Source organism: Uloborus diversus, chromosome 9 (genome assembly GCF_026930045.1).
Source record: "Uloborus diversus isolate 005 chromosome 9, Udiv.v.3.1, whole genome shotgun sequence".
NCBI lineage: Eukaryota > Metazoa > Arthropoda > Arachnida > Araneae > Uloboridae > Uloborus > Uloborus diversus.
In genome coordinates this window covers 28,666,598-28,810,776 of record NC_072739.1, presented here as the reverse complement: position 1 = coordinate 28,810,776, position 144,179 = coordinate 28,666,598, and the positions used below count along the sequence as shown (strand labels likewise).

Sequence of the window (144,179 nt, the reverse complement as noted above, 5' to 3'; positions counted from 1 at the left end):
CACGCCTTGGCTTAGGGGTTTTCGTCCGCATTTTGTAAGTGTGATGAGGGAAGGAAGGGAGAAAAATCCCCTCCCGCCGATATTCTGTTTGAGCAACTGGGGGTTCACGACTCCTCCCAAGAGCTCGCCCCGAACTCACCACACCGCAAGCCCCCCCCACCACGACAAGGTAAACGGACACGGGGGGGCTGTTACTTGGATCAAAAATACTGAAAAGCAGTTTATGGCTAACTTTAACGTTAAGATTTGTCAAAAAATCTGTTTTCCATCTTAAAAACTATTCTTTGCGGAAACTTTATGATACAGCTTCAACATATAAATGCATGAATAAGCAATTTCAAGACCTTTTACTTGATCTTATTAACTTCAAAATAAACAATAACAAATTAAAAACAAAAGATACTATTTACTTGACTGTTTTGTTCCAGCAAAAATCTTTCAATAATTTAAATCTAAATAAAATTTGCAACGAAGTTTCCTTTTTTTCCTATAAATGATACTCGTATTAGCATTACGTATAAATACAACAAACCTTTCAGTTCTACTATCTTTAATTATAGAAAGTTTGCATCCTCTAATTCAGATGACGAGGAGCAATGCATCTGTGATCTAACTGATTTCATGGAATTTGTTGATACACATCATAAGCACATTATCACAGGCAATCTGAACATGATTAAGAATGAAAACGTTAGACATATGATGTCCTTCGGGACTAAATTTCGACTAAATAAGTATATAAAATATAAAGTGGCTTTAGATATGTTTTCACAGGACTTAAACAACTTCATTTTAAATACTGCTTACAGATTCAGCATTCCTGTTGATGCATTTTTTGAATGGAAGTACCATGTTCATAACAGCTTCCAAAATTTTACTAAAGTTTTTCTCAACGATAAGGGTTATGAGTACTTCATATTATACAAAGATGATATCAATTACATCAAAAAAAATGCAACAAAGTTTAAACTTTGTGCCTGTCGATAAGGCAGCTAATAATTATGCTATTATATGAAAAAAGTTCTATATGACAAAAAAAAAAATTCTGAACTAAGTGATTCTAAATATTATGAAAAATATAATTTGAATGAACAAATTATTCATAAAAAGTTCAATGCCTTTATCAGGCAATGTAAAAACCTTTTTTCCAAAACTTTTTCCATTTCTAATAATAAAAAAATGCCATTCCTGTTTTTAACACCTAAATTTCACAAAAATCCTATAAAATTTAGATTTATTTGCTGCACTGTGGGCAGCATAAAAAAATGTTTCAACATTAAATTACAAGGATATTTGAAATCCATTTATGTTTTTCTCAAAGAAAAATTCAATAATACTAGCTATTTTTGGTCTGTTGATAATAGTTATGAAATTATCGACAGACTTAAATCTGGTTGCACACCTGTATCTATTCAAACGTTTGATTTTGAGAATCTTTTCAACAACATTTCCACCGAATTACTTTATAATAACATCAAAGATATTTTTGATTTATTTTCTTTCGATGAGGAACTCGGAATTAACAGAGATCTTTTTTTAAATCTCTGTAATTTTTGTTTCAACAATAATTTTATTCACTTTCATAGCACAATCTACAGGTAAACCCACGGCATTGGCATGGGTACTAACTATTCTAGTACAGCTGCAAACCTTTTTCTATTTTTTTACGAATATAGTTACGTTATCAAATCCAATAAGAGCCTGAAAATTTTTCGTTATATAGATGACATTTTGGTTTTAAATTCTGATTTTACTAACGAACACAAAAACGTTTATCCTGATTGTTTCTACCTTAATTGTGCAAATGAAGACGATAACAACATTAACTTTTTGGATATTAATATAAAAAATGAAAACAATGTTCTAAATTTAGATTTATACGACAAACGGAATAATTTCAATTTCAATACTCTTTCTATGCCTTACTCGCATAGCAATTTACATAAGCGCGTTTTTATCAACATCATCATCGGACAATTAAACAGGTTCAGTGAAATTTGTAATAATAATGAAAATTACAGTAAGCAAATGTTCCGTTTCTTTGCTAATCTTTTTTACAATAACAATTTCCCTCTAAAGTTCATTCGGTATTACAGTCAATTTTTTCAGAAGTAGCTGCAGTATTGCTCCTAAACACTTGGATGCACGGTTATGCAAATAACCGTGATGATAACTGCTTGCTCAAGTCCCACGTGGAACGCTTCCAGTTGGATGTTGGAATTTGTATGCCGTGCAGACTGGACTGAAGAGTACTGATTTTGGATTACGGAATGACTTGAGTTTATACGAATAAGTTTCATTGGATGAATTTGAAGCAAGTTTTTTCGTGGGGGCAGTGAGTTTTTTAAGTCTTTTTTAAGTCTTTTTATATGAAGTAATGTTACCCTCCTTTTGCCTTGCAGGTATGGGTGGGGACGTTTTGATTCAGCAAGTTGCCTTTAAACATTGATGCCATATTTACGTTAATTCCATTTTGTCCTTTTTATAAATTGTGGTTTTAAGAAAAATGTATATCTGGCTGTTCTTTAGAACATTTATTAGCTGCAATTTGCAATATATGCTAATGAATTAATGAAATTTTGTATCTTTTGCAAACGTTGTTTGATTATGTATACTATATGGTTTACTTGCTGACTCGCGATGCGTTCCGAAACCTATGAGGCTCGGTTAGGGTATGCTGCTCCCACCCACTGACGAAGAAGCAGATCAATTGCTTATATTGTTGTTCTTGTTTTTGTTCATTTGTCGTTTGCATACCTACAAGTTATCACAATTTTTAAATCCTAAATATTTGATCTAGTTTTAAGTGCTGCAGTTTTGCGCCTCGTCTATATTAATTTTTCGTTTGCTTAATATATATATATATATATATATATATATATAACTGGTACTCAGCCCATTAATGGGCACTTAGATATTCAAATAATAATAATAATAATGAAAGGCACTATAAATACAACTGATTTCAAGAATGTGTTGGTACAGTAATTTTAGAATAAGTTAGCCACTAGATGACAGCACATGTAAATCCAATGCTTAGAATCTTTGTTCAAAATATTCCTAATTCATCTAACTTCGCTTAAAATCATCGATTTCCATATTCAAATTTTTTCCCTAAAATATTATTTTCATAGTTAAAATATATAATTCTAATATATAATATTTCATATATATATATTTAAATAATTTTTTGGTAAACTTCAGTGGAAAAAGATGTCCTTACAATAATTTTTGTTTCAGATATTTTTATTCTTGTAACTGTAGTAGTGGTGTTGTTGTTCAGCGTGACTAGAGAGACAAATGGCTTGCGAATAAATGTTGTGGTACCAAAAGGTTGTTTCGTTTTCCCTCTCACTTATTGTTTTTTCCAAGTGGTTATTCATGTGATGCAAATGGAACAAAGTATTTTTGTGCGAATACCGTTTCCGTTAATACGATATGTTTGCTTGTCGCAAGGATGTGTAAAAACGAGACAGCACTATGTACTAAGTAGGCCTCATGCACGTGAGAGCCGTTACAACTGGTGACTCCCGGACATTTTCTTGGACAAATTGAATTATTTTGCATTAACCAAGTTTAATTAACACGATGTCAAATACCGATGGATCCAACGATGCGCCAGCCACTGTGGAAGCATCCAGAGTGAGTAAAAATTCCGCCGTTTTGGGTAGATCGACAAGAAATGTGGTTTTGTCAAATTGAGGCCCAATTTACTATCAGCAGCATAAAATGCGAGGACACTAAATTTAATTACCTTGTTGCCCAGCTGGAACCACGCTACATGGACAGTATTTGGAACATTATAAAAGTTTCTTCAACTTCGAATAAGTATTCTGCTGCAAAGGAAAGACTACTAAATACTTTCAAAGAAAGTGAAAATCTTCGAATAAAACGTTTATTAACCGGTAGTCCATGGGTGTTGAACTCTCTGATCAGATATTGCGGTCGCTTTGGTTGGACAAAATGCAAGATGCGGTGAAACACATTTTAGTGGTGAGTGACGAGAGCCTTGACAAATTAGCGGCAATGGCTGACAAGATTGTAGAATTGAATTCCCGTCAAGAATTAGCGGTGGTGAGCGAAAATAAAGTAGTTGATGAGCTGAAAAATAAAATTTCTGATTTAGAGCTGCAAATTGCCAGCATTTCTACTCGTCAACCAAGATCGCACAGTCGCAATTATGGCAGAGAACGCAGTCATAGCCGTAGTAAATCGCGGAGACGCTTCAAAGAAGGAGGCAAGTTCTGTTTTTATCATTTTCGGTTTGGAGCAAAGTGTTTTCCCGAGAAATGCAAACAACCGTGCAGGTGGAATGAATCGGGAAACTTCAGCGAGCAGTAGACGCAGCTGCCTGTTCTGTTGCAGATCATCATGAGTGCTGCAAACTCCGTTTATTTTTGACCGACAAAACTTCGGAAATACGTTTTTTGGTAGATTGTGGTGCTGATGTGTCCTTGATTTCGGCAACATCTAGAGGTACTGTGCCATGTTCCTACTCATTATATGCTGCCAATAGCACTGAAATCCCAACTTTCGGAGTAAAACTCTTACTCTTGACTTGGGTCTTCGACGTCCATTCCAATGGTCATTTATTGTAGCTAAAGTTAATCAAGATATCCTTGGTGCTGATTTTTTATACAAATTCAAATTACTCGTTGATATTCACGACCGAAAATTGATTGATGGCGTTACCCAGTTATCTGTCAAAAGTGCCGTCATATCTGTTTCAGATGAACACATGATCAGTACACTTAATAATGGCCTTAACCCTTCAATGCACGACTTTTTTTTTTTCGAATAAAAAATATTTTTAGCAATGTATAATCATATAAAACAGAAAAATACTCAAAAAAATCCAAGTTAAATATTACTTTCATTAAATTAAATTTAATTAATGTATCAAATTTGATACAACGTATACAAACGTAAAATAATAACATTTTTTAATGTATCATATTTGATACAACGTATATAAACGTAAAATAATAACATTATTTTAACCATGAAAATTTCTAAAACAATTATTGTTCTTATTCAAGCAAAGAAATACCCACATTTATCGCATTTCACAGATGATAATTTTCACATTTCGGGTACTTGCACGTTGCCCATTGTCCACAATTATCGGTAAATGTCCAATACCATCTGTGCGGACATCACAGGGTGGCACGTAGGATGCTGATGCCTTCTTGCTTTTTTTGCGTATTTCATCATTAGTGCTCGTAGAAGGTCGAACACGTTTATTAGGGTTATTTACCCCTTGCTTACAAAGTACCTGTGCTACTTGCTCACGAAATTTCAATAAGGACAACAAGTGTTTGATTTCATCTTCGTTGCCTCTTATTTTTGTCACTCGCTGGTACAAAATCCACGCATTAACTAGTTAAATCAAGTAAAGGGTAAAATAATCTAAAGTACCATTTTTTGCTTCTCATCTCAATATGATGTCTACCTAAAAAGCTGTCTAACAGGTCAACACCTCCCATGTGTTTATTGTATTGGGAAATGATTGCTGGGCAATTTACTGGAATCCTTTTCTTCTGTTTCTTGTCGAACCTTTCAACTGTAGACAATGGTAGTTGTCCACAAAACGAAGAGGCTAAAGTAACTACTTTATTGTCTCTCCATATGACGATTGAGACTTTGCTACTATCCACAGCTGCAACATTTTCACAACTGTAACTTCTCTCATTTCCTATCACATCTTTTACCGTGGGCAAAATACAATTAGTTATTCTGTTTCGCCTAATAGTGCCCAAAGAATGAATTCCTTCTTTGGCTAAGTAAGATATAAGCTTCAATGATGTGTAATAATTGTCGAAATATATTTTGAAGTTCTGATTTCTCCCAACGTCTCTGCAAAGCCAAACAACAACATTTGAACTTGCCCCTAAATCAGGTTCGTTAGCCATTTGAACATTCTCTTCACCAGAATAAATATCAAATGTATAAGCATAACCTGAAATTCTTCACTTGCATCACTCTTCAGAAAGTAATTAAAAGCGTTTTGATGAGTAATTATCAATGTTACATACCTATGAAAGCAATTTTTGAGACTATCCAATATGCAAGACTCCTTTTAAATACTAAAACAGAATTAATATATCACCACGTGTATCAGAAATTGAATAACTAAATACTAAAGATGCATCATAATACTGGTGCTGCCATTTAACTACTTAAAATACATAAAGTTTTTTTTAGTCTATCATTTATGTTTCTAAAATGATACAACGTGAACAAAATGCTGAAATGTTTTCAAATATTTTTTAACTGAAAAAAAAAATTATGTATCAAAATTGATACAAAATGCAGTGAAGGGTTGATTCAGAATTTTATCAGTTATTAAAATTGTACCCAGACCTTAGTAAACCATATAAATTCCACTCAGCAGTTGTTAAATATGATGTAAAATACTTAATTGTTACTAAAGGTGCGCCAGTGCATTCGCGAGCTCGTCAGTTAGATCCCAAGAAACTGACTGTATCTAAGCAAGAGTTCGAATTTATGTTGGATCACGGCATAATTCGTCCTTTAAAATCTCAGTGGGCCCAGCCCTTTGCGTTTCGTAAGCAAAAAAAGATGGAACATTTCGTGCTTATGGGGACTATCAACGTCTAAACGATCAAACTGTTCCGGATCGATATCCAATTCCAAGAATTGAGGATTTTCAACTTATGCTGAAAGGTAAAATATATTTTTCAAATATTGATCTTACCAAAGCTTAATATAAAATCCCTATAACTGAGGAGGATAACAAAAAAAAAAAAAAAAACAGCCATAATCGCGCCATTCGGCTTATATGAATACAATGTGATGAGTTTTGGCCTGCGCAATACTCCTGCTACTTTTCAACGCTTTATTAACGAAGTTTTTCATGGTTTAGACTTTTTGTTCTCACATGTGGATGATGTGCTCTTTGCCTCAGTTTCAGAAGAACAACATAAAGAGCATCTACACTTAGTATTTCAGAGACTGGAAAAGTAAGGTCTCTGCATAAATGTATCAAAATCAGTGTTAGGTGTGATCCAAATTGAATTTTGGGCTACTTCAGCACTGCTGAGGGTTCTCGTCCCTTACCTGAGAAAGTTAAAAACATTTTAGACTATAAATTGCTTGAAACCCTTCATGAGCTTCGTACCTTTCTAAGTATGATTAATTTCTACCGTAAGTACCTCAAAAATACTGCAGAAACTCAAGTAGTCCTCCACGAGTGTTTAAAGGAGGCTAAGAAGAAAGATAAAAGAAAAGTGGCTTGGACAGATGAGGCCATCCAGAAATTTGAAAATGTAAACAAGATCTAGCTAATGCTGCACTTCTCACATTTAAAAACCCAGAGTGCCAGTTAGCTTTGACAACAGATGCCTCTGATTGGGATGTTGGTTCAGTACTAGAGCAGTTGGAAGGCGACAACTGGAGACTTATAGCTCTCTTTTTCTAAAAAGCTGATAGACACCCAAAAAGTTTATAGCACATATGATCGTGAGTTATTGACTGTGTACTTCTCTATAAAGCATTTCAAGTACATGCTAGAAGGCAGAGAGTTCATCACATACACAGATCAGAAGCCATTGACATTTGCTTTTAAGCAAAAGAATGAAAAAGCCTTGCCCCGACAAATGCGTCAGCTGCAATATGTATCTCAGTTCACAACCAACATTGAATATTTAAAAAGGACTGACAATACTGTGGCAGACACCTTATCAAGAATTGAAGAAGTCTCATCAGTAATATATTATGAACAGATAGCTCAAGAGCAAAGTGTGGATCCAGATTTTAAGCTGTTGCAGTCAAGTACCACATCACTGGATTTCAAGCCATATGTTTTAGCATCCGGCAAAACCTTGTGGTGTGATGTTTCGCAGAACAAAATTCGCCCCTACATCCCTCCTGTCTTTACGAAGAAAATTTTTAATCATATCCACAATTTCGCACATCCTGGGGTCAGTTCAACTGTTCAGCAGATGACTACAAGATTCATTTGGCCTGAGATTAATAATACCCCGTTTACACTGGCCGAGTTATACTAGTTTAACTTCGCTCGGAACAGTGTTAGAATTAAGAGCGTTGGGGTAACTCTTTTAACCGCTCTAAACACGTTTATTTACATCTTGACAAGATGGCCGACGGTCTAGATGCAAGTGTTAGTGCCAAGAAAATTAAAAAAATTCGCCGAAGCAATTGGAGTGAAAATGAAATACAATTGTTAATAACCATCTGGAAATCAACACATGCCGACTTGCAAAAAAATAAGAGAAATCGGGATATTTATGAAAAAATGAAAGTCGAAATGTCTTTTTATGGATTTCAACGCTCACACGACGAAATTCAACAGAAAGTTAAGAATTTAACATCGGAATTCAGGTGAGTTCTTCACATTTTAAAAACCATTTTATTTACTACACATTTGTTTTGCATTGTTACTTTATAATTCCTTGATAAAACAATTAAACTAACCTGAGACCATATTTTAGAAAAATTTTTAGTTTTTACACCTCTTCATTGAATTCCGTTTCAGGAAAGAAAAGATGAAATCGGGTTCCGGAACTTCTCCATCAACATGGAAATATTTTAATCTTGTGAGCGTAGTTCTTGGGTCCATGGCGTGTTTTAATGCCTCCATAGTGAATGATTCACTTGGAACAGAAGAAATTGAGGGAGATTTTCAATGTAAGTTGATCTCACATTTTCACTTATTTTCGTTTGAACATTGAAAGTTAAAATGTATGCAGATTGTTAGCTTTTATGAGTGAAAGTATGTGTACACTGCATGTATCTTTCCTTTTCTTGTTTGTTGAGGGTGTTGGTTAGTACTTTAGAGTTAAAAGGATCAAAATATGTGCAAATGATAGCATTAATTGTCTGTTTAAAATACTCCCTGCCACTATTATATCAAAGCACTAGCGGCACGGCACGACCGTCAAGTTAAAAAGTTATCTATCTTAAATAAATGTGATGGTACTGTTCATTTTAACACATTATGATATACTCAAACCACTTTTTGTGCAGTATAAGAAAATTTCAATCAGATTGAGAATCAATTGACGAAATTATTTGTAAAACGAGTACGGTATCTTCCAGCAATGACAAGGCATTGCGACTTGTGAAGTTTCAAACAATTTTATTTGTGCGGTCCCTGTCCCCCGCACAAAACAGGTTCGAGTAGTGCACACAAAATGGATAAAACTTAGCTTATGTTACTCTGTAATTATGTAGCATTGAAATAGTGAAGACATTTTGTAGAGACATACTGAGTACTCGGTAACTATTCGGTACTCGGTCAGATTTTGACTCATTATTGGTACTCGGCCAATAATGAGTAGTTGTAAAAAACTGAATATTGTTCAAAGCATATTTTACAATTAATAAAAAAGTGCAAGCATGTAATATACTGCAATCATTTAAAATTCAAATTAACAAGTCGAATTCAAATTTTGATAATAGTGAAGTTTTTTATGCTTCAATGGAGTAAATCTTATATTTTAATGCCCCAAAGTTAAGGAAACTTATTTATTAAAAATGGGACAAGAAAGGTAAGTACAAAAAATATGAAATCTTTATATTATTAAATGGATTTTTGCCACTAACAAAATTATTTATAAGAAGAGTACAAAATTACATTTTCTTGAAAAATAAAACAACGTTAAAAAGCACACTTGTGCAGGCACACTGCGGGCATGTGTTTTGGCATTACAAGGAATGCTTTTTTCAATGCACAAAATGTGAGCTAATGGATTTAAAGACATCCGACAAAAGTCGGATTTTTTTGCATTCATTAGCTCACATTTTATGCACTGAAAAAGATGTTCCTTGTAATGCAGAAACACGTGTCTGCAGTGCTCCTGCACATTTGTACTTTTAACGTTATTTCATTTGCTTTTAAAAATTATTTACCTTGGGTGGACTAGAAGTATAGATTGATATCATTTGTTTTAATTCCAACTTGATTAATCCTACCTTTTATTTCCTTATTTTTAATTTAAAATATAACTTATTTGTAAAATTATTGACATAAATAAAATCTTTTAAATAATGCTTGATTAAATTTCAGCTGGAATTTTACTTTTTAAACTATTACTTAAACATGGAGGTAATGAGTTCAGAATTCGTCACTTGTGTGACGGTGGTTCTTTTTCTTAAAACATAATTTTTCTCGGTGCTCAGCCGAGTAGTGAAAAGCCAAGTACTCGGCCAAAATGCTACTTGGTACATCTCTAAAATTTTGTAAGAGATTGTGATTCAATGTTTCCAGATATTATTCGGAACATATAAACATACAAAATCTGCTCTCTTCCTTAATATTACTATAGAATTTTTTCTAGCAATGCAAAAAAAAAAAAGCTTCTTTTGTTAAAAATATTTTAAAAACTTACAAAATCCATATGCACTTTTCATTTTGTTACCAAATAAATTGTCCACAAAGAAAGATGACAGTTTTTGGAAATTAGTCAATATGGTTGTAACATTTATTTTCAAAGTAACTTTTTTCTATGTGCAGTAAATTTTGAAAAGCGCCATTTTACCAAGATAGTGCGTTTTTTTAAGTGTGCCCACCCGAAAAGTCTTTTGTGTGTGTGTGGGCAAACCCTGCTTGACCTACGCTAAAAAAAAGTATGATCCGAGAAAAAAAAATAACCTTAAAGTAAAATAACTCAGTTGTGCAACAAAAAACTTTCTGTGTGGGGTGGTTTTGGTCATAATCGCCAAACCTAGATAAAATTTAAAGCTGTCTGTGAACTAAAATAATTTCTTAAAAACACCTTCTGCAAAAAAACACTGCACCTCCTAAGTTCTATGTTGCCTCCAAGCAGCAGCGCATGTATGTTTTTATTTTGGAGGGGATTATAATAACCAAGCTTAGACCCCCCTCTCCCACTTGTGTTACTGAGCGGTCAAGGTTGCCCTCTGGTACTTTTCAAAATTGACATCTTAAAGGCACAATCCAGTCTATCTTTGGCAGTAACAAGGTAAGAAAAGGTGGAGGTTTGGGGACCCTCTTCTGGAAATATTTTGAAATTCACGTCCTAAAAAAGCCTAAATAAATGTATTTTTAGGCCATCAATTTCCTGTAATAGTTCCTTCATTATATTTTTCTTTTCAAAAAAAAAAAAAAAAAAAGTAAATAAATAAAGAATTGTATATACACAAACCTCACCACAGAATTAATAAACACAATTAAGCTAATTCATGTGTCTTTTTCTGATATGAATTATAACTGATGTAATTTTTTTTACTGGTATTAAATCTTTTTTTTTTTTTTGTTCTCTCTTTCTCTTGTAGGCAGATCATCAAGCCCTATTGATTCACTTCCTGGTCAATCATGCTAGGTATGTTATCAATTGTTAAATATTATTAGTTAATCGGAAATATTTTGAGATTTAATTTTAGTTGTTTGACAAGTGACAAAGCTTTTCTTGTATAATCCTTAACTTTAATTTTGCCTTGTAGTGGTGTAATTGTTGACTTGCTGAAAGAAAAAATTTAAGCTGCACTTCTACTACCATACAAAAAGATAAAAATTGAAAGGAAATTCCAGCTAATGACAGCCATCTTTGCTGCATTAATTTTACTTACATGTATTATTATTATTATTGTTTAAATATAGAAATTTTTTGTTTTGTGTCTTTAATCAACTCTATCTGCGTACTTTATTACATTGTGGTTGTTCTGCAAAGAACCATACCAGATTTTTATTTTTTTGTAAATGGTTGTAATTAACTGATAAATTAATTACAACTATTCTTATATAAACTAACCAAATAGTTGAAAATACAATGTTAAATATACCAGACAATGTTCAGAAATTATAAACGTAAATGTTGGTTGCATGTTAAATAATAATGAACAATTAAATCATATACAATATGCACTGTCTATATATTTGGGTACAGTTTTGCCTTTGCTTGCATACAAATACAGTCAATGTAATGTATGCACTTTCATTGATCTACTATGTATCTCCTTGCATCCGAAATATGGTTCATTTATTTTGAGTGTTTGAAGTCATTTTAATAGATGCAACCTATAAAAATTCAATTTTATTTTTCATTTTAACCTAAGTCTTTCATTATAGAAATTCTGAAGTATACTTAATCATTTCCTAACAGTTATTGCAGCTTCAAGAGTTTCAATTTTTTTATGTTGTCTTCATCATGTATTTCAGTCAGAAATGAATACGATATTAGAGGGGCCCGATGCTGCTGATGCGGATGTCACATTAGTGTCGCTTGCTGATGTTGCAACAGCCCCAGTTGATCAGGTATGTATAAAATGACCAGACATCTTACTGTTGCTGGGGCAGTCCTGCTAAAATGTTCTTGCTTTGAAGCCCCGCTTTTCTGTTGCAGTTTACCAAATGGGGGACATATAGAAGTTAGATTTTTTAAACTTTTTTGTGGGCTCTCAATGTTAACAGTTAAATATATTCCTTTAACCAGGGTTGGCAAGGTTTTGGACACTATGGTAAATACTATGGTTTGCAATGTTACCATGCAAATCCTCCATTACAGTATTTCAGTTAGTATACATGATTTTTTTTTTTTTTTTATAACAGTAGCCAAATTTCCTAGTTATATTTAACTTTGTGCAAAAGGGAGTGTTCAAAATATTGTGCAATATTTGACTTAAATGCTATGACAACATCTATGATTTTATGTATAACTAGTGGTACCCGCAAGGTTTTGCCCGTAGTAGAAAATTAAAAGGTCTTTTGGTTAGCCTCTATATTTACAAATAATGTATGGTGAATTTTCTCGCCAATTGGCTTGTACCCATGTTACGGTTCCACGTTATGATAATTTCGTAATTTACTCGTCCATCTTATGATAATTTTGTTCCTAAAATTGGAATAGAAAAAGAACCACATCGAATTTTTGAAAAATCGCTTCAAGGTGCACACTCTCATACTACAAACTAATTTTGTGTCATATTTCATAAAAATCGGTCGAACGGTCTAAGCGCTATTCGCGTCACGGAGATCCGAACAGAGAGAGAGAGACTTTTAACTTTATTATTAGTGAAGATAACTACTATTTTATTTAGTTTGATTTGCACAATATTTTACTTTGAGTTAGGTGTTAACAACACACTAACTCGAAATAAACAATGCTAATCAAATAGTACATCAAATAGTTATGGGAAAAAAGTCATGTTGCGGACTCGACATTTGAACAAAATACTGTGAAATGGCCCTGATGCATTTGTTGTCTATGCAATTATAAATTCTATCATATTTCCATTTTTTAAATAAACTTGATGCAGTGTACATTTCAACACTTTCTGAATATCAGTAAAACATATTTTTAATTAAAATCTATGATTGCAAAAAATAAATAATTAAAGTGATAAAACAAAAGAGATTGTGAGGTAAAACATAACTGATGATTTGTGTATGTGTGTTTTTTAAATATTTTTTTTATTATAGGTTTCCAGTAAAAAAAGAAAGTCTGCAAAGAATGATGTTTTGATGAAACTCCTCACAGAATTTTCCAAAGCAAATGTGGCATTAGAAAAAAATGATACTGCATTGATAAATTTATTGACACTCTGCTGAGAGAAAACAATAATTTATACAACAAAATGTTAACCAAGATGATGGAAAAATATTTTTTTTTTTTTTTGTAATGTGTGCACTTCATTGATTCATTCTTCCCTGTATTGACTAGCAAACTAATAATGAGCATTTTCAATGTTTAGCCAATTTTAAAGAAATAGCTTATGCTTATTTTTTTCCCATAAAAAAATGTTCTCTTTTTGTTTTTGTACAATGCTGGCATATATTGATTTAAATGAGAATATTACTATGTTATATACATATGTATATAAGAATAGGAGATTTTGTCATCAGGTTCCTACTCTAGACATTGCCTTTAATTAATAGTTAAATGCTAATATTAGGCTGCTACATTCATGTAGAGAAAAAGCTCATAAAAATATATTCAAAATGAAATATGTTACTTAAAATTGAAAAATAAAATCCTTATTTTGAGTATATGTGGAGATTTAAATATTGCAAGATAGTAAAAATTTCTGTTTAATGCTAATTATCAACTTTACTGTTTCTATATTTCAGCTTGATAACTTCTTCAAGTTTACCTTTTTTTAAAAAATAATATAAAAAAATAAAAGTACTAATTTTAGGCGTCCTGCTAGACGCCTAAATACCTTTAAATTTGGATAAATATTTTTGTGGTACATGCTTCATCAGCGAATGCAGCCTGCTTAAGAGGTCACTGTCACGAATTCCAAAGAGTGACCTTATAACGCTGTCTGACTGTATAGTACCTATGTATGTGTGGCGGGCAAAACCGCCAACTTTTACCCTGTTACTAAGGTTGGTGGCTTAACTAGGTTCGACTGTATTGTTTTTTTTTTTTTTTAATTTCTATATTTCATTTGAAAGAAGATTTTATTGAATTATTGTGCAAGTTCAGTGCTTCATTTATTTTTATTGTCGTTGGTGCAAACGTGTCTTGCAGAACAATATGACATTTTCATTAAATTTGATTGCCTCTGCAAACACATATGAAAATTCTTTAAATTTTATATAACATTTTATAAGTTATATAATATGAATTTTAAAAGTGCAGTAAAATCCCTCTAAGGCGGACACCAACGGGACAATTCTTTTGGTCCATAATAGAGAGGTGTCTCCAGGACAGGGGGAGGGGGGGGATCATGAGGGTCATGACCCCACCCCCCTTAACCAAACCAAACATTACCCACCAGATCCTTCGAAGGAGAAATTGAGGATCACCCAATTTGTGGGGTTAAAGTAATTTTTGTTGTATATTTATAAACAAATTCTGGCAAATAGGTTTTTCTTTAAAAACCCGGAATTACTTCTTGGATTTTTTTTTAAATTATTTTTTTTTAAAGAGGAATATATTGTTTGAACAGATCATTGCTAAACCTCTATTGCGGTTACATCTATATTTGCACATAAACAATTAATATTCGCAAAAGAGTTGTTTTGCGGGAAATAAATTTCTTTAAGTGTGCGTAAAACAGTGAAACCTCGCTTAACGTACACCCCTCATTTCGGACAGTTTTTTTATTTCCTCTATTTTCTAGGATTAAAACATTAAATTTCCCTTTATTAAAGTGGAGACTCTCAAACTCGGTCACGGATACAACTTTTCTTGTAAAAAGGATTTTTACTCTCATTAAAACGGACACTCTACGACAATTTTGGCGAAATGTGGTTAGTTTTCAATCTTAAAGCATTTTTGCCGCAAACTCTGCTAGCAGGTACTAATAACGAAGTTTTACACAAAGTGGGGGATTTTTATAAAGGACTTTTACCAGTTAATACATCATCGCTGCAAGTTGAATATCAACTGTGGGTCGCGAAGTGGACACATGAAAAGAATCAAAATCCAGTTAAAGATTTCCCTCCATGTATCATAAAACTTATCGAAGAATGTGACAAGGACATGTATCCAGGAATAAATTGCCTTCTTCGACTCATAGCTACATTGCCAGTTAGTATTGTCACAAGTGAGCGAACCTTCTCGACATTGCGGCGTTTAAAAACCTGGTTAAGAGCCTCAATGTGTGAGGAACGCTCCATCGCGAACTGTTCTTTTCGCTACAAATCCTTCCTATCAGACGGAGATGCAAAAACATACGATTCCCTTAACAATGCTGTATATGGTCCTGGTGTTGTTATCAAGAAAGAACAGTGTATAAACCATGTGGTGAAAAGACTTGGATCTGCCCTTAGCAATAAAGTAAAAGAGTGGAGAGTCAAAGGTGTGACTTTAGGTGGTAAAAAGGTTGGAAACTTAAAAGATGACATAAGGCTATTCAGCAGAATGCACCTTGCGTAGAGAATATGAAAGCTGCAATTTTCACAAGTTTATTCCATTGCATGTCTACGGACTTGAAGCCGAAACATGGAAAATATCCTGCTGGAAAAAACTCCTGGTGTTTCTATCAGCGTGCATTGGCGAATGGTATTGCCCCGAAGAAACATTCATCAATGAAGACAACATTGAGCGAGGAAGTAGTATGCAAAATTCTTCCTGTTTACCAGAGATTAGCCTCTGACGAACTGTTATCGCGTTGCTGCAGTGTGAAAACGCAGAACGCAAATGAATGTTTACATAGCTGCATATGGGCTAAATGCCCTAAAAAAAAAATTCGTATCCAAAAAGAGGATCGAAATAGCAGCTACCTCTGCTGTAGCAGAATTCAATTTAGGTTATGTCAATTCGCTAAAGCTGGCTGCAGCAGAGGACATAGTCAATGAAAGCTATTCGCTTGAAATCGCCGAGAGGAAAGACAAGCGTAGAAAAGCCCAAAAAGAACTGCGCTGCTCTACTGATTTCAAAATGAAACGTATACAAAAAAAGTACAAAAAAATATCCATGGATAAAAGAAAACAAAAAAAAAAAGAAGGAATTACATATTCTGTAGGGGCATTTTAAAGTGAACATTACCGAAAACATTAATTTGTGTTTTAATATATTACTCTTTTGAAATGCTTTCTTATGAAACCGCAAAAGAAAAATTATGTTTTTGATTTTTCTCTATTGTTTTTCCAATTTACTATGCAATTTATTAAAATAACTCTTTTTTTTTTTTTTTTTTTTTTTGCATTTATCTGTAAAATTTACTAGATAGCATAAATTCTTGTATGCAAAATACTTTTATTTTGAAAAAAAAAAATCTTGTGAAACAAATTAATCGTGAAAACCAATTATCATAAATATGATTGAAATAAATGTTAATATATGCAATTCTACTTAAAATTCAAAAGTTAACACCATTCTTACTATTCCAATATGCGAAGTATAATTTAATATTATTCACAAAAATAAGGAACAAAAATGAGAATATATGAAAAACTGAATTATTTTTTTAATAATGAAATTTGCATCAGTAAAACAGTAAATGTTGATTTTCTCAAAACATCATTTTCGGCATGTTTACAAATTTCAAACTGTTCCACTGTAATGAATTATTTAAATTTGCTAAAAATTTTATGCAAAGTACCTGAGAGGGTTCTTAACATTTTGATGGGAAAGATTTTTCTGTTTAGTTAGCTGTGTCTAAAATATTTGCTATATTTTATTGAAGTATGGACATATTTTACCGAAAATGTCTAGTTTTTGGGTTTTTCTCTAATTTTTATTTTTACCACAACATTTTAAAAAAGTACCCCCGACATTTTATTTTCTATTGTTTTATATATCATATTTTGCTAGTATTTGTCATTTTGATGAAATTTCAGGCGCGAGTCGTAATATAAAAAAAAGCGTTAAAAATTCAAATTTTAAATTTGAAAAAAAAGTTTAAATTTTAAAATATTTTTATGAAATTTCGTATTTGTGTAAGTATTAGCAACATGTAACTGTGCTGCAAATTTCAATGAAATTCGTTGAAAATTACTGTAAAAAAAAATTGATAGTCCCTTGTCACCTTAATGCCCTGATACAGATGACATACCATTTTGATACTAAATGCCGTTTCTATTAATATTATATGGCTTAGCCAAGAAACTACCATGCGATTTTTTTCATTCTACATTTTTTATAAGCTAAAAAATAAATCTATTGTTTCCAAAATAGCTTCTTGGATAGAAATGACTCTTCTAGGCTACACATTTTTTTTAAAATGTTAATAGTTGATTCCCTCAAAGAGGAATTAACAGACGAAACGCGGTATTAGGTTCTTCGATGAATTAAATGTATTCTGCCGCTCTGGCCTCTGACTCCTGAAGTACAGGTGACTCTTTTACCTGAACACCCAGATATTCTGGTTGGTTGGTTGGATGGGTTTTTTTGACGCAAGAGCCCTTGAGGGCTATACTGCGCCAAACGATTTTTTGTTATACATTTATTTTTTATTTAAGAATAAGTTAAAAAAGTAATTATATTCTTAAATCAAAAGTATAAACATTCAAGTACTAGTATTAAAAAAAGGACAGCCTTAAATACACATAAACGTTGAAGACATAAGGAAAAATGGATGAAACAATATCTTGAAAAATAAGAAAGGGACGAAATCACATAATGGTAAGACGAACACTAAATTAAAAAGGAGAATCCAATCTCCTGGAGGAAGGTTGGTTGGTTAGTTGATTTTTTATGGCGCAAGAGCCCTTAAGGGCTATACTGCGCCAAACGATTTTTTGTTATATTTTTTTTAGTTTTCATTTAAGAATGAATCAAAAAAGTAAAACAAAGTATTTTTTGAAGTAAAAGCATAAACCTTCAAGTTGTAGTATTAAAAAAGGAACACCTTAAAAACATATAAATGCTAAAAACATATTAAGAGAAAATGGATAAAACAATATCTTGAAAAATATAAAAAGGACGAAATCACATAATGACAACACAAACACTAAATTAAAAGGGAGAAACCAATCTCCCGGAGGAAGGGGTGTAAATTGCGATGGGGTTGGTCCCCAAGCAACTCCTTCAAAGTAGGGTTAAAATCATTAAAATATTTGAAACGTATTTGATTAAAATTTGGGCAGTTACTTAAAATATGTAACACTGTCTGAATGACATTACAAGTTATGCACATTGGAGCTGGTTCACGGCATAAAAGGTATTTATGTGTGAACCTAGTGTGACCAATGCGAAGTCGATCTAATAAAACTTGTTCTCTCCTGGTGAGAGGCAATGATCTAAAGCCTTTAGTTGAGGGCTGAATTGAACGCAGTTTGTTTTGGGTTTCTGAATGCCAAGACCGCTGCCAATGCGTATTAAGAGATTCAGAAATGGCGTTTTTGATGTCAGCGTAAGGAACACGGTCGTCAACCAGAATACTTGCAGTTCTGGCAGCCGAATCGGCTGCCTCATTGCCTACAATGCCTACATGACCAGGGATCCAACAAAAGAGGACTTTAAAATTGTTTTGCATAAGATTTTTTAACACATGATAGGACTGAATGGCTATAGGGTGGCTATTGTTATTGCAGTGAGTGATTGCTTCCACTGAACTCTTTGAGTCAGTGTATATCACCCACTTTTTGTAGTTGGATTGGGCTATTGACTGAAGAGATATAAATATGGCTTTTATTTCTGAAGTAAAATACAGAGCAAGAGGGGTTTAATTTTTCTGCCATAACGTGACCATCAACTATTGTAGAAAAGCCGACGCGATCGTTTGCTTTTGATCCATCGGTAAAAATATCTTTATATTCCGAATATTTGCATTTTGTATCATAAAATATTTGCTGGTAAGCTGTATTTGGTGTCGTCTCTTTAGGGAATTTAGCGAGGTCATTGATAGTAGATGTATTTACTTCACACCATGGTTCAATTGGTTTTAATGTGTTGAAGGTTTTGAAATCTAATAGCTGCAGGTCTGACAGCATCCGACGCATTCGGATCCCAAATGTTGGGATCATCGAAGGACGGTGTAGAAATAACAGAACATTTGATGGATTAAAAATATGAAGGTGTAGTGGGTGATTAGTGTAAGGTTTTGTTTTGAAGTAAAAATTTAAAGAAAGTTTGAGACGTCTATTGTTAAGAGACTGTTCATGTGCTAGAATATGAAGACTGTTGATAGGTGAGGTTCGGAAGGCTCCTGTGCAAATGCGCAGTGCCTGGTTATGTATTGGATCCAAGGCTTTCAGATAGCTCTTCGCTGCAGAGCCATAAATTTGACATCCATAATCAAGTTTTGAGCGTATAAGAGCCCTGTAAATTCTCAACAGAGACTCTTTATCAGCACCCCAAGATGTGTTTGCTAAGACTTTCAGGATATTTAGTTTCAATAAACATTTTTTCCTCAGTTCTTGTATGTGCGGTAAAAATTTAAGTTTTTTATCAAATATGAGACCCAGGAATTTTCCCTGATCCTTTACAACTATTGGTTGATTATTAAGGTTAAGGTTTGGATCAGGATGGAGACCTCTTTTACGGCAGAAATGAATGCAAAAGGTTTTTTTGAGCAGAGAAAGAGAAGCCATTTTCTTCCGCCCATTGTGATACTTTATTGATGGCTATTTGAAGTTGTCTTTCAATGATACTCATGCTCGATGAAGAAAAAGAAATTTGAAAATCATCAACGAACATGGTACCTTTTACAGAAGGAGGCAGTTGATCAATTAAGCTATTGATTGCGATTATGAAAAGAGTTACGCTTAGCACACTTCCCTGGGGAACTCCTTCTTCTTGGATGAAGGTATCCGACAAAACAGACTTGACACGTACGCGAAAAGTTCGATCTCTTAGAAAATTAGAAAGAAAGATTGGTAGTTTACCTCGCAACCCATACTCGTGCAGGGTTTTGAGGATCCCATACCTCCAGGTACGGTCATATGCCTTTTCAATGTCGAAAAATACGCTCACAAGATGTTTTCGTTTAAGAAATGCTTCCCTTATCGATGTCTCAAGAAGCAGCAGGTTGTCGACTGTGCATCTGCCGCGCCTGAATCCACTTTGATGGGAAGATAGCAGATGGTCTGACTCAAGAATGTACATGAGTCTCGCGTTGACCATCCGCTCCATTAGTTTACATAGGCAGCTCGTTAGAGCTATAGGTCTATAGCTCTCGGGTTTATCAGTTTGTTTATTTGGTTTAAGGATAGGAATTACTATTGCTTGGCTCCAAAATTTTGGAAATCTGTGTTCAGAATAAATTCTATTGAAAAGTTGCAGAATATTTTCTAAAGAGGACCTGCTGAGATTTTTTAACATGCTATTGTGAATTTCGTCAGGGCCAGGTGATGTGTTTTTTGATTTTTGTAAAGCATTATGTAGTTCTTGAATGGTAAATTTTGTGTTGTATTGGTTAAAAATGTTCGAATTAAAATCTAGAACTTTTTGTTCTTTATGTGATTTGATAGCTAAAAACTTAGAACAGTAGTTATTTGAGCTGGAGACGTCAGCCAAATGAGTCGCCAGGCAGTTAGCCACCTCTTTGTGATCTGATAAAATATTGCCGTTTTCTTCTAGAATGGGAGCACAAGATGTATTGTAGTTGCCAGAAATTTTTTTAATTTTACCCCATACGGTCTTTGATGGGGTGGACGTCGTGATTGTGCTGACATAGGCCTGCCACGAGTCCCGCTGGCTTTTCCGTCGAATCCTACGAGCTTCAGCACGAGCTCGTTTAAGTGTCACAAGATTTTGTGTGGTCGGGTATCGACGAAATGTGTTCCATGCTTTTTTTTGTTTCTTCTGAGCTTCTTGGCAAGCAGAGTTCCACCATGGCTTAGGATATTTGATCCTGCCTTTAGAGGTTCTTGGTATAGCAGCGTTCGCTGCGTTCAAGATGATGTCGGTTACTCGCTTTACCGCTACATCAATATCAATGTCAGTCACGTCTTCCGATGTTATTTCTGCCAAATGGGTAAATGCTGCCCAATCAGCTCGATCAATGCGAAGACGGCCTTGCTGATGTTGCTGATAGCTGCAGCGTCCAGTATATGTTATTTTGATAGGAAAGTGGCCACTAGTGTAGAGACCACCCTGCACCTGGAAATCCCAAAGTGGCAGAAAGGAAGGTGAGGATATTGCAAGATCGATGGCATGGTAGGTTTGTGTAGGAAGGTGGAAATAGGTATTTTCACCGTCGTTAAGAACACATAGATCGTTGTCTTCAATAAAGTTTTCAATAATTAGACCTCTGCTGTTAGAGTCTGAGCTCCCCCAGAGAGGATTATGGCCATTAAAATCCCCCAAGATGACAAATGGGGGAGGAAGTTGATCAACCAATGTCTGCAACTCCACGCTTCTCAAGTCGTAAGAAGGTGGAATATATATAGAGCAAACTGTGAGCAGCGAGTGAAGGTGAACGCGCGCAGCTACTGCTTGCAGGGATGTGTTGGTATTGAGCTGGCTAGATGCATAATCATTGTTGATTAGCAATGCCACTCCTCCACAACGACGGTCGCCTGACAAGCAGTCCTTGCGGTATATGTCAAAACCTTTCAACCTCGGTCTATCAACAGGAGACAGAAATGTTTCTTGCAGACAGAATATGGCCGGTTGGTGATATTCGACAAGATCTTTGATGTCCGTGACATTATGCGAGTAACTCTGACAATTCCAAGAGAGAATGCTCAGGGCCATGGAGAAAAAAGGAAGGAGAAACGGCCAGAAGGAGAGGGAGCAGCTCATGAGGGAGGATGGTCCGTCCACCCTTCATCGTCGGATGGCGGAAGATCTTCAAAGTCAACATCCTCGTCCTCCTCCTGGGGAGGAGGTTGTTGGAGTGTTTCTATTTGTGATTTGGTCAATTTTACTTTCTTGCTAGAAAGCAAAAAGTCCTCCTTTCTAAAGTTATAAAATTTTGGGGGCCTCTGTTTAGAGGCTACCCCAATTTTTGTGCGCGTTTGTAAAAGTTTCTTTTTTTCAATTAGTTTTTTCGTGTTCTGACTGGATGGTTTGTTTTGATTAACAATAACAGATACATTATCTGTATTTTTTATTTGTTGTTGATTTTGATTAGTTTTCTGAAAAGAAGATTTGGGGCTATTATTTTGTTTATTTGATTTGGTTGTGTTTACAGTTATAGCATTAAGAGAGTTCGGTATTTTATTGCTGTTTACTTTGTTTACTGGAGATTCAGTTTGTGTGCTTATGGAGTTGAATACTTTTTTTACAGCAGCAGAATATGAAAGTCCAGTTGTAGGTGTACGAGATTGGACAATTTTTCTCGCGTCTGGGTATGATATTTTTTGAATGGTTTTGATGACCTGTATTTCCTTTTCGGTTAGCCATTTAGGACACTTTCTAGAGTATGAGGGGTGGTCTCCTTTGCAGTTGACGCATTTAAATTCCTTTGAGCATTCATTGCTCTCGTGACCGGGCTCAGCACATCTGGCACAGGTTCCTGTACCACGGCATGACAGCTTGGAGTGTCCAAAACGCTGGCAATTAAAACATCGTAGTGGATTTGGGATGTAAGGTCTCACTGGACAAGAGAGATAACCAGCTTTGACACGTGAAGGGAGGATAGGCGTACTAAAAATCAGAATGATGTGCTTCGTATTCTGCATTTCGCCGTTGCGTTTGATAGTTATCCTCTTCACTCCACTTACGTGTTGATCTTGCATTTCCTCTAGAATTTCCTTCTCTGATGTAAATAGAAGGTCTGGCTCCGAAATGATTCCCCGAGAAAAGTTTAATGTTGAGTGTGCTGAAACTGTACAAAGGTATGGGCCTAGTTGTTTGATTGCAAGAATAGGTTGAACTTGTTTAGGATGTTTTATTTCGACTAATAATTCACCTGTACGTAATTTTTTAACCGATTGGAACTCACCGATGAGATTTATTAAGGCTTTGTTAATTAAGAATGGGGAGACAGCAGTGAATGTTAGGTTTTCATTTCTTTTGATTATAAAAAATTTTGCAGAGCTAAACGAGTCTTTCTGACGCTCCCCACAAGGGGGAGAAGTGTTCTTTGAGTTTTCATCCATGAACGAACCAGAGAACTAGGGGGAAAAATGGGGTCTAGCCCCTGTGTAGCCCCCCACACAGAGGTAAGGCTGCGTACGACAGGGTTCGCCTGCTATCCCTGAAGTCTCCCGTTTGAGGCACCGACTACCCCCGGTACCACGCAGCCATCGGCACGGTTGACACGCCTTGGCTTAGGGGTTTTCGTCCGCATTTGGTAAGTGTGATGAGGGAAGGAAGGGAGAAAAATCCCCTCCCGCCGATATTCTGTTTGAGCAACTGGGGGTTCACGACTCCTCCCAAGAGCTCGCCCCGAACTCACCACACCGCAAGCCCCCCCACCACGACAAGGTAAACGGACACGGGGGGGCCTGGAGGAAGGAGTATAAATTGCAATGGGGTGACCAGATATTCTGAACACATTTTGATGGTCCCGGGAATCATGTATGCATTACTTCCGTCTCCCCCTATACTGAACACCCTCTTAAACTGAAGACTTTCGTTTGGTCCAATGAGTGTTCAGAATAGAGAGAGTCTATTGTACTTCCTTAGCAAACAAAATACTTTTAATCAAATATGCTTTGTGTGTTTTGTGTTCTTTTTCATGACTGAAAGTTTTTTATTTATGTAAAAGAGAAGTCAATTAAAAAATTAAATGAAATAGTTGCATTAATTTATTCCTTTGGGAAGGGCCTGAACCCTCTGGATTTCCCCTAAAATCTGCTATTGACTATTCAGTATGGTATTTGTACAATTTGAAATTCTTGTTCGTTTTATAATTTTTTCATTTTCATTTTAGTATAATCTAGTGCGTTGACCAACATAAATGACTGCTGCTGCTCCTAGTTCAAATTAGAAAAATCAGGCCTTCACAAAATTTAAAAATTGTAACAATTAGAATATACATAGTTTTCTTTGATTTATATAATGCTAATAATGCAACAACGATTTGTTGGTAAGTAAGAAACAAACACAAGATTTCAATACCAACGTTTTCAGATTCTTCATACATAACGAAATATGGTAAAACTACGATTTAGACCGAAGAAAGCCCCTTTTTTTGACGACCATGTCGTAACCCCCCCCCCCCCCACACACACACACACCAAGATACCGCTGTTTATGGGTACACGTTTGGTGACCCCTCCCTTAACCGAAGCCTGGATCCGTCCTTGGTTTTAAGATTCCATGTCTGCTGCCAATGTGTGTTTAGACATTCAGAAATTGCGTTTTACACCATCGACCATGATGTTTGCGGTTTTGGCAGCTGCATCGGCTGCCTCATTGCCTGTGACTCCCACATGACCAGGTATCCAACAAAAGAGAACATGAAAATGATTTTGCGTAAGACTTTTGTACAAATGATATGACTGAATGACTATAGGATGACTATTATTATTGCAGTGAGTGATGGCTTCCAATGAACTCGTTGAGTCAGTGTATATCACCCACTTTTTGTAAACAGATTGGGCTTGTTGTGACACGGATCAGAAAAGAACTTCGAACTGTTTTTAATTATTCAAGCCTTTATTTATTGTGATCTGTGCAGATTTTGATGTAAAAGCGATTTATCTGGCAGGTGGCGCCAGATAAAATACCTAGTGTCGACAGGTTGTCGGCTGCTTTTTTTTTTTTTTTTTGTTTCAGTGGAAGCTACTCCGTGAATGGCAAACATCAATAAAGTTCGTATGTAGATATTTTGAGTTAGTTCTTGTACCTATGTGTTCAATCTCACAGATAAAAATATGGTCAGAATGAAATCGAGGAGTCTCCTAACAGGGCTATTGATTGTAGAGATGAAAATATAGTTTTTATTTCTGAAGTAAATACCAAGCAAGATTTGTTTAATTTTTCTGCCGTAACTTGACCATTAATTATTGTGAAAAACCCGACGTGATCGTTGGCTTTTGATCAAAGGGAAATGGGGGGGGGGGGGGGGGCAAAGGGATGACAAAGGGAAAAGAGCAATATGTCACAATAAGCAATATAACATGGCACAAAGTAATAAGGAGGTTATTGTATTATCTGTTTTATTTATTTTATTTGTATTTCTATTCTTAGAAAATCTGTTAGAACAATAAGTGATTTTATGCAGTTTTAATATAGTCTAAACTAAATATTCTTTGCAGGTAGAGCTAGGAGCAGGGATTGCTGTTAATAAAAAAATTTATAAAGAAATCATGGAGCTGGATCACGTCCGAAAATTTACAAAGGGTCTGGCTGTAGCCATTTGGGGGAGCGCAGTCCTTGCTGGTCGGTCTGTAAAGGTAAAGGCATGCCGCAACAGAAATGAACCTTAAAAAAATAGATAAAGACGCCATGAGTCCTACCCCTTCAGACTCGTATCAGCAGGAAACTAAACCTTCCTTGACGCCCGAAAAATTAGCTGTTATTTCAGGTAATAACTAAAAACTTTAAAATATGTCTCCCCCCCCCCTTTTTTGCATTAGAGAAAATCTGTTTTTGGTTTTTACTGTAGTGGAAAAAAAAAAAATCTCTCTTGGGAATAAAAACTTGTGTATCTGTATTTTTAAAACAAAGTAAATATAAGGCAGTAATGTTAACATGAAATTAAATAAAGTTATAGCGCTCACATATACTTTATTAGGAGTATAGATTTTTTGGAAAGTACATGAGATCAGTGCCAAAGCTAAGATTTTTTTTCAAACTGGGGCAAACCTTGAGATTGCTACTTCATTCTTATACCTGCTCGCAAGTAAAGTTGAACATGACCTTACGACGCGCAGAAGAAAAACATAGTTGCAGATAAAATCACACCTGCCCTACCTACGTCGCGAATAAGACATCGCCACCTGTCTATGAGCTGCTATGTGTTTTGATTCAAATGGATAAAATGCTCCGTGCTGCTTCGCTGGTAAAATTTAAAATATTTAACTAACTAATCCAATTTCTAAAGTGAAGAGCGTAATTTCTCCCGAGTATTGGACAAGGCACTAGGAACTATTTTCTTTCCTTGACCTCTACTCATTTCTCCATTGCCGAGTAAGCTTGCAGTCGAGTATAGTAAGCACAGGAGTAAAAAATATATAGAAAATTGGTTGCTTGCATTCCTCTTAAAACTGCCAAGAGTATATCAGATAATTAAGCATATGCTGTGAGTTAGTCGGCATCAATGAATGTCATTTGGATTGAATAAAATCTGATGTTCAACGAAGTACCAGCTTATTAACTTGCATACGTAATACCTTTAATGAGGATAAATGTAGTGGAAGACCGAAGGCACATACGGTCACTAACTGGAAATTATATCCTCATCGATTAAGTTGAGCTATTTTCATAGATTAGTAGTGGTGTACAAGAACTGCATGTGTGTGTAGTTTATTTCCCAGTAATTAATTATGATATATATTATGCCTAAAATGTTTCATTTTCTCATATTTTGTTCAATATATTAAGTAATACAAATGCAATGGTGGCTAAGGGTGCTGTTTCATGTCTATAAGGCTCTATGTAAAAAAATTACCTATTTAAATTCTCGTAAGTAAGTTTTATGCGGTCTAATTAGGAAAATATTTGGTTTATCTATTCAGAATCCTACTTAGTAGAAATTCAGTTATCGCTGCGAAGTCTGGAACGATATAACCGCAATAAACGAGGGTTGACTGTACTAACATATTCATTAATGGTTACGGATGCACCCATTGTTTGAGCTTAAATAATGTGTAAAATTATAGCTATATCCTATTGCCAATAGTGAATCTTTGAAAGTGCATATTTCCTCACATAGTCTAATTTTCAATTCAGCTGTACACTTGTTATATTGCCTTGGTTGACTGAAAGTGGTTTTTAACTTGCGTCTCATTTGTCTATTCATGTCCCTAATTCAGTTTCTTTTCTGTAGTCTTGCATGTTCATTCTTTGTTATACACAATATTCTATTTCTGCATTTCATTTCAACAGGGTTCCAAAATTATATTGCCAGACATGCAGTAGTGGATTTTAGGGGAAACCCAGGCTTTGACTTCTCTGTACGAGAATTAAAAAAGAACACAAAACACACATAGCATGATTTCTTTTTCAGCTTATAAACAATACAAAATGAAAGAAATCACATAGTAGTTTCTTTGCAAAACCATGATATGAATTTTGAAACATGCAAAGAAATAGTTTGGTGGCCCAGATTAACTTGCCTGTTTAAACGCCTCTAGGTAGTAAAAACTGATTTTATTTATAAAAGGTACGTCAGCTGGGAGACAAATGAGAACCGATCTTGTAATTTCAATGGCAACTCATAGCAAACTATTTTTGTTAATTAAGATTAGCTGTTGTTCTTGATGCATAATATGCGAGAGTTTCTAATTTTCCTCAAATTTATACCGAAACAAAATAAAAATATTTTCAAACATTAAAATTTGAATATAGGTTCTTTTAAAATATGTTTTGGTTTCTTGAGCCTTGTGCTCCCTCAGTACTGTGGGGCCTGCGAGTACGTAGATTGGAGCCTGAGTTTCTGAATTTTTTAATAAAACTTACGTGTTATGAAGCTATGATTTTCTTAATAACATGCTATTTTATAGTTTAAACTCAAATAAGGTGTGGGTTTATTTAATAACCTTGCGTGTTATAACCATATTATGATAATGTCCTCATGAAAATCGTTCATTTTATAGCATCTCTGTGATACTATATTGGGTTTAGTATTTACTTTGTGTGAAATTTCAAAGATATTTTACATCCACACTCAAAGCATATTAGTACATATATTTTTGTACCTAAAAGTAGATAAAAGGCTTAAGTGATCCCAAAAGAAATCTTTAAATTTAAGTCATGAAATTTTTGGTATGAAACATTGTATGCAGGGTCTATACACTATTCAATTTTCGGGCCCCTTCCAAAATTTAATACTGTATCTGCCCCCTGCTGACATATCCAGGGCATGTAAAATTTTCGGTCTGGCATGAATCTTTGTAGTTTTTGATCAAAAATTTCTTCTAAAACTTGATTATTTCATATTTCATTGAAAAGTTACTGTAGCTCAAAATCTATTGCAAACGGTACCGCTAAAATCATATTTGGACAAATAAAAATCATTAGTCATCATATAAAGCTGTTAAATTATTTTTTTGTTTGATTAATGCTATACGACACATTCAAATGTTTTTATTCATATACAAAAGTAAAAACTGGGTATGTACAAATTTCATTCCAGCATGTATAAACATGCCTGACTGGGCATGTAAAATGGTAAAGACTTTTCTAGCCCTGCATTTCAAGTTCTTGGTGTTCTGAGAAAATACGCTAGTTGTCTTAGAGTATGATTTTTTACCATTTTAGGCTCTTATGTCTATTTTGTGTATACATTTTTATTCAAAGGTAGTGTACTGAAAAGCACTTAGTTTTGCAGGTTGTAGATTTCACAAAAAGAAGATATTGTGATTTTGCAAATTTCATTTGAGCAGAACCAAAAGTTGATCATATACAAACAGTTGAAATACGTCCAAAACTTAAATATTTGGATTATGACAGGCTAGCAAAAATTAATGCCTTGCAGAAAATTCTATGTGCTCGATAAGATGTGAAGTTAATGCACATTTTGTTTATGGGCTATAAATATTGTCCCATGTAGGTACTACTACTGTAACTTCTTTTAAGTTGCACTATATATGATGTGGGTGCAAAATATGTCTCATTGCAGTGTAATGTTCTGCATTAGTTTGAGGTTTATCAAAGTGCTACTTTAGAAATCATTTATTGCTTTTTGTTATTTGTTCATTTTTTTTTTCTTTTCTTGTTAGAGCAAATGAGAAAATATCTACTGAAAAGAGGGAAGGACTCCTCTGAAATTGAGACCGAGATGAAGAGAAGGAACAGATATTTATCCGATAAAATTCAGAATCTGCGTTACAATCAAGTTTAATTGAATACATTTGATTTTAAGTGTTCTTTGTACTTTTATTTCCTATTTATTGCATGCCATTTTTATTTAGCACTGGAGAGGTTAGTAATTTATTATATGTCTGAAATGAATTTTATAATAACCTCGGTGAAAGACACTTGTTTAATGTTATAAAAGTGAAAAATTAAACCAACGGTGGGTGGTAAGAAGGTAGCTGGAGTAGCAGAAATTAAAGCAAAAAATGGTGGAAATCAAGCTAGAAAAGCAACAGATTGTGAAAATCATGCTAAAATAGCAAATAATAAAAGCAACTGATGTTAGAGATCTTGCTACAAAAGCAAAAATTAAAAGCAAAGTGTGCTAGAAAAGCAATAAAATCAAAGCAACATCTGCTAGAAATAGCAAAATATAAAAGCAACAGATGGTAGAAACCATAGTAGACTAGCAACAAATAAAAGCAGCGTGTGCTAGAAATCTTGCTATAAAAGCAAAAAATAAAAGCAGGGTGTGCTAGAAATCTTGCTATAAAAGCAGGAAAAAAAAAGCCACGTATGCTAGAAATCTTGCTACAAAAGGCAAAAAATAAAAGCAACGTATGCTAGAAATCTTGCTATAAACGCAAAAAATAAAAGCAGCGTGTGCTAGAAATCTTGGTTTGCAAGCAGGGAAAAAAAGCAACGTATGCTAGAAGTCTTGCTACAAAAGCAAAAAAAAAAGCAACAGATCGTAGAAATCTTGCTAGAAAAGCAAGAAGTAAAAGCAACACAAGCTAGAATTGGTATGCTATAAAGCATGAAAAATGTTCCAAAACACTGCATGGCATGCTAGTAAGTTTGCTAGAAAAAGCAAAGATTTTTGCTAGTTTATCTTGCTAGAAATTAGCATGTGATGCTATATAGCTAACAATTTCTAGCATGAATTTTGACCTGGGTGTTTACAGGAGAGGTTCGGAAGGCTCCTGTGCATATGCGCAGTGCTTTATTATGTATTGGATCCAGGACTTTTAGATAGCTTTTCGCTGCTGAGCCATAAACTTGACATCCATAATAAAGTTTTGAGCGTATTACAGCCCTGTAAATTCTCAACAAACTCTGTATCAGCACCCCAAGAAGTGTTTGTTAAGACTTTAAGGATATTTAATTTCAATATACATTTTTTTTCTCAGCTCTTGTATGTGCGATATAAATTTAAGTTTTTTGTCAAGTGTGAGGCCAAGGAATTTTCCTTGATCTTTTACAGCTATAGGTTGATTGTTCAGAAGAAGATTTGGATGAGGATGAAGACCTCTTTTACGGCAGAAATGAATACAGAACGTTTTTTGAGCAGAGAAAGTGAAGCCATTTTCCTCCGCCCATTGTGATATTTTACTTACAGCAATTTGGAGTTGTCTTTCAACGATACTCATGTTCGATGAAGAAAAAGAAATTTGAAAATCATCAACGAACATGGTAACTTTACAGCGGGGTGCAATTGATCAATTAAACTATTGATTGCTATTATAAAAAGAGTTACGCTTAGTACACTTCTCTGGAGTACTCCTTCTTGAACGAAGGTATCCGACAGAACAGACTTGACACGTATGCGAAAAGTACGATCTCTTAGAAAATTAGACAGAAAGATGGGTAGGTTTCCTCGCAACTCATACTCGTGCAGGGTTTTGAGGATCCCATACTCCAGGTACGGTCATATGCTTTTTCAATGTCAAAAAATACGCTCACAAGATGTTTTCGTTTGAGAAATGCTTCTCTTATTGATGTTTCGAGAAGCAGTAGGTTGTCTATAGTGCATCTGCCGCGCCTGAATCCACTTTGATATGAAGAAAGCAGATGGTGCGACTCCAGAATGTACATCAGCCTGGCGTAGACCATCCGCTCCATAACTTTACATAGGCAGCTTGTGAGAGCTGTAGGTCTACAGCTCTCTGCTTTTTTAGGTTGTTTGTTTGGGTTAGGGATAGGAATTACTATTGTCAGACCCCAAGATTTTGGGAAATTGTGTTCAGAATAAATTCTGTTAAATAGTCTCAGAATATTTTCTAATGAAGACCTACTTAGAATTTTTAACATGCTATTGTGTATTTCGTCAGGGCCTGGTGTTGTGTTTTTTTAATTTTTGTAAAGCAATATTAAGTTCTTGAAATGTGAGTTTGAGTTGTGCTGATTTAAAATGTTTGAATTTAAATCTAGAACTCTTCGTTCTTTATGTGATTTAATAGCTAAAAACTTAGTAGAACAGTAGTTATTTGCGCTGCAGACTTCAGCCAAATGAGTCGCCAGGCAGTCAGCCACCTCTTTGCGATCAGATAAAAGTTGTCAATTTTTCTCCAGAATAGGAGCACAAGATATGTTGTAGTTCCCAGCGATTTTTTTATTTTACCCCACACATTCTTGGATGGGGTGGACGTCGTGATGGTGCTGACATAGGTCTTCCACGAGTCCCGCTGGCTTTTCCGTCGAATCCTTCGAGCTTCAGCACGAACTCGTTTAAGTGCAACAAGATTTTGTTAGGTTGGATAACGACGAAATGTGTTCCATGCCTTTTTTTGTTGTTTATGAGCCTCCTGACAATCAAAGTTCCACCAAGGCTTAGGAAATTTAATCCTGCCTTTGGTGGTTCTTGGTATAGCAGCATTCGCTACCGTCAAGGTAATGTCGATTACTCGGCTTACCGCTGCATCTAGATCAATATTTGTCACGTCTTCCATTGTTATTTCTGCCAGCTGGGTAAATGCTGCCCAATCAGCTCGATCAATGCAAAGTCCGGCCTGCTGATGCTGCTGATGGCCGCAGCGTACAGTAGAGGTTATCCTGATCGGAAAGTGGCCACTAGTGTAGAGACCACCCTCCATCTGGAAATCCCAACGTGGCAGAAAAGAAGGTGAGCATATTACGAGATGAATGGCATGGTAAGACTGGGTAGGTAGATGAAAATAAGTGCTTTCACCGTTATTAAAAATGCAAAGGTCATGGTCTTCAATAAAATTTTCTATTGTTAAACCTCTACTGTTGGAGTCTGGACTCCGCCAGAGAGGATTATGGCCATTGGAATCCTCCAAGATGACAAAGGGGGGAGGAAGTTGATCAACCAGTGTCTGCAACTCCACGCTTCTCAAGTCATAAGAAGGTGGGGAATATACAGAATAAACTGAACAGCGAGTGAAGGTGAACGCGTGCAGCTACTGCTTGCAGGGATGTGTTGATATTGAGCTGGCTAGATGCATAATTATTAGAGATTAGCAATGCCACTCCTCCACAACGACGGTCTCCTGACAAGCAGTCCTTGGGGCGCATTCGGATGGGGCAAATGGCGCATTCGGATCCCAAACGTTGGGGTTGCAGAACGACGATAAAGATATAACATAACATTAAATGGATTAAAAATATGAAGGTGTAACGGATGATCAGTATAAGATTTTGTTTTGAAGTAGAAGTTCAATGAAAGTTTGAGGCGTCTATTATTCAAAGATTGTTCATGAGCAAGAATATGGAGACTGTTGATTAGTGAGGTTCGGAAAGCTCCTGTGCAGATGCGCAGTACCTGATTATGTATTGGATCCAGATCTCTCAGGTAGGTTTTTGCCGCGGAGCCATAAATTTGGCATCCATAATCAAGTATTGAGCAATTAAGAGCCCTGTCTATTCTTAACAGAGACTCTGTATCAGCACCCCAAAAAGTGTTGGCTAAGACTTGAAGGATATTTTATTTTAATGAACATTTCTGTTTTAATTTTAATTTCTGTTTAAATGCGGGATAAATTTAAGTTTATTATCAAATGTGAGACCAAGAAATTTTAATTGATCTTTTACAGCTATTGGTTGTTTGTTAAGGAGAAGACTGGGATCAGGGTGAAGCCCTCTTTTACGGCAGAAGTGGATACAAAAAGTTTTTTGAGCAGAGAAAGTGAAGTCATTTTCCTCCGCTCATTGTGATACTTAATTGGATAGCGATTTGAAGTTGTCGTTCAATGATACTCATGTTCGATGAAGAGAAAGAAATTTGAAAGTCATCAACGAACATGGTACCCTTGACAGCTAATTTTTCTGGCATCTGGATATGATATGTTCTGAGTGATTTTGATTACCTGTATTTCTTTTTCGGAGAGCCATATTGGACATTTTCTAGAGTAATAGGGATGGTCTCTTTTGCAGTTGACATACTTTAATTCCTTTTTGCATTCATTGCTATCATGGCCGGCCTCAGAACATCTGGCACAAGTTTCTGTACTACGACATGACAGCTTGGAATGCCCAAAACGCTGGCACTTAAAGCACCGTAGCGGGTAGGGAATATATGGTCTAACAGGGCATGAGAGATAACCAGCTTTGACACGTGAAGGGAGGATAGGCGTACTAACAAGCGGATACAAGGGGTGGGGCAATGGGGCGATCGCCCTCCCCCCCCCCCCCCTTGAGCCAAGAGATGAGTAACCGCGCGCCTACCGAAATTAACCAAAAAAAAAAAAAAAACAACTAAAGAATATTCGCAAAACAAAATATTCTTCAGAGGCAAAAGAACATTCTTGCCTTTATAGGAATAAGAATTTATAACATTTTTTTTTGGGGGGGGGGATTGAATTTGGCTTGAAAATATGATGAAACAGAAACCTCAAGATCTTCACCGAGAAAGAAAAAGTCTAACGGGCTAAAATGCAAATCATAAAGGGGAAAGGGGGAAACATTGCATTCGCAATCAGAAATTCAGAGCCGCCGATTTTTTGATGACACCAGTCATTCTGTCTGTAGAGCGTCACTCTAGGAAACAGGGGGAAATGTTCAGTCATTGTGTGTCTTGCATACTGGTTACATCTAATTTCCAAAATTGACTATGTCCAAAAGAAAACAAATCAATTGATTAGGATTTTTCAAGAAGAAAGAAGACGAAGAAAAAATCTATTAAACTAGTGAGCTACCAGATGTTGTTAGACAAGGTACGTTTATGCATTTTGTATTTTCTTTTCGTTTTTTCTTTTTCTGATTCGACAAGTTTTGGTCTGTATGTGAGTGTGCGTGCATAGATATTTTTAACGCCTCATAAACACATGCATTAAAAATAGAAAAGACGGCTCAAAAATATTGTGAACTGTAACTGACGGTTTGTGTTTTAAGCCTTTGAAAACCTTGTTGTAGCCTTTGTAGCCCTTCCTGTAGCCTTGTAGGCGCCTTTGAAAACACAAAACCTAAGTTCCGGGATGATAATATTTACCAAAAATTTATTAAATTAGAAAAAACAAAATTGAATAAATTGTATAGGGCCACTCTAGCTGGGGTCAGTTTTATGTTTTCTATATGTTTAAAAAAAAGTAAGGTCAAAGAAATAATGAAAGGAAGTCTGTGACGGGCTTGCATCCAGGAGACCCCATAGCACCTACAACCCTGAAATTTTGTACAAAATTACTTCGAGCCCCTCTCTTCAGGGTTTAAACCTGGGGTTTTATGTTTAAAACTTCGAATTAGATTTTTTGTAATTAATTTTTAAGGCAGGAATTTAACATTAATTGCCTATTACCGGGATGAAAGATTTCCCATACCCCCTAGCATTCGATGTCGTTCGAAAGACATTTTTTTTTTCTGAATCAGATACAGCTTGTTCCAATATCATCAATGAATTAAAACAACTCAATCAATTTCTATCTGGGGAACCATACGATCTTGGGTTGGCTTTGGGTTACTATTTAATTTTAATGATTTAGAAAGAATGGTTTTTCAAAAAATCGGCATATTTTACTTCTAAATGCGTAAAACTTTTATTTTTTACAGCATATTTATTTTACTCTTGCCTTCTATTATTTCAGATGCGAGTTTGGAAAATGTGAAACGTACGAAAGTTGTTGACAGTTGTTGTAGTGCACAGGCTAAATCAGATACCGAACATTTTATCTCAGACAAAACTGCTGAAGCCAATTTATCCCCTGAAGAAATTTATCCCAATGATTTAGAACTATATATAAATGCGTCTTTATCTGAAAGACGCAGAAAAGAATTGTTAGACAATCCTTTTAAACCACCAAAAGGGTTTAAGTTTCCCTATTCAGAACACAATAGAAGTGGCAAAATTGATAAACCGTTTCTGATTAATGTACCGTTTTAAACGGTGATTTATCAGTCACATTTAAATGATTACCCATGGTTGGTGTATTCGCATGAAAAGAAAGTTTTATTTTGTAAATATTGTATCCTTTTTGCACCAGTTGAAGTGCGAGCTGCGAAATGCCAAGCTAAGCCTCAGATGCGTGTTCGTTCTGCTCTAGTATCCTTTTCGAAACTTAGAGAACGAACCGGTCATTTAGAATTGCACCAAAAAACCAATTACCACAGAAATGCAGTGCAAGCTGCAAAAGATTTTATACAATCTTATGAAAATCCTGAATATATATATATATATATATATATATATATATATATATATATATATATGTGTGTGTGTTATGTTTGTGTATGCACGAGCAAATCAGGATATGACGCTAACTAGTAAGGGATAAATAAAAATCTATCCCCCCCCCCCTTGAGAAGTTTCTGGATCCGCCCTTGCGTACTAAAGGTCAGAATGACATGTTTACATGTTTCGTATTCTGCATTACGCCATTGCGTTTGATAGTGATCCTCTTCACTCCACTTACGTGTTGTTCCTTCATTTCTATTAGAATTTCCTCCTCTGCTGTAAATAGAAGGTCTGGTTCTGAAATGATTCCCCGAGAAAAGTTTAACGTTGAGTGTGCTGAAACTGTACAAAGATATGACATATGAGCCTAATTGCTTGATAGCTAGGATAGATTGAAGTTCTTTCAGTTGCTTAATTTCGACTAATAATTCACCAGTACGTGTTTTTTTTACAGATTTAAACTCACCGATGAGATTTACAAGAGCTTTGTTAATAAGGAAAGGGGAGGGGAGAGCGCAGTAAATGTAAGGTTTTCATTTCTTTTAATAACAAAAGTTTAAGCAGATATAAGCGGTTCATTCTGACGCTCCCCACAAGGGGGAGAGGTATTCTTTATGTTATCATCTATAAATTAACCTGAGAACAGAGGGGTGAAAATGGGGTCTAGCCCCTGTGTAGCCCCCCCCCCCTGCACAGGGGTAAGGCTTATACACCAAGGTTCGCCTGCTATCCCTGACGTCAACCGTTTGGGGCACCGACTACCGCTGGCACCACGCAGCCATCAATATTGCAGACACACCTTGGCTTAGGGGTTATTGTCCGAATTTGGAAAGTGTGATGAGGGAACAGAAGTCCATTCCCGCCGATATTCTGTTTGAGCAACTGGGGGTTTACTACTCCTCCCAAGACCTCGCCCCGAACTCACCACACCGCAAGCCCCTCCCCCCCACCACGACTAGGTAAACAGACACGAGGGGGGGGGGGGGCTCCGAAATAATTCCTCGAGAAAAATTTAATGTTGAGTTTGCTCAGACTGTACAAAGATATGGACCTAATTGTTTGTTGGCTAAAATAAGTTGAACTTGTTTAGGATGCTTAATTTCAACTGATAATTCACCAGTACGTGATTTTTTCACAGACTGAAACTCGCCGATAAGATTTACTAGAGCTTTGTTAATGAGAAAAGGAGAGACAGCAGTTAAATGTTAGGTTTTCATTTCTTTTGATAACAAAAAATTTTGCGCAGATATGCGATTCATTCTGCCGCTCCCCACTAGGGGGAGATTGGTTGGTTGTTTTATTTGAATTTAATGGCGCAAGAGCCCTTCAGGGCTATACTGCGCCAAACAATTCTCTATTTTATACTATTAATTTCTTATCCAAGTACAAAACAAGAAAACTTTCAAAGTAAAAGTATGTTGAAGTAGAAGACATAAAACTAAGTAGCTTAAAATTTCAAGTCTTTAAAAACGAAAAAGACGAAACCATAAAAAATAAACTTAAATATGAAAAGGACAAAATTATGATGCAAACACTAAATTAAAACGGAGAAACCAATCTCCCGGAGGAAGGAGTACAAATTGTGATGGGGTTGGCCCCCAAGCAACTCCTTCAAGTAGGGTTAAAATCATAAAATATTTGAAACGTATTTGATTAAAATTTGGGTAGTTACTTAAAATATATAACACTGTCTGATTCACGACATAAAAGGTATTTATGTGTGAACCCAGTATGACCAATGCGGAGTTCAGCTAATAAAACTTGTTCTCTCCTGCTGAGATGTAATGATCTAAAACCTTTAGCCGAGGGCTGGATCGAGTGCAGTTTGTTTTGGGTTTCTGAGTGCCAGATCCGATGCCAATGCAAGTTAAGAGATTCAGAAATCGCGTTTTTGATGTCAGCGTCAGGAACACTGTCGTCAACCAGAATACTTGCGGTTCTGGCGGCCGAATCGGCTGCCTCATTGCCTACAATGCCTACATGACCAGGGATCCAGCAAAAGAGGACTTTAAAATTGTTTTGCATAATATTTTTTAACAGATGATAGGACTGAATGGTTATAGGGTGGCTATTATTATTGCAGTGAGTGATGGCTTCCACTGAACTTTATGAGTCAGTGTATATCACCCACTTTTTGTAGTTGGATTGGGCTATTGATTGAAGAGATGTAAATATGGCTTTTATCTCTGAAGTAAATACCGAGCAAGCTGGTTTTAATTTTTCTGCCGTAACGTGAGCATCAACTATTGTAGAAAAGCCAACGTGATCATTTGCTTTTGATTTGGTTGCTTGGTTGGTTTGATTTTTATGGCGCAAGAGCCCTTGAGGGCTATACTACGCCAAACGATGTTTTATTATATGCTATTTATTTTTCATTAAAGAATAAGGTAAATAAAAGCATATTTTGAAGAAGAAAGCATAAAACTTCAAGTGCTAGTGTTAAAAAGTGCAGCCGATAAAAACATTTAAACAATTTGAAGATAAAGACAAAATGGGCAAAACAATATCTTGAAAAACAAAGGAAGGACGAAATCACATAATGTCGAGACAAACACTAAATTAAAAAGGAGAATCCAATCTCCTGGAGGAAGGAGTACAAATTGCGATGGGGCGGTTCCCCGAGCAACTCCTTCAAAGATGGGTTAAAATTATTAAAATATTTATAACGAATTAGATTAAAATTTGGGCAGTTGCATAAAATGTGCAACACTGTCTGATTTACATCACATGTAATGCATGTTGGAGCTGGTTCATGACATAAGAGATATTTGTGGGTGAATCTGGTATGTCCAATGCGAAGTCGAGTTAATAAGACTTGTTCTCTCCTGGTGATATTTAATAATTTAAAACCTCTAGTGGAGGGCTGGATCGAATGCAATTTATTTTGAATTTCTGAATTCCACGTCCCCTGCCAATACGTGTTGAGGCTTACTACGACGGCGTTTTTGATGTCATCGAAAGGGACACTATTATCGACCAGGATACTTGCAGCTCTGGCAGCTGAGTCGGCTGCCTCATTGCCTGCAATGCCTACATGACCAGGGATCCAACAAAAAATAACACGAAAATTATTTTGCATAAGGTTTTTGTATAAAAGATATGACTGGATGACTATAGGATGGCTGTTATTATTGCAATGAGTGATGGCTTCCACTGAACTCTTTGAGTCAGTGAATATCACCCACTTTCTATGAACAGATTGGGCTATTGATTCTAGAGATGAAAATATAGCTTTTATTTCTGCAGTAAATACAGAGCAAGATGTGTTTAATATTTCTGCCGTAACTTGATCATTAATTATTGTGGAAAAGCCGACGTGATCGTTTGCTTTTGATCTGTCAGTGAAAATGTGTTTATAACCAGAATACTTGCTTTTGATGTCATGAAAGACTTGTTGATAAACTGTATTAGCGGTAGTTTGTTTTGGGAATTTTGAGAAATCATTGATTATAGAAGGTATGACTTCGCACCATGGTTCAATTAGTTTTATTGTGTTTACGGTTTTGAAGTCCGATAGCTGCAGCTCTGAGAGTACCCGACGCATTCGGATCCCAAATGTTGGGGTCATCGAAGGCCGGTGTAGAAATGAAGCAACATTCGATGGATTAAGAATGTGGACATGTAGTGGGTGATTGGTGCAGGGTTTTGTTTTGAAGTAAAAATTTAAAGAAAGTTGGAGGCGTCTATTGTTTAGAGATTGTTCATGTGCAAGGATATGAAGACTGTTGATAGGCGAAGTTCGAAACGCTCCTGTGCAGATGCGCAGTGCCTGATTATGTATTGGATCCAGACTTTTCAGATAGGTTTTTGCAGCGGAGCCATAAATTTGACATCCATAATCAAGTTTTGAGCGTATCAGAGCCCTGTATATTCTTAACAGAGACTCTGTATCAGCACTCCAAGAAGTATTCGCTAAGACTTTAAGGATATTTAATTTTAATGAACATTTCTTTTTTAACTCTTGTATATGTGGTATAAATTTTAGTTTATTATCAAGGGTGAGACCAAGGAATTTTCCTTGATCTTTTACAGCTATTGGTTGATTATTGAGGAGAAGATTTGGATCAGGGTGAAGCCCTCTTTTACGGCAGAAGTGGATACAGAATGTTTTTTGAGCAGAGAAAGTGAAGCCATTTTCTTCCGCCATTGGGTTACTTTATTGATTGCAATTTGAAGTTGTTTTTCAATGATACTCATGTTCGTTGATGAGAAAGAAATTTGAAAATCATCCACGAACATGGTACCTTTTACGGCGGGGGGCATTTCTTCAATTAAGCTATTGATTGCTATAATGAATAGAGTTACGCTTAGTACACTCCCCTGGGGTACTCCTTCTTCTTGAATGAAGGTATCCGACAGAACAGACTTGACGCGTACACGAAAAGAACAATGTTTCAGAAAATTGGAGAGAAAGATGGGTAAATTACCTCGCAACCCATACTCATGAAGGGTTTTGAGGATCCCATACCTCCAGGTACGGTCGTATGCTTTTTCAATATCGAAAAATACGCTCACAAGATGTTTTCGTTTAAGAAATGCTTCTCTTACTAATGTTTCGAGAAGCATTAGATTGTCTATTGTGCATCTGCCACGCCTAAACCCACTTTGATATGAGGATATGAGATGGTGTGACTCCAGAATGTGCATCAGTCTGGCGTTTACCATCCGTTCCATGACTTTACATAGGCAACTAGTGAGAGCTATAGGTCTATAGCTCTCAGGTTTATCTGATTGTTTATTTGGTTTAAGGATAGGGATAACTATTGCTTGACTCCAAGATTTTGGGAATCTATGTTCAGAATAAATTCTGTTAAAAAGCTGCAGAATATTTTCTGATGAAGATCTGCTTAGATTTTTTAACATGCTATTTTGAATTTCATCTGGACCTGGTTTTTTTTATTTTTGTAAGGCAGTATTTAGTTCATGAAGGGTGAATTTTGTGTTGTATTGGTTAAAAACGTTTGAATTAAAATCTAGAACTTTTTGTTCTTTGCGTGATTTGATGGTTAAAAATTTTGAGCAATAGTTATTTGCACTGGAGACTTCTATCAAATAAGTCCCCATGCAGTCAGCCACCTCTTTGTAATCGGATAAAATACGACCATTATTCTCCAGAATGGGTGCACAAGATGTATTGTAGTTGCCAACGATTTTTTTTATTTTACCCCATACGGTCTTTGATGGGGTGGACGTCGTAATTGTGCTGACATAGGTCTGCCACGAGTCCCGCTGGCTCTTCCGTCGAATCCTTCGAGCTTCAGCACGAGCTCGTTTAAGTGCCACGAGATTTTGTGTGGTTGGATAACGACGAAACGTGTTCCATGCCTTTTTTTGTTTCTTATGAGCCTCCTGACAATCAAGGTTCCACCAAGGCTTAGGAAACTTGATCCTGCCTTTAGTGGTTTTTGGTACAGCAGCGTTAGCTGCGTTTAAGATGATGTCGGTTACTCGCTTTACCGCTACATCGATATCAATATCAGTCACGTCTTCTGATTTAATATCTGCCAACTGGGTAAATGCTGCCCAATCAGCTCGATCGATGCGAAGTCGAGCTTGCTGATGCTGCTGATGGCCGCAGCGTCCAGTAGAGGTTATCCTGATCGGAAAGTGGCCACTGGAGTAGAGTCCACCCTCCACCTGAAAATCCCAACGTGGCAGAAAAGAAGGTGAGCATATTACGAGATCGATGGCATGGTAAGATTGGGTAGAAAGATGAAAAAAAGTGTTTTCACCGTTTATAAGGATGCAAAGATCATTGTCTTCAATAAAATTTTCTATTGTTAAACCTCTACTGTTGAAGCCTGGACTCCCCCAGAGAGGATTATGGCCATTGAAATCCCCCAAGATGACAAATGGGGGAGGAAGTTGATCAACCAGTGTCTGCAACTCCACGCTTCTTAAGTCATAGGAAGGTGGGATATATACAGAACAAACTGTGAACAGCGAGTGAAGGTGAACGCGCGCAGCTACTGCTTGCAGGGATGTGTTGATATTGAGCTGGCTAGATGCATAAACATTGTTGATTAGCAATGCCACTCCTCCACAACGACGGTCTCCTGACAAGCAGTCCTTGCGGTACATGTCAAAACCTTTCAACCTCGGTCTATCAGCAGGGGACAGAAATGTTTCTTGCAGACAAAATATGGCCGGTTGGTAATATTCGACAAGATCCTTGATGTCCATGACATTATGCGAGTAACTCTGACAATTCCAAGAAAGAATGCTCAGGGCCATTGAGAAAAGAGGAAGGAGAAACGGCCGAAAGAAGAGGGAGCAGCTCATGAAGGAGGATGGTCCGTCCATCCTTCATCGTCGGATGGCGGAAGGTCTTCGAATTCGACATCCTCGTCCTCCTCTTGGGGAGGAGGTTGTTGAAGTTTTTCAATTTGGGACTTGGTTAATTTTACTTTCTTGCTAGAAAGTAAAAATTCCTCTTTTTTAAAATTATAAAATTTTGGGGGCCTCTGTTTAGAGGCTACCCCAATTTTTGCGCGCGTTTGAATAATTTTCTTTTTTTCCACAGTTTTGTTTTGTTTTTGATCAGTTGGTTTTTTTGAAATTATTGTAGATGGATAACTTGTAGTCGGGATTTGTGTACTTAATATTTTAGTTTCGTTACTATTTTTTTGTGGAGGCTTAGGGGTATTGAGTTGTTTATTTTTTGATTTAGGAGAGTTAGTTGATTTAGTGCTGGTTATTGTATTAATCATTTGAGGATCTGTTTGTGTGCTGGTAGAACTGAATACTTTTCTTACTGCCGTAGCATATGAAAGTCCGGCTGAAGGCTTACGAGACTGGACAATTTTTCTGGCATCTGGATATGATATGTTCTGAGTGGTTTTAATTACTTGTATTTCCTTTTCGGAGAGCCAGTTTGGACATTTTCTAGAGTAGGACGGGTGATCTCCTTTGCAGTTGACACATTTATATTCCTTTTTGCATTCATTGCTGTCGTGGCCGGACTCAGCGCACCTGGCACAAGTTTCTGCACCACGGCATGACAGTCTGGAATGCCCAAAGCGCTGGCACTTAAAGCACCGTAGCGGGTTAGGAATATATGGTCTAACAGGGCAGGAGAGATAACCAGCTTTGACACGTGAAGGGAGGATAGGCGTACTAAAAGTCAGAATGATATGTTTAGTATTCTGCATTTCGCCATTGCGTTTAATAGTGATCGTCTTCACTCCACTTACGTGTTGGTCTTTCATTTCTTCTAGAATTTCCTTCTCTGATGTAAATAGAAGGTCTGGCTCTGAAATAACTCCCCGAGAAAAGTTTAGAGTTGAGTGAGCTGTAACTGTACATAGATATGAGCCTAGTTGTTTGATAGCTAGAATAGGTTGAACTTGTTTAGGATGTTTGATTTCAACTAATAGTTCGCCAGTGCGTAGCTTTTTTACTGATTGGAACTCGCCGATAAGATTTATTAATGCCTTGTTAATTAAGAATGGGGATACAGCGGTGAATGTTAGATTTTCGTTCCTTTTGATAATAAAGAATTTTGCAGATGTAAGCGATTCAGTCTGACGCTCCCCATAAGGGGGAGAAGTGTTCTTTGTGTTTATATCCATAAAAAACCAGAGAACTAGGGGGGAAAGTGGGGTCTAGCCCCTGTGTAGCCCCCCTACACAGAGGTAAGGCTGCGTACGACAGGGTTCGCCTGCTATCCCTGAAGCCTCCCGTTTGAGGCACCGACTACCCCCGGTACCACGCAGCCATAGGCACGGTTGACACACCTTGGCTTAGGGGTTTTCGTCCGCATTTGGTAAGTGTGATGAGGGAAGGAAGGGAAAAAAATCCCCTCCCGCCGATATTCTGTTTGAGCAACTGGGGATTCACTACTCCTCCCAAGAGCCCCCCCCCCCCACCACGACAAGGTAAACGGACACGGGGGGGTCATTTGCTTTTGATCCGTCGGTAAAAATGTCTTTATAATTCGAATATTTGCTGTTAATGTCATGAAAAATTTGTTGATAAACTATATTGGAGGTAGTTTCTTTGTGGAATAAATCGAGGTCTTTTATTGCAGGAGCAGTTACATCACACCATTGTTCAATTGGTTTTAATGTGTTGAGGGTTTTGAAATCTAATAGCTGCAGGTCTGAGAGCACTTGACACATTTGGATCCCAAATGTTAGGATCATCCAAGGACGGTGTAGAAATAACAGAACATTAGATGTATTAAAAATATGAAGGTGTAGTGGGTGATTAGTGTAAGGTTTTGCTTTGAAGTAAAAATTTAAAGAAAGTTTGAGACGTCTATTGTTTAGAGACTGCTCATGTGCTAGAATATGAAGACTGTTGATAGGTGAAATTCGTAATTGGATCCTGGGCTTCCAGATAGCTCTTCGCTGCAGAGCCATAAATTTGCCATCCATAGGCGAAGTTCGAAACGCTCCTGTGCAGATGCGCAGTGCCTGATTATGTATTGGATCCAAACTTTTCAGATAGGTTTTTGCAGCAGAGCCATAAATTTGACATCCATAATCAAGTTTTGAGCGTATAAGAACCCTGTAAATTCCCAACAGAGACTTTGTATCAGCTCCCCAGGATGTGTTTGCTAAGACTTTCAGGATATTTAGTTTCAATTAACATTTTTTTCTCAGTTCTTGTATGTGCGGTATAAATGTAAGTTTTTTATCAAGTATGAGACCCAGGAATTTTCCATGATCCTTTACAGCTATTGGTTGATTATCAAGGTTAAGATTTGGATCAGGATGAAGACATCTTTTACGGCAGAAATGAATACAGGAGGTTTTTTGAGCAGAGAAAGAGAAGCCATTTTTTCCCGCCCATTGTGATACTTTATTGATTGCTATTTGAAGTTGTCTTTTAATGATACTCATGCTCGATGATGAAAACGAAATTTGAAAATCAACAACGACCATAGTACCTTTTACAGCAGGAGGCAGTTGATCAATTAAGCTATTGATTGCGATTATGAAAAGAGTTACGCTTAGCACACTTCCCTGGGGAACTCCTGCTTCTTGGATGAAGGTATCGGACAAAACATACTTGACACGTACGCAAAAAGTTTAGGGGTAGAAGTGTTCATTTTACTTTCTTCCATAAAAGAACCAGAGAACTGAGGGGAAAAGTGGGCTCTCTTATACACCAGGGTTCGCCTGCTATCCCTGACGTCAACCGTTTGAGGCACCGACATCCCCCGATACCACGCAGCCATCGGCACGGTAGAGACACCTAAGCTTAGAGGGTTTTGTCCGAATTTGGTAAGTGTGACGAGGTAAGGAAGGGAACAAAAAGCCCCTTCCCGCCGATATTCTGTTTGAGCAACGGGGTTCACTACTCCGCCCAAGAGCTCGCCCTAAACTCACCACACCGCAAGCCCCCCCCCCCCCCACCACCACGACAAGGTAAACGGACAAGGGGGGTAACATAAATAAGGGTCAGAATGTTATATAATGAAAAATTTCGCAGCGCTATTCAATTCAGCCAGACACTTCCCGCAAAGGGGAGAAGTGTTTTTTATGTTTTCTTCCATTAAAGAATCGGAGAACCGAGGGGAAAAGTGGGGTCTAATCCCTGTGTAGCCACCCCCCCCCCTACACAGAGGTGAGGCTGCGTATGGCAGGGTTCGCCTGCTATCCCTGATGTCGCCCGTTTGCGGCACCAACTTCCCCCGGTACCACGCAGCCATCGGCATGGTTGATGCACCTTGACTTAGGTGTTATTGTTCCAATTTCGTAAGTGTGGTGAGATAGGAAAGGTTTGGTTGGTTGGTTTATTTATTTTTAATGGCGCAAGAGCCCTTGTGGGCTATATGAGAGAGGAAAGGAATTTTTTTTCCTTAGTCCGATATTGTTTGAGCAACTGGAAGTCAGGACTTCGGCCAAGAACTCGCCCCGAACTCACCACACTGCAAGCCCTCCCCCCTACCACCACGACAAGGTTAACGAACATGGGGGGAAACCCCAAACAGAATTCATAGCCATTTTTGTGTCTTTGTGTGAGCCAGGTTGAAGTTATTAATTCAGAACAAGAGTTCCACAAAAAATATCAGATACAGGAAGCCGAGAAAGTGCACATCATCATCGAAGAAACATACAGTTTAAAGAAAGGTTCCTATAATATCAAAAAAAAAAAATGACAATGAATTTGAAGATTCTATAGGTTTATTATATGTATCTGATCTTGAAACAAGGATCAACTCAAAATCGACGACATTAATGGATCAACCCTAAATTTTCACGGCATGCCTTTGTTGCATTCACAGAATTCTCATGGATCAGGTGTTAATGGGGGAGCCTGAGGTTGAAATGCCTCTGAGCTTGAAGCAGGTAAGGTGGCCTTCAGCTGTCTTCATCCCCGTGCCTGACTTCTCGAAACCGCTTGGAGAAAACCTGGAAGGTAAAGGTGCCTTGAATTGTGGTGCCTTGTGGACTATTCCCGGGAGCTAGTTCGGAATCTAGCTCGTTACATTTATAAATTCAAGCCATGTCCCACAAAGCTCGAAAGGCAAAAGGTTTGCTTCGCCTTGGTAGAAGCTTATCCCCCTTTAAAGACCGACCTTGGTCTGGGTATCGAGGGTTGGGAGCTGAAGATTTTAAACAAGCTTAAAAAGATGCGGCAAGGAGATAACTCTGTTGAGGTGTCTACTGTGAGGGCATCTAAGCATCCAAACAAGCACCAAAAAATTTTGTTCGAGGTAGAAGGCAGGTGAAATAAACTGGGCACCTGATCATTTTCCAGGTGAAGATGAAGCATCCCAGGCTCTTCATCTGAAATGCTTGGGTGAAGAATTGGTCAAGAAGGAAAGAGACGTAAAGAAGATATCAATTCTGATGGACTTGACTTTCTCTTTCAGAAGAGAGTTGATAGATAAAATGTCCCCGTTGATGAGGTAAAGGAACTTAATCTTTTGAACTTGTCATGTTGCTGTGTTAGATGAAAAAATAGGGAATAAACTGCTATTGAGATGGGTTTATTTTTTGCACAATGCCTTGAAAATTCCCCAAATTATTCGAATGATTCGAAAAAGAAGTCTCCCTTTGAAGAGGAATTGTCAAATTACTTTCAAGGCAAATCCAGGACATTTGTCGCTGAAGCATACATAGGAGTGTATGTGTTGTCATGCCTTTTGAAAGAGTCACTTCCTTTTTCTTAACAGTAAGTGTTATTTGTTTCTTATATTCTGTACATGTATCTTTTTTTTTTTTCCACTTTCTCTAACTGTATATACAAATTTACAAACTTTCAAATTACAAGTTTTTAGTATTTACTCATTGCACTATCTCTTATTGGCAGTGCAATGAGTTTTTAAATCATTGACAGTAAAAAAAGTGTTATTAAGAAGTGCAAAAAGTACATGGTCTTGAGACAAGGATTCGAAAAAACGTTTTGTTTTAAAATAGCTGCCAACAAAAAAATCTTTTCAAAACAAAATTCAGTGGCTAATGTCGACTTTGACCAGATTTTGGACTTTTAGTGTAACATATGTACGCAGGGTAGTGTTCTGCCCCCCCCCCCCCCCCAGAAAAAAATACGGGAAGGTTACTTTCAGATAACAAGGGCACTTTTTTATAGTAATTTGAAAAATGAAAGGTGTTTTTTTCTCTCTCTCTTTCTCAATAGACTACATACACAACTCTTTTTTTCCTTCGCTGCTCAACTGGCGTGGTATAAATATATATAGCATTACATTTGATGTGTTTCAGATTTTAATGTGATTAGTAGTGGAATCCCGATTTTACGTTGTCCATTTCATACGTTATCTCGCTTCCAACGCAGGCCCGTCATTTGGGAAACTAAGAGTGTCGATCCCCCCCCCCCTCCCGACTTTGGGAACTTAGTGTATTTACATGTAAATAGGTGTTCTTTTTTGCTGGTTTTCTGTAAGATTTACATTGGGATTTTTTGTTTTCTCGCTGGGTACATTTTTTATCACGGCCCGGCAAAATACATGAAATTGGGGTTCTACTGTATACTATGAACTTTTTCTAACATGCCAATAATTTCAGGCAAGTCAAGGATTATACAACATCGCTGAATTTCCTCATGTTGTTGGTGCCGTAGATTGTACCCACATACAGATCAAGTCTCCTCGAGGGACAAATGCGGAGAGATTCTGTTGTAGGAAAGGATTTTTTTCAATCAATGCTCAAATGACAGTGTCATAAGATTTACTTTTTAAGCATGTGGTGTCCAGGTGGCCTGGTAGTAACCATGACAGTACCACCTTCCAGAACAGCTTATTCTCGGCTGCATTCTTAAATGAGCCACTTCGAAAATTTTGCCTGCTCGGCGATGCTGGCTATGCCTACCAATCCTTATTTGTTGAAGCTGCTCCAAAGCACAACATCCGAGGCAGAAGCAAGGTATGTCTTTGAATTGATTTCGGGGATTTTAGTAAGTCTCCAAGTCTTTTCTCAAATTGGTACTTAAATAATTTTCCTTAGTGCTAAATACCCTGTGAATTGCATAGTGGACTTACTATTGACAACCATGAAACAACTTTTAAAATAGCAAATTAAAACTTCAACTCTCAAGTTAGTTGATTCAGTCCATTCTTTTTTCTATTAAAATACCTGTCACTTGAGCATTAGGGTGTATCTCGAGGAGGGCCAGGGAAAGGCGGCTGCTCTCCCCCCCCCCCCTTGCCCCTAGCCTCCAAAATGAAAGATAAAGTCAACCCTTATTAATTCCATACGCTTAAAACAAATTACTGCTTAGACGAACTACATTTGTAATCCCTGTCCTATTGTATTTACACAACACCACTCATCGTAGAATTGCCTCTGATGTCGGATGACATTGCTCGTGCTGCGCGAGTAGACAAAATTCTTGGTGTAGTACTGAAGTATGTTTCGAGTGGATTTCCAGAAAGTACTGATAATCCTGAGCTAAAGCAGTTTTTCAACAGGTGAGATGAACTTTCGTGTGACAAGAATTGCTTGTTGTGGGGCATGTGTGTTGTTATTCCAAGGGTATACCGGAGCAGAATATTGGATTTGCTGCAAGGTACGAACCAGGGTACAGAAAAGATGAAAGCTATAGCTTGTAGCCATATTTGGTGGCCAAATTTTAATAAAGACATAGAGGGTATTTCATCTGAGTGTTTGGCTTGTCTCAGTGTCTTGACAGCTAGAGATTCTCCTGATCTCCGATTCAACCATGGCGCTGGCCAAAAGCACCATGGCATCGTGTCCATATTGACCAGAAGTGTCAAATCAACCCATCAGAAGTGTCAAAGTAGTTATTTAACTGTGGGTGACAGTTTCTCCAAATGGATCGAAGTAATCAAAATGTCTGCTACGGTATCGTCAAGTACTATAACAGCAATTGTTTTTAAGGTATGGATTTCAAAAGAGATTGGGGGGCTATACTGCGCCAAACAATGTTTTATTACATACATCTATTTTTCATTCAGATTTCCTCCAGAAATTATTTCGGACAATGGTCCTCAATTTATTTCTCATGAATTTTCGCAGTGTTTAAAATTTGTTGGTGTTGTGCATACTCTGATCCCAGCTTATCATCCAAAATGTAATGGATTAGCCGAAAGATCAGTGCTGCATTTAAATATGCTCTAGATAAAATATCAGCAGATAGAAATGACAACTCATCTTTAACAGTAACAAAATTCAACGATCTTTGTTAATGTACTATACGACTCCGCACGGTACGACTGGAAAGTCACAAGCTGAAAATTTTCTATGTTGTCATATTAGAACACAGCATTGCATTTGCTTCATCCCTGCACTTCTTATGTAGAAAAGAAACAAGCAGAGCAGAAATTTCACAATGACCATTCACATTCTAGAAAGTATGGTTTTTCTCCTAATCAAATTGCGTGGATACGATCTCACAGAAGTACACAAAAGTGGACTCAGGGTAAATTAATTAAGGCAAAAGGTTTTAACACATGGACAGTCAATATTGATAGTGCAACTCTCTGCATCTTCTCTTATTGATACCAATTCAAGTATAGTTGAAGATGATATGTATAAAGAACTCTGTCGGATTGTGATGAAATAAATTCTTCAAAGACATTATTCGGGACAGTCAACCGATTATTAATGTTTGAAAACCAGGGTTGGCTTTCTGCCGGCAGAAACTGGTTTCTGCCCTGCCGATGGCAGAAACTGGTTATAACTGGTAAAAACCGGCAGAAACTGGCAAAAATTAAGAAGCATCTTTATTAATTCAAGTAATTACAAAATGATATTTGTTTACTAAAAAATAATTCCATTTCATCATTATAAAATATAAAACTCATTGCCCTTGATTTAGTTTGATCAGAAAGAGAACTGTTTAACTGCAGATGCTCGTAACATTTGGATTAACCTAAAGGGCAAGAATCTTAAGGGCTTTTAAGAAAAAGAAGTGACATACAGATTTAAACAGGCAGTTACTGGTTGTCATTTGCTACCTTATACGTGTCGTCTAAAATGCTTGGGATTAAAATTATCATGTGCTCAAGAAGAAAATGCCAGAATTTTACTTACCGATAATAACCTCGATTTTATACCTAATATCACAGCTTTACAAAACAAATTGACCCTATTTCCTAAAACTTATTTTTCCAGTCATATTTTAAAACCACCCCAGTTACTACATCGTGGACCAGTTTCAAAATATATACAATTGGTGAAAGTTTCATGAATCTTTGCTGGTTCCTTGATGGCATTGCCATCTAATTCATCTGTTGCAAGAAAATTCTGTTATTTCTCCTCTATTCATATTAAATTAAGAAATCATTTATATTTTCAATCCATCTTTTCTTAGAGACAGCTGCAGAGTGCAAAAAACATAATGTTTGATTTTTAATGATATTGTAATTGTGCTTTGGCTAACATTTCATTATTTTCCTGTGCTAAATTCCTATTGGGTATCAAAGATTTCTTTTATGTCATTTTTTGAGTTTTTGCCAGTTCCCGCCACAATAGTGGCAGAAAGGGGTTTTTGCCATGCCGGTTTTAACCGGTTTCTACCAGTGGTTTTAACTACCTCGGCAGGCCAACCCTGTTGAAAACATCGATGTTTTTTGGTCAATGTATCAATACCATCGATGTTTTAATTTCGAACATCGATATTTTTAGACATCGATGTTTTGCCATCGATGTCGCACCACTAGCCATTAGATTCCATCTAGAAGTTACTATGTGACGTCATCCACTACGGAATTCCACTGAGGTGAACGACAGTGAAAAAAACATTCAATCGATTTGACCAACGCGAATGAGTGCTAATAAGCGCCCCCCCCCCCCTCAGTTATGCAGAATGATTGATAATACATTGTAAGTAACGAAAAACATTCTCTTTCACTATTGTTGTTGTGAAGTGATGAGATAGGATTATTTTACTGCTGTTGCTAACAGGCATTTATGCCTAACAAAAATTTCTGATTGTGATAGTTCTTTTAGTGCTCGAGTTTATGTTATCGAAACTGAATCTCGTGGTATTACGCCCCTTCTTTCTCTAAGGGTGAATATGAAGAAATCATAGCATTTAAAACTCAATTTACCAATAAGGATCGACTCACTGCAACACAGAAACTGTATTATTAACATTGCTGTTAACAAAATAAAGTAAAAAATATGGCATTTAACTTAGATGACTTTTTGTCTTCATATTAGGTTTTGGGATCTCGATGTAGCTATAAAAGACTCATTGTTGACATTCACATTCGAGCAATTTTAAAGATATTCGAGCGATGATTGATTGTGTTCGGAAAAACTGTAGAGCTTTGAAAACATCCAGATTTCTCTTATATTTCCCAAGTTGAAAGAATCGTTAGATTACATTTTACACCATTTTATTTTCTGCACATCTCCTAAAGCATGTAATTATGAGTTAAAATTTAATCATCTATTTGGCCGCTGCTTCCTCCTCCACCCCTCCGTTTTTCAGAACGTAAAATGCTTAATCCTTGTAGGGGTTTTTACTTTGAATTTTGAGTCCCTGACAATTAAGAAGAAAACGGATTTTCTATAAGTGCTGCGACGCGAAAACGGGCTAAAGTGAGAGAAAATTGAAGTGCAACGAAAAAAATGTCTTAGCTGCATTTTTAGGATCTCATTCTTGATATCCAAATTTGGGAGACAAATCTGGTAGTACATCATCAGATCGTGGTAGAGTACAGAGCGACAATGGATCTGTGTACATCAAATACTGGACACTTCAAGAACAAAATGAACTAAAGAACAAACAAAAAGATTCACAGCAGAATCAAAAACATGTTATTTAACCTAAAGAATCGACACTCGAGAAATTATAAAAACTTATGTATTGATTGGTTTAATGCTAAAAATCGGAAATTTTATAATTGTCATAAGTACTTTAGAATTTCAGAAAATACAATGTGATATATTAGAGTTAATTTGTTAACATGAGTGAAAAAGCAGCAACTTTAGTGGGATAATTCATTACTAATTACTGACAAAATTTTCAATACAGTTAACTCTCAAACTTTAAGGCATCAAAAAGTCATAGAATAAGTATTAGAGTGAGTTTAACTTAATTTGATCACTTTTCTAACATTTGAAAAGAAAAAAAAAAAAGATTTTTTGCTTTTTGTTTTCCTTTGAAACTCAAAAATAAGTGTTTATCTCAGCTGAATATAAAACTTGCCGGAAAACATTCCTGATTTAGGATTCTCTTAAAGATAGGAAGTTAATTGCGACTCTTTTGTCCAAATTTTCAATACAGAAAGTAACTTTGTGTCACTGGTAAGTTTTCTTTAAAGAAAAGTTAATAGCTTTTAAAAAGTGCAAACTTTTTAGCTTTTTTCCCAAACCTTTTTAGTACTAAAAAAATGTTTTACCATTATTTCTCTAGGTCAATCTGATTTATTTTATTTATAAAAAAAAAAAAAGAAATCTGTTCACGATGTAAAGCAATGATATGTATCTTTGTACTATGATTTATAATATTAGGCTTTTTTAAAAATCAGTTTTGATAATAAATTATTAAGTCATCATGTTTTCTGAAATCGGATTTTCTTTTTTTTTTTTTTTTTGCAGGCGTATTCGCTTCTACAAATGAACAGAAAAATTATTTCAAAGCTTTACATGTTGCAACAAATACAAACTGTTACGTATTTGAAAATTTAGGTTTTTATCTCAACTAGAAGTTTTATATCCTTTGAACCTTAATTATGCTTTTTTTTCTAGCAAACGTATGATGCAGTATGGCCTATTAAGGCTCGTGCACCAAAAAACCCCAATAGAATGAATTAACTGTTTAAAGTTTATTCCCTGCGGCTACATACTACAAATGTTTCTTAATAGAAAAAGTTGAAACTGGAACTCATTTTTACTGTCTATATAAAAGCAGTGACAACTAAAAGTGAATTTAAATTGCAATACATATTCCTCAAAATATGAAATTTCAAAACTGATATGCAAAGTAAGTTGGCTGGTTGGTTTGATTGGTGGTTTTGGTTCAGGAACCTTTGTAGGCTATACTGCGCCAAACGATTCTTAAATAGTGGAAGGAAGGGCCAAGAAAGTGATATTTATTAAGGAACATAGGACATAAAACTTCTAGAATTTTGAAGAATTTACCAAAATAAACACAAACGATAATAACGAACAGATACCTTTGCGCTGAAAATTAAAGTAATCAATAATCCAATGTTTTGTAGCACAAAAAATTGAAAATGAATGCAATATTCATTTTTTGTGCTTCAAAAGGTTGGATAATTGATTGCATAAATGATGCTTTAAATTTTGAATAACGAGCAGAAAGGAATGACTGAGAGAAAATTTTGAATAATATAAAAAAATTTTAATAACAAACAAGGACACAAGAACGAACACTAAATAAGAGACACTAAGAGACTAAATTGAAGAAAGAATCCTATCTCCTGGAGAAAGGGGAACAATTTAGGATGAGGTGTGCCCCAAAGACAAGCAAGCTGATACAGCTGCAAAAAAAAAAAAAAAGCTTAAATGACATTTCAAACTATGAATTGACTGATGATGATAATAATAATGAAGAAGAATTGTTTAATAAAATTAACCACGAAACACTTTTGGAGCCCATAAAAGGCATTAAATTTGCACCAGGTGAAGGCAGTAGGACAATTTCTATATTTTTGGACAAAGATGCAGAAGAGTTATTCCCCCCTCCCTGAATTCAAATGAGACAGAGAAGAGAAATATCCAGTGTTGTGTGTGGTTTCCCTTTGTGATCTAACGAAGTTTGAATTACGGAGAAGAGAGACCGCACATGCGCTGAGAGCATCCCCAACATCATTTGCAAGCATATGTGTTGTTCACTTGATCAAGTCTATAGCTCCACATCTCTCTGCCTCAGAATATCAAAAAATACAGATCACATTACTGCATCTGAACTTTTAAACTAAGCTTCAGTGCACACACTCATTCATCAAGACTCTGGTTACGAAGTTCTCCGCTCAGAAAGATCTTCACCCTCTTTTTGAGAAGCAAAAAGAAAAGGACCTCTTAGCAATGATACGTCAGTTGGGATTACCAACTTTTTTCTTCTCCTGTTCTGCTGCAGAAATTCACTCGAACGAACAAATTTGCATTCTCTTCTTAATAATTGAGAAGAAAACAATATCAGTTGAAGAAGCAGAACTACCAAATTCATTGAAGAGGCAGCTGATTCGTAAAGAGGTCGTCACCTCTTGGTATTTTGAACACAAAATGAGGGAACTTTTCAAAGTCATTCTTTCTCAGTCAAGACCATTTAAAAACAACCCTATCGCTGAACTCTTCATGAGAGTGGAATTTCAACACAGAGGTAGTCAACGCATGTTCTCTCCCGAGCAGCAAACGCACCAGTCTATGATCCTGAAGATTTACAGTTTACTAACTAATGCCAAAGTTTTATCGAAAAGTACATAACCTGCAGTTCTTCCCATGAGTTTGCCTCTTTTTCAAAAACATAAGCATGAACACAAACGTGTAAAAAATGAAAAAAAAAAAACCTAGGTTATGCCGTTTCCAGCTTACCAGCAACACCCAAGAAGATCAAAAATTCTTCTCCTCTATTGAAAGACGAAAAGCGCAAAGAATTTATCGAACAGTTCATTGAAATCCAAAATTTGTTTAGAAAAATCAATAATGGGTAGGTGACTCCCAAAAACTTCGATTTTCTAGAACTCTTGAAACTCCAAAATGAAGAAGAGTATATTTTACTATTAAGAAAAAGCAACATACTTCCACTTTCTAAATCCAATATAGATATTCAGTTTGTATTAGACGGATATGCATGCTTGCAGTGCATTCTAAATTACATTAACAAAAGTGACAGAGGCCATTCGAAACTACTGCGAGAATCCTTAGACCAATCACGCAAAGGAAATGCAAGCGTCAAAGGCTAAGAAGTCTTGGAAATACCTTTCTTAACTCAAATGAAGTACCAGTAAAAGAGGCAATTTATTTACTTCTGGGAATGCCTCTCAGTCGTTGCTCTCGCAGTGCAGTATACATAAATACAAGTCCTTCAAATGAACGTGTTCCGCTTGCGAAAACAAGAGCACAGCTTGTCTTTATCAGAAGAATTTGCCACAAAACTGATTGAGCATTATTTGGCTCGACCTCTTCAGTTAAATGACGTTTGCTTAGCTGACTTTGCCTCATTCTATGCGTACCATCGGCGGAAAAAGAAGACTGTTTGTGAAGCAGAAGACGAAGAAGAAACATACGAGATAACTGATAATGACTAGTTTCCTCTCAGAGATGGATCTGGGCAGTCATTCTAAACTATTTGCCTTTCGAGTTCGAGATTTCCCATCACGTGATCGATGTTGTCAAAAAAAACCTCTTAATATACTATTCCAAAGTCCTAACTCGTATCTTGCGGGGAGGCGGAGAGTTTAAGATAACAAACGCGAAGGGGGGAGAGGGTTTTTCGCCGGTTACGGCTAGCAGGAGCGGCGCGCTGATGCACGTGACTTCTTCTAACCAATGTTCTTTCAGCGCAGGTAGTTTTCGTTTTGCTTCATCTGCGTACGATAAGGCGCGAACCAAGACCAACTTGGCTCTAACTTTGAAGACTCTACCACTGAAAGAAACGCAAATAGCAACTTCAAAGCGCACATTTTATGTGACTAAGAACCATATTGAGATCATTTTGGATTTCCTGGAAGAAAATCCAAGCGTACGTAAAAATAAATTCTCTGAAGAATTCACGAAAGAAGAAAAAAAGGAAAAATGGCCCGAACTCGCCTATCTGTTAAACGCCAAGGGTTCCAGAACTAAAACCATTGTCAAATGGCAAAAGGTAAGTCATATGTTATGCATATTTCAACATTACAGTGTCTAAAACAATTATAGAAGAGGGAGAGAAAACCAATACATAAATAAGTTTAAAATTAAATGTAAAATATGTTGATTTACAATTTAACACCATCTATATTAGTAAGAACGTCTTGTATGAAATACATTTTTCCTGAGTAACTTTAATCAAAAATAATAATAATAATAACTTTCTAAAATAATCATGTTAAAAAAAAAATCTTTACTATCATAAATGCAGACAGAGAAATATAAATTGTCCGTAATCGTGGATTGAATATAAGTTGTTATTACAATGTTGTAATACGAATGGCTAAAACACAGCTTGAAGTACCGCACGAAGACACTACTGGTAACAGTGTTTAAGTATGGAGCAATATTTACGAAAACGTTTTCCAACATTTCCTCCGAACCAGGAGTAAAACAAAACATAGTTGCAGAAATGAACACAATCAATTGCAGTACGTTCGACTGCCCAAAGCACTGCAGTAACTAAGAATTGATCCCATTGCTATTTTCAGTTGCGATGATATACAACAAAGTTAAGTCCTTGAGTAGGAGAATAAAAAAAAACACATTAAAACACCGAGAAGCTTTAAAAATTACAAAAGGTAACAAAAAAACTATTATGTATATTTTAATATGCTAAATAATGCTATTTTGAACTTTTGTCAGAGCTGTACAAGCATATATTGCGGATTGCAGAGATCTCGAACACAAAATAACTTTAAAGCATTTGTGTGTGTTGTTATAGCAGTTTAAATATTTGAATATTATTATTTTTTATTGTTTTTAAATATATTTATGTTTCCTCTGTAAATGTTGTTTCTTGTCTCTTCAAACTATCATATACAAAACACGTTTGGGTTTGTCTACAAAGCTTGAGCTCAGAAAGAATCCAATTTTAACTAGTGTAGTTCATGAATATTTGTTCGCTATATTGTATAAAATTAATAATCATGTTTTGTTATAAACTCAGCACATATGAATTGTGCAGATAACCTTTTTGTTTCTTTTATCCAAATCTCCGAAACAAACAAAAAATAACCTTGCAACCAGTACATTTTCATTTAGTGATGGAAAGGAACCAATTTTCTACTCTTGTTGAGTAACATATATTATTTCCTACTGCGGAAAAAGCTCCCAAAGAAAATTAAATTCAAAGACCTTGTGTGTGCGGTGATCGCAATTTCAGCACAGTTCATGAGCCAAACTTCAAAGAAATGCACTCCCCTTCTTCCCCACTGTAGTGTCCGCAATGAAATTCATTGCAGAAAAAATAAATATCCAGGACAGGATGTGCATAGTAAGTTTCGACAAAATGAAACTAAAACCAGGGTTTTCTCATCCGAATAGTTGAGAAATTACAGGATTCTGGGCTAACACTGGTCGTCACATCTTGCGATCGGGATAGCAACAATCAAAAATTTTATTGGGACAAATTAGGAGCAACCCTAGAAAAGCCATAATTTATTGTAAGTGGACAAAGAATTTACATTATTGCTGACCCACCCATTTAATAAATAGTGTGCAAAATAACCTCAGGAAATATCTTGCACTTTTCAAACAACAGCAGACTAAAACTGTGAATTGGAAACACATAGAGAAGGCCGATCTTTAGATTTGAAATTAGAAGAGGATACTGGTGAAGCTAACAAAGAAGCACCTATATTTGACTCCATTCACGAAACAGCATGAAGCAAGCTGCTCAAGTTTTAAGTCATACCATGCACTTGGTGCTTAGGAATTTATATATTCAGAGCATGCTCCAGCATCAGCGGTATATACTGCCCAGTTTTGCAAAACTAAGGACAAATTGACAGTAAACAGCAGGATTATCACCAATAAAAAGAAAATTCAATCTTATGTGCAAAAGGACCCCCTATATTTTAAAGAATGGGAGGAACTAGTCATATTTTTCCAAACTTGGAAAATTTTCAGAAGAAATGTCCGCAAATTTCATCATTGAAAGGGTGGATTCTCACGCATAGTGCGTTCCAGCAAATGGTTCTGGAATTTTTGGAAAATTTCCCCTTGGTTCTGATGAGTCGGTTCAATCAAGATTGTATATAGAATCACTTTGCCCAGGTGAGTCAAAGTGATTTTTAAATTAAATTATTATTTTTTTTTTACATAAGCTTTGACTTCCTGCATTCTATTTTCTAGAAAAGTAAGAAATTTAGAAAATTCCTAGATTAACAAAATCATGCTGAGCAGTACTTCTTTGCTGTTGCATTCTCAAATGTTTAAAAGTTTGGCTTGAGGTTTATTTATTGCATACAACTTGAATTTTGTTTTTGTGTTTATATAATAGTCTTTACTTTCATATTCGCAGAGAAGGAGGAAACAAAGAACATCCAGAACCATTGAATTTTCTGCACAGAAACCGGTTGTTGCTTGCTGATTATCTCATAGATGTATGCCGCAGATCCAGCTGTGAGCCAGATGGCAAAACACAATTCCCATAGAAATTCTAGAGGCTGCCAATGTTGAGCCAGAAAAGTTTAATCATAGACGAAGAAAAACTGAAACAACTCCTGTTCAGTATCAAGCTCTAGACATACAATTGAATCCAAGAACCTACCTTTTCGCCTACATAGTAGGATACTTGGCAAAAAAGTACACGCAAAAATTTGATTGCAAGTACTAAAAGGCTATTCTTGCTACTGAGAGCAAGTTTGACATGAGCATAGTTTTGATCGATTTCTTAGAATAGGAATGGGTTAAAACACAGCTTGAAGTACCGCACGAAGACACTACTGGTAACAGTGTTAAAATATGGAGCAATATTTACAAAAACGTTTCCCAACACTTCCTCCGAACCAGGAGTAAAACAAAACATAGTTGCAGAAATTAACACAATCCGCAGTTGGTTCGACTTCCCAGAGCACTGCAGTAACTAAGAATTGATCCCATTGCTATTTTCAATTGCGATGATATACAGCAAAGTTAAGTAGTTGAATAGGAGAATGTAAAAAAAATATATATTAAAACACCGAGAAGCTTTAAAAATTACAAAAGGTAACAAAAATACTATTATGTATACTTTCATATGCTAAATAATGCTATTTTGAACTTTTGTCAAAGCTGTACAAGTAAATATAGCGGATTGCAGAGATCTCGAACGCAAAATAACTTTAAAGCATTTCTGTGTGTTGTTATAGCAGTTTAAATATTTAAATATTTTTTATTGTTTTTAAATATATTTATATGTTTCCTCTGTAAATGCTGTTTCTTGTCTCTTCAAACTATCATATACAAAATGCGTCTGGGTTTGTCTACAAAGCTTGAGCTCAGAAAAAATCCAATTTAACTAGTGTAGTTCATGAATATTTGTTATGCTATATTGCAAGAAATTAATAATCATGTCACTCAGCACATATGAATTGTGCAGGAAACGTTTTTGTTTCTTTTATTCAAATCTCCGAAACAAACAAAAAATAACCTTGCAATTAGTACATTTTCATTTAGTGAATGAAAGGAACCAATTTTCTACTCTTGTCGAGTAACATATATTATTTCCAACTGCAGAAAAAACTCCCAAAGAAAATTAAATTCAAAGCACTTGTGTGTGCGGTGATCACAATTTCAGCACAGTTGATGAGTCAAACTTCAAAGAAATACAAAAATGTCTGATAAAATACTTCGAATCATTTGACATGGTACGACTCAACACTGCTTTATGACTCTATCGTAAATCAGGATCTGACTGTACAGAACTACTTGAACACAGTATCCCATAATTCAAACAAGCATCAGAATTGAAATGTATTACAATACCCTCATGTGAGATGCAAAAAGAAAGAAGGGGAGTAAGCACAACACTGCATGAAGTAACCAAAGGTGTAAAAATTTTATTTTGTGTTCAACACATACATAACAAACAATTTAAAATTTCATAACATTTTTAACAGCTTCACATATTGCAATAGCATTTGGCTTTTTGGCAACTTCACATGGTATCATGCCGACGTCACACAGGGCTTTCTCTGTGCTAGGTCCTATGGCTACAAACTAGAAATGAAATTCAGATTTTAAATAAGGGAAGAGAGATCAACATTTTTTTTTTTTTTTTGAAAATGAAATTTTCTAACCTTAAAAAACTTTAAATCTTCTTTACTATCTTTGATTAATTGATGACTCCACTGAACACCAGATGGACTGAAGAAAACCAAAACTTTTGGCAAACCCTAAATTGAAAACTCATTATAATATTTTATTAGGTTTTCGCAACATGCAAGTGAATTATTATGATTCATAATATGAATAGTTTAATCACAAAAGAACACATATTTGCTCCTTTGCCAGGGGTGCCCACCCTCCTTAAGGCAAAGGGTATAAACCCCCTCCTAAATGCTGTGAAGACCCGCCCCCCAAAAATTAGAAAAATGCTCCTCAAAACACGTTGTCCCTTAAAATGCTGTCAGATGCATGATGGTACCATACGTTTGTCAAAGCACTGTAAAAGATTATTACTTTTTTTTTTTTTTTGATTGATGATGCAGCTTTTAATAATATATTATTGAATAACATTTTAAAATATCTTTAGGAGGATGATCAATTTAAAAATAAATAAAAGTTGGGCAATTTTCATTGTAACGATTGTGAAGGAATGATTTGACATTTTTAAACTTTTCAAGGAAGTTATGCAATAAAACCTGTCTACAACGATACTGTTGGAACCTTTTACAAATTTGTTCAGGTAAACGGGCCTAAATAAACGAGATGAAACAGTACATTCATTTTTCAATTTTCAATGAACTAACCTGTTGCGAGACTATTTCTTGCCAACAAGATCGCAAATCTGGGTTGCCAACAGTTTCATATGAAATTATTTCTTGCACAGATATTCCTAGAAATGATGAAAATTATGTTATATTTGTTTTATACATATCGCAGCTTGAAAAGAATAAAGATACAACTCAAAAAAGCAACTTTTTCAAGAGACTATTTTCTTATATAGTTGCAATTTGTAATTTACTGTTGTTTCATTCATTAACAGTTCCTAATTTTTGTAATGGCCCTTAAAAATGGTTAGTACAATTCTTTTTGTTTATTTCATGCAGTTTTTGTGCTAGCATTTTAGGGTTCCTATGAATTTTAATCAAAGTTGTATCCACCGGCAACTCTTATCTACTCACACAAGACTAATTTTTTAAAAGGATTATCAATTAAAACTCTCTTTTTCAGTATTTTTTGAGTTGTGTCACTATTCGTTTCAAGCAACAATATATAGATTATGATGATGTAACATTTATCAAAGTAACTTTTCCAAATACTTTCCCACCTGGAAAAGCAGAATTTCCTTTAAGCATATATACTTGTCCATAAAAAAAAAAAGGACAGAAAACCCGAATCTTGTTCAAAATGACTTTCAAATTATCTGTCCTGAGCATTTTCGTGTAATAAAATCAGAATGCATCCAGTTAAGTTTTCATTTAAAATAAATATGTGTTTTTTCAACTTATTTATTAAGAAACCATCAAGTTGCTTTTCGAGCTTTAAACAAATAATTATGTATAGCATAAGAAATTAATCATTTCCGAATAAAATACATTTTTTTGTACGTAATTCCTTATTGTATGTTCTATGTGCTCCTAGTTCTCTGAGTATCTAACGTGCCTATGGGCTCAAAAAGACTAAAAATAGTAAAAATCTTTTAGAGGTAGTGGATTTGCCATTTTTAAACAATTTGAAAGCTTTTCTTCTAATAGAAGACTAGCTATTATGTTAACTAATAAAGTACTTCAAAAAAACCATTCTAGTAGAAATTTCTCACAATTCTACTTAGCAACACATTGAACAGCAAGGAAGTTTAAACAGACATATTACACTAATTATCTTTAACAGCTATAACATTTAAAGTCAATTTGAAATTTACCATTCTGCTTTAAAACTTCCGGAATCGTGTCTTTTCTTATATTGCTACAAGGAAAAAGGAAAGGCTTAGTAACAGGGTCAGAACCTAATAAAACAAGACAATATAATGACTCAAAAATTATAAGTGCAATACTATAAAAATAACTATGTCAATTTATTAATACCAGAGTTAGAGATCTAAGTCATTTTTATATATTTTTTAAGAAAATTCAAGTATTTTAGATTTATATTATGTTGCATTTATAAAAATACATAATATTTTAAACAATATCAAAAGCATTATATTTTTAACTATTTTCATTGCAGTCACATTTTTAATGCAACGGACGCTGGTTATTTGAATCAACGGCTTTAATAAAGCAAATTGTCAAAACCAGAACAAAATTCAACTTTACTAAATGAGCCGCTTTATGGGGTCAAAACTGTTTAGAACAAATGTGATTCATATAAATGACGGCCTGTGTACAAAAGTAGAGAATAAAAAACCAATGAACAAGCATAACTGAAATCACATTTGAGGTTTAGGTGCAAAAAAAAAAAGGAATTTTAAATAAAACAATTGTGTCATGTTTATATGACAGGGTGGCGACAAGAACTGTGAAAAAAGTTCCCTGACTTTTCCCTAATAAAGTTCACCAAATTTCCGTGGTTTACATTACCAACGATAATTTCCTTTCTTTGCTCTACTTGAAATCCATTGTATGTTAGTATAAAATGCAGTATTTTAAACGTTTTAAGTTGTGTAAAGTTGTTGAACTAAAGATCTATATTCTTTAAAAATGCTACTTTTTAAATAAAATTTAAAAAAAAAACATATCAAGTCAATTTTTGGAAAAAAAAAACCCTACAAAACAGTATATTAAATTTTTCTACATGGAAAGATTATAAAAAATTAAAATAAAAAAACTTTTCTTCCAGAAACCACTTAGCATAAGATTTTTAAGAAACTATTAAAATCACTCTTAAAAACTTGTGTGTATTTATGATAGAACTAAAAAGTAATTCAAATTATTTTGAACTACATTTTCAAACAGTATAATAATGGTTGCAAGAATAACAAGTAATAGCAAAAGAATAGAAGTAATGTAGTTATTCTTATATAACTATAATTGACATATTTATGAAAAACAGATGAAACCATTTGATATCCATTCATACGGAGCTTTTCTCTAATCAAGAACATAGGTTTTAATGAATGAATACAGCACTTTAACTATAAAAAAATATAAATATTTACTTAAGTAAACAAGCGAACTCTATTTCAAATGATTTCAGTATGTAACGAAAAGAAATCTTAAATTGCTTTTGTAACAAACAACTTTGAAGTGCAAGAAAAAAAAACAGAAAAAAAAGCAATTAGTTAATTTCAAAATATATAAAAGAAGAATACAAATTGGTTATAAAATAAAAGAATCACATTTAAGTCTAAAGAAAAGAAAACCTTTATAATCTGCAACAACAACAAATAGTATAATGGCAAAAAAACAATTTTTTTTTATTGAAAGTTCAATTTTAGCAATTAAATTTAAAATGCGAAGAAGTAATAACTTTTAAGCTTTTATCAGTATTAATTCAAAAACCAAAGATTTCTTCTTGAAATCGTGATTACAGTACGCTAATTACTTCGAGACAATGGAATAAAGGCAAAGGAGCTAAGGCATTAACGAATGCTTCCTCTTTGCCTGTAAGGTTGTTTATTTTACGTAGCATTGAAAGAGTAAAAGGAAATTTCAAGCTAGGTAAAATAAACAACCTAACAGATACTGAAGCAATCTAAGGAAGTTCTTCCTATGGTTAATAAGTAAGATTCAATACTTTGGCGTTCAGGAAAAAAGATGTACAAATATGCGGCAGTGTATAATCGCACCTCATTAAATTTACTTTGTTTTTTTTAGCAGATAATTGGCGGAAAAAATGCCTAGGGAATTAGAGTACTTAATTTTGTAAAGCAAAAAAAAAATTTTGCTGCATAAAATCAATTTTTCCTAATTTTTTTGTTATTTTTTTCGAAATTCCCTGACTTTTTCCTGATTTGTTGCCACTCTGTATGAGCACTCGGAATTGAAAGGGTGTTCCTGCCTAAAGATAAAAAAATGTTTTACTTTTAATACAAAGTGATGCACACCACTTGTAAATGTAATTTAAGTTTTTTCAATGTACAGTAGAGTCAGATTTGTTGCCACAAGTCACAGGAAAGGATTGTTGAGACCATTGGTTTAACTGTTAAACGTACAGTGAAGAAATCAGTAAATTCAAAGATCAACTTTCAAAAAGATGGAGAAAAAAAAATTTTGAAAAAAAAAAATAGAACCGACTTCAAAATTACTCTAAAAAGTGAAAAATAATTTTATTCTTTAAACACCATCGATAATGCTTTTAAACATAATTTTTGAAGTTGGCGCAAAAACAAAACGTAAAATCCAGTGTAACCATGCTTCGTTCATATTTTTTTTCAGAAAAGCATCCAAAATTACGAACGAAACATTTATATCGGTATTCAAATATGCTGTCATCAATGCATAATGTATGTGATAGTGAAAAAAACTGGTCCTGGTTAAATTTACAGTTGTATTTGAGTTATGGCTGTGAATGATTTTATCTATCGTTTTTGCGCCAACTTCAAAAATTATGTTTAAAAGCATTATCGATGGTGTTTAAAGAATAAAATTATTTTTCACTTTTTAGAGCAATTTTGAAGTCGGTTCTATTTTTTTTTTCAAAATTTTTTTATTTCATTCTCTTTAGTGTAAATGTAGGTATTTCAGAAATAATAAGAAGTTACCATCACGAAACTTCACATTTTTTTCTTAAAAATGCTCCATACTAAAAAAAAAAACTATTGACACGCGTTAAACTTTAAGCAATTGGCACTAAAAACTTATCTTTGTTCCTCTCTGGAAATCATGCGTAGTTAATTTAATTATAACCATTTAAGTATTACGTTTTTCCTAACTAATTTACATTCCACAGCATCTAAGTTGCTCATGATGCAATCCTGTATTTTCTTACATAGCCCCGATCATCTGTTATCGGCATAGATGATAACGATAAAAATACTACAGAGTAGTTGAGTCAAACCTAATGGTAGCATTGTGAAGACTAAGCAGATCCTAATCACTGCATCACCTCGCTTCCAGGTTAGGTTTACCCCTACTATGGAGCAATAGCACTGAAGAAAGGAAGATTTTGATAATTCACATAGGGTTACTATAAATCAGCAGGGTTACTAAAATAAAATTATTTACGCCAAAAATGAGACGACAGCGCCAGATTCCCCATTATCGAAATATCCCTTGAAGAAATTTAATGCTTGCTTCAGAGAAGCCTTCATTAAAAATTATCATTACAATTACTATTAATGTTACTGTTATATGGCACCAAACTTTTATAACCGTGAGTTTCCTATTGTCGCGTAGATGAAGATAGCGAAGACAATGTGAAAGCCAAATGAAGCGAATACTCTTTAGTCTCAACTCGAGATCTTTATTCAGAACCACGAATGAACGTTACATCTCCTTATATACAACTTGAGAAAGTGCTGGAACTTTCCAGACTTAGAAAGATACAAAAATTAATAGAAGATTCGAGAAAATACGGGAAACAGTAGAAACGAAATTTTAGTAAAATTCACTTTGTCCTAGTCGGGATTTGAACCCGGGTCGCTCGTGTGGGAGGCGAGAATTCTACCACTGAACCACCGTTATCAACGGATGAAAAGTGCGAACTTCGCTACAAAATCATTTAATAGGGAACTTGCATAAAATTTAGTTTTTTGCCCATAACTTTTTTTCTAATGAACAAATATGGTCAAACAAAGTAATGGGACCTAAGTTGAGCCATCCCCTATCCATTAAAAAAAGAATCATCAAAATCGCTTCACTAGGTGAGACGCTATGAGTGGACAAACAAAAAAAAAACATACATACGGTATGAATTGATAACCGCCTCCTTTTTGAAGTCGGTTAAAAATTCATTGTCATCCTGACACACAAAATATACACTATTTAAACCCTGTTACAAGTTACATTGTTGAATATAGTGACTACTTCAACAAATCGAAGGAGAAAGTTATAAATAATGTTAAAAATGAAGAAAAAGCTAAATCAAAACCACCAAATCATGAGAATATGCCTAAGAATTCATTAACGTTGGGACAAGTTTTATTAGTTGAATGGAAGAGAAAGAAATTAACAAAGAGCAATGTTGGACAGGTGCTTCATATAGAAGATTAAGGAATAGAAATATCTCGTTTGAGAATGCATAATAATATCGGAATGATCTTTGTGTTCCCCGAGAAAGAATATAAATGTTCTATGGATTCTGATAAAGTTATTGGGTATTTTAAGAAATCAGAATTGTAACAGATGGCTCAAGCATTATATATCATTGTTTCAAACTGCTGTATTAGCTAAAGAAATGTTTGCAAGTTGAAATTTATCAAATTTAATAGTTTTGGACTTCTTGTCCTTCCGTTACTCTTAACAAATACATAATTTGTACACTTAAAATAAATATATTTTTAAACTAGAGCTGAAATTGTGCTTACTGAACACTCCTGTATGTGCTCTAATTTTTATAGAATTTTCCCTTTTATAGTTTAGCTAAACTTTTGGGGAGAACATGATAGCGTGAAAATCATGTCCCAAAAATGTCCTTTTGTTACCGTTTTTAAAATTTGATTTTTTAAAAAAGTTACCAAAAAACTCCCAGATTTGGCTTTTTTAGCAACTTACTATAAGTGTATAAAAGTCTACGCATCAGTTTCTGAAAAAATATGTATTTTGATATGCTCACACATAGAAATACATCAATTTTTTTGTACAAACTATCCTTCTGTTACCGCTGGAATCAACCTCTTAAGAATTGATCCCACAACATAAGAGTGTTACTCACCTAAAATGATATTACACAGCTTTTCACTGCTACCAGCCTCTTTCCCTCGAGTATCCAAATCCAGCAAATTTTCTAAAATGAGAAGAACACGGTAAGTTCCAAATCTTACATTTCTGTCTTTCAAAAGTGGGTTCTTGATTACTAAGAGGCTTGTATATAGTAATTTTGCAAACATGTATTACTACAGGTAATAAATGAACAGCGAAAAGTTTGCTTCAAGCAACGTCACAATCAGCTTTGATTAACATTCTCTTTCTTTCTAAATGTGAATAATAACAAAAAGCACGGGAAAATTGATAGGTGAAAACAGTAAATAGAACTCTGTGTCAGTTATCTGTGGGACTAGTCTATCATCGCCAACGTGGGCAATTTCTTTTTAAAGGTAGCTTTCTTGTAGGCATAGGATTGATTTGTAGTATAGGATAGCTTCTGCTGTGGGTGCAGTTTGCTTCTGAAGAAAGGGGTGTAGAACCAAAGAGTGCAAAAAAGAGGTTTCCTTCCCTTAACATAGTTTCGGGTAGATAAGCCATGGCTTATACATGTTTTAAAGTTTAACACCTGCGCCGTATCTGCCAGGGCGGCGTATCTGGAGAAAAATTTCCCCCACCCTTCTGTATAAATGATTTTCACGTTTGCAAAAACTAAATCCATTCAAACACTAATAGAAGAGTTCTCATATTGCACCTTAAAGCAGGTTCGCTTTGATTAAACTCCCATCTCTGTGCAGTAGAGACTTCCATAGGATTCCGCCTTCGCCGTGACACATCATCCTGGCGGGTCAACAAACGCATGCAGGGAATATTGACTCTGAGGAACGATTCGTGCGCCGGTAAAATAACAGAATGACATTCTAAGTTAAAAAAAAGAGCTAAGCTGAAAAAAAGAAGGAAATAAGTTTTGGAAACTTTTATAAACCTTCTAAAACTTTAGGAATTTTCTCCAAGAACAAAAAAATAATGGCTCTAGGCCAACAGAGAGAAAAAGGATTCCCTGTGTCTACCGTAAGAAGAAGGATTCAGGTAAAGCTTATTGCAGCCAGGATGGGTATTGTGAACTTTATCGGGGGTTCTGATTGGTGCTTCCATTTTGTTATGAAATGGAAAACACTGTCGGTAAGGGCCAAAAAAAGATCAAAGAAAGAACTCCTTTAACTATTTTTAAAAGAAAAACCATCCCCAAGGGAAACTTCCCCCAAAGGAGTGGTAATTGCCACCAACAAAAAGGGCTGGATGTGAGAGAAAATTATGCTCTTTTGGTTGGCGGCATAGGCGGATCCAGGGGGGCCATGCCCCCCCCCCCTCGACAAAATTTCAAGAATAGTTAAAAAACCCTTTTTTGAGCAAAAACGCAAAAAAATTTCCTTATAATGCATGCAAAGTTTAACAATAAGGTAAACAATTAGAGGGGGGCCATGGCCATCCGAGCCCATGCCCTCTGGCTCCCGAGAAAATTTCAAGAATAGTTTAAAATCATTTTTTGAGCAAAAATGCAAAAAAAAAATTCTATTATAATGCATACAAAGTCGAACAATAAGGAAAACGAGAGGGGGCCATGGATACGCCAGAAAGTTTCAAAATTAGTTAAATACTTTTTTAGAGCTGAATATAAAAAAGGCCTAATATATTATTCCTCGAAGTCTAACAATATAAAAACAGCATGTGCATGGCATGTTTTAAGAAATTGAAACTTGAATTTAAAAGCGAAAGTTAAAAATGAAACTACTAGAAGCGAAATGAAAGATGGTATGAAAAAGTTTTTGCATGAGTTAGATGTTGGAACTTTCGAACAGTATCTGAGCAAATTTGCAGTGAAATATAGAGAAGAAGCTGCTTTTTTGAAATATTTTGAAGAGCATTACTGCAACCGAAAGGAAAAGTGGGCATATTGTCACAGAGCTGGATTGGGAGTAAACACAAACATGAAACTTGAGAGATGGCATCGCCAACTTAAATATGAAGAAACAGGTGGAACTGTGATGAAAAGGTTGGATAAAGCAATACATGTTGTTATGAACGCTGTTACGAAGAAACTCTTGGGTCGGATTACTGCAATAGAAAGTGGCAAATTGACTCACCGAGTCAGTTTAATTAGAAAAAGGCATATTGTTGGCCAAGAATTGGATGAAAATGTTTCACATACGATATTCGCATTGCTAATTAAGATTGCAAATGCGATATCATGTGCTCACTTTGCAACATTTGCATACATGCAGTAACTTGCACATGTGTAGATTATAACTTTAGATATGTTATATGCAAGCACATCCATTTCCTTTGCAAAAAAGTTAACTTTTCTACCAAGAGTGATAATGCTGTTAATAAATCCTCTGCAGCTGATAATCTTAGTGAAGAAGAACTTGTCATTGATGTGAATGAACATAAAGAGCTGCAGTCACTAGAAAAGTCGTTGATCATTAACCAAGTGAGAAAAAAACCGAGAACCGACATCAGTGCTCAAAAAGCTTCCTTAGCTTTAAGATTACGAAATGTGACTAATCAAATACAAGCATTAGAAACACTGGAAGACTTGGATGGTGCAGCTGAGCTCACTAAAAAATTTATTTACAAACAGTGTCATCTAAGTGTTTGTTACCAGCTGTGTCTCACGAAATAAAAAATTCACCTGTAAATAAAGTAATCAACCATCAAAGAAAATTTACCATTAAAAAGAAGAATAAGAATAAATAATCCTTTTGGCAAATTCTTAATGAAAAAGTACCTCTGGTTCTTATAAAATAATATTGTTTTTATTGAATCCATTTTTAAATCCATGAATTATTTTTTTAAAATTGCTTTTCTTTTATTTAAATTGGTAAAATTTGTTTCATAATCACCCCCCCCCCCATGCACAAAAATATCAAAGGTAATTACTGAATTCATCCAGGCATAAACTAAACCTCCAAGAAGCTTTTTTTTCCTACTATATTTTTCGATAAATAAAGTTAATGTATTCTACTTCTTAGTTTTTTCAAAAGTTTATCAGTGCGGCATTTCCATTTTAAATTTTCACCCAAAGTTATGCCCGAATAATTCATATTTTCAACTCTTTCCATTGTTGCAACAGTTGGAGTTATTCGCATGTCTGTTCACATTTTAAGGCTAAATTAATTTTATCAGTTTCTTTCTTTAAACTTAATATATTTTGTTTTATTTATATTTGGTGATTACATTTTTAGCCAACCAGTTATTTAAACCAATTAAATTAAGTTCTATGTTGCACAAAATGTTAATGCAACATCATATGCACATAGAGTAATTGTACCATATTACTTAATTTATGATTTTTCATTACTATAGATTTTTTATAAAGTAAATGACCTGATGTTGATCCCCGAGAGACTTCCAGTTTTGTTGTTTTTTATTTGTTTATACATTTATTTAATTTTGTTGCTTGTTTCCTGTATGTTAGATAGGACATTATCCATTGAATGATGTTCCAGTATTGTACATCTTATTTATTAAAACCTGTATGTTCACACTGTCAAATGCTTTATGTTGATTAAAAATTGCTGCTGAAATCATTTATGCATTTTTCATTTATGCACACATTTTTTTCACCTGCAAATTTCAATGCAGCTCTTTCATTATTTCTGTTGCCTAAACCCGTATTATAGATAATGAAAAAATGCATAGTTTTCCATGTTCATCGATTGAGAACCAGAACATTTTCCCAAAAATTGGCAATACAGAAATAGATCTGTAATTATTATAGTTATTTGTATTTCCTGATTTTTGTGTGGGTAACTATTTCAGTTTTTTCAAGTTTTTCTATAAATTCACCTCTTAAGGGGAATCGCCGTTACGTTCAGTACAATCGGGCAATTGATCTGCGTCCAAGTATGCGATCTGTGAGTCATCAGAGCCATGTGAAGGCTTGTTTACAACCAGTTCGGAAGTTGTATCAACGTTAGTAAGGCATGGAAGGATAGCAGAATGTTGAGCCTACCTCCAAGTTGTAAGATGCAAAGTTGAATTTCTCCATGTTGGTAGTATAAGATTTGAACTTCATCTAGTCATTTTGCTCACTACTTGAAAGTTTTTACTTAAGGTTGTTAACAGGATTAGTATCAGGCAGCAAATGTAGGGTCTGATATAGTGCAATATTTAAATATTTTTTCCTGCTATTTTAGTTAGTGCAATAGTCTAAATACCCAATGGCCCAGTTCATTCTTTATTCTAACAAATGTTTTTAATGTTTTATTTACATAACATTTTTTGCCTCAATAAAGGCTTTTGTTGTCTTACATAATCGATTCTTCCTTGCAACTTTTGGCACAATTACACTCACAATACGTGAGTATTCTTTAACAATGCAACAACATTCACGTATTGGAAACGGTAGTCAAGCCCTGGATGGACATGGTGGCCGCCGGAAGAGATTATGTCTTCCAGCAGGACTCAGCGCCAGCGCACAAGTCGAGAAAAATCCGAGCGTGGCTTCACAGTAATGTGCCGTACCACTGGACACCCGAATTGTGGCCACCCTCCAGCCCGGACTGCAATCCTCTCGATTACTACTTTTGGGGCGTAGTTGAGGAAAAGGTTAACGCAAAATTTCATAATGCCAAGGACACGCTGAGAGCCACCATTACTGAGGTGGTGCCCAACGTGGACAGGAAGGAGGTGAAACATGCATGCGGTCGGTTCCGGTCACATCTTGAGCGAGTGGTGGCAGCTAACGGCGGCTATATAGAATATATAGAATAATTTCTTTTTATAACATATTTTCTATGATATTGCAAAGTTGTGTACAAAATAAATCCTTTTTGTTTGCATTATAAGAGTTTTAATACTTGTGTCCCATTTTCCGGATTTACCTCAACGTCCCTGTATACACACACACACACACATATATATATATATATATATATATATATATATATATATATGGTTAGTATTAATTTTTTTAATATATATTCAAAACTTCTAAAAAGAAGTAAACACCAGCAACCGCGATTGATATGAATTATTCTAAACTATGTTTAATCCTAACACTTAAACCATAATATGAAGGATCGTTAAATTTTCAGTTAGCGTGTCTACAGCTGAAAGGACGTTTTCTACTCTAAGAAGACTCAAGACATGGCTGAGAGCGAGGATGAATGAGAAACGTCTCACAGGCCTTTGCTTACTTCATGTCCACAGGGATATTGAAGTAAGCATTTAAAAAATAATAGAGAGATTCTCTAAAATGGGCTCCAGACGCCTTGAGTTTGTATTATGAAATAAATAAATATAACTTCGATTTCGGAACAAGTTCATTCTTCAGATTTGGTATGTATTCTTTTATTTTAAATAATAGTTTATTTGCAGTAAGTTTTGATTTTCAACAGCATCAAAGAAAATATTCATTGTACAATTAAAACTTTAAAGGTTGCAACGCCAATGTAACTCTTATTACACGACATATTTACGAACAAATACTATACGCTGTATATGTATCAATTTTATCGAAGCTAACAAATCAAAATCCATCACTAATCTCATAAACTGAAAACTATATATTATTTGAAAATGAAATATTATTTTATGAAATTCTAAGATCTAAACAACCTTTTTCCTGCTAGTATGAGTAAAATTGATCGGATAAACCATGCTAGATTTTAAGCTTGTGTTAAAGGTGGGCTATATTGATGTTTGTAAAAGTCAAAAAATTCCAAAGCATCGTATTTTTCCAAATGCCCCCTCCCCCCAAAAAAATTCTCTCTGGATCCGCCCCTGGTTGGCGGAAGTGTACCATAAAAGAGAAGGGGCTTTTTCTCGCCTCCAAGGGCTCATTGTGCTGGACTGGATGCGGGCGCACTTGAAGGATGATGTCAAGGGTGCGATGAAAGTTGTGTCAGCAAAACCCGCAATCATCCCCGGAGGTCTGACGAAGAAGTTGCAACCTTTGAATTTAGGGGTGAATCGCTTTTTAAAAACAAAGTCCGGGGCCATTGGGAGCGATGGATTTCGTCAGATGGCCACAAATTAACAGCGGTCGGCAACATGAAAAAGGCATTGTATGCTGAAATCGCCATGTGGGTCAACTCGTCATGAAACAAAGTCAACCAGTCGACGATAAGGAATTCATTCCGAAAAGCAGGATTATTATGTTCTGATGAAAGTGACTAATTCCACATCAAATTTGGACTTAATGTCTGTTGACATGTTAGGACTCTTTGATTCTGAATCAGATGCATCCAGTTTTGATGGCTTTATGTAAAATAAATGCGGTTAAATGTAATATTTCTGTCTTATTTACAAAACTTTTTTTTTTAGATGTTAGAAGTTGAAGGTAGGTTCTATTTTATGTACTTCTACTGCATATTGTTTTATATGTATTTTTTGTTTATATACATTTGTCAATAAGAGACAAAATTTGGAAACTTGGGTTTAATTTTAAACTTTAGTAAAGTAAATAGTTTTAAGGAGTTATATTCATGAATCCTGAATATGATTTAATCTAGTCTAATTATGTTAAAAATGAAACATCATTATTATACAGCATTTTGCACATAACCACCTAGAAAGAGGAAAGCAACCCAAAAACTTCAAGATTGTGCTTATGCAAATCAAGGTCTTGTCAGCACAAAATAAACACAACGATTTTAGAATTACCAGCACCCATGATCTGACCCACGCACTATTCCAAGACAAGAGTCACCACTGTTCAACAAACAATTTGTTAACACAATTTTTTGTTTTGAGTATTATTTAACTAAAAATAACCATCATCTTAAAAAATAGTAGCAAAAAAAAGGATTAAATTATAAAGTCATTATTTTAACATAAATTGCAACTCACTAGCTAGATTAGCAGTTGCTTCTCCCACACTGAAATTCATTTTATGCTTCCAATGTGAAGTTATGGAATCTAAAATCAAGAAAAGGGTTTAAAATCATACTTAAATAGAGATTATGTTTTAATGCAGTGAACAAAAATGTATTACAAAACCAAATTTAATGAAGAAAACAATTACCTTCAATATAATAGATGTAAAAAATTAAAAAAGAGATACGGCTGATCCATGTTTGCAAAAAAATAAGGAAAAAAAGATGAGACGATAGAATAAAACCATTCCTTTTCCCTTTAAACAGCTAATCCGTATCTGTCATTAATCTGCAAGATGAAAGCTGCTATCAACCGGGCGGCACCATTTTGCGCATGTTTTAATCGGAAAGACAGTGATACCCTCCTTTGCCGTCAGCATGTTTTCATCCTGATAAGGGAAATGATTGTTGGCCTAGCGCCCCTATCTACAATTAAGAAGTTTTTGAACAAGTTTATCTCACAGTTATGCATGACAATATCAGTTAACAGAAGTTAAATCTAGCGTTAAAGACTGCTCCTAATATGGGAGAAATTTTCACAATGTTTTTCGACCTTGCAATGATAATGCCTAGAAGCAAAAGTGGTTTTGGCACTGGTATGATAATGGGATCATTCAGCCATTTAAGGAGAGGTTTGTGTGGATACTTCACTTCTTCCGAGACTTAGTATCTCGAACGATAGTTTGTTTTTCAGCAGCGATACAGTTTCATTGTAACAGATAGTGCTTGATAGTTTAACCAGTTGCCTATCTCTAGTTTGCATTAATTAAATTGTTTTTAATGTTTTTGACTAATTTTACTAAATTGTTAAATAAATTTGTTTATTTTTTTAAGCTAGCTTACCTTCACGTTTTTCATGCATCACGTTCTAGTGATATCATTCAAAGGTATTTTCTCGAGCATTTCTCTTGCTCATTAATGATGTCCTATATATCACCTTCATGCCAGGTGAATTTTCTCAATCCAAGTGTTATTTTTTTTCCTGCCCACTTAGTCAAAGTGCTGCAACAATTAGACTCTCCTGTTTTTGTTTTTTTTTTTCCCCATCCTCAACCATCTTTAATTTATAAATTCAAAAATGTCAATAGAATTTTTTTTTCTCCTCAAACTTTTTTTTTTTTTTTGACAACATATAATGTTCTGAGTGTGGGAGAGCTCCCACCATGATTAATTTGCTGTTGTTGAGATGATTCAAGTTTTACAAAATGCTGCCAATTTGTGTAAGGTCTTTTCTGTGTTTGTAATTTCACTGTGATAAGTTTCTTTTCCTTTTTTTCAGTACCAAAAGTTCTAGGATAGTTTGGTACATAGGCTCATTTAGCACATATTATGAAAATGATTAAAGAAAAAGAGCCCAATATTGGGGACACAAAACACATTTCTTCCTAAGGTCCCTCCATGTAAAATAAACAGAAAAACACCTTAGGGTCATACAGGGGAATTATGGGTCACTCTCTTTCCGGGGTAAATAACGGTTGTGACAGAGTTTCTATCACAGTGTGCATTTTCCCTGCGTCTTCTTCTTTCACAATTTATGAAGAGGAGAGACCTTTCACCAGCAGTTCTTCACTCATAGTGCTGTTCTCTGTGGCGAATGAGGTCATGGGAGACATTGCACCAATTCGAATTTAGTTCTCAGGCTTGACATCAAGTGATGGGGTGTTTTGTTTGGTTACTGGCTTGTCACGCTGTAATTAGGAATTTCAATTAGGGAGAATTAAATACTAATTTGATATTAAGAATTTTGAATTGAGACAGGTGACAGGCCAGGTGAAGGTAATGATGGCAGAGAAGAGTTTGGAGACTCAAGAGAAAAAAAGGGAGGAATGGCTGCGGGGAAGAGGTGTCCGAAAAAAAAACATGATGCTTGCAAAGGGATTTGAGTATTCTTTTGGTTTTTTTTTTTTTTAATTTCCTTTAAATATATTTTTCTTTAATTTGAATTAATTTAATTTCTGTTTTCTTTTAAAAAGTGTAAGACACTTTCTGCTGACAAGAGTCAGACTACCGTGCGAGATGCACGGGCAGTCGGAACATGAGTTATGTTCCGAGCTGTTTTTGTTTTTCTTCTAGAAATGCATTAGTGTGATTTCTTTTGGTAATCTTTTTAAGGAAAATAAATTTATTTTGAATCGCACACGAAAAAGCATTTTTATAAAAATAAAAACGAAAAAGAACGTTTTCGTTTTTCTAGCTGAATTGGTGTACTTCTCAGAAGTTTTCACAGTTGTTCTTATCTGTAATGTTATTTTGATTAGCTGCGGAGATCACTCCTGTTGAAAATAAATCATTACTGAAAAAAATGAATAAATAACCATCAAAAAAAAGGTTCTTATGTGACATATTGTCTGTTTTTCCAGGGATTTCAAAGGGGCAGAGTTCCCCATATACCGTAAAAACCGCCGTATCAGCCGCGGCTCATGTGTGAAAAAGGGTTATTTTATCTTTACTGCGGCCCATACAATGGGGCGGCCCTTACGCTAATTCTTTTTCTACACTTCCAGACATAAATATCAAATTCTGAGAATAAATAAAAGGCTGGGAAATAGAGGGTAACTTTAACAAACGCTAAGGTGAAAATAATCTATCTTTTAGGACAAAAATCATCTACGGGGGGTGGGCAAAAGCAGATGGGATACTTCTAAGTAACAAAAGTAATTTCTTATCTTTGCTGACATCCCTGCCCAGGGACCACCTGTAGCTGTCAGCTATCTGCTGAAACAGTGGAAGAAGGGGGGGGGGGGAACACCTGCTCGGACATCTATCTATGGCAAACAAAGGGAGAGTTCCTTGAATGAGCCAATACAGCTGAAGGCTACTTCGGACTTCGAAAACTAAATGCTGGGAGAGTGAGGGGGGATGGGAAGGGAGAGTTTCTTTCAGGAGTGGTAAAAAGCAATGGAATTCAAAAAGTTAGTAGAATGAATTGACGTCTAGGAAAAGAACGCCTTCGTGCTTTACGGGAAAGAAAAGGGGTCGGGAGGGTGGGGTGTAGAATCTGAAGCTGTGTCCTGTCCAGGGTCTTTAGAAGAGGAGACTAGGGTTGGACCATCTCCCGAAACGGGTTGTGGGGGAATGAAATTGGTGACGTAGCTCTGGAAGCACTCGCGGAGCACTTTAAGACGATTTCAATAGGAAATGGCATTGCTTCGCGCCTATTTTTGGACATAAAAGCATAATTTGGAAAAAAATAAAAAAAATAAGTCTTCGTGTCTTAATTTACCTTTTTACTTCCTTTTACAAAAAAGGAAGTATTGTATTCGCGAAAAAATTTTCACTCAAAAATCGCCCTTAATTTCCATTTTGCTCACCCCCAAATGAATGTTGAGTTTTTTTTTCGATTCGACCACATGCGGAAAAGTGCCTAAGAATGTATAGACACGCGAAATATCCATTTTGACCATCACCGAGGTAATTACAACGACTTTTCTCGTGACGTCTGTATGTATGTGCGTATGTGCGTATGTATCTCGCATAACTCAAAAATGGTATGTCCTAGAAAGTTGAAATTTGGTACATAGACTCGTAGTGGGGTCTAGTTGTGCACCTCCCCTTTTGGTTGCTTTCGGATGTTCCTAAGGGGGTCTTTTGCACCTTTTTGGGGGGATATCATTGTTAATATCAATGCAAACTTAAGTGGTGTTACAATTTGGCGGACACTTGGCGATATATCGCCAGTCTTTTGGTCGCCAAGTTTTGTCGCCAACTTGGCGGAAAATTTGGCGATTTTTTTTTATCTGGTTTTAATTTGGCCATCGTTTTTAATATTTAGAGATTAAACTATTGAATCACATTAAAATTGCCAATAATGGGAAAATGACATTAAAATGGAGTAAAAGGAAGTCATGTGAGGCACACATCAGCTCGTTTGATACTAGTGTCTCACCCATATTTTACGAGAATTATTTTGAATTCGAATAAAATGGAAAAACAAAACTTGATCATGAGTGATTTCAAATGATAATTATTATGAAACTAAACCAAGTTTGACTACAACTTAAAATAATTTTATTAGAAGAAAATGGTAATCTATTTGAGTCATTAAATTCGTAAACTACTACAAAAAATCTTTTCCTGATTTGAAAGAGAAATTACTGTTATTCATTTACTTTAAAGTTTGTCTTCAAAAAATTGTAGAAGAGAGAAAGAATCATGATTAATATTAATAATATAATAAATTAATATTAATTCTAAGAAGTAAAAAACGAATTTTTCAATGAATAATGATTGAATTTAATAATATATAGCAACTATATTAGTTCAAAATAGTTATATATTTACATTTATAAAATATATACAACAACATAGAGGGAAAAATACAAATACTCAGAAACTGATTACCACATGGTAATATTTCATTTATACGTCTTTTATGAAAAAAATTAAATATCTCATGAAGCATTTTTAAAGCAATTACTGTTATTACAAGCAGATATTTCCCAAGTACTGTTACTCGTGTATAATGGAAAGATTTTGTAACTACTATGCTGATTCAAAATGCAAATAGCTGTGTACATAAATGACTACAATAAATACATATATTAAAATATTATTTTTGCAGAATACTAAAATAACTATAGAGGAATAAGTACGGAATATCAGAAGCTGGTTGATCCATAACGTTTCTTTAATAACCCCCCAAAAATATTATCCGATGAAATATTTTTAAGACCAAACCTTTACTTTAAACTGATATTTCCAAGAACTATTGGCTGTGACTTTTCAAATGGATACCACTGATGAACATTCAAAGTATGATCAACTATGTAATTACTGCTGTTTATGATTCAAATAAATGAAATAAGCTGCAATAAATACATATACTGAAATAATTGCATTTGTAGAATATATGCGCAACTCTAGATGGAAAAATATGCGTTATACGAAACTGAACATCAAAGATATGCACCGCCAACCCTTTCATGTTTTCGACTTGATGCTCAATTGAAGAAATTTCGAACTTATGTTAAGCAATTTTTGTTAAATATTTTGATTCTTGTGTACAGGTAAGTATGTTTCATAAGAAGATTTTAAACTCGAAAAAAAATAAATAAATAAATAAAGAATAACCACTCAGGTACGCAACTATAAAACGGAAATAATTATGAAGCGATACGAATTAATACGAATTGAAATTAAAAGATGCACAAGTCATCAAATATATGCATATCTTTTATTAATCTCCAATTAATTTACATTCTTAAATAATTTCATTTAATAAACATCACTGATTATGAAATAACAAAAAAATGCATAACATTTTGAATTCATTGGTAATTTTTAAAAAACCACTCTGAAATCCATAACTATTCATGGGCGAACAGGATTCCCCAAGATAGAACCAACCTTGACTCCCAAAGGTTTCAAAGAAAAAAAAAACCTCGAAAGCCCACAGGTTTAAGGGGGGGGGGACATCCCTAAAGCGCACAGGTTTTAGTCCGTAAAAAATTAAGTAAAATAAAATAAATAAACCGAAGGTACACAGGTTCAAGGGATGAAAGAAAAACTGAGCTTAGGTTTGAGGAAGCAAGAAAAAAAAAAGAAAAAGAAGAGGCTCAGGATTGAAGAGGTGCAAAAAAAAAAAAAAAAAAGAATGAATGAATGAAAAAAAAAAAAAAGAAGTCACACAAATTTGAGGGTGCAAAAAATAAAATAATAACGAAGGTGCATTGAGGGCGCATCGGCCGGCGGGCCCGTCCACCCCTATCACTGTCTGACCCCTTTTTTTCCAATTATACCAAAACCTATGTTGCAGCTGCTCTTAATTTTAGTCATTAGTTATTTTATTTTTGCTTCTGTGTTTTAAATTCATTATAAACTACACCCCCCCCCCCTCACCGAACGAAAAAGGGAAAACAATATAGGAAGGAATACTAAGAATTAAAGAATTTATTTCAAAGCACTGGGATAGTTTTTGAAAAATAATTTAAATGAAGTATGAAAAATTGCCCTCCCATTGCCCTCCCACCTTCTAATGTTGGATTCTTGAGGAAAAGGTTGCTAAACCCAATCAGCGAGAGCCGACAGATGAAGTAAACAAAGGGGGCCTGTTTCTTGGAAATGTCATGCCCAGGGCACGGGCAAAGGGAGCCCGTGCGATAAACAGTGCGAGCAGAAAAATTAAAATGGAAGATGCAAACCAGTATTGAGCTATGGAAATACGCAAGTCAGTGCTTCCAGGATGACGTCAGAGACGGCCGTTTCACCCCTCCTTTAGCCACGAAGCGGGGAAACTGAAAGATCAAAGACACGGTCCCACCCTCCTTTTCCTTCACCCTGTGTCCTGTCACTGAGGTTCTGGGAAGGGAAACAAACTTTCAGCCTTGGGGCACAAAGAATTGAAGAGAGAGACACGCTCGCTCTGTCACTCCCTTCTCTCCCTCCCCGTCAATTTAGCAGCTGACCTATTCACTTCGCTTTCTCGCAGAGCTAAACTTCAACATCGTAGCTAGCGCTCCTGTAATTTTGTTGCTCCAAATTCATCCATTTGAAGTATGGCTCCTTTTAAACGGCTGAAAAGTTATACTGCTGAATTTATCTCCCCCTATTCTTACTTAACTTGCCTCGCATCCCAGCCAATAACAAAATCTATCAAGAAGATTTCCTGGGATACTTTGACATTAAAGTCGAATCCCTCAGAATAAAATCATCTCCTACCCAATGCTATCGGTGCCAAGGCTTCGGTCATTCAAGTACCCACTGCAACAAGGCATTTAAATGCCTCAAATGCGCTTTAAACCATCCAACTAAAGAATGTAAAAAACCAAAAGACACTGCTGCTAAATGTGCTAACTGCAATGGTGAGCACACGGCAAACTTCAGAGGCTGCCCTAAGAGACCCCCCGACAGGGAAGTGAGAGTAAATCCTACTCATGAACAAAAAAATGTGGTCAGTAATGTCACTGACTTTCCCACTTATGCTGAAGCAATACAATCTGATAACATTGTCACCGTTAATGACACTGATGCTACCCCTACCCCCTCCAATGAAATTGCTGACCTCACTCAGCTCCTAAAAAACTTTGGCAAAATCCCACAACTAATTACCAAAATCCTTCATGGCATGCAGGCCTTAATGAAGGATCTATCTTCTCTCAGCTCTGCTTTCCGTCATGATTGACACGCCCTTACTTAGAGTTTGCTCTTGGAATGCCAATGGCATCTTCCACAAAGAAGGGGAATTTGAGCACTTCCTCAGGGAGCATGACCCAGATATTTTTTGCCTTCAAGAAACACACTTATCTGGCTCCCATAAACTGTTTTTCTCAAACTATAAAATCTATCGCAATGACCGAACGCACACCAGAGGCGGTGGCACGGCCATACTTGTCAAATATTGCATTCCCCATTTCGAACGCCCCGTTCAAACTCATAATATTGAAAACACTACCATTGTCTGTGTAATTAATGGTTCTCCGTATACTATATCTTCAATCTACCTGCCTCCGAGCTCCAAGTTAATAATCAATGACCTCAATTCTTTATTCTCCATAAATAGACAGTCCCTTGTTATTGGTGACTTTAACTGTAAGCATGAAATTTGGAGCAATGGTCTCCCTAACAAAAATGGCAAAATTCTCACTAACTACATCATTGATAATGATATTGCACTAGTTGCCCCTGACTCCCCAACCCACTACACCAAGTTCGCAAATACCACCCTTGACTTGGCTCTCCTGAATAACCTCACCAACAACTGTCGAATCGAAGCTATCACTGCTTTAAGCTCGGATCACTGCCCTATCGTACTAGACATTGGTCTCAAGACTGCACTTCCCAAAAAATTCAACACTACTATTACCATTAACTGGAATTATTTCACCCAAGTGCTACATGACAGATCAAAGGACAATCCTGTTATCAATAATCCCAAGGACATTGATACCTGCATCACTAAAATAACCGACGACATAAATTTTGCACTTCAGAGGGCAAAATGCACCAGAATTCTTCCTGACGATTATGTCCGTCTTCCCAAAACAATTACCAACCAAATCAAGGAAAAGAACAAAATCAAAAAGCTTTGGCACCTCACCAGAGACCCTAACTTGAAAAATACACTAAATAGTATGACTAATAACATCAAAAAACTCATTTCGGACCACAAGACCAAGACATTCAACAATTACCTAGAGTCTCTTGAAAACAATTCTAAAGCTTTCTACACACTGGTTCGCAAATTTTCCAAAAAGACTCAGCCTATTCCCTCTCTCCGCAACAAACAAGGGGACCTGGTCTACTCAGTCAATGATAAGACCAGTGTACTTGCTGGAGCTCTCGAAGATAACTTCCAGCTAAATGCTGACGCCTATGATGACCAAACTATCTCTATTGTTAACAAGGAGGTCAGTGACTTCTTCACTCACCCCTCACCCTCCACCCCCCCTCTTGCTGTCTCCTCACTTGAGATAATGATTGAGATCAAAAAATTCAAAGAAAGAAAAGCGGGTGGAGAGGACAACATCAAGAACATTCATTTAAAACATCTCCCACTCAGCTCCATCTTTACAATCACAAAAATTATTAATAAGATTATGGCTTACGGCTACTTTCCCACTCTCTGGAAAAATGCGATCGTAATCCCTATCCCCAAACCAAATGCTGACCTCTCACAGCCCATCAACTACAGGCCTATCAGCCTCCTCAGCTCCCTTTCTAAGCTCACTGAGCGGATCATCCTAAACCAGATAAAAAACCACATTACTCAGCACCAACTGATTCCTAAATTTCAATTTGGGTTTAAGGAAGCTCATGCCACTACCCACCAATTACTTAGGATGGTTAACTACATCACAAAAAATATGCAAGAAGGAAAAATCACCATCGGCATTTTCTTTGATATCAGTAAGGCATTCGATCGCGTATGGCACGAAGGTCTTATCTACAAACTCATTAAACTAAATTTCCCCAGATACATAATCCAAATTATACACCACTATCTCCACAAACGCACGTTTCAAGTGCGCATTGGTGATTATCTCTCCAGCAAACACAACATCTTGGCCGGAGTGCCCCAGGGCTCTGCGATTGGCCCAACATTGTATAACATTTACATTAGTGATTTCCCCAATATTGATCCACACTTAACTTGCTTATTTGCAGATGACACCAGTCTCATGGCTAGTGACTGGAATAGGAACTTTGCCCAGTTAAGATTACAAAAATACGTAAATATTGTCACGTCTTATCTCAACAAATGGAGAATTGCTATCAATCCTAGTAAAACACAGGCCATTTATTTCTCCAAAAATGACCTCAATAATGCTCCCAAACCCCTCTCTGTCAACAACGAAAACATCAAGTACTCTAAATATGTAAAGTACTTGGGCGTGAGCTTAGACAGAAAACTCACTTTCAAATATCACATTCGTGAAACCATTAAAAAAGCTAAAACAAAAATCGGCTACATGTACGGTCTATTAAGCAAGACCAACTCATTAAGCACCAAGAACAAACTCGCCATATATACTACCATCATCCGCCCAGCAATGGTTTACAGCATCCCGGTATGGGGGCATGCTGCTAAAACCAACATGATGGGGCTCCAAGTCATCCAAAACAAAATACTGAGAAAAGTCTTTAATGCACCTTGGTTTGTCTCCAATGATACGATCCATAATGATTCCCACATTGTGTATCTAACAGATTTCATTATTGACATCGCAACAAATTTCTTCACTCGACTCACCTACCACCCCAACCCACTGATACATGACCAAATACATTACACATATAATGAGGGAAATACAGGTTTCCCTTCGGACACAATGTTCATTACTTACCAACTCAAGGGGAAAAAGCGCCCCAGGCGCATTCCCCCTGCCGTATCAGACGGCTAAATCTCTTCTCTGCCATTCCGGCAGATGGTTCGGCTCCCGAACCCTCCTTGCGGGTAGGACAGGCCTTACCCGCACTGATCTTCCATTGGATTTTCGATGTACATATTGTAAATAGTCCTTATTTATCCACTTATATTTATCCTTCGTTCTTCATACTTGTCTATTATTTCACATGTGCTTGTAAATATTGTATATACACAAGTGGCCCTGAAAAGATTCCTTTTTTTTTTTTTTTTTTTTTTTTTTTACATATTCCTCCCCCTCATACCTTCAATGATCTGTTCCATGCCATGACCCTATACCCTCACACCCGGCAAAAGAGCTCACGCTCTCCACCGAAGAAAAATCATGATCCGTATCCGTACTGCTGAATTTAAACTTCGTGCCGTGGAAGAGGCTGAGCAGATCGGGAATAGAGCAGCTGCTCGTGAATTTGACGTAGACCAGAAATGTATACGACGATGGAAAAAGGATAAAGCAACTTTGTCTGCAATGCCGCGTAAGAAACGTGCGAACAGGACTGGAGTTGTCCGTTATCCTAAGTTGGAGGAAAATCTAACTGTTTTTATTAAAGAAAGACGAAACGCGGGTGTTTCGTTATCCACTGTAAAAATCAGGCTCCAAGCCAAAAAAATGGCAATTATATTATAGTTTAATTCACTTTAAAATATATTTTAACTGTAAACTTATGTTATTCCTTAATTATAACCATTATTTCAACTTAAACTATTCTCATAATTTGATATTTTACCTGTTTTTCAAATTTAAATTTATTTCAGTATAAAAAATTACTACAGTAGACGCTTAATGTGATACTGGTTAATGTTATCATTCGCTTAATGTTATCGGAATCACGAAGTCCCGGAACACTTGTATATTAACACGTGTTAAAAAAGTCGGATATTAAAATCAAACACTTCATTTATTGTTATCACTTTTTCAAAAAAAATACAACTTTTTCCCTCTTTTTTGTTCCTCAATCAACAGAAATACAAAGGCAAACCCTGACAAGACCAAATTTCAGTGTGGCATTTCGTAGTTTTCCATAGCAATGCAATCTTTTTCTAGGAATGAAACAGAAAGTTCGTTCCCAGTGACCATGGACTCCCCCTAAGATGCCTTTTGTTTGCACATAAGAAAAACCTGTCCTTGGACATGTTGCAGGTGGTGATGATCTCCCACTTTCAGAGAAAATGCAGCTTCCGAGAAAACAAGTTCCCTTTCTTATCAGTAAAGCAGAAGAATTTTTTCCTCCCTCTGTTCAGTTGCCCTAAAAACTTCACTATAATCGGTCAATGATTTTAGCCATGGAGAAATAGCGACATGATTTATCTGTCAAGGAAAAAATTGACATTTTAAAACTCTTTGACAAATTACCTAAGATGAGCCAAAGAAATGCTGCAGCACAGCTTAAAATTTCTCAGACATTACTTTGTAAGTTATTAAAAAATCGTGACGAGATTGAAAATAAAGCGAAGCTAAATGAAAATTTGAACAACAAGCACAACTGTGCTGGGAAAGATGGTGAAGTTGAATTCGCTTTGAAACTGTGGTTTACGTACGTCAGGGAAAAGGATGCACGAGTAAACGATCCAATATTGCGGCAAAAAGCGGAAGATCTAGCTTTGAAAATGGGGGGAAAAGGACTTAGTAGCTGTTTTTTGATACAATGGAGCCTTTTTTTTTAACCTGTGTTTAGAAAAGAAACTTACAATATTGTCGTACTTTTTTAGTCTATTTATTTTAGAGCGGATATTTTCAAATGAACTTGTAAAATTGATCATTCTGCAAAATCTTAAATGATGCCAGTTTGAAATTTCATTGGTTTAAAAATAGCGCAAAAGCTAGAAATAAAAAGGAAGGATAATAAACCTGAAGTAACTGAACAACTTTAAAGATTAAAAATGTTATTATTCACTTCCTTTTGTAGGAAAATTTTCTTTTTTGGCGATCGCGAGCTGCGTGAAGCATTGTTTTCCGGAGTGAGTTTCTTACAAAGGTTTCGAAGTAGCGATTACGATTTTTACTTTTCTTCAGAAAACATTTCAACTAGTTTAGTTTTAAAAGAAACGCATAACCTTCTTTCACTTCTTAAAAACTAATTTTCTCACTTAACTTTTGATTTTTCATTTCTAACCTTGCAGGGGTCAATCCAGGATTTGCATTTAGGTCCGCCTTTTGAGACCAAAAGAAATTTTTTCCTTCTGAAAATAGAACTACTATTTTTTCTTTTGTATTATCTGTGAAAAAAAGTCCTGTCAGAGCAGTAGTGTAGACGTGCTAGGTATGCCACTGGTACAGAGCATGTTTAGCTATCACAAATCTAATCTAAAATCCTTTTGGCCAAATGACTTGGAAACTGGAGCTTCTTTTTTTTTTTCCTGATGTTCAGCTTTTAGACAAATTGATTGAGCTTAAAATTGGCGATAGAACTTTTTACAAATGAAATTTTCTGAAATGTCTCATTTTTAAGATATGAAGTTTTTCTTGTTAAAAGACATGTTTATGCTTCAAAATTTTCAATTGAATCGAAAAACCTAACATATAAATGTTTTGCTAAAGTAGTGTAAGGAAATTTTCAACAAATATGAAACTACTGAAATCCTCCCTTCAATTTTAGAGTATCCACCCTCTAATCTAGGCTAAAGGGGGATTCTCCATAGGCAGATTCAGGCTGTGATTTCTGGGGGTGCAACAATAGGGGCCTAGAGAGGTATTCCCCCCCACCCCAGGAAAAATAGACAGTCCTGTTGCCTTTGGAAAATTTTAGAAATTTGTCCTTTAAATGGTTTTTAGTTGAATACGGTTTTATATGATTTTATAGCACTGTTTCCTGGAATGATTTGCTAGAATTTGAAATAGTTTATTTGGTTTTGGACAAAGTTAAAATATAATTACAATAGTCGTATTTTTTGCCTTTATTCGCCATAGTGGTTTCAAAGTAAAAGAAATTGTAATGATGTACCAATTACAGAGCATACAAATATTCTGTAACACAGGACTAAATAATTAGAGGAATGTGTTTATTTATTATCTTTTCAAATGCATAAAATACTGTTAGTTCTTAGTTGGGGGTGCGGCGCACCCAGAGAAATCTGCCTCCCCTTAAAATTGGAACCTTATTTTAAACGTAAGGGGCAAACAAATTTTCCTTTTACTTTATTGAAGTTACTGAATTAAAAAGTTTTAAATGAAGTTCCACGTTTTCTAATCTCTGCCCAAATTTTACTCCTGTTTCAATTTTTTTAATGCATGTATAACATCTCAAGTTAGTATTTTACTTTTGTATGAAGTACATTAAGTTGATTATCATTCTGATGTGTATTTAACATTCTTCTTTTCAATGCAGGATTGACAAATCAGATTCAAGAGCTGAAAAATAGCCAGAATAAACCCCTGGAGAAAACAACAGATAGGAAATTCAGTTCTTCTGAATCGGATTTTACGAGTGATGAAAGAGAGACTTGATTATAATCTGCTAGATAAATTAAAACATGATTAAAATGGGCCGACTCAAAACATTTGAAAAGTGTAATGAAGGTCTGAAATGCAATGTATGTCAGACAGTATTGAAATTCAATTTTGAAAGTGTGGATAATTTTGAGGAGGATAACATTCCAGTAACTTTCAGACATTTAAGGTATGATTTATGTAGACATCTTTACACTGCTACCCATTGTAAAAATTTGCGAACAGCCAAAGAACTTGGCATTCGTGAAAAAGAAGCCTTAGAAGCAGGTAAAACAGCTGCTCTTAATTGTGTTTCAACAGCATATTTATCTTACAAACTGAACTCATCTTATAGGGATTATGAAATAATATTGACAGAGTTTTGTAATAGTGGTGCTGAAATTGGTTTAAAAAACCATTCAAAAGAATTTACTTGGACCCTTCTTCCTCATTGTTATAATGTATTAAAAGAAGCTGGATATAACATATGTGCATCTCAAAACAAAGTTGTCGACAGATATAATCGTATCATGGGATCCCATGCATAGGATTGAGTTGGTAAGAAAGCATGCTGAAGTGTAAGAGATAGTTTCAGATGTTTTTCAACTAATCCATGACACCATAAAGCAATTTTTGTATGGTAAAAATTACGAAATGCTTTTGAAAAATTCTGAAAATGTTATGAGTACTTTTAGAGGCCTAAACTGTTGAAAACAACGAAATTTTCAGCATACTGTGAAGATGTTTTTAAAATATTTATTACATATTATCCTTTAATTATTACATATTATCCTTTTAATGTTACATCCTTCGTGATCTGTTGTTGAACAAAGAAACTATGTTCAAGATTTTGGTTCTATCAGATATTTGTTGTTGTCTGGGAGAGACATCTAGAAAAGTTCAAAATTCAGATTTATTTCCATGGCAGTATATATCATTTATCCAGTCCATGATTTCTTCCTTAAAAATTATGCAGCAGTACTTGGAGGAGTGCCTTTAACTTTGAGGAGTTAACTTGCCTTGGAAATGACTCTATCACCAACTTTGTAGCTCTTCTAAAAAGACTTCCAGATAATTTAGGGAGGGTTGAAATTTCGCGTGTTGATGACTTAGCTTTTTTTTTTTTCCATTTTGGATGGGGGATACGAAAAGTCTACATTGCTTGTGTGAAGAGCAGCTACCGAGTCACCGGCTAACCGCGACCGCGATCTACCTGTAGCTCTATTTGAACATATACTTTTGAACATTTCCTTCATTTTTAATTTATCAGCGACATCTGACAACACTGATTTCAATTTTATTGTGAATATAGCAACAGCAACGTGGTTGCACCTCCCTGGGTTGCACAAAGCAAAAGCACGCAGTAGCAAATTCAATGTCCTACCTTACGTCCTATTATTGTGTACTGCGCATGATCAATTAAATATAAAAGGAGTGATAGAGATGGGAAAGTGGGCTAGCTACAGCAAGAGATACAGCAAAAAATGGGAAAAGGATGATTTACTAAAAGATTGGATTGCTCAAGTTCCAGGAGATGACTCGAAAGCGTTTTGTAAATTCTGTAAAACTGAAATATGTACACATTATACGGATTTGAAAGACCATGCGGGAACCCAGAGGCACAAACGAAATTCTACCCCAATTTTCAGCTATTAGAACTCTGTACGATGTCGGATGCTCAAGAAAAGAATACGAAATTGATGTAACTCTAAAAGAATCGGAATTGAAACTAGCAGTGCACATCGCATGTCATTCAAGCATTGCAACAATTGATCACTTAGGTGAATTGATTAAAGAAATCTCTGGAAAGAAGATTGCTTTGCACAGAACCAAATGTACGGCTCTCATAAATCAAGTTCTCAGTCCAGCAATGCATCAAGAATTAACGTCGGATTTGACCAGCGGGGATGATACAGTTCCATATTCACTAATAATTGATGAAAGCACTGATGTTAGTAGTGAAAAACAACTTTGCATTCTTATACGCAATTATAGTTCTGAGTTAAAACACATTACAACATCTTTTCTAGGACTATTATCAATGGAATTGGGAACAGCAGACTCGATTATTACAGAACTTTCCAATTTCCTAAAAGAAAATAAATTACAACTTCAATCTTGCATTGGACTGGCGACAGATGGATGCAGTGTTATGTGCGGAGACAACAATTCTGTTCTTCAAAGATTTCGAGAGCTATGTCCAGGTATTGTACATATAAAATGCATTTGCCATTCTATTCAGTTAAGTTGTTCATATGCGCTTAAAGTTATGCCTCGCAATGTTGATTTCATGATCAGAGAGACATTCAATTGGTTGTCGCACAGTGTTGCTCGTAAGTTAAAATATAAAAAATTATATGAATGTATAAATGTTGGGGAAGAACACCTCAAAATTTTGAAATTGTCTGACACACGTTGGTTGTCCATTGCACCGTGTGTACAAAGGGTTCTGGATCAATATAACGAGCTCCAGCTTCACTTCAATATATCTAAAGATGAGGAACGTTGCTATACGGCCGACCTACTTCACCAAATGTTTCAAGCTCCAGAGAACAAACTATACCTTTTTTTTTTTTTTGAGACCTATTTTACAAGATTTGAATAGAGTTCATAAAATTTTTGAGATGGATAAAGCCAATCCATTCAAACTGCTCAATGAGCTTATGTCCTTACATCAGTCCATTGTAAACCGGATATCAAGGCCCATTACATTTCGTTCATGGGAAGAAATAATGGCGTATGATCCGGAAAATAAACGCGATCAACTTCCTTTAGCCGTTATGCATTTTGGGACCGAATTTAATTTATTTTTACATGATTCTGGAATAGAGACCATCTCAGCCGACCAAGTGAAAGACAGATGTTTTAATTTCTTAGTAGAGCTATTGAAACAATTGCGAAAGAGATTGCCAAATAATGTGCAGCAACTAGAGTCTCTGTCTTTGCTTTGTCCATCAGTTGTTTTAGGGTCCCAAAAGCCTTCTCTAGAAAAATTGTCATTTATGTCATTTTACGAATGAAGTCTTTCAGCCTTAGAGCAGCATTGGAACAGATTGAACACTTTAAGCTGGGAGTATACAGAAGATAGAAATGTTGAAGAATTTTGGATTAAAGTGTTTGAACATAAAGATGCTACTGAACAATATGATTTCCGGGAATTAGGGACATTTGTTTTAAGTCTTTTGGCTCTTCTGTTCAGTAATGCTGCATTGGAACGAGCATTTTCAACGATGAAGTTAATAAAAAATAAACTTTGAAACAAGATGCAGCAAAAAACACTTGAAAGTATTCTCAGAGTAAGAACTTACACGAAAAATAGAGTCATCTGCTGCAAGGATTTTCAACCAAACTAGAATATGCTGAAGTTATTTAAAGAGCAGTATATATAACTCAAACACAAATAATGCTAGTACTTCATCAGATAAAGACAATGATGTGTTTGACATGTTATTAGAACTTTAATCATTCTGAAATATTTATTAATTTTCATTTCATTATTTTAAAGTTTTAGTTGATTAGCATTCCAATTCATTTATTTTTCTTTTAAATGTTAATTATATTGTATTTTTATCATTTTTAAATATATGTTTTTAATATTCTTATGCAAAATTATTATTGAGAGCAATTATTTTTATAAAAAGTAGATGAGCAAGCTAAAAAAGAATCTTTTAATATACTTTCATTCATTGTTAAAATAGTGTTTCGAAATAAAAGGGGAAACGGCCTTTTTCTCCCTTCTTTCATTGAAGATATTTGAGAGACTAATTTGTCCCTCCCTCCACACACACACCAAAGAGAAAGAGTAAAATAATAATTTGGTCTAAGGGTAATTTTAAAATAATCAGCATTAAAAAAAAGAATCTTAAAACATTGTTAGAAAAATTATGCAAGGAAAAAGATTTGCTAATTAAGTGCCCTGTAAATTTTACTTGTTTTTGTCAGCAGAGCTGAATATTAAAATAAAAAGGAAAATAAATTTGAATTTGGATATCTTGGTTCAAAATATGTTTTTGCAAGCACAATTTGCAATAGGGTGTGTTTGTGTAGGCGCGTGTATGTTTACTTGTGCAGGTTAATTAAAAACAAATTAATAAGCAGGTAGTTCCCGAGATGCCAGAAAGAAGGTTAATTTCGAAGTGGACGAAAGAAAATCAGGGAGGAAACGGTTGATGACGTCACTAACGAAAATCGCTCGTCACGACGAATTACTCACCCAGCAGCCATGGCGCTCCTGATTGGCGAGCTGCACGGTTCTTTTCAGAAGGGATAATATCAGATAAATGCATTTAGTTAACTTTTCACACTTTTTCATGAAACCGAGAAAAAAATATTAGTTTAGATACGCCTTTCTTGAAAGGGAAGGAGTGAGCGAAATATGCTTCACTGCTTGTCAATGGTTGTGTTCAATGGAGCGACCGGTAGGGGTAGCTCACTGGTGAAAATAATGACGTCACCTCCAGTGCTTTAGCATTAGCTGAAGTCATTGCTGTCACATGATTAACCAACCGGTCGTGCTCGTCGAACGCAAGCTAATGAACGGGGGAAATTTAATTGGGCAGGTTTTGGCAGATTTGGGCGGGTTTTGTTAACTACCTGGGAGGGTTTCATCGGGGACATCTGGCAACACTGGTAGAAATGTTTAAAGCTAATCAGAGCATGACTAGTACATTTCTTGGCGTGCCTTTGCGGGATAAGCCAGTTAGCTTGCAAACCTTGAGACTACACAATTCAATTGACAAAACTACCTTGATGAAAAATAATGTAAGTGATTTGGCTCTGCATCACTCACTAAACAAGCAGTCATATTTTTCTGAAGATGAATGCAACAAAATAACTGCATTTGGAGTGGCAAAGCATTAAATTTTTTATTTACCAATGATTTCTTATTGTATCCACTAACGACTGCAAACATACACTAAGCAGATTCAGCTAAAGGTTTAAATGAAGTTGATTTCTATGCAATTTTAGATGAAAATTCCTTTTGCAAGCAAAAACGAAGATGAAAGACATACTCTTTGGTTTGAATTTGCCCTTTTTTAATGAATGGGTATATTCAAAGTTATACAAATATGTCTGTGATGGCAATACCTGTTTTCAAAAGTTGCTTTACAAAGCAGCTTTTTATGAGTTAAATGATAAAATACCATCATTTATGAACTTTTTTATATCTGCAATTACCATGCCGATTTCAGAAGCAATATGCAAAACATGGGGGTCAATCATCGACCAAGTTAATAAACAAAGATTGAGATGTTCTGATGGAAATGAAGATGAAGCTGGAACAAGTGACAACAGGACTTTTATTAAAATTAATTGACCACCTTCTGGTTTTAAAAATACCAGGAAATGTTTAAAATCAGCATTTATTGTTATGTATGGCACAAATTATCATCGGCATTCTACAAATATTTACAGAAACAAACAGCTTGGAAAATTTGATACCTCGAAAGTTGTAAACAAAGTGAATTCTGAGGCTGAATGCTTACCTTGTTTCAAATAATTCCTGGCATAGATCTTATCTCACTGCACAAAACAAATACACAGTGCATAATTTTTCTTATATTAGAAGGCTCCCATCTTCTTTTTTTCCCTCTCTAAGTCCATTTTTTTTAAACCTCAAGTCCCTGAATACTTTCATTTTGAAAGGCAGTTTTTATATCTTACACTTTCATCCTTGTAATCATTTCTCCCATTATCATACCTACTGTCAATTATTTTGTAGGAATTGAACTTACAAATAGTCATTAATGGCTTGAAATTAGACTTCTAATGCTGAGAATGGTAGTTTTTGTTTAGTAAATTATTTTAAACTAAATATTGAAAATTATCTATGTTTTGAAATGAATGAACAGATTGGAATCATTGTTGCTTCAGATAATTTAATTCCCTCCCCTTCCTTTGTGATTGAAATAATGATTAATTTTGAAGTTTAGTGGCTTTATTTATTTATCAAGACTTTCAAACCAATTTCTTTTTTTACTGCAGTGCTCCATTTTGTTACAAGTAATGTTGATTTTTTAAATGAAGTTCTGCTAAAAACCTTTTTGTTTTTTTGTTATGGTGTTCATTTCAAAATACTTAACTTTCTGAATTAATTATTATTTTCAAAAAATATGTTCAAAACATTCTTAATCTTTTAGTTGAATTAACTTGAACTTTAAAACTTGGTTAGACCTTTTCCCCCCTTATTTTGTAAGGATTGATTCCCAATTAAGCATTTCTTGCATTTTAGTGATCATTTTTTATTTTTAAATTTGTTTTTTAAATTATGATCATGTGCCTGAATGTTTTTCTTTTTGTTATGTAGCAATACAGAAATATTTTAAGATACTTCATTGCCTTTAATGATCTCAGAATATGAACACATGTAATTTAAAAACATTTTTAAAAAGTTGTACAAAATGTTATCTGTAAAATGGATTTCATAGTCTTCAGACAAATAAGATTATGTTTTCTTAATCAGTGCTGCATTATGCTTTAGCAATCGCCCCCCCCCCTTTAAGTTTCTTTTTTAGCATTGAAGAAAAAATGTTAATAATTTACATTGCTTTTGTAAAGATTTGATTCTTTTTCTCCACTTACCAATTTTTAACCATTTAGATTAAAGTCAAGATCCCTTTTTTTCTCTAACGAAAATTTTAAATCTGGGTCATTCCCTGTCAAATCAACACACTTTTTGCAAAAATTTGACCTCACCATATCAGATTTTAAGGAAATTTGGCACATAGGTAGCATCTATGTAGACTAAGAAAAATACCAAATTTCATTAAATTATATCAACGCATTTAGAAAATAGAGCAACCCAAAGTTACCAAAAATCGACCAAAAAAGCATTACCTTGCTCTCTTGAAATATAAATTACTCCTCTCCTATTTGAACTAGAGATATGAAATAAGTGTCATTTTGTAGCAATTAATATGCACTTTCTTGTGATATACAACAATGCATATGTTGTAATTGAAATTTTTTTTGAAAATTTCAAATTTAAACTTTAAATTTCAATTTAAAAAAAGTTTGAATTTTGAAAAAATTTTGAAAAAATTCCAAAAGATACAATAGTTTGTTGTTAAATGTTACAAAAAGTTTCAAAATGGGAGGACAATGGGCTGATGGTTAAAAAAATTTTAAACTAAAGTGGTCTTATCGAAATTTTAACTATAGTATAAGTGAACTTACTTTTCTAGAAAACACAACTTTCGGACAGTGAGATGAACAAAGTTGAAATTTATTCCATGTGATATAGAATGTCATATACTTAGCATAGTGAAAATTATTATTGAAATAATTTAAAATAAAAGTTTTTTTTGTGAAGACTTGGAAAAAGAATTAACAAATAACTGTCACTTGAGTCTAAGGAAGTTCATTATGTGTTATTGGATAGGGCTTCATTGCTTTGTGAAGTATCATGTTCAGGAAGAACATACATTCTTCCAGTAGGAGTCACAGGACTTACTACACATAGGACATTAGTCACATGTACCCACAGTACATCTAGTTTACTTGGATAACTAAATGATGAGGATGGCCCATGTGGATGAAGGCATGTAACTTTAACCTTGTCATCTTCATCATTTTTCTGCATTACATAGCCTAACCACCATTTGTCGTCGTAAGCTATTGTAATGTAACCGTTAAAATCTGATAATTTCAGTTTATCTCGGGATCTTGAGACATATACTTCAGAAGAGGTTGTATCATATGAAAATATTTTCACTGACAATTTAGTTTGACTTGATGCAACAGGAATGAATGCATGAAGTTTCTGTGTACCTCTTATTAACGATCGGCCATGAGAAGGCGAATTTTACTGTCATTCTCTCGTGTTGTGCTGACGGGACCAAGTTACCGCCGCTCATAATATTTAAAAGAAAAACTTTGCCAAAGTCTGTAGTGTTTCCCGCTGGCGTGGTGGTTCGAGCTCAAGAAAAGGGGTGGATGAATGAAGAGGGTGTATTAGATTGGTTGAAGACCGTCTGGAATAGACGGCCAGGCGCACTCCTTCAAAAAGAATCCCTTTTAGTGCGGGACATGTTTATTGCTCACCGGTCTGATGCTGCGAAAAGACAATCAAAAAAAATGAAGACTACGCTTGCCGTAATTCTAGGGGGGTTGACATCCGTGCTTCAGCCCCTGGATGTCTGCCTCAATAAGCCATTCAAGAACAATGTTCGTCAATATTGGGCAGAAGGGATCAGCTCAGGTTTGCCTACGTCAACAAAAGGCGGCAACTTGAGAAAACCCGACATTGCATTGATCGCCCAATGGGTAAAAGATGCCTGGGAAGCAATCCCCCAAGAAATGGTAATCAAATCCTTCAAAAAGTGCTGCATAAGCAATGAACTGGATGGCACAGAAGATGAACTGATATTTAATGACCATAGTGCCGACAGCGATTCAGACTCTGATATCATTGTCGATTCTGCAGCCGCCGATATATACGATGACGCGGTGATGACAAAAGCGGACTTTAATGAACTTTTTTTGCGTCCGACTCGGAATCCGAGTTTGAAGGCTTTTAGGAATGTTTTCCTATATAATTCCTATTTTATTTGTAAATAAATGTGTTCATTATTTTGAAATTTCTTTGAAAATAATTCGCGATGTTTTTGGAAAGTATGGGGGTCGACTTATACGCTGGTTTTAGATTTTTTCTCTGAAAAAAGGGGGGGGAGTCAACTTATACGCGAGATCGACCTATACGCGAGTATATACAGTAATGCTATTCTTCAAGAAATTTTGAAAAATGATCTAGATATACAAAACTGCAGAGGGCATGGTTACAATAATGGTTCCAACATGATTGGGGTAAATAAAGGGTGAAAACAAGAATACTGAACATCAACCCCAGAATATTCTTTACTCCATGTGGTTGCCATAACTGGAACTTACTTATGATAGATGCAGCGAAATCTTCAATAAGAGCTAAGACAATTTTTGGATTCATTAATGAAATCTATTTACTTTTCTCAAAATTTACTAAACACTGGGATGTCGTTAAAAATAAGTGGAAAATATCTTTAAAAGCTTTGTCCGAAACGAGATGGGAAAGTAGAATAAGAGCAGTCTCTGCAATTGTTTTACAATTTGATAATGTCGTCGATTGCGTAAATGATTAAAAACTCTCTCTGCAGATGCAGAAACACTAAGTGAGTGTGAAGCAGTTTTGGCTGAAATGCTAACTTTTGAATTTAGTGTTTCAATTCACGTGTGGTATGCTATTTTACTGAGAGTGAACAATATCAACAAAACTTGGCGATCAACTGAAAGCAAGTTAAAGGTAGCAGTGGATTCTTTAAGATCTTTTTCTAGTTGGATTTCAGAATTCAGGAACACAAGATTTGAAGAAAGTATTGCTGAAGCTCGTTCATTAATTGAAAAAAGTTCTTTGAAATATCACCGGAATTTATAGAAAAAAGATTAAGGTGCCGCCTACCTTAAAACTGCAATTTTTCGTCAAAAAATCGATTTATTTTTTATGGTTTAGTACTAAATCTTAATTTTTTAGCTTTCCAAATCAGTTTAAGTTTTGCTTCTAGCTTGTTTAGAACCGAAGCTATACGCATTTAAAGATTAAATGTTTCCAAATTTTGGTAACCGGAAGTGGCATTCCTCTAGCGGAAGTCGCTTTCCGCTACTCTGTTTACGCTGCTGTTTGATTGAATACGACCATAAATACTGGTTCTTACACTAAAAATTAATTTAAAAGTAGAAATAATAAACTTTGAAATGTTTAATATACTTAAAATTAATCTGGCAACTCCATTTTTAAGTTAAAAATCTGGCATCAAAGCCACGATACAGTTGCGTTTGTTTACATTCTGTCCACGAGCTAACAATTTTCTTCTTTCAAGTTTTTTTGCTTAAATATATCTTTCTCTTGCTTTAATTGGGTAGTTTTCCTGTGTGAAAATGGGAAAGAGTTTTGCAAGAAGCAAAAAAAGAAAGTTTACTGGCAATCAGTTCACTAGAAATGCCGTAAATGATGCAGTAATGAATACGACTGCTAGTTCGTCCAAGCTGGAAACATCGAATGCTTCAAAAGTTGAAGTTCAAAATGAATCACCAAATGAGATTGAAAATGTGAGCGGGAACAGAATTTTTGATTTGGAGATCCTATTAGATGTGTTTTCAGCAGTGTCTTGCCCAGACTGTTTAAATACTGGATTAGAACTCATTGAAAATTCAAGATATGGATTGTGCTCCCACTTTACATTAAAATGTAAAAATTGTGACTTTGTTAAAGGTTTTGCTTCCTCAAAAAAGAATAATAATGACCCTGAAGTTAACAATCGTTTTGTGTATGCAATGAGACAAATTGGGAAGGGATTTTCAGCAGCATTTAAGTATTGCAGCACGATGAACTTACCAAAACTCTCTAAAGCAACGTATGAATCTCACGAAAAAAAGTTTTGGAAGCTGTAACTGAATTAGCAGAAGATTCGATGAAAAAGGTTGCTGATGAAGTTATTTCGCAGACAAATAGTGATGAATGTGGAATATCAGTAGACGGTACTTGGCAGCGTAGGGGTTATACATCATTAAATGGCTGCGTGTCAGCAATTTCTGTGGACACTGGCAAAGTATTGGACTTGGAAGTAATGTCTTCGTACTGTCGTGTGTGTAAAGACAATCAAAAGGAACCAGGGAGTGCAGAGTTCCTGTCACTGAAAGCTGACCATACGTGCCAGTGTAACTTTGTAGGCTCTGCAGGAAAAATGGAAACCGTAGGAGTTTCCAGAATATTTCAGAGGTCGGTAAATCAACGAAAACTGAAATATACGAAATATTATGGAGACGGAGACTCCAAAGGCTATTTAGGTGTACAAAATAGCTACGGCAACCAGAGTGTAAAGAAGTTAGAGTGCATTGGGCACATTCAAAAACGAGTAGGTTCCCGTTTGCGCAAACTTAAAACAAAAAGGAAAGGACTTTCGGGAAAAGGAAAGTTGACGGATGTGTTTATTGATCGGCTCCAGAACTACTACGGAATAGCAATTCGTGCTAATGTTGGAAATTTAGAAAGCATGCAACAAAACGTTATTGCTGCTTTATTTCACTGCGCCTCGAGCATAAGAAAACCTATGCACGGTCAATGCCCTGTTGGGGAGGACAGCTGGTGCTACTATCAAAGAGCTGAAGCTCAGGGCAAAAAACCTGCGAACGAAAAGTATTCTGGTTTGCCAAACAACATACTAAACATCATAAAGCCAGTTTATTTGGAACTCTGTTCCAAAGAGCTGCTGGAAAAATGTTTGCACGGCAAAACACAGAACGCAAATGAGTCGTTCAATGGTGTAATTTGGCAAAGAGTGCCAAAAGAAGTCTTCGTTGGCCTGAAAACCGTGAAATTGGGAGCCTATGATGCAGTCATACAGTTCAATGAAGGTTACAAAGGCTGCTTAAAAGTCTTAGATAAATTGAAAATTGAGAACCCTGGTCATTTCACAGTAAAAGGATATGAACATTTGGACAGATCTCGAATAAGGGACTCGAAGCGTCATGCTACCCCTATTGCTCTTAGACGCAGGAAAATTTTAAAAGCAATAAGGAAGAAAAAGATAACAATTTTAAGTTATACAGATGGTGAAGTTTATAAATCAGGAGCATTTTAATGCTTCATTTATAATCTATCAGGTTGGGTTTGAATTTATATAGTATTTTTAGCTTTTTCTCAAAAATGAGTTTTTAAAGTTTTGATTTATCGCAAAACAGCATAACTCAAAAAGTTATGCTCCAAATGCTCCAAATGCCAAATTTTTTTATGACTATACTTAAGAGTCAATTTAGGGAATGACCCTCTATGATGAGTACAATATCATTATTTTGTGATTTGTATCATGTCAAATGTTGAAGTTTGTTAAATTTCGATGCATTTTCCAATGAAAAACGTTAACTTTTACATATTTTTTTTTGTTTCATAATTACAGTTCTGAGCAAGGGTCAATCCCTGCTATAGGTTTCATTTGTGAAAATAAAATTTACAGAACAAAAATATCTTGATTGAAATTTGAGTTTTGATGTTTTACAAATGTGCCGTTTTATTGCTATTTTCACGTATATTTTCCCCCGAAAACAAATTTTTTTTAATAATGCAGCTATTTTTGGTGTTATTTCCATTTTTTTAGCCAAATTCCATAATGTAAGGTGTTTAAGAACTATTTTTTAAAACTATTTCAAAAAATTCACTCCGAAGGTAGGCAGGCACCTTAAGAAGAAAAGGATGTTTAATTATGAAAAAGATGAACCCATAGTATCAGCTAAAACGCAGTTTGAAATTAATTTTTTTAACACTATGATAGATGCCATAATCGTTGATATTGAAGACAGGTTTCAAGCTCTTAATTATTATTTTGATCACTTTAGGCTCCTTTATGATGTTAAAATTTTAAAATTGTTATCAAAAGAAGAGCTTAACAAACACTGTAATGATTTAGGTGCAATTCTTCGAGATGGTGAAAAAGAAGATATACAGACTTTTTTATGAAGAACTTCAACTTCTAAAATCTAATTTTCCCGACACAATAAAAGATGGAAAACAATTAATGCAGCACATTGTTCACGATAATTTGCAAGAAATTTATCCAAACATATTCACAGCTCTTAGAATATTGCTTACAATTCCTGTAAGTACAGCTTTGGCAGAGAGAAGTTTTTCAAAATTAAAACTAATAAAAAACTATCTGAGAAACACTATGACACAAGAAAGGTTGTCGGCGTTGTCCATTGAAGCTGAGGTAGCTGGTAGTTTGAGAGCTACGAGGACTTGCTAAAAAAATTTAGTGAAGCAAAAAGTCGATAAGTTCGTTTTTTTTAAATTTATGTACAAAGTTTCTTTGTACTTTATCGTATAAACAATGTTTTTTTAAAGCCTTATCCATTGTATTTTTAGCCACATCCATATTGCTTGCATTTTTTCTCCAGCTAATGTTTCTCTCTAAATTTTTGCAGAAATAAATTCTTCATGATTTATCTGACAAACAATAAATTTATTTCTGCAACGGCAAGACTTAATTTGCACAATACCAGTCATCAGGTACATACACTTCTCCCTTTTGCAGCTAACTCCTCACATCCAAAGTCTGAATCGTTTGGAAAAAATTAATGCCCTGGCACTAGATAATTTTGATCAATGATTTCAATGTCTGTTTCTCCACTTTGAATAAATCTCAATGGAACCAACGATATACAGGGTTCGTACACAATTTCAGAAAGAAAATGAAGGAGTTTTGAAGGAGTAAAATGAGATTTTGGAGGAGTACTAACGGGCTGTCATCAAATGATGTCACTTTTTTCCAACAAATTTGACCCCTTCCCCTTTATCACAAAGTTAAACTTCATTTAACTTCTCCTGTCACATCATGTCAAATTTTTTTATAAACATATTGTTACAATAATTGTGTGATGTCACTTTTTGTCACCCTCTCTCTTCCCCTTGTCACAATTTCATGAGCCCGTCTCCTCCTCAAGGCATGACATCACTTGTGGATGATTCTTTTTATTTTACAATATCATGACTTTGATTTACTAAACAATTGTTTTTTTAACACAATCACTTAATATAGTACATGTACTTAAATTTTTAAATATTTAAATAATAATTAGACAACCTGACTTTTGCTGCTTAGAGTGTGGAGGAGGGAAAAACAGTAATCATAAAACTTGAAAAAAAAAAATCACCAACATGTTTTACTGAACTTTTGATATGTCTTAGTCTTCTAATAAAATTTTCACCTTCAAATTTTATGATTTAACTATGATCAATTTGTAAATCACATCTTTCTGAAAAAAATAAATGCTTGAAATTACTACATTAAAATCGCCCTTGTCATGACGTTAGTTGTCAATCAAAGTGTTTTAAGTTACTGTCATAGAGAAAGATTATGTGATCTTGAACTAAAAAAGAAGGAGTTTTGAAGGAGTGAAAACCAAAATGAAGGAGTTTGAAGGGCCCTTCAAAAAAATTTCCTAAATGAAGGAGTATTCGAGGAGTTTTGAAGGAGCGTACGAACCCTGGTTGTAGTTATGTTACGGCTTTGCCCAGTGCATGTGTCGTTCAATCAGCAAACGATAAATTAAAATCATCCGTCACTCAAGATTTTCCCGGCAATCTCAATTGAAATAATTTATTACGTAATAAAATAAACATTGCAGATGGTAAATTTAGAATGGTTTCAAGGAATTTGAATATTTTTTAACCTAAAAGATAAGTAACTTTTTACAACAAAAATAATATGTTAGCTGGTGCAAACAAATGTTTGTGTGAAGTTTGTTCAGAATTTTGTATCAGAAACTTCTGACCTACACCTTTTTCATTTTAAGCCAATTGGAATATATGGGCTGCCCATAAATTCCAGTTTCAACTCTGCATCTTCTTGTAGCCAGATCAGTTGAATAAGTATCAGAGAACAGAGCCCCCCTACTTTCAGGTTGTTGTTTTATCTGGCCAGTTCCCTTTTGGTCCACCACATCAGGTTTTTATAATTGTCTCAAATTCATTCAATGAAGAATCAACCTCTTACTAAGATAATATTTAGTTATTCTATACATTACCATAAATTACAACATGAAATGTTATTATGCTTTGTGAATGTCTTTTAGACTGTGTGTAACATTGTGCGGTTGCATGAACTTCCAACTCTATTATAAAACCGAAAAAAGCTTTAAGCTAAAAATTGTGGGGTTGAAAAGTGTTTAAGTAAACATTCGTAGTAAGGGAATAAAACTCCATTTAACTTAAATGGAATTATGCTGCGTAAGTTAGCATGAATCAAATTTAAAAAAAAAAATTATATTTTAAATTGATTATTTGATTTAAGGGATTTACCAAAACGACACTTGGTGGCGTAGTGACTGCGTGGCAGAAACTTTTAGAATAAATATTTATAAATATTTTATATACCGAAGTACACACAAACTACAGTAATGTGCAATGTACCTTCCACATTGACTAGACATTTGGTCAGGCTCTAATGTGCTTTTGCACATTTAAGGATTTCTATAAGGTCAATGTCCCTAAATGTGATGACCCCTAAATGTGACAATGCACTTTTACCTAAAATCTTAGAATAAAAATTGCACTCAAATGCGATGTAATGAAACATACGCATTTCGGGAACGAAACCCAAAAACCTCCATCGCATTTGAAGCATTCCTTCAAGGGAATTCCCCATAGCACTTCGCATTACCCATAATCCAGTTCCCCCAACGTTCCCTAAATGCGACAAGCTAATGCGCGACAAAGCGATCTCCTTGCTTTTTTATCTTTCAAGGTCAAATAAACTACGCACACAGCACGACCTTGAACGCATCTTTCATCTCAAGGAAGAAGAAAGGGGAAGAAAATTATCTGTGGGAAATAGGGACCCTCGAAAATATTCGTCGCATTTTGGCAGTGGCGTAGCTAGACCCGACTTTCGGGGGGGGGGGTTACTTCTTTTATATATATATATATATGTATATAATATATATATATATATATATATATATATATATATATATATATATATATATATATGTATATAATATATATATATATATATATATATATATATATATATATATATATATATATATATATGTATATAATATATATATATATATATATATATATATATATATATATATATATATATATATATATATATATATATTAATCGCTTGGAATTTTTTCCTTTTCTTCTTTTTTTTTTCTTTCACTTCTCTCTTCTTTTTCTCTTTTTTTTTTGAGACTAACTTTTCGGGGGGGGTTTTGTCCCCAAAACCCCCCCCTTAGCTACGCCCCTGCATTTTGGCATAGTATAACCGTTGGACCCGTTCGGCCACCTAATAGCGACAAATTGGATCCTCTAAATGCGGAGTTGCGGAAAAGCCTTTATTTGACCATACAAAGGGTAAGTAAATGTGTTTTTGTGCCTTTATTTCAATTATTTGTTCTATATAGTGTTAAAAAGGAAGAAAGAAAGAGAGTAATTAAGGATCTCTTGAACCACGTGGTGAATTCGTTACTCGTCACGTGAAAATTATTTTTATGCAAATTTTTCTTATTGTTTTACATTTGCTGCATAGATAATGCTTGAAATTCGGCAAATGTGTGCATTCTTGTAAAAAAATAAGGGAAATAAAATTAATTTAATGTAATAATGGCATGCTTGTTAACAAAAATAAAAAAAATTTACTTATTTGTTGTTAAGCTAACGTATTTAGGCTCAAAAAATGCTTTTGCTGAATTGAAAAAATAAATAAATTTAGCTTTTTAAAAATAATTAAAGAAGTTTGTTTGTAAATTTAATGTAGTTTGTGGTGAATTTCATTACTGGAATTAGCCTTCAATTTTGATAATGCATTATGGTTTAATTAGTTTCCTGGGTTAAGATATTATAATAAACAGAAATGAATCAATATTGCCCCCCCCCCCCCCCTCCTAAGAGCGATGACGCTTCCTCCCCTCAAAAGTTATTGCCCTAAAAACAAGAGCCCTTCCCTCAAAATAAAAATAAAAAATTCTAAAACACCCTCCAAACAACTTCAATGGCGCAGGTCATGAACCTTTCCCCAACAAAATAATCATTTATTCATCCATAGCATTCACAGGGGTGCCCCCCCCCAAGAACACGCCCCCAAAATATTTTTTGTGACAAAAAATATGTCCCCCATTCCTTGACACCCCAACTTACAGATGTCCTGCACTGGAAAGACAATGAGATGGGGGGGGGGACAAACTTAATCTCTTTATGCTGGCTGTCTGTGCTTATTTAATCAAGACATGGCATATTTTATCATTCAAAAATCAAAGTAAATACTTAGAAATATGATCAAGAACCCTCTCTATTTCAGGAACAGCTCTTTGTATTGTCTTTGGCATTGAGGAGGGAAGGGGGGAATGCAAGATGTCTTAGCTCAAGCCAAAATTCATTTCTTTTATTCTCCTAAGTAGTGTGACTTTAAATGTAAGAAAATGGGGAAAATACAGAAGTGCCTTCCTCTATTTGCACCAGTCGTAAAAAAAAAAGAATTTTGAGTTGATAGAATTTCATTACTGATTCCCCCCCCCCCTCCATATTCTTGCAGGTAACAATGCATAAAGCATCTTCATCGAAGTCCTACACTGTGGAGGATCTAAAACAAGCAGTAGAAGATGTCAAATGTGGCACACTTACTCCATGGCAGGCCCATAAGAAATATAATATTCCTCATTCTACCATACATGGCCAAGCTACTGGGTGGAACAAGAGACCTGCTCCAGCAGTTGTAGGGAGAACTAAAGGTCGTCCCACAGCACTGTCACAGATGAACAAAATTTCAGTTCTCATAATGCGCATCACGGATGATTGTGTTCAGGCTAATAGTAAATTTTCCAAATTTCAGATTTGAGAAGCAAAAAAAATATATATCTATTTTTTTTTAAATTCTCTATTTTTTTATGAAAGTCCTCCTTAAAAGTAACTTGCTTATTTATGTAGACTGGTTATGTCACCTCACATTCTATTTCACTGACAACTTTTCTAAAATAGTAAAATAGAAAATTTAACAACTCATAAAAGCAAACTTTTTTTTTTTCTGAAACAAATTTTAATCACTTTTAATTTAAAGACTTCTGTAAATAGATCAGAAACAACTATTTTCTTTATGACTCTCATATGAGAAAATGTTAATTTTTTCTTTTTTCTCTGTAGGAGACAGAGGAGACAATTGCAAAAAGTTTGCAAGTAATGAACAAATGGGGATTTGTCCTGAGCAAAGAGCACTTATGTGATGCAGTTCAGCAGTTTGTACTTCAAAATAAACTGTCAACGCCATTTCATGATGGACGTCCTGGGTGGAAATGGGTTCGTGCGTTCATGACAAGAAATAATCTGAAGTTAAAAATCGCGCAGAACATGGAAGCAGCAAGGTTCAAACAACAAAGGGACCCTTTTGTCATTTATGAATTTTATGACCTATTGGAAGAACACTTCACTGCTGCCGGTGTCTGGAACAAGCCGGACGCAATATACAATTTGGATGAAACTTCGGTTCGTTTTGACCCAAGCAGAACAAAAGTAATTGCTCCAATAGGAGAAAATGCAAAGCGTCAGATATTTGGATCGGGCAGAGAGTCAACTACAGTGTTGGCATTTGTGTCTGCATCGGGAAACATTCTTCCCCCGCACATTTTGTTTGCAGCCAAATCAGTTCAGCAGGCATGGCTTGATGCTGATTTAGAAAAATATCCTCGTACATCTGTTGATGTTACAGAAGCAGGATGGATGACACAGGATGCCTTTTTTAAGTGGTTCAAGAATGTTTTCATAGTTGAAGTGACAATTCGTCCTTGCATTTTAATTTTAGATGGACACATCAGTCATATTTCTATGGATGTTGTTACTAAAGCTGTGGAAGAAAACATCATTATCTTAAAACTACCTCCCCATACCACTCACATTTTGCAGCCAATAGATGTTGCTTTTTTCAGATCATTTAAAGCTGCCTGGGAAACTAATATCTCCGAATATGTACGCTCCAGCCATGGTAAACCAATGGGCAAATCTCGCTTCATTACTGAAATTGGGAAGGTATGGGGCACACTATCCCCAAATACATGTAAAGCTGGATTTCGAAATACCGGCATCTTCCCTCTAAACAGAATGGCGATTCCCGAATCCCAATTTGATCCCATGGCTTTGAAGCGATACAAAAAATTTCAATTGGAAAAAAGCGAAGCAAATTATTCAAATCAAAGTGGCTCCACATGTGCTCCCACTGTGATTGAGGAGAACCTTGGGAATCCAGTTATTGAAGAAGAAGTCCTCCCAGAAGAAGACCATAATATAGGCCAGCTTTCTAATAGCTTGAGTCAAGTAAACGCTCTTGAAACTGAAGCATCTAACCTTTCAATTGTGCAGAACTTGTTTGATCATGCACCAAATGCTGAATTTATTCCACCCAGTTATTCAACGTGCAACAAATCTGTTCAGACTAACCTTACACTGGACAAAAATATATCTGATGAAGATTTGGCTTTCCTACAAACCATGAATGGATATTTTAAAAGGCTTTGTAGTAATAGAATTGAACAGCATCCTCTACAATCAGTACCACCCTCAATTCAGCAACCTCAAATGTCCCCCCTTCTAGGTTGTTCATTTGAAACTGAATCATTCGAAAGTTGTTTACTAAAAACAATTTCCACATCAACCCCAAATCCTCCAAAGAAGAGAAAGGCTGTTGGGGCAAATTTTGCTGAATGTCTCACAACAGAAGCATACTTGAAGAAAAGAAAAGAAGAAAATGAAGAAAAAGAACAAAAACAAAAGGAAAAACTAGAAAAACAAAAGGCAAGGAAAGCAAGAACAGCAACAGAAAAACATGAAAGTACGTCAACAAAAGAAAATAAAAAGCCAAAATCTAAAAAAGTGTCAACATCAAAAAAAAAATTGTAAAAAAGTTAACAAAAAAGATGAAACGGAAACCAGCACGGACGAAGATGTTTTTTCCCTTCATAACAGTGATTCTTCTGTTCATATAGAAGATTGTTCCATGCGCCTATCCACTAGTCCATCCTCACCCCATATGGCTGACACAGTGAACACAGGCAGTGACAATAATGTTCGGGCTGGCTGTTATGTAATAGTAGAATATGAAGAGGAATTCTTCCCAGGAATAGTCACCAGTATAGTTAATGCAGAAGCAGAAGTAAGCACTATGACGATGAGCGGGCTAAATAGTTGGAAGTGGCCAGAAAGATGCGATAAAGTGTTCTATGAACTTAACAAAATCAAATCACATTTAGGCATATTGGATGTCTCATTTAGGTTTTAACTACCCTAAATGTGACAAAACTGACCTAAATGTGATAATGATGTTTTTTCACTCTGTATAGTAGCCAGAAATTCAATTTGCTCAAAACAAATTAGATTAAGAGTAAAGAAAAATTATTTTCAGCCCTTTTCTACTTACGCACCAATAAATAAAAAATGTGGTCGAATATTCCCTAAATGTGAAACTTATGGGGAATTGTGTCTCATTTAGGCACATTGACCTTAACAGCATTTGTATATGATCTCAACTGGACTTACATCATAAATCGTCATTGTCACTTGGAAACATGGTAGATAAAAAAACATTTTGGTTTTGGCTGAATATCATCCCAACATGTTTGGAGTGCATTAATGGCATCTTGTGAGTGCTGTTTGTATATTTAAAACGCAGTGTTGCTCAACGCATCTTAGAACTATTATTTGTTCATCATTGACTTAAGGATCAAATATAACAACAATCAAATTATTCTGTCAGACCTACAACAATCACATTATTCATTTGATTACCATTAAGGATAAGTTTTACTCTTATTTCCTCATTCTCATTATTACATTTTAATGTGCAGTTATTGTGTTAGAGTGGAATAAATAGTTTTACAAGATAATAAATCCTAATTTTTTGTATTTAACTATATCTAAAAAATATCACCGTAATTAAATAAGTTTTAACCTTTTAGGTAGTTTTCAGCCACCCAAGGTAAATTGGTAATTCTAAGTGCCAATGGTTAGTACAAAAATAAAATCTATGAATTCCTATGCCTGACGCCCCCCCCCCCCCCCTGAAACCCGAAATGTTTTGTAACGTAAAACAGAAGAAAGTTTTTTTTTTTTTTTTAACTTTCTTATTCTAGGAAGAAAAAAAACAAAGTTTTTTCTAATTCTTACTAGTGGAACTATTAAACGAGTGAAAATTTGAAGAAAAACAGAATAAGCAATTCTAGTTCTCATTAGCTGCAAAGCATACTTGAAATTCAGACACTTATTAGGACTTCCTTCTCTCCAGGGCTGTCCCCTTATCAGTTTGGTAGACTTCCCCTCCTCCCCCCAAAACTCTTATAAAACGTACACTACGCCGATTTCGGGACTCCCCAAGGGCCGGACCCCTAGTTTCCGATTAGGCTAATGTCTGATTACCAAGGTGTGCCTAATTCAGCTCCTTGATTATTGCGTAAAAATTGCAAAAATCAAGATCCTCGCGTTTTTGCAGCATATTTTTCAAGATAAATTTTTGCGAACTAAACTATTTTTGTGTGCATAGCTTTTAAAAGGTTTTGTTTGCCTATTTTTCTTCATATTTTTGTTGTCTCAATTACCACCATGTAAGGTCTCAAAATGCAGATTTTTATACCTATTTTTCAAATTTTCCCGAGGGGAAAAACCCTGGACCCCTGAAATAATGGCTATTCTACGTCCTGCTTAAAAGGCCACTCTTGTGTCAACCTTCCCTCTACAGTGTGAAAAACAAATAATAAGATCTAAAAATAAAAACATCGGGGGGAACATTAAAAAGCAAGACAAAATGTGTATGTGTGTGTGTTAGGGAAATGCGCAAAAAGCGAAACCGGGACCCTCCCGGAAAAAAAATCTGGATACGGCCTTGATGAATTCAATGATTTTTCTGAGAATATTTTATGATAAAAAGGACCTCGCAAAACCGCATCGCCAACGTTTACTTTTGCTCTCGCGCCGCCACTGCCTTGCACCGCTCGACTTCTGTTTCTGCAATACTCTAATGATGGTAAAAAATTTGGTTGACCGAACAGCCACTGTTATCCTGTGGCAATTTTTTTTTGCCGATAAAAAATTAAGTTTTACACATATAGAATTAGGAAGCTACCCACACAATCACAAAAGGCCATAGATAGAAATGGCCAATAAATACTTTATCAGAATCGATTTTCAATTTGAAAAAATACCAAAAAGTGCAGAGTCGTCTTAAATGACCTGATCTAGATTCTAATTCATCAAAACTCATAGTTTAAAAATTGATAATGTAATAGAAATAAATATAAATTGTTTAATTTCAATTTTTCCACCCTTCGGCCTTTTTCTTCCCGTAATTTTCTTGTAAATTTGCATTTTTGTTGAAAGAAGGGATGAAAGAGATTTCATTAAATTTTACAGTCACAAAAATAGTCAAATTAAGAACCACAAAATTAATTTTTAAAAAAATATACCTTTCATACTGTCTTCCATCACAGTTAATCTTTTGTAAATAGCCTCAACAGCTCTTGCGCTAGAAAAAATTATTCCACTGAAGTCGTTCCAATGCTTAAGAAAAGTTTCTAGCTCCTGCCCATTAACAAAATGAAAAGCCAGTGTTGGAAGGACCACAGATGAAAATCCAGCATTTTTTAAAGCCTGAAAATATTTTATGTCATAAACATACTGTATGTTTGTGAAGAAACACATTTCAAAGATTATACCTTACTGCAGGTTTTAAACAATCTCTTTGCAAGTGGTGCTACACTGATTAAAACAGAAAGATATTTGGCCCAGATGAAGTTCATTGAGAGGACAAAAATATTAAATCTTATAAATACTGTACCTTTATTTATTTATATGTTAAAGAGGAAAGAGTACAATACTTTACAATATAACAAAAAATTTATAAATATAAACAAGCTTGTTTTGAAGATTTTTTTTTTTTCTTTTTGGCTGAAGACGACTGAAAAATACAAATTTCAAGCACCAAGAAGACAGCTTTCAATTACCCCAGCAACAAATCTAACAACAGTCAAATACTTAGTACAAGGCTGCAGTCTGGGGAGAAATGACTCTTTTATCCAGAAATCAGTCAGACTCTAAACACTGACAGAGCTTAGTACAAGAAATATAATTAATCAATTTTATTCTTAAATTATTTTTCTATTTCAATGAGGGCTATTGTATAAATCGAAAACATTTTGACATTTTTCCGAAGCATTATTTTTGTCAGTGGGCCAAATACCTGGATAGGATAGACAATGTGAACTGGGTACGTCCACAGCAATTGAACCTTTTTTCACAAATTTTTTTTTTCATGAAACCTCAAGTGTTATACACCATTTTAATCCTCAGAAATTGATGTTACTGAAAATGTAACTTAAATTTCCACATAGATAAATATACAATGAAAATTTAATGGGAATTAAGATCACTCAATTTTATTTCCACTAAGGCTTAAAATGTTGATTTTGTAAAACTGACTAAGGATCTCCCTTTTTTCAAAAAAAATAGATACTTTGCATTTAATTTAATAGAGTATAATCTTATTTATCATATGTATGTAGTTAAAACATTTTTATTATTAATTAATAGCTAATTTCAAGTGCTTAATTAGTAGTCAATACATGTATGTCACAAGAGTAACAAAAACATATCAAAGCTTTAATTTTGAAAAAACTTTTTAAAATTTTCACTTCAAACTTCATATTTTCTGATTTGTTAATATCAGACACATTTTACACTAAATATTTCATTTTTTTAATCCATAGATTAAGCTCTGGGGTGATGTCACAAGAGTAACATTTTACTGTCACAAGAGTAACATTTTGTTCTCAGTAGGTTGACTTCTAAGTAATACTAAAATGAAATCAAATAAATAAGATCAAAATAAAAATAAACAACAATCCTTCAAGTTGAGTAGTTATCTTTCTGATCAGAATAATTCTGAAGTATTTAATTAGACACTTAATCAAAGTGATTAATTCTTAATTATACTTCATCAGTGGATCAATTCTTCAAACACATTATACTTTTAATTATGCTATTAGTATATATTTTCATATACTTTCTAATTGTGTTTTATTTGGAATGTATGAAATATCAGGTTTAGTGAAACAGCTTCATTTTGGTTTCAACAAGAAGTCTGTTTGCAATGGAGGAAATAGCTCAAAATAAGAGAACAAATGCTGCAGAGCGTCAGAAATTATGGAGGCAAAGGCACAAAAATGAAAAAGAATATTTGAAGATGAGAAAGAAGCAAAACAAAACATATTATGATAAAGTGAAAGGATTGATATCAGAATCTGAAAAGGCTTTGGCAAGAGAAAAGGCGAAGCTTAGGCAGGGGTCGATCCAGGTTTTATTTTTTGGGTCCCCATTTTGTGAAAATGCAAAATATTTTTGTGAAATTTCGTTATTTTTGTGAAAAAGCAAAATATTTTTGTGAATTTTCTTTATTTTTGTAAAAAAAGACCTTCTCGTGATTTTTTTCTTGGAAAAGATTATATTAAAGCATTTTTAGCTGTTGTATCGTTATAGAAAAGCCTTAGACATGTTTCAGGGGTGATTGCAAGTTCTTGAAGAATACCTGAAAGCTGTGAAGAGGAAATGCGCTGGGGGAGGGGGGAAGTAAGACCCCTAACATTTTATTCGTAATTTGACACATACATTACATTTATTGCTTTTTACAAATATACATGTGCAAGGCACACTTTCATAAGGTGAAAGTCTCACAACAGATTTCCTGTTTGCTCCTCTCAAATACTTTTAGAGCAATGAAAATTGCACATGCTGCTGAACGTAATGATAACTCCTAATAAATACAATATGAACAGACTCAAAGATATCACATATTTCTTAACACAGAAGTGAAATACTCATTAAAGATTCCATGTATGTGTTTAAAAAACTTAAAAGTAATAAAAACCCAAAATAATACTGCACCAGCATTCAGCGTTTATTTTTTTGACTTTTGACGTTCTTACAGAGTAGGTATTTCGTTTAAAACTTTGCAATTTAATGATGTTAATAAATATTTAAGAAATTTTATTTGTTTGCCTCTTAACAAGGTACAGTAAACATCAAAAATGCGAAAAATTCGTTTACCATGGCCGATGTAAGGAAATCAAGATCTTCAAAACAAATCAAAATATAAAAACAGCATGTAAAATAATTTTATTAAAGTTATTTTAGAATTGGATTTTGAAACTCAGCACAAATTAATACTAAATATATATTGCGTAATCAAAGTAAAATTTAAGATTTTCCTGAAAACAAGCTACCAATCACAAGTGTCCCTCTCCCGTCCCCCCTCTGACGCTCTCAAGCAAAAACACCTCACGCAGCAAGCAAAAAGATAAGATGGGGGAAGGTGGAAGGTACACATTTGCGGTTAAAAAATATTGTGAAAAGGCTGCCTTTTTATAAATTTTTGTGAAGGGGCTGCTTTTACGACGCGGAATTTTGTGAATGGGGCCGCTTTTGCGATGGGGAATTTTGTGAATGGGGCCGCTTCTGCGACGCAGAATTTTGTGAATGGGGCCGTTTTGCCATGCGGAATTTTGTGAAGGGGCCGCAAAGCGGCCCCAATTTGGCGCTGGATCGACCCCTGTTAGGAAAAGAAAAAGTAGAGAATTAGCAAAAGTCAGACATGGTAATGAAACAAAGAAATCTTTAACTCCGCAAGCTTTAGGGAGAATGATGAAGCGTATAGAAAGAAAACTTCCAAGATCGCCTACTAAGAAGCTTTCTGTCATTACAAATTTAGCTCAAAAATCTGATGTAATTCTAAAAACCACCCCAGTTCCTAAAGCTAATGTTTGTTTAACTAGCACAGCGCATAAATTAGTAACCGATTTTTATCTTCGAGATGATATAAGTAGAGTTGATCCTTCAGCTAAAGCTGCATTAGTACGGCGTAAGAAGAATCAAAACAATGCCATAAATCCTAGGCGGTATTTATTATTCACAATAAGGGAAGCTTTCCAAATATTTAAAGACACATTTCCTGACATTAAGATTGGGAAATCATCATTTGCAGCAATGAGACCTAGTTTTGTAAAACCATATAGAGGCATTCCCCAGAACATCTGTATTTGTCGATACCATGAAAATTTCGAAGAAATTTACAAAGCAATAGCAGAGGTATTACCCACCTTTAATGTAGGATCACCTAAGGATTTAATAGATTTTATTTGTTGTGATACATCTTCATTTGAGAGTATGAACTCTGAATGTGTGATTTGCGAAGATAATGTAAAAATACTTTTTGAAGAAGTAGATATCCAAAATGAAGAACAGCGTATTAGTTATTTTCAGTGGAAAATCATTGCTGGACGTTTTGAGAAGATAAAAGTAACTGAAACCATCATTAATGCTTTACATGATTTGAGAAAGCAATTGTACCCTTTTCTGCTTCATTTATTCACTCAATCCTCAACTCGGGCATATTTTCAGTATGCAAAGAGCAACACAAATACTGAAAGTATTGTGTTGCAAGTAGATTTTGCAGAAAACTATACCTGCCTTTATCAAGATGAGATCCAGTCTGCACACTGGTCAAATCCGCAAGTTACTGTTTTTACGGCAGTCATATGGTGTGAAAGTGGCCAAGTGAAATCGTATGCTATTGTTTCTGATAACATAACACATGATAGATTTTCTGTAAATGCATTTCTTCGCAAAATTTTAGAAGACCACCTTAAAGGAAACGCATCTGTAAAAAATGTAAGCATTTTTTCTGATGGTTGTGCAGCACAATTCAAACAAAAATACAATTTTTCTAACATGTCTTTGATTAAATCAGATTACAATTTGAACAAACTTAGTTGGACATTCTTTTCAACAGCGCATGGAAAAGGAGCTGTTGATGGAATTGGTACTGTTGTTAAAAGATACGTTTGGGGTGAAGTACGTGCTAAAAAAGGAATTGTAAGAAATGCTGCAGACTTCACAAAAATCGTTGATGGAAAAACAAAAGTCAATGTTATCCACATTTCAAACGAAGAAATCGAAACAGCCAAAGAACGTGTGTCACCTCAATGGGAAAAAGTAAAAAGTGTGAAAGGCACGCAAAAAATACATTTTGTTGAAGCAAGGCGCGATGCAATCCACTACAAGCCCTATCTGCAACATCACTCATTCATAAAATATAGATTTAATACCGAAAACATTGATGAAAAAAGTGACAATACTGATGATGACAGTGAGGTTTTACTTAGCTCAGAAGCAAAGAATGAGAAGCTGCAATGTGGTCAATGGGTATCTTTAACATATGATGGTGCATGTTTTTATGGCATGATAACTGCTGTTATGAATGAAGAATACCAGGTTAAGTGTTTGGTCCCAACAAAAATAAAAGGAGTTTTCAAGTTTGAGCCTGATGAGCACAGTATTTGGTACAAAAAAAAACCAAATTATAGCTAACGCTGATGCTCCCACCTTAATCAACTCTCGAGGATTTTATAGAATATAATTGTTTTATTATTTATTAAATTTTCCATGCCTTAAAATGTAATAAATGTTTAAAAGTTCTATTATATGAAAATAAATGTATGAAAGTATCAATTTAGTGTCTTAAAAGTGTATCAAATGTTACATTTGTCCAGAAATACTATTTTGGACAAATTGTCACAAGAGTAACGTCACAAGAGTAACTCTGTTTTTTACAAAAGCAAGTGCAATATGTTAACTTGTAATCAGATAACTTTTTTGCTACTATCCTTTTCAAGAGCAATAATACCTTTGGTAAATCTCTGAATTTCAATCTATTATTCCTGTACAATTCACAGGACTTGTAGCTCAAACTTAAAATTTGAAATTTGCCATTTCCATTGGTCACAAGAGTAACAAATGTTTAATCTTCTCCCAAGGGAAGCAAAATTTCTTAAATTATAATTCAAATATGTTTTTTTAAGCAAAACACACATGACTTTCTGAAATAATCCTGAATTTTAACCTAAATGTATAATGTGACATAATAATTGGAAATAACCACACAAATTTTCTCTGATGGTCACAAGAGTAACGGTGGACATACCCAACTATAAATGGTCCGTGTGCCCTAGGTATCTGATCCCCTGCCTCACAATTAAAAAAAAAGTGAATGTTAGAGGCAGAATTGACACTTGGATATTAAAAACTACTTTTTGAGGTGACAAGCCAAAAGCCGAATTAAAATGGCAAAACTCAAGGTTTAGAAAATCAGAGAAATTAGAAAGATTTCATAAAAATGAAGATATTTAATAATCCAAATGAACATTAGATTATGAGCTCTATTTTCAAAAACAACTTTGTAGCAATTTTTAAACTTGAATAGAAACTAAATACATTGTTAATTGCACTTGAATATGAGTACGCTACTGGAAAGTAAGATGTATCCTAATTCAATTGGATTCATTTACAGCAATGAGTTAAATATACCATAGGCTTCAACCGCATAAAATAACAGTTTTAAAGGTAATCATTATTTTGAAACTAAAATGGGGAAAAAAATTCCATACAAGCAATAATACAACAAGTAGATAATAACCAATCTTGAAAAGACATAAATAAATATATCAGCATTATATAGGTATCATTTTTCACAGAAAAATTGTTTTTTCCCACCAACTCGCGAATTTATGTTTTTAACCCAGTAAAATCTCGCAGTTTGATGCCAAAATTCTGTATTGCGTTTTAGCGAAGTAATATCTCACCGGTGTACGTTTGAATATTGCAAATCATACAACATCAATACATCATCAATGTACGTTTGAATATTCCAATCCATTCAAACATTGATTTTTTTTAAAAATGAATGATTCACGGATTACTATCAAGTCAAGCTACACCAAACATTATCGGAGATTTGTAAAAGTGATTTTTTGCGAACCACATAACATGAAAGCAAACATAAATTACGAAAGCACTTACTTCGCAGTAAGGATCATTTCCCTCTTTGCTTTTCTCTTTGAAGAGAGCAACAAGATCACTGCTACTTGGAAATTCCACCATTAAAAATGCTTCGAAATATATTACTATAAGGGATGAAATTTGAATAAACGCAAACAATTAATAAAAACGAATCTAAATAATAACGTTCCGTTCTTTCTGGCGCCTCGCCTAGGCGACTACCCGGGCGCAGTGTTTTGATGAGGTGTGGACACTGAGTCCCTACTCTCCATTATGCAGGACCGTAGCCTACGAGAATCTGTGCTGTTGATTGAAGAGCCTAGAATCCCTTCGAAAACGAGGGGCAGGGAATTTCGCCCCTAGATAGCGCTCATAGCGAGGCCAACAAAGCTCTCTGACAGGTAAACACAATGTGTTATGAACTGTCGAACTTATTAGATATATAATAAGTTTGACAGTTGCTATAATATGCATATTTTTTCAAATTTTCAACTTTCAACATCTAAGGCAACCCAGGTTAATCTCCCTTAACACCTGAAAATGAAAAATATTATCCTTTGAGTCACAATAGCGCGAGGAAAACAAACCTGGAAAATGAGATACGTTCCGGTCAAAGAATTAAAGTAATAATTTCAAACACAAAGAATGTCCTTGTTTTTCGTAAATTTTCGTTAAAAACTTCTTTTACTCTTCTCGGTGAATTTACCAGATAATATTTTATTTTCGCCAAATGTATTTTTATACTTGTAATACGATTTTTTTTGAGCAATCACGATTGCTTATTGTTCTCACTTGACAGTCCTTGATATTCCGGTTCCTTTTTCAGCTTGGACCAGGCCTGCAGCACCACCGTCCACCGGCGGCGGCGCGGCTGGTCCTATGCACTGTCCCCCGAAATCCACTTTTGCTGGGCGGTGGCGTCCATGTCCCACACACACGAACGCCTACACACACACACACGAACGCCTACACACACACACACACGAACGCCTACACACACGAACGCCTACACACACACACACACGAACGCCTACACAGACGCACACACGAACGCCTACACAGACGCACACACGAACGCCTACACACACACACGAACGCCTACACACACACACACACACGAACACCTACACGCACGTACACAACACTCACTCACACACATGCTCACCCACGCACCCACACACATGAGCCTACACAAACACACACGCTCGTGATTGCGAAAAACATAATTTGAATTCAAGATGCCAAAAATTCAAATTATTTTTTTTTTTTTTTAAGCATTCACGATTGCTTATTGTTCTCATTTGACAGTCCTTGACGTTGGGATTATTTTTCAGCTTGGACCAGCAGCACCACCGCCCACCGGCGCGGCGGCGGCACGGCTGCTCTGTTCCTGAGCACTGTCCCCCGGAATCCACTTCTGCTGGGCGGTGGCGTCCATGTCCTTCACGCATGCTCATACACACTCGCCAACGCGTGAGCGCCTTTACACACATACACAGGCCTACGTACACACACTTAAGCCTACACACACACAACCATACACACATAACCATCCAGGAGGAGGGACATGCTTGGGGGGGGAAGGCATTTCTAGAAACAATAACTCTAATGAGTAGGGTCTTGTCGCAACTCGTGATTGCGAAAAACATAATTTGAATTCAAAGTTTCAGAATTCAAATTAGATTTTTTTTTTTTTCTTTTCTTTTCACTTGGTAACATCTGGAGTTTTTTTTTTTTTTTTTTTTTCATTGGATGCTAAAACCTAACTTTCTGAAAGCAGTTTTCTTTAAACATATGAAATCCAGGGGTGCCCCCCCCCCCACGCTCACTAACAAATGTCACCCCCTCCCCCCAAAAATATTCTCGACCCTTTTTCCTTTCGTATTTTTGCTCTTTTTTTTAAAGTAAATTTGTTTTTTAAAAATATTTTATGATTATTTATTTTTAATTCTTATTATATTTTATTAGAAAAGTTCTGTGCTACACAAATGACATACACAGACGCACAAACTAACTAAATAAAAAAAGTATAAACAGTTTTTAAAAAATAATTTAAATCAAAAATTAATAAATTAAAACAAAAAAAATTAACTTTTAATTCCCCCGCCCCCATTTAGATGGCATTTATCTTAACCCGGATCCCCCCCACCCCGCTTTGAGTTTCACTGTCTGCTTTGTTCCACACTGAAATGAATTCTCTCAAGGTCATGCATCTTTTTATCAGAGCCATAAAATACTAGCTTTTGCTTATGATTTTTCAGTTAGTTATGTCTGGTTGCCAATGAGGAGAGGGGGTAGGTGTAGCACTGAGAACATTGAAAATTTTAGGGGGGGAGCAATTGAAGAAGGTTTTCGATCTCGTTTCATGCAGTTCCCCTTTTGGGGGGTGGAGGGAGCTCCGTGCAATTGTAAGGGTGCGTCATCGTTCTTGGGTGGATGGGCAACGTATCGCCCCTTCGAAAGCTAAGAAGACTCCTCAAAATGAAATTTAAAAAAAACTCTAAAATTACCCCCTATTAATTTTAGTGAAAAAGACTACCCTTGTACCCCCGTTTGCACTCAAACGAGAAATATCCCCCCCCCCTTAGGATGAAGGCACACACCTTCAAATGCAAAAAGCACTCCCCGTTAACGAGACTCCCCCCCCCCCAAGTGCGATTTTAAAATCTCCTAAAATCCCCTCCCCCCTTTTTATATCAATGGCGCAATCTCTGCCAGGAGTCCCCTTTCTCCACGACTCCTATTTTCTTTCCACACAGAAATGAACTCTCTCAAGGTCATGCGTCTTTTTATCAGAGCCATACAATACAAGCAAGTGCTTATGCCTTTTCAGATAGTCATTTAAAAAAAAAAAACCTTCAGAAAGTATTTTGATCAAAAAAAAAAACCCTCCAGAAGGTATTTCTGGCTGCGCTAGTGCCACAGTTCAAAGATTCATGTAAGGAAAAAAATGAAAAATCGAAATTTTGGTCGATTTTTCTCATTTTAAGACTCTATTGTAGCCTTAAACAATTTTTTTTTAGGATGGGGGGGGGCAGCTGCCTTCCCTTGCCCTTACCCCTTCTAGCAGCGGCCATGATGACCAATAAAATGAAGTTCCGAAACTTATATTGACTTCGAACTGCAATTCATTTTTCTGCTACGACTTCATATAGTTTTCTTTCATTATTTAGTATAAGCTTATTTTACGTATAAGAATTTTTTCGAAAGGCATTTGAAAAAATTTACCTTAAAATTTCTCTTTTTATACACTGCGTATGTACGGCGCAGGCTGCACCATTAAAATTTTTAGGGGGGGGGGTGCTCTGATGGATATTTTTCTCATTTGGGAAGGGGCTCTTGCTTTTTTTTGGGTGGGGGGGGAGTCTTTGTGATATTTAGGAGGTGTGTGCCCTTACTCTTAGAGGGGGTGAGCAGCCCTGGGTGCGCAGTGTCCGATTAAGTTATCTGGAACCTAGGTCAAACGCTCTTTCGAGACCCTTTTGTATTTAAGTCTAAACCTCACAACTTTTGTCGTTGGTTGAAACAGTTTAAGGCATTTGGAGGCCCCTAAAAAGTGAGGGCTCTATAGTTAGTCAGTCTATTCAGTAATCAGGCCCTGCGTGCGACCGGCATGTTAGCATATGCCCTTTGGTATAAAAAGGTTGGGGACCGCTGGTATCAGAGCCCAATCATTCTGATATTGGACATGGGGCACATTTCTATTTCAGGGCCCCCTAGAGCCCGACTAAGATTTTTGAAGACACTGGGCATGAAAGTCATTTTGTGCCCCCATTCCCCTATTTCCGCTTATTCTGAAGCTACTGAATATTTCGATACTTGCGTGTTAACACTACCATGCTAAATTTGGTGATACTTCATATCACAACATTTAAAAAGTAGAAGAGATATAGTACAAGGCGGGATTAAGCCAGCGCGGGGCCCGCAGCAAATGTTTCCAAGGGGCCCTCGTTTCGGAAGGATATAGTAAACAATATAGCACTTCTTCATGGAGACGGGAGGTGTACTTATAACATGCATGAATACCTGTATATAAATGTGGATATAGTTTTAGAGCTTTACGATGGTTATGATCCCTTTCTATTGCCCCTCGTCTTCCCGTCTCTACACGTTTTTAACTTTTAATTCCCAAAAAGTAATTTTTGGATGATATAAAGGGAGGGGGGTCCGGGGGTTTACCCCCGGAAAATTTTCGATAGTTCAATTCTAAAAACTCAATTCTAACGACCCCTGATCATATTAGGAAGAGAAGATTCGTAGGCCATTATTATTTGGAGAAACTGAAATCAAAGAACGCGATTGTATCCTATCTTAGGTAAGATCAAAGGAAAAAAAATTGGGTTCACAGCGACTCTCCAGGCATTTTTTTTAAATTGAAGCCTTAAATAAAACTGTAGATTATCATTAATGATGTTATAGAGAGAGGAAAGAGTGGTGTTCAAGGAGGTCCCATTGGAAAATTTATGAATTTATTATGTTATTAATCTAAAAACACAATTTTAAGCAAAAATTCTCGAAATTATATACTCTGAAATGGTATTTTTTTACGTTCTTTGGTGATTTTGGGGCGGAGTTCGCGAAAGCTTTCCCCTTGAAATTTCTCGGATGTGAAGTTGTGAAAACGTGATAGATAGTAGGCCATCGCGGGTTACATTTCGGTATGGGATGGGGTTCAGGAATTCTCCGAGGCAACTCGGAAAATTTTCGAAGTTTAAGTCTTAAAAGTACATTTTAGACCATTGTTAACAATGTTGGAGGTTGAGAGGTACGCTCCCATTGAAATTTTTAGAAATTATAGTCCAAAATACACATTTGTAGGCCTCCTTATTAGACGACGTTACAGGATGGAATCGGGCTCGGGATTACACCCATGGAAATTTTTCGAAACTGAAGTTCCAGAAAGCAGTTTTAGCGGGTTTTTGATTATGTTAAACAATTTTCTTCCTGAATTTTTCTGAATTTCAAGTTCGAATAAAAAAGTTTTCGGCTACCTTTGGTGATGCAAAAGAAAGAGGTTAGGTTCGGGGCATGGGTTGCAGCTTTTTAGTTCCCTCCCACTCAAAGGAAAAAATTAATAAAAAATTTTTGAAAAAAAAATAGAACCGACTTCAAATTTGCTCTAAAAAGTGAAAAATAATTTTATTCTTTAAACACCATCGATAATGCTTTTAAACATAATTTTTGAAGTTGGCGCAAAAACAAAACGTAAAATCCAGTGTAACCATGCTTCGTTCATATTTTTTTCAGAAAAGCATCCAAAGTTACGAACGAAACATTTATATCGTTATTCAAATATGTTGTCATCAATGCATACTTTTTGTGATAGTGAAGAAACTGGGCCTGGTTAAATTAATAGTTGTAGTTGAGTTATGGCTGTGAATGATTTTATCTATCGTTTTTGCGCCAACTTCAAAAATTATGTTTAAAAGCATTATCGATGGTGTTTAAAGAATAAAATTATTTTTCACTTTTTAGAGCAAATTTGAAGTCGGTTCTATTTTTTTTTTTTTTTTTTTACATATTTTTTTTTATTTCATTCTTTTTAGTGTAAATGTAGGTATTTCAGAAATAGTAAGAAGTTACCACCACGAAACTTCACTTTATTTTTTGCATAAAAATGCTCCATACTAAAAAAAAAAAAAAAACTATAAATACGCGTTAAACTTTAAGCGATTGGTACTAAAAACTTATCTTTGTTCCTCTTTGGAATTAATGCGTAGTTAATTTAATTATAAACATTTAAGTATTACGTTTTTCCTAACTAATTTACATTTCACAGCATTTAAGTTGCTCATGATGCAATTCTGTATTATTACTTAGCCCCCATCATTTGTTATTGGCATAGATGATAACGAAAAAAATACTACTGTAGTTGAGGCAAACCTAATGGTAGCATTGTGAAGGCTAAGCAGATCCTAATCACTGCATCACCTCGCTTCCAGGTTAGGTTTACCCCCACTATGGAGCAATAGCACTGAAGAAGGGAAGATTTCGATAATTCACATATTCTTACTATAAATCAGCAAGGTTACCAAAATAAAACTATTTACACCAAAAATGAGACGACAGCGCCAGATTCCCGATTATTATCGAAATATCCGTATCCCCCTGAAGAAACTTGATGCTTGCTTCAGAGAAGCTTTCATTCAAAATTATCATTACAATTACTATTAATGTTACTGTCGTATGGCACCAAACTTTCATAACAATGGGTTTTAAATTTAATCATTTAATAGGGAAATTGCATGAAACTTACGGTTTTTTGCCCAATACTTTTTTTCTAAAGGACAAATATGATCAAAACAAAGTAATGGGACCTAAGTTGAGCCATCCCCTATCCATTAAAAAAGAATCATCAAAATCGGTTCACTAGGTGAGACGCTGTGAGTGGACCAAAAAAAAAAAACATACAAACGGTATGAACTGATAACCGCCTCCTTTTTGAAGTCGGTTAGAAACGATATTTAGTCTTTCTTCTAGACATAATTATTTTAGTTCATCAAAAAATAATATTCTCTTAACAATTAATTTATTTCGCTCAGCATAAGTGTGAAGTCTCAGAATCTGTTTCTTTTCTTCTATCATGATCTCTTAATTTTGCTCATTGTTGTTTACAGTGCCAGATCTACGGGTTTCGTGTCACGAGCGGAAAATTTTGAAGGTGATAAATTGACATGAAGTTAAGCAACCAAAAAGAATTTAGGATGACTAATAATTACCTTTTCAGGACTCCAATTTCGAAAGCTTTAAGAAGAAAGCCACTTTTACACAATTTCTGGATGGTAACCCTTTCCCCTCTCTTGTCTATAACATCACCAAAGAGAGCCTTAAAATATGGTTTTAGGATTTGTGCTTTCAGAATTTCAGCATCCTCCTTCTCCTGCTATCAACAAAAATTGCTTAAATTTGAGCTTTTAGAGCCTAAATTCAGAAAAATTCCGGAGAAAACCCTTAAACCATCTCGATTTCAAAAAAATTCCAAAGGAGAATACACACCTACTTCCCTAGCTTCTCAACATTTGGGGGAAAAGGCTCCAAAGCATCACTCTTTACCTAAAGTTGGAACTAAAGATAGCTTGTGTCTTGAAGATTTCAGTTTCTAACATTTTGCGAAGCAAACCCATTTTGCGAAGCCCCCCCCCCCCATAACGTCTCCAGTGATAATCTAAACCCACGGTTTGAAACGAAGTTAAAATTGTTTCTGGGGGAGTTCAGACCCTTATCCCTTTCTCTAATCTTCCCACATAGCTTAAAATTTTGTTTTCAGCTATACCATGGGTCGATCCCTCAAACCTTTTCCTCCCAAAGATAGCCTGAAATTGACTTCAGTTTTGAGCACAATTTCAGAAAAGAACCCCTTTCCCTTTCTTCTATTGTTATGAAACAACTAAAACTTTCTTTTTTTTTTAGGCTTGAGTAGCTGAAAGTTTTAGGATCCTAACACCCTTAAATTAAGATGCCTTAAAATTGACTTCATTTTGAAAAAAGAAAAAAAAAAATCCAGAGAAAACCCAATTCTCCGTTCTCCAAACTTTGCCTAAAATTGTAATTTTTAGGTCAGTTTTGAAACTTTTCTGACCCAACACAGCTTTTCCTCCTTCCACTAAGAAAGATCAACTAAAACTGCATTTTTAAGACTTCAGCAGGGAGAAATTTCCGGAAAGCAATCTATCGAAAAAATAAGATTTTTAATTTACCTGAGCATTTAGAAAAGCTAAATCTAAGTAAAAAGAAAATGATAGAGAGAAATTTAAACGGATTAAAGTATAGAAAGTATTTTTTTTTTCTGGAATTTTTTCTCATGGCGCGGGGCCCCCTGAAGCGTGGGGCCCGTAGCATTTGCTACTTCTGCTCTATGGCTAATCCGGCCCTGATATAGTACACGATAATTAGACAAGATGCGGTTAAACATTGCCTGTTACAGTTTACCGTAAATATCAAAGTTAGCTATGATATAACTTTTAATAGTAAATACAGATCAAACTGGGAGTGGTTTTGGGATTTGCAAAGAGATCAAATTTTTAAGAGGAATTTTTATATGATATTTTTTCTTTGTCTTGGCATTTGCAAAAATATCAATGATATTATTGTTTTTAGATTCTGAGTGAAATCATTATTTATTTTTATTTAGCATGATAAATTAAGGGGATTTTGGGCCCCCTGAAATCTAAGAGGAGGGGGCCTGTGCCCCGCATTCCCCTGCGGTAATCAGGCTCTAGCTGGTATAATAGGGTTAAAAATATCTGAAACTCAAAAATGCTACTTAAATTATGAATTATTGTGTATTAAACTGTTTTGTATGTCCTCGTAATCTTCTACCATAGAAAGTGATGAATGACTGTCGAAAGCCAAATTTAATGCAATCGGATGTTTTTTTTTTTTTTTAAATTAGAGTTCTGAGCTGAATGGAGGATAAGGAAATACAAACTGCTTTCTTATATTCCTTCTAAATTGGGCAATCGAGTATTCGGATAAAAGAAAAGTTGATAACAAGTGTCTTCCCCACAACCTGCTTGTCGTTCATTGGGTGGTATGTTATTGAAAGAATTTCCCCGAAAAACCCACTGGCAATCGCTTTGTACTCTACTAGGCGTTCCTCCCTCGGCGTCAAAGCAAACACTAACCTTCAGAAAGGAAAAAGGAAAACAAAGAGGTTTGCAGTTGGAGAAACATGTGTTGTCTTTTAACAACTGAAATATCTTTGAAGATAGTAGCTCATGAGAGTTCGAATGTTTTTCGATATGTTTGGTTAGTTTTATTTAATCAGTACACAATTTTAAAATATCGATTGAGAATTACTTTACTTCATATTCACAAGTAATCCTTCAAAAGTGTGAATTACCGATTGGAATAAAACTTTGCACATCCTTTGGTGCAACACTTAAATATATTGAACATGTGTTTTTTTATCGGCAACAAACAGCTTTTAACGGGATGAAATTTACCCCTAAATATTGGATAGCTGGGAGATTAGAGGGTACAATACATTCTTTCACTTGTAATTTTAAATACTAAAATTCAAATAATGATTAGTAGTTTGAAAAAAACTAATTGTGCTCTTCTATCTTTTTCCACACAGAAATGAACTATCTCAAGGTCATACATCTTTTTATCAGAGTCGCTCATCTTGCACTATATAAAAAAGATAACATTTTTGGATAGTGTGGGATATGTTAGGAGAGGCCACTGGGGCTCATAACTGAGATTGCACTATAAAAAGTCTTCGAAAATTACCCACATCCCCTCCTCCGGAAAAAAATAAGATCAATGAGGCAGTCTGCGTTAATAACCCTCTTGCTTTTTGCCCTCATTTTAGAGGGTTTGGACAGCTTCGTTCCTTGGGAGTGTTTCATAGCAATTGAGAGGTCTGTATAGGGTGGATGGGCTTTGTAGTAGCAATAAAATAAGATTGAAAACCTTCTAAAATTCTAATTTTCTCCCCCCCCCTCCAAAAAAAGAAACAGTGGTGCGGTCTGTTTGTGTCAGAAATGCCTATGAAGGGGCACTCATGGTGCCATTTCCACCATTCTAATTTTGAAGGAGGATAATTTTATATGGAAGCTAATTCCATCGGTCCTGTGGGGGGGGGGGCGTTGGAATCCCTACGGCCATGTATATGTACAGAATAAAATTGCTAAATAGCATCACATCTTATGCTTTGGCATAGGCTTTCCTTTAAGCTGCAAAAATTAAAATGTATTTAAAATAAAAAATATTTGCACCTCTTTAAAAACATTCAATTTTAAGGGGGGGGGAGCAGGAGGGGGACGATAATCCAGCTAATTTAGTAGAGAGATTTTATAGTTGCTTTTCAGTTTCTCCTACCCTCTGAAATAGCGGACTTATCTAGATAATCGAAATTTTCATTTTTAGTGAGAATCCAAGTCAATCAGGGGTGCCCCCTCCACTCCTTAAAAAAAAAAAAAAAAAAAAAAAAAAAAATCTCGACCCTCTGTTCTTTTTTTGTAGCTCATGTTTTTTACTTCCTTTTACAAAAAAGGAAGTATTGTATTCGCGAAAAAATTTTCACTCAAAAATCGCCCTTAATTTCCATTTTGCTCACCCCCAAATGAATGTTGAGTTTTTTTTTCGATTCGACCACATGCGGAAAAGTGCCTAAGAATGTATAGACACGCGAAATATCCATTTTGACCATCACCGAGGTAATTACAACGACTTTTCTCGTGACGTCTGTATGTATGTGCGTATGTGTGTATGTGCGTATGTGCGTATGTATCTCGCATAACTCAAAAATGGTATGTCCTAGAAAGTTGAAATTTGGTACATAGACTCGTAGTGGGGTCTAGTTGTGCACCTCCCCTTTTGGTTGCTTTCGGATGTTCCTAAGGGGGTCTTTTGCACCTTTTTGGGGGGAAATCATTGTTAATTTCGATGTAAACTCAAGTGGCGTTATAATTTGTCGGACACTTGGCGATATATCGCCAGTCTTTTGGTCGCCAACTTGGCGACAAATTTGGCGGAGTTTTTTTTTTTGGTTTCAATTTGGCCATTGTTGGTGATATTTAGAGAATAAATATTGAATCACATTAAAATAGCGAATAATGGTGAAATGACATTAAATTGGAGTAAAAGGAAGTCATGTGATGCACACATCAGCTCGTTTCTGTTTATTTATTTATTTATTTATTTGAATATTTTTATTTGCTTACCTATTTATTTTTAATTATTATTATAATTATTACTTTATTCGAAAAGTTCTGTGCCAATGACATGACCCTATATACCCGCACACACACGCAAACTAAAAAGTTAAATGAAATAAAATGTAATCTATAAAATAAAATAAATTAAAAAAATAAAATAGAGTAATAAATAAATAAAAATAATTTAAAAAATCCCCCCCGAATGCCAATTACAATTAATATGACTAAAATACGCAGTTGAAATTATCTATATTCGCTTTGCTCCCAAAGAAAAAATTTATACTTTAAAAATCAGGTCACTAGAGCCAAATTATCAATAAATTGGGAAATTGAAGTAAATGTCAATTATCAATTTTTTGAAATTTCATGTTTTAACTTAAAATATGTTTTCCAATTTAAATATGCGGCTGCCCTCCCTTGCCGCCCTCTAGATACGCCCATAGTAATAATGCAATTCGATTTTAAATATGTTTTTTATTTTACGTATTTTAAAAATGTGTAACAGGGTTGGGTCCGATAAAACATTTCCTTTGAAGCACTATTTAAAACTTATTATGAACATTATTTGGTATTTTTTGAATTTGAATACGAGTCTTCCGACTTCTATAAATTATGGAGGGCTGCGATTATTTCACGCCTTGCCTCTGCTACTAATATGTGATGTGTCTCTTAAAAAGTTCCTCAGAAGTAGCCAGAACCAGGTCCAACCGCCAAAGAGTTTACTAAAACGATGTTCTTAAAAATTCAGATACAAGCGTTGACAAACAAGCGGTTTAGGAAGATTGGGCGCCGCAGATTGGGCGCCGTAAATTGGGCGCCGCATATTGGGCGCCGGGAACTTTGGGCGCTAGGAACTTTGGGCGCCGAGCATTTTGGCCGCCGGAAACTTTGGGCTCCGAGCATTTTGGGTGCCGGAAACTTTGGGCGCCGAGCACTTTTGGCGCCAGGAACTTTGGGCGCCGAGCATTTTTAGCGCCGGGAACTTTGGGCGCCGAGCATATTGTGCCAAATATTCCCGGGGCCCGAAATGCTCGGCGCCCAATGTTTCCGGCGTCCAAAATGCTCGGCGCCCAATGTTCCAGGCGGCGAATTTTGAAACGCTCTCAATGCTTGCGTTCGACGAGCTCAACCGGTAGCTACCGGTTAACCGATTACGTGACATCTAATGATCACGTGCTTCAATCAACTAATCAACAGCTTAATACGGTAACCGGTAGATGATAGAACGCAGCGGTTAGCAGCCGGTTACTCAGTGATCGACCGATTAGGATCGTCAAACAAAAACAATTACATTGCATTGGCGAAACGAGAAATGAAAACGAGCGCGTTCTATTAAACAGCATGGTAACCTGGATACATTAAAGCAACCCTGAGTAAAATGTAAACAGAGCGCCCCTTTAAATTGTGAGGTAGGAATTGAAATGCGAAATATTGCAATATAAGGGGTGCAATAATAATTTAAAAAAAATAATAACAATTATGTCTAAGCAGTGAGTAAATACATGAATAAAATGATTATAATCAATATCAGCTTGAAGTTAAGTAAATAGAACATTAACATTTATTTTTATCTGTTAAGGGTCGTGAAAGCAAAAAATTATTTCGCTTTAATTAGTTCTCGAAACATGTTACAAAATTTACAACTAATTAAAAAAAAGTATTTACGTAATTAATTCTACTACATTCTCATTTCGTCAATTATTTACAGGAATAGAAACATTCCAACTCGTAAAAAAATCGCAACTCCAACGAACTATAGGGGGCACTGCAGTCACTGTCTAATGGCCGACTTAAAAACTAAAACAAACGCATGTGGTAACGAAGAAAATGCTAAAAGTGTTGTGATTTTTGTTCGTATGTATGGTATTTTTCGCTTTATTCTTTTTAAATTAATTTTCAAAGTCTTGTGGATATTCTGGCCCACGTAGAAAGAAATGAGAATTCAAGAAGCATTACTAAACGTCAAAGATTATGCAAACTACGTAGTTCGTAGTTCTAAGCAGCTATTTCCACGATATTGAATTCGATATTTATCAATTCTTGATAAAACTAAATAATAATTGTGGCCTGACAAGAACAACAATTAATGCTAGAAAATTCAATATGACATTACAAATTATTATCGAAAGAAGATGGTACTTCTTTGCCTTGCTTGGCTAGCGCTTATTGTTTTGCATTTGTTGCTGAGTTATTTCTCTCGAATTCCCGAATCGGTTAATTTCAAATTTTTCTGTTTCGATTTTTTCTAATTTCTGAGTTACGATTTAATTATGTCAAGTTATGCAAATCATCTACAGAATTCTTACGGATATATGGTGGTAGTTTTCTTTTTAGTTGATTGAACATTATTTCTTTTTACTTATCGAATTCTGTAATCTTACTACCATTTTATTCCACTCATGATAAAAATTAAAAATGGTTTAACCAAAAACGCGAAATCTCGCCAAGGCTACTTTGCTCGCACAATACTAAAACTATACTGCCGTGCTAAGCGCAAAAGTCGTATCTGCAGCTGAGGTCAAATCGAAAAACTGCTATTTAAAGTTTTACGCCTCCATGTATTTGATCCAGATTTCACTTTTTTAGATTTTTTTAAAAAATAGTTCCAATTCACAAATGACAACAAAACATTGCATAGGGGTAAAACATGTTATAAAGAACCATCTCGTGACAATAACTCAATTTTGACAAAAAGTGTAGATACCACTTTTGTGCTTAACACGGCAGTATAACCCTAAACAAATTTGGCGAAACCTTTCAGCTGAGAATAAAAGGAATAAAGTAAATTCTCGGTGAAACATTTTTCATTTTGTTCTACGATAATATATTCAAGAAAATATTTTGCATACCGTCCATTCCAACTAAATGCTGCTGTAAAAGATGGTTAGTTAAATTAATTTAAAATTAAAAAAAACTCATATTCTTACAATTTCATACAAAACAAAAAATTTTTTACCTTGTATAACGTTATCCAAGTTTGTTAATCCAGTTTTCGCTTTCACCATTTTCAATCAACTCATATTTTAGAAGGAAATAAGGAAAACTAACATTATTTTGAGAAGCTCGAGAATACTACTAAGGGACGAATTAATTTCTGTAGCTGAAAGCAAACTAAAACTCATCGATTGCGTTAATAAATACTCAGAACAAACTGCCGGTGTTTACGTCAACAGACACACGTGGAACGCAACGTGGCAATGTTTTAGTTTCATCAGCAGTTTTGTAAATCACCGCAAGGTAGCGTATTCGAGCGCTGGAGTTGCGAATAAAACATCGCACAGCGCAATATTAATAGCAGACGAATTCGGCAAGTTGGTGATGAAAAATAAAATAAATTTTTCCAGCAAATACTGCGCTAACTTCCTGTGGATGAAAGCCGTACATCGTCCACTATATTGGCCCCTTTTTACAACCAATTTCCAGTAGTTTTTTTTCTTTTTTTGCTTTAATAGCTGCTTCTAAAAAAATGAGAAACAGCATCATTTACATTGATCTGCTGCGATTGTCAGGAGCGGTGCACATACAGCGCCCTCTGGAAAAAGTGAACGAACGTTGCCACTTCTACATAGTAAAGATTTATCTCATCCCCTTTAACCTCCTGGTTGGCAACCCTGTATAAACCATGGTTTTCCTTTCCATTGTATAAGGTTTTTTAGTTGTGTCTATTTTCTTTTCAAAATGTTTAGCTAAAAGCTCCACTTGTTTGTCTTCTTCAAAATATTCAATATTGTCTTTCATTAAAACAAGGTTATTGATGGCTGTTCTATTCATAATGTTTTTGAGCTTGTTAACAGACTTATAGATATCTTTAGTTTGTTTTATTTTGAAATTTATGTGTTCCCAGTATTTTCTTTTGGCTTCAATTATACATTTTCTGAAGATCGCTAATTTTTTTTTTATATTCAATCCAATCAGCAACAAGTTGTGATCTATAGGCTCTGTTTTTTGCTTGATTCTTCTGTTTTTTCTTTTTTGCACACTCCCTGTTCTACCAATTTTCATTTGAGTTATTATTGTTATATTTAATCACTTTAGTAACATTTTCAACATTAGAATCAATAAGGTGAGTGCATTGAATATAAGTATTACAGTTTAACCCATTGAAATCAATATTATTCATAATTTTACTCATATTATCTTTAAAATTGTTCCAATTAACGTATCTTTTGATTTTGGTACAATTTTTCTTTTCTGTATTTCTATGTATGATAGGGTAATGATCACTTTCCCCATGTTCTTCGATTCGAAACCAAAATAACTCTCTGACCAGTTCTGCACTTACTACGGTTAAATCAAGAATTCCATCGTCTTTTTCTTTTTTGTTAATACATGTGGGAATGTTTTTATTAATTATACAAATGTTGTTATCTTGAATCCACTCATAGAATTTAGTAGAGCAGGGAAAATATTTCCTGTTACCCATTATAGTATTTCTAGCATTAAAGTCCCCTGTGAAAATCTGATTTCTTCCCTTTTGTATTTTTTTAAAATTATTTAAATCAGCATCTCTGAAAGTTCCTGGCAGTCTATAACAATTGATGATTTGATAATATTTTTTGTTATATAAAATTTTTATGCTATTAATTTCAAAATTAGAATTTAAAATGTTAACCTTGACTTCGCTGGCTGAGATATTGCTTCAACATATCTACAAAGTTTTCCCCTTTTTCTGGGGAAAGAACGTTCTTTTGAAAAACTATAATACCCGTTAATAACAGGGATGTCACAATTATCGCTCCAAGTCTCTTGGAGGCAAATAATAGTGGGAGATAACCAAGAAATAAGGTTTTTCAAATAAATAAAATTCCTAGCCAAACTGCGGCAGTTCCATGATAACAAAAAACAATCCATGAAAACGACCAAAAAAAAAGGACACAACCCCCTAAACAGGATTGTGGAACACACCCTCAGCATCCATAGGATCACCATCAAAGGGAAAACCCTCCATATTCTCAGAGTCCGACAGAATAGATCCTGCATTAGGAAGAATTTTATCACAACTACTACTTCCCATAATATCTCTGTACTGCATTATCATAGCAATTTCAGAAGTATTCAACTTTTCATTCTCTAATGTGATATTGCATTTTGAGCTATATTTAACAATTTGTAGTTCCTCTTTAATATTTTTTATTTCAAGTTTTAGATACGCGATTTCTTTTTCTCTATCCTTCACTCTTTTTTAAAATTATTAATTATTGCATCTTTATTTTCCGCCTCCTTTTTACCTTCTTTAACCATGTTTGCATACGTTGTGTTTTTTTCTCATTCAGTCCCTTTATTTTCTGAAAATCTTATTAACACAGGGCAATTCTTATTTTCTGCATTGTGGTTGCCTTGGCATGGAAAGCAAGTAGTTAAATTGCCGCAATTTTCGTGTTCTAACCCACAGTCAGCACACCTTACCGTTCCTTTACAATATTTGGCAGGATGCCCTATTTTTTTATAATTTTTACAAATGAGAGGTTTTTCTATGAATTTACTGATTTTATAATTGACCCAACCTATTTTAATTTCAGCTCTGTTTGTGATGCCCAGCTCTATTACTAGAACCACAGGTATAGGCGTTTCAGCCATTTTTTTTTTTAACCGGATGACTTGAGTGACTTTCATACCTCTTTCAGAAAGTTCTTTAGCAATGAAACCCACTGAAAGGTCTTCATCTATGTTCTTAATCACATATTTCGTACTTATTGCATTTTCTATTAACCTTGTACCGACTTCTATACCTAAAAATAAATTTGTTTCACTAACCTTCTTAATGGTATCAGTACTGCTTATTGTAACACTAATGTTTCCATTTCTGGTGAAATAAACGTCATCTTCTTTTTTTAACTATTTTGCCAATTTCATTATGAAAGTTCATTCCCTTGTTCTTCAGTAATTCTTTATTTATTCCAAAAATGACAATTTTACTTTTAGTTGCTCCATTTCCCAGCGCTGCTTGAATTTTATCCGTTCGATGTAAACTTGCCTTGTAAACATATTCGTTTCTTTTAGTGACCTTATCTTTCGCATTTTCCTCCATGACTCTATCTGGGCCATTTTTTCGTTTTGTAGCCATACTTACTCCTCCCCAGAAGGAAACCAAAGACAGATGCTATGCATTACAACACACAGCAGCAAAATAACAAAAATAAAAGCAGGAACAAGCAGAAAGACGAACAAACTAACGAAATCCCCAAAAATTGAAGAATTCCATCTTGGGTGGTAGTATTGTTGTCTCCTGTAACATATATTCCCTTCTTCAGGCTATTATTGTTTATAGAGACGTACCGAGTAGCACTTTCGCCGAGTACCGAGTACTCGGCCTTTTACTACTCTACCGAGTTACCGAGTACTCGGCCTTTCACAACTCGGCCGAGTTACCAAGTACCAATTATGTTTTATGAAGAACCACCGACACATATGTGATGAATTTTGAACTTATTTGAATAGTAGTATAGACCTCCTTGTCCATATAATAGTTTTTAAAACTAAATTCCTGCTGAAATTCAATTTACGCATTATATAAACAATTTTGTTTGTGTCAAAAATTTTAAAATTAAAAATAAATAAATAAAAGGTATGATTAATCAAGTTGGAATTAAAACAAATTTTTACCAATCAATTATAGTTTAAGTCCGCAAAACATAAATAATTTTAATACAACAAATGTGCAGGAACACTGCAGACATGTGTTTCTGCCCTCCTCCCCATTACAAGGAACGTCTTTTTCAGTGCATAACATGTGAGCTAAAGAATGTTAAGACATTCCACAAAAAAATCTGACTTTTGTTGGATGCCTTTAAATCCACGAGCTCCCATGTTGTGCATTGAAAAAGGAATTCCTTGCAATGCCAAAACACGTCTGCAGTGTTTCTGCACTGTGCTTTTAATGTTGTTTTATTTCCTTTTATTTTTTAACCAAAGGTATTTTCATAATTTTTCATAATTAATTTTTGTTTGTAACAAAAATCCATTTTTAACATAAAAGTTCCATATTTTCTATCCTTTTTTTTTTTGCATAATTTTACTTAAATAATTTTTATCAACTTTGGGGACATTAAAATAAAGATTTATTCCATTGAAGCATTACAAACTTCATTATTCTCAAAATTTAAAATTTGACTTATAAATTTTAATTGTAAATGTTTGCAGAATATAATGCTTGCTCTTTTTTCTATAAATTTTAGTATCTGCCTTGGACAATATTCAATTTTTTGCGACTATTTGGTATTGGCCGAGTATCTGATCAGAATTTGGCCGAGTACAGAGTACTCGGCAAATTGGCCGAGTAGGCTAAGTACGGAGTAGTTACTGAGTACTCGGTACGTCTCTAATTGTTTATGAGATAAGATTCAAATTGCAATCTTATCAACTAGCAGTTAATCTTAAATACTGCTTCCTAAATATTCTGCACTGTCTTCCATAATAATTTATAGCAGTTATTTCTTTTGTTAAGTATGCATTTTAATTTACAGTAAACTCCCGATTATCCACGGAATTGGGTGGCACAAGTGCCGCGGATAATAAAAATCGCGGATAACCGCAAAAAGACTAAAATGGGGGACAAATCAGGTAAAAATTGTCCTATCTCAAATTCTTAACTGTGTATTGATGCATAACACTTTCTGCAAACAGTGAAAATATATATAGAGTACAGTACAAATGTTTTGTATTTTTGCACAACCGAACAAATCAATAACAAACAAGTGTATGTACGATGAAGAACGCACAAAAAAAAAAATTAATAATAATAATAATAATAAAATTAAATCAAATCAATCAATCAAGCAAAAACAACTGAGTGTAAATTTACAATTTTTCAAAAAAAAAAAACAAAAAAAAACAGCCACTGGTATTAGCTTTTTACTGCGAAAATACATGTTCGTGATTGTTGATTGATTCGCGGATAATCCGCCCCGCGGATAAACCGCTCGCGGATAATCGGGAGTCTACTGTATTTATTAACTTCATAATATGTTTCCTTTTCTGTGTTTTTAACACTATGATTTTTGTTTTCATATTACCTGGCCTGAAAATTGTATATTATTAGAGAACAACATAGGTATTCACTTATATGTTTTCTACTGTGCCAATAACATGCGTTTTTAGCAAATTTGTTCTGGACCATTTTCCTTCGCCATGTGAATATGGGTAATTCTGTTTTCACATTTCTAATGCAAGCAATGCCAAAAGTATTTTTTTTCCTCACTATATGGTAAGAAGAAAAGGTGAATATTACTATACATTTAAGCTTGGCTTGTCAATAAATGATAGCAGCAAATGAAGGTTAATTTGATTAGTCATGTAAAAAATGCTACTTATGTGAAGACAAAATTGAATTATGAAAGCTTTCTTTTGAATTGTTAAACACTAAACATTGCGATTTGTTAGGATTTATTTCTTTTCCTAGCATGTTAAGAATGCTGTTACAGTTGTTGCATGCGAGAAGCATGAAGCAGAAATTGATTTTTTGACAATCTTGTTATTAAACAGATTCTACGTTCAGTCTTTTCAAAATGCTCGAAAATGCGGGGCCTTTAGTGGGATGAAAGAACAATCAAGGGTCTTCGAATTTAAGATTGAAGCAGAAAGTTGATCATACCAAACCACTTCTTTAACGGTCCCCAACAAAAATTGTTGCGTAAAATAATTTTCAACCCTTTCACCAAAAGAATCTGTTAAGAGTTACTATTTATTATATATTGCATCTGAGGTTAAATTTGAGAGCATTTTAAGATAAATTGCTTAGGAAAGAAATCATATACATGGCACTTTTTTATGTCGATCCAATTTAAAATTGCTGTGGCAGATTGATTTTTAATTGCTGGAAACCTAAAAAGGTGCTTTAAATGAACATAAACTTGTTCTTGAAAATTTGAATACAGTTCTTAAAGAAACCAACTACTGCATAGTTTCTATCTATAATTGAAATCCGTTATACAGTGTGACGCAAAAGTTTCTTAGACAATGAGCAAATTCACACAGAATTTAGAAATCCATTTATTCAGTTTTCCTAAGACTACTTTAGTCTAAGGTGCTATGCATACTATATAATATTTATACCAATGAAAAGTTGTACATTTTACAAGTTTTTACATTGTAACAAAAAATTAACATTGTCTCAAAAGTTTAGACACAAACGGAAATAAAAATTAAATAAAACAGTTTTAAAACCTGCTTGTGCATCCAATCTTCTTTATTTGTTCATAAATACGAGTTTCTATCGAAGAAACAAAATCTTGCATGGTTTGGGGCTCAATTTCGTACCATACTTCCTCAATAGATCTCTTAAGTTCCGATACAGAAGTGTATTGTCGACCATTGCTGTAAACTTTGCGACACATGATGCCCCAAAGATTCTCTATAGGGTTGAGGTCTGTGCTATACGCTGGCCAATTGAGAACTTTTATATTATTTGAATTTAACCAAGATTTTGTGTTTCCTGCAGTGTGAATCGAAGCATTGTCTTGCTGAAATTCCCACTGAGGGCCTCCTATAAGCTCAGCAAATGGTAGGAGATTATCCTCTAGTGTCTTAGTGTAATGCTGTGATGTTTGCGACTACTGGTAAAGGTCAAAGACACTTGTCCATTGTAGCAAAACGCTGCCCAAACCATCACAGAGCCACCACTTTGTCGACGACTAAAAAAACATCTGGGTTCCTTCCGTAAGTCATGCCAGTACGATTTCCAGCCTTCTGGACCATCCAGATTTCACTTTTTCCTTCGCTAAATATTACTGATATCCATTTCGATCCATATGACATATTCGTTGTGATTTATGATGTGGCTTTAGAGCTGGTTTCTTTTTCATTTTGCAGTGAACCATTGTCCCTGTTTCCAAAATTCATCTACGAATCGTATCCTTTGATACCCAAAGCCCCAAGGAACTTTGAACTTCACAAACAGTCATTTGTTGGGTACTTGCTAGTCTTTGGATCTGACGATCATCCCGTTTATTCGTCGCACGCGGCCTCCCAGATCTGCGTTTTGCTTTATAATTGCAGTGACTTGATAAAACTCGATAAATAGATTTCTTTGATCGATTAATAATATTCGAAATTTCAGGATAAAGCTTACCTTCAGCTTTCAACTGCCAAATCTTAGCTACCACATCCGCTTTAATCTGCTCAGCTCGCGGCATCTCGACTACCAAGTGTTATCGTTGGCAGATCTTAAGTACAAGAAGTCTGTGATGTCATCTCTTTTAAATTTGCATATATACGAAAAAAAATTCACAGAAACTCGTAATAGTGTCTAAACTTTTGCAACAAGCAAATTTCTATTTTCATCCAAAACAGTATTGTTAAAGCATATCAAACAATTGTATTTTGGTTATAGTATTTCAAAAGAGTTTTTGAATATGTTTGCAGACTTTTGTAGTTCTACTATCGCAATTCTAAATTCTACAGCTGAAGAACGTCATTGTCTAAACTTCTGCATCGCAGTGTATAACTCAAATAGTATCGCCTTTTAAATACTGTAATTTAAAAAAATCAAATATTCTTGTTCTGATGAATGCTTGCAAGAAATATATCTTTAAAAGGAAGCCACTTTTGCAAATTTCCTCAAAATGATGGTAAATTCATTTCCATTAACCTATCATTTGTGTTGGAATTATAATCCATCTCCACATTTGAAGTCATCTCTACTTCATTTCGCATTTTTGTATGCTTTCGGTGTAGGTCAAAGGCCAATTCATCAGAAACATCCTCAATTTCATTTTGTTATTTTACTAAAGATTCAATAGACTCCTCATTTCATGTAACTTGTTTAAAATAAAAACAGGCTTTCAATTCCTACTAATTTCTTATTGAGTTGCAAAGACCTTATATTTAAATTCAAAAAGTCAAGTTTCAAAGACTCACTTTATATGTTCACTTACCTCACAACAATATACAGTGAAGCACCGTTTTTACATTTTTCAAGGGACTGTATGAAAAAAGCGTATAAAGGAAAAAAACGTATAATAGATATATGTTGATTTGTATTGGACTCAGCAAGGACCAATTTAAAAAATGTATAAAAGAGAAATAGTATAAATGGTGCTTCACTGTATATCATAAATAAGTGCAGGAGACTGTGTACTTGATCTCACTGGAGACTTATTCACCCTCTAAAATCTCAAAACTGCAACTTTACAAAATTTTATTAATGTTCATATTACTGAGCAACTATGGTAGGTTCACATCCCCAATTGTCAGACAATCCGTTATGCCCATGATTTTGATGTTATATGTTGTTGTTAGTTTTTAGGCTTAATATTGTTTAAATTTAGCAAAAGCACTCCTCTCGCAAACATTCATGTGGTCCTGAAAGGAACTCTTTGTTTTGTGTATGTGTTAATTTTTTGATTTCGTGCATCTGAATTGTTACTTTCGATAAAAATTAGTTTTCTTCTCCATACAATTCAGTTAAAGTTTCGTCGATCAGCTCGCAGATTTAAATTTCTCTGTGCAGAACTTCTCCCATCTCTTCCGATTCATTGATCATATCTTCGATCTGCCGAGGAACTCCACTCGTTCACGGATGGCATCCATTACAACACTATGAGAAGGAAATTGAAAGTAAATGTAAGAATTGCGAAAATCAAATATGAAATTTCGTCTTTGTTTATTGTACAAACAAATATAGCTAAACGTCCATTTCAACCAATTAAAATCATATTAGCATTTCAACATGGTCAACTCTTAAATTCTAACGATTTGTTTGAATTTCCCTGAAATTACAATTGTATACTGTGTAGTTTTCAGAGCTTTACTGTAAAAGAATTGAAGCCATGTTCTGAATGATGCCATCCATGAAATTCCAAAAACGAAAAACAAGTAAAAGGAAATTTTCACTTTGGCACAGTTTTGCCAGAAGTACAAAGTACGGATTTTAAAATATATTAGCTGATCTTGAAAGCTCGCCGAATCAACATTCTATCCCTCATATATTGTTTTGTCTTAAGTACAAATCTACAAAATAAGATCTATTCCAGTATAGTACTTTGAAGCATGTTGCTTATTTTTTTTACCAGCAAGTTAAAAAAAAAAGATGTGCTTTTAAGTATTTATTCGTGTCGTGAGTTAGAAAGACCTTTATTGTATGCTCTTTCGAGGATATGGAAGTGAATGCAATCATTTGCATATAATATTGACAAGAGTTCAGAACCTATAATTTAAAATTTCTGGACTATTGTAAATCCCTTGTACGCAGGAAATGTGAGAGCTCTTTGTAGTTATTGTAAAAGGTCTGTTTTTATAAACAAGGCTTTGTCAGACATTGATACGTGGGTCATTCCACGTCAAATCTACCACAAAAATGAGATTTTAACCCCCACTGTCTCGAAATTTGATCAAACTTGGTATACTTCGTCCCTTTTATGGTTACAAGCAACCCTCTTTTTTTTTTCTTAAAATATCGATGCGATTTTATGGCCTTTTAAAAATTTGGTGATTTTGCATTTTTTGTCAATTTTGAGACGCTTCAACTGAGATGTTTATGGAAAAATAATATTTCTTGTTAACTAATGCTATATGAAAAAATTTTAATAGTCTTAGTTTACACAAGAAATTATTTTTAAATTAGAAAATTGAAAATTTTATTTGGCAAAATTCTGAATTTTAATAAAAGGATCAGCTTTAAAAATCAAGGTTTTTTTTTTTTTTTTTTCCCCCAATGATCATGAATATGTGCTCTAACTTATCCAATGAAAAACATTAGGGGATTTTAAGGGATTCTGCCCCCTTCCCCACTCTAGAAAAAAGCGTAAAACATCATACAATTTCTTCCATATTCTTAAAAACAGAATTGTCAGCAATTATGATTAAAATTCAAGTATACAGTGTTGAATATTGAACTCAAATATAAGCTTTTTTTTAATTTGAAATAGTTTAAAATATGGAGTAGTTCCATGTCAAATCAACCCCAAAACTGGGATTTTAACACCTACAGTCTCGAATTTTGGCGAAATTTGGTATTCTTCCTTATGTGATTATAAGCAACCCATTAGGTTTTTTTTTAAATCTCAATACATTTTGATTTTATAGTCTTCTGAAAATTTTCGATTTTGTGTCATTTTCAAGACACTCAAACTAAGCTCAAAAGAGAAGCTTTTGAGCAAAAATTTTCTCAGCAACGAATACTATTACCTTTTTGCAAATTTTAATAAAAATTTTAACATCGGGATCAGTTTTTAAAAGAAAAAATAATCATGAGTATGTGCCCTAACTTTTCCTATGAAAAAAGTTATGGGTCTTTTAAGGATTCTGCCCCTTCCCCCCTAGAAAAAATGAAAGCATCATAGAGACAAGCTATTCCATGTCTTTGATAAGAGTTCCTAGCAATTATTGAAAAAATCTAACGTGCGTTAAATATTGAACTCAAACATAAATTTAATATCCTACCTTTTTTTTTTAATTTGAAATAGTTTTAAAAGTTGCAGACAACAATATCTGCATACGTACTACGGCATTTTAGTCAAGACAACTTAAAACAAAAGTGAAGTCTTAACACCAATTCATAATCATGCAGTTTCTAGCGCTTTCAGAATCCCCCCCCCCTCCCCCTTATATTTGAGAAAAATTGCTATCGTGGAACTGTTTTTCCATTAAAGTTTTACTGCTATACACTGACAAATTCATCCAATTCATTTCTGGAAATTACATTTAATGGCCTGATTGTTTAGTAATATTATGTTCTGAATAAAGTAAATTACCTTTCCCCCCTCCCCTCATAGCAAATGAAGAAATAAACAAATACTTATGCACTTCTCATATTCAATGAATTTTTATATATTTTTAAATGAGAATTAGAAAGCAAATTAATATTTGCACGGAAATAAACAATTTTTGTTAGGATTCCCCCCCCCCCCTCCCAGCTTAATGACGTATCTAACTCGCATCGTTTCCTTATCTGCTGTTGGAGGTGTACACAAGTGCACTGCGATTAAGTGCAATAATAGACTTGAGAAAAGAAATCCATATAAAATTTGTTAATTCAAACCTACAATGGAACCTCCATAACTCGACAAAGGGAACATGAAAATGTCGTCTAAGTGGATGTCAACTTACTGGGGTTCTAAAATTTCAGTTCCTTTATATCTCATGAGGAATAAATACATAATTGTTGAAAAGAGAAATTTCTTGTTAGCCAGGTCTGTCAATGATAAAAAGTCCTACTCACACTTATTTAGAAAACAAGTAATGGAGCCTTTTTTCTTTACAAGCCTTTCATGGGGTTCACTTTATCCTACCCTATTACAATCGCACTAACAGTACAGAGTGGTTGTTGACTCCTCTGGATAAAAGATAGAATTCTCTAAAAGAGCTTTCCTAAAATACGGAGAAAAGGTCAATATGAAAGAATGCTAGTGGCAATTGGATGTCGACTTATAGGGGTTCTCGCATGTGTGTCGAGTTAAGAGAGATTTTCGGCCATTGAAGTTAGCATCGAGCCAACCATAAGAAAAATAAATGTCCAGTTCCTGAAGTTCACTGTATTTAAACAGGAATGCTTATAAATCATTTTGCAAAATAAAAAGTGGCTCAAAACAGCATACCGCCCATGCTCAAACTAATGCAGCATTAGAAAGAGGAATCAAGAAAAAGGAAAAGTCTTTTAAACAAAATTACTAATCTCACAGTCATAATTTAAACAACTAACTAGACATGTAAACCATACAGCTTGCTGATCAGTTGTCATCTAATAACAGCTATGCCTTTTTGTGAGCTAGTAAAGCAACCATAAAGTGAGAGAAGTGACAGGCAAAACAACATTAAAAACAAAATATCTTAGAAAATTACTGGTGAAGTGTAAAATAAAAATACCTGTCATTTATACAAATGCCATGTTATAAGGATCCTCTTTTTTTTTTTTTTTTTATTTAATGGCACAAGCACCTTAATAGGCTATACTGCTCCAAACGATAGTTTTAACGATACAAGATTTAAAGAATTTTGAAAAAACATAACAAAACAAAGAGAAAACAATAACACAGGGTCAAAGACTAAATTAAAGACAAAAAGCCAATCTCCTGAAGGAAAGAGATCAATTGTGGATGAGCAGGGACAAACCATTTCAGAATTCTCAGTGGTTTTCGAGAAATTCAGTGTTAAGTGATACTGCACCTGAAAAGTCAAGTTTGAAGATTAACCTCCAGTTTTGAGGGAAATGAATTTTAAAAAGTATACACATGTTTTAGTCACTTTTCTAGCTATTTATTGGTTTTCAGTAGTTTTATGTAACTGAAATCTTAGATGCTTAAAATTTAAGTAAACAAAAGAAAGTTTACCTAGGGAGCTTTGACCCAAAGACTAATTAGATGTTTTTGTTTAATTTGACTGTTGATTATATACAATTTTTATTCCCTTTCGGCTGGTAAACGATTGTGTGGTGCAATATAGCCTTCTGTGGGTTTTCTTGCGCGACAATCATCTAATCAATCATTACGACCCTGGCGAGAGCCACAAACACCGACCCCTAGGTACAGCACTGCCTGCATTATATTGCTTTGTTGATTAGAAAATGAATGTTGATTTCCATAACATGAAAGAATAACTCTCATTAAAATGTTGACTCTTATACAATGACGAATGACTTATTAAACGCAAGGCATTTCTCTCAAAGACGTATGTAGTCCTAAAAAGAACCCTTTAGCAAATGAAAAGTGGACAAGTGTAATAAAAATAATACTTTTAATGTAAATCAAAAGAAATCGTCGTTGGCGTTGAAGCACAGGTCGATGCCTTCGCTGTAGAAAAATCGAGGCTGATTCCTAAGGAAGTCCTGCACGGCTTCCTCCACTTCATCTTCCAAATGGAAAAGTTTCCCCTGTAATTCTCACTTAAGTGGCCCAAAGATGTGGAAGCCACAGGTCGGACTATACGGGGTGCCCCAAAACTTCCGAACGTAAAATTTGTTTAGGGTCGTCTGGGTTTCCTATGATGATCTTTGTGGATGAACCGTTCCTTTACTCAGGTTGAGTTCGTCACTGATTTCACGGGTCTAGTCTTTCGATTAGCTCGGATCATTTCATTAACGAAGGCAATGGAATCATTGATGGTCGCGATGTCTGCTTGGCCCGGTCTCGGGCGATCGGATGTCGTTTGCCACCCTTAACCGTACTAGCGCGCTTTCCGATCTGGACGCATCCATGGATAGCACGACTTTCCTTTTGTAAAGTTTCCTCTACTGCTCTACTGCCAACAGGTTTAACCGCTGAACGGCATTTGAGATGCATACCTCATACCATCCTTTATATTCTTGTGCAGTGACGCTCTAATGAACCATTCATTCTGATGTTATTGCACTTGTCCACTTTTCATTTGGGCAACCCTTATTTTTTATTGCATACACTTCGAATGTTCGTTTCGGAGAAAACTTCCAGATGACCGACACAGAAATTTTCTTCTACATTCATTTCGTCGATCGTCCCTTCGATTTCTCAAATGCTGTTCAACCCTTCCCTTCAATCCTTTGTTCATGCCTTCTTCCAAATCGTTCCTTCTTTTCCGATTCGTTCATTGTCTTCGATCCGCTGGATGTTATCTAATGATTCTAGTATTACCAATTCTTTATTCATATTGATAACAAACTCCAAGAAATCAATTTGTTCGCGGATGTCATCCATGCGAGCAGTAAGAGAAGGAAAAAGTGGATATAAATGTAAGAATACCGCAAACCAAATTTAAAGCAATAATGTAATCGTTTCTACACGGTTAACTCTTAATTTCATATGTTTTCTTACTAATAAGTTCCTATTTCACATATAACTTTGGACCTCACTCTTTCATCGAATGTTCGTTTCGAAGAAATCTTCCAAATGACCGACACGGAAATTTTCTCCTACATCCAGTTCTGTCAATATTTCTTCGATTTCTCGGATGCTATGCAGTTCTTTTTTTTTTTCGTGCGTACCTTCTTCCGTCTCTTCCGATTCGTTCATCCTATCTTAAATCCGCCCAGTAGTATTTAATTCCTATTCAAATCTTGCTATATCTCGGTTCATTTAAATGGTTAGTTCCAGGAACTCGATTTTTCAGACAACCACCAATCTTTAAAAGTCATCTATAAGAGATCCACTAGCTATAGAACTGGAGACGAGCCAAGTACAAAAGATGACTATAAGATGTCCGAATGTCTAAATGAATATCTTACAGTGGTCGAAAGGTTGCAACTTTTTGACTTCCACTGACGTTGAAGTCTGCATTCATTAAAGTTATTTATACTTTTCTTCTTTCTTCAAAAAACTTCATCGGATGGGTTTTCATTCTATGTGTACCTATGATTTTTTTTTTTTTGGCATACTGTCTGACTTAATACTTAATTAAAATACTTGAATTACATGAAACTATCAAAAATCAACTAACGATGCAGAAATATGTGCATAGTTACACATTACCTAAACTCTTGCTCGAATTTTGTTACAACAAATAAAATTTGCATTTTCCATAATTTCAAAAAGAGTACCGGCAGATATATTCTAATAGCTGTGGTACAAGAAATTATGATGGGCACAAATTCAAAATTATTTACAATATTGGAAGTTCTAAGATTCACATTAAAACTGAAATTTTAGATTTGGAAAAACTTGTTTGTGTTTAAAAACGTCACTTTTTTCTACAATAAGTTCTCATTTTTAACCTGCAAAGAACAATTACTCAGACAATGAATATTAAAATCGGATTGCTTGGCATGTGTAAAATTATACTAATTGTAATATTTCCGTAATTCAGTTAAGTTAAATCGTATCATTATTATCGGAGTTTAAAGAAAACCTAAAAAAATGATGTTGGCAATCTAACATGTTGCTAAATTTCAAGAACAAGCTTTTTAAAGAAATAGACATTTATACTATTTTATTTATATATGTACAGAAAGGTGTTTTTAAAATATCATATTATATGAAAGGTAGAGACTCTGCTACAGCAACTTTTTTTACGTTCCTCCACTTTGCATTGCGCAACCAGTTCTTGATGGCAAGCTGGATCGCTGCATCAATGGCGGCACTCTCCAGTTGGGGATTTCTTCTTGTTGCAGCTGCATATGCAATAATGGAAAATAAGTATAATAGCAAAAACAACAATGCCACACTACAAAATTCTATTTGCCTTACCTTGACATGAGTGCATTCAATTGCAAACGTAAATGTTTTACCTGATGAGCAGTCAAGTTTTTTTTTTTAAAGAAGACATAAGATAGAAAGGAATGATCGAAGGACCCTTATACAATGAATATATATGGCAGCAATCTGGATACCGCTTAACAGGAGATAAATGACTTACCAAGAGTAAAAACAGAAAATTACGCATCTAATTTACAATAAACACATAACAGAAAACTTGATGCTTACTAAATACTACAGGGGTAATGTTTAATCTAGAGAACACCTGTTTCCCTTTTGCCCCCAATCAGCTAAAGTGCTCTGCAACAGAATTCTCGAGCAGCTTCA

General features: G+C 35.0%; 1 protein-coding gene across 1 annotated transcript; it reads right to left on the bottom strand.

Annotated features, from left to right (window-relative positions):
- Positions 1–59,680: 59,680 nt before the first annotated feature.
- Positions 59,681–115,311, bottom strand: LOC129229521 (uroporphyrinogen-III synthase-like). The gene is made up of 8 exons (XM_054863841.1): positions 115,115–115,311; positions 108,673–108,856; positions 73,385–73,453; positions 66,600–66,671; positions 61,708–61,791; positions 60,593–60,678; positions 59,921–60,016; positions 59,681–59,840 (listed from the first exon to the last, which is right to left on the bottom strand). Exons 1-8 carry the CDS (start codon positions 115,193–115,195, stop codon positions 59,715–59,717), a joined length of 798 nt encoding a protein of 265 aa, XP_054719816.1. The 5' UTR covers positions 115,196–115,311; the 3' UTR covers positions 59,681–59,714.
- Between the last annotated feature and the right edge of the window lie 28,868 nt (positions 115,312–144,179).

Bases quoted from the DNA above. Each gene is read 5' to 3' on its own strand.
- LOC129229521 (XM_054863841.1), bottom strand. From the start codon at position 115,195: ATGGTGGAATTTCCAAGTAGCAGTGATCTTGTTGCTCTCTTCAAAGAG. The intron at 61,792-66,599 runs GTGAGTAACACT...TTGTTTTATTAG, and splicing joins GCTGTGTAATATCATTTTAG to GTTCTGACCCTGTTACTAAG. The intron at 59,841-59,920 runs GTTAGAAAATTT...TTTCATTTCTAG, and splicing joins AAGATTTAAAGTTTTTTAAG to TTTGTAGCCATAGGACCTAG.